The 133,785-nt window shown below is 43.6% G+C and overlaps 6 protein-coding genes and 1 non-coding gene across 10 annotated transcripts; all 7 read right to left on the reverse strand.

Moving 5' to 3' along the window:
- Nucleotides 1–321: 321 nt before the first annotated feature.
- trnai-aau (transfer RNA isoleucine (anticodon AAU)) lies at nt 322–395 on the reverse strand. The gene has a single exon. It is a non-coding gene; the product is annotated as a tRNA-Ile (tRNA).
- Nucleotides 396–2,312: 1,917 nt separating this feature from the next.
- Nucleotides 2,313–5,850, reverse strand: bcl2l10 (BCL2 like 10). The gene is made up of 3 exons (XM_030764722.1): nt 5,793–5,850; nt 4,479–4,889; nt 2,313–2,494 (listed from the first exon to the last, which is right to left on the reverse strand). The coding sequence occupies exons 2-3, from the start codon at nt 4,884–4,886 to the stop codon at nt 2,369–2,371; spliced, it is 534 nt and encodes a 177-aa protein (XP_030620582.1). The 5' UTR covers nt 4,887–4,889; nt 5,793–5,850; the 3' UTR covers nt 2,313–2,368.
- A 1,222-nt stretch (nt 5,851–7,072) lies between these two features.
- On the reverse strand, nt 7,073–15,613 carry gnb5b (guanine nucleotide binding protein (G protein), beta 5b). Its single transcript, XM_030765799.1, has 12 exons — nt 15,488–15,613; nt 14,621–14,732; nt 13,995–14,131; nt 13,757–13,798; nt 13,254–13,330; nt 12,779–12,911; nt 10,497–10,640; nt 10,081–10,172; nt 9,740–9,788; nt 9,252–9,348; nt 7,441–7,607; nt 7,073–7,134 (listed from the first exon to the last, which is right to left on the reverse strand). The coding sequence occupies exons 1-12, from the start codon at nt 15,611–15,613 to the stop codon at nt 7,123–7,125; spliced, it is 1,188 nt and encodes a 395-aa protein (XP_030621659.1). The 3' UTR covers nt 7,073–7,122.
- A 5,192-nt stretch (nt 15,614–20,805) lies between these two features.
- Nucleotides 20,806–68,786, reverse strand: myo5aa (myosin VAa). 2 transcript variants are annotated; one of them, XM_030764869.1, is made up of 41 exons: nt 68,760–68,786; nt 59,375–59,485; nt 58,451–58,622; nt 57,945–58,089; nt 57,105–57,261; nt 54,263–54,406; nt 51,917–51,998; nt 50,736–50,843; nt 50,308–50,414; nt 49,872–50,137; nt 49,515–49,596; nt 49,097–49,237; nt 48,849–48,974; nt 48,046–48,129; nt 44,392–44,544; nt 44,175–44,272; nt 43,719–43,805; nt 43,298–43,406; nt 42,710–42,921; nt 42,313–42,469; nt 38,797–39,036; nt 38,031–38,279; nt 37,238–37,331; nt 36,219–36,367; nt 35,974–36,093; nt 35,590–35,715; nt 34,002–34,058; nt 33,127–33,354; nt 32,521–32,529; nt 32,059–32,159; nt 29,643–29,723; nt 28,233–28,431; nt 26,546–26,639; nt 26,275–26,421; nt 25,869–26,023; nt 25,657–25,746; nt 24,988–25,138; nt 23,948–24,230; nt 22,223–22,397; nt 21,111–21,191; nt 20,806–20,958 (listed from the first exon to the last, which is right to left on the reverse strand). In XM_030764869.1, the coding sequence occupies exons 1-41, from the start codon at nt 68,784–68,786 to the stop codon at nt 20,806–20,808; spliced, it is 5,550 nt and encodes a 1,849-aa protein (XP_030620729.1). The 2 variants fall into 2 exon arrangements, with proteins under 2 accessions (XP_030620729.1, XP_030620730.1); XM_030764870.1 differs by lacking the exon at nt 29,643–29,723.
- A 2,632-nt stretch (nt 68,787–71,418) lies between these two features.
- On the reverse strand, nt 71,419–75,177 carry arpp19a (cAMP-regulated phosphoprotein 19a). Of its 2 annotated transcripts, none has more exons than XM_030764840.1 (3): nt 75,029–75,177; nt 74,200–74,313; nt 71,419–71,705 (listed from the first exon to the last, which is right to left on the reverse strand). In XM_030764840.1, exons 1-3 carry the CDS (start codon nt 75,083–75,085, stop codon nt 71,535–71,537), a joined length of 342 nt encoding a protein of 113 aa, XP_030620700.1. In that variant the 5' UTR covers nt 75,086–75,177; the 3' UTR covers nt 71,419–71,534. The 2 variants fall into 2 exon arrangements, with proteins under 2 accessions (XP_030620700.1, XP_030620699.1); XM_030764839.1 differs by having other exon boundaries at nt 74,200–74,322.
- A 3,020-nt stretch (nt 75,178–78,197) lies between these two features.
- On the reverse strand, nt 78,198–105,505 carry atosa (atos homolog A). 2 transcript variants are annotated; one of them, XM_030764994.1, is made up of 12 exons: nt 104,512–105,505; nt 87,331–87,515; nt 87,003–87,205; nt 85,702–85,827; nt 84,024–85,611; nt 83,717–83,815; nt 81,948–82,036; nt 81,145–81,244; nt 80,616–80,774; nt 80,440–80,508; nt 79,098–79,297; nt 78,198–78,415 (listed from the first exon to the last, which is right to left on the reverse strand). In XM_030764994.1, exons 1-12 carry the CDS (start codon nt 104,603–104,605, stop codon nt 78,262–78,264), a joined length of 3,066 nt encoding a protein of 1,021 aa, XP_030620854.1. In that variant the 5' UTR covers nt 104,606–105,505; the 3' UTR covers nt 78,198–78,261. The 2 variants fall into 2 exon arrangements, with proteins under 2 accessions (XP_030620854.1, XP_030620853.1); XM_030764993.1 differs by having other exon boundaries at nt 83,717–83,842; nt 84,000–85,611.
- Nucleotides 105,506–114,309: 8,804 nt separating this feature from the next.
- onecut1 (one cut homeobox 1) lies at nt 114,310–120,230 on the reverse strand. The gene is made up of 2 exons (XM_030766588.1): nt 119,147–120,230; nt 114,310–114,593 (listed from the first exon to the last, which is right to left on the reverse strand). The coding sequence occupies exons 1-2, from the start codon at nt 120,228–120,230 to the stop codon at nt 114,310–114,312; spliced, it is 1,368 nt and encodes a 455-aa protein (XP_030622448.1).
- Nucleotides 120,231–133,785: the final 13,555 nt, after the last annotated feature.

Consider the following 133,785-nt stretch of genomic DNA (forward strand, 5'->3'; position numbering starts at 1 on the left):
ACTTCTTATAGTTTTTATGTTAGGCACTGATGTTATATTTATTACTTCATTGTCTTCTGTTTATACGTTGTAATTTTTGAGCAACCTTTGGCACAAGCATTTTACCTCGGGATAAATAAAGTTCTGTCTTATCTTATCACATCTTTTCGTCGGGGTGTCGTGGAGCGTCCCAGACGTCACATCGCTGTTCTTAGATGATGTCACACTACAGGGCGTTTTCGTGCCCAATGCTGGAAGTTTGTCCGTGACGACAAAATCTTGTCAAAATCGGGCTGAATTCGTGTAGACTGCGCTGGCATAACGATATGAGAAGAAAACGTGTGGCCCGTACGGGGATCGAACCCGCGACCTTGGCGTTATTAGCACCACGCTCTAACCAACTGAGCTAACCGGCCTATACAATACATTATAATAGCTCTATTTTTGTCGTCATTGTAGTATACTCAGTTATCTTTGGTCTGAGAATTTGATTTGTAAAAAGTATAGGCTATGTTTCATAATGGCGATTTCAAAACCCCTTCGTCCTTGTAGAACCACCATATATGTGCTTACCTACATAGCTTCCAAATATAGTAGGCATTTTTGAAATGATTATCACTCTGAATATCACAACTATCTTTTGTTACAACAGCGCAGCATAGGTGGTTGACTGTAGATCGACACTACACAGTCGTTGGTACATTTTGGGTAGTTTTTGAAAACAAATAAAATTGGGGATTTTGGTAAATTTATACTTTATAGTCATTCTGAGATGTTAAGTGTGACTTGACCATCTTCCTTATGCAACTCTTCTGCAGACAAATTAATTTCTCAGTCACAAGTTACATTTTCTATGTAATGAACATTTCATCTGCCTTCATAATCAAAGTACATACTAAAACAAAACTTAAATTATACATCAGTTAAACATAATATACCGTTTCAGTCAGCAGTTAATGATCTCATCGTTAACTTTCAATATCATTTCATCATAATCGCATTCGGAGAAACTGCTGTCCGAAAATCAGGGTGGTTTGGCAGCCTTCCTGATCGACTCCAGTGGATCGACGCTTTCACGGTTTGAAAATAATTTCTGTAAAGAACCGCGTACTTTCCAAATTCAAACATACAGGCTTACCGAAATGTTTTGAGAGATAGCGAGGGAGAGAGAGAGTGAATACAAGAGACCAGAAAATGACGTTGGAAAGAAGTGTAAGACTAATGGAAGAGTAACAGAGGACTACAGAAGGGGACAGTTATATGGGAGCCAACACAGCTAAGCTAAAAGTTCCAAAAAGCAACCATGATCCCCTAGATGCAATTTTGCAGACAAGAAAGAGAGAGCAAACGGTATTCAGAATAGCATTTTTATTTTATTAAGAAAGTGTTAAATAAATTAAATGATGTAAAAATATAATGTTTTGTCAAATGGGAAATTGTCTAAAGGTAACAATTTGTTCTTAAATGGTAAATAAATAATTTTATAAACTAAATTGGTCACTTGTGTCAATGAAACAAAGAAATGCTTGATATTTTACAAGCCAGCACCTTGAAAACTCCTTAAGGTTATGTATAAAATATATTACGTAAACAAATGTTTTTTGTTTTTGTTTTTTTTTAAACCAGCTGTCATGAGAAAAATGATATGAAATGAAAGTGGCTGTGGTTTACACACTCATATAAATATATTAATTTAGCATGTTTCTATGCTTCAGAATGGTTTTCTACACATCAAAACAACAGTGGTCAACAAAATGTAGTAGCTTTCAGAAACATGAAACCAAACTGACTGACAGGAAGAAAGAACAGAAAAGAAGAACTAAAACGGAGCCCTGGGGTCGCTTTTCCTTTTGGTTCCATTATTACTTAATGAGAACTGCTAGGGGCTATTACTGTGCAGGAATGGACACAGAAATTCGTAACCAAAGCATGTAAAATCCAAAACATTAAAAAAAAAAATTGTTGTATGATATGCAAACCATCGCCAATTACATTATATCAGAAGGCCATATTTAATTGTTGTCGTTTTTTTTTTACAGTCAGGATCTACATGTGATCGGTTTGTTGTAATTTATGGGGAGAGTGCAAAGAAAACATTCAAGTGAAACCATGTCTGTTTCCAAAAATCTTTTGACACACACAAACTTAAGTCAATAAAACCAGGACAAATAAAACGGTGAATGAGCCATGGATGAGAAAGAGCGAGAGAGAGAGAGAGAGCGGGCGGGAGGGAGAGAGAGAGAGAGAGAGAGAGAGAGAGAGAGAGAGAGAGAGAGAGAGAGAGAGAGAGAGAGAGAGAGAGAGAGAGAGAGAGAGAGGGAGTGAGAGAGACAGAGAGAGAGAGAGAGAGAGAGAGAGAGAGGACAAAACAGAGGATTTTTGAGCAGGTTCAGCGCACCAGGAGAAATGTGAGGCCGGCAATGCCAACCCCAGCGGCCGCAAAAAGAGCTGTCTTCACCGACGACTCCACCTGGTTCGCTTCTGATGCACTGCGGAAAAATTTACAGAAACCCTCCTGCAAAAAAAAAGAAAGAAAAAAAAAAAAGAAAACGTTTAAGCAAAAACACAAAGCAGGAAGTAAACACTGAAGTTCAGGGGGAAGTCCAGCCTTTTTGCTTAATGAGCCCATTTTAATAATTAACCAAACTTCTCATAATTAAACGGTGAACACAAGTTACCTAATAAGTTACTTCAGTTGCCTGATCCAGGTTCTTTTTTTTTGCTGGTGATTTACATTTTGACTTTTGAGAGTGAAAATAGCTTAAACATCCTGTTGAAGACCAGCTGAAAAAGAAGCTGCTTTGTCCCACCTACTGTAAGAACGAATGAAAACGGCAACCAACCAAATTACAGGGCAAGTGAGAGAGAGTGGTTTTTGACCATAACTCCTCAGTAAGTGTTAAAACAAGCACCTATGTCAAAAAGCAAGGGCCTCCTCCATAAGATATCAGACTTTTTCTAATATGCACTGATAACAGCCTATTTCAGTATGACATCAGACTGCACAGCCCTTGTCCCAGCATATCAATGCAATGGATTACTAAAACATTTTCCAACAACTGAAACAGTTGGAAATATTTCTATCTATGGACTTTGACCTCAGTGATTCGTAATTACATATAAATACTGATTATATGTTTAATTAGATATATATAGCTTGATGATGAAAATATTTTTTTATTGAAAAGAAAATCCTGGGTTTTGTGTCACATTTCATCTTTAGCCACTTTCTTTGTCAAATGACCCTCCCCCCCCCCCACACACACACAAATATATTTTTAACTCTCAAAACCCAAACAAAATGAAAAACAGCTCCAAGCAAGTTGCTTCGTTATGTGTTTGCAGAACAGCTGCATTCTAAAAAGCCACCTGCTGCCCTGGTCTAAAAGGGGCCAGGTGCTGAACATTTGTCAGTGCACTAAAACAAATTCGTCTGTGGCCGTTGTACAAGCAGCTTTCTGTTTGAAGCATGGAAATCACCAGTGTGCCTCAACACAAAAGAGTCCATGGCCAGCATCGACATGCAAGTCTGAAACACCTGATCTACTGCACTCCAGAACATTAGAAAAGGGAGAGTCTCTGCGTGTGTGTGTGTGTGTGTGTGTGTGTGTACTCACCTGGCTGAACCCACAATACTACTTTAAGAGGGCTGTGTCACAAGCATATGAGGTTAGGTTGCATTGGCTGTAATTATGGCTAAAAAAACAAAAAAAACAAAAACCTTTTCATTGAAGTACAGCACTCCCCTTTAATTTCATTCAGTGGCAATCTCTGACTTGGGATTTGGAGTTTATGCCTCTGTTTCAGCCAGGTCATGATAGACTTGGAGATGGTTTTTTTTTCCCTGCTTAGATTACTGTTACTTGGGTAGGACGTACATGTACAAAAATATATTTTATTTGTTAGAGCGGAGAGAATCTAACAAACACTCAAACACTTTAGCGAGTATTTCTGTTATTTTATCAAAGGTTTCTAAAGCAACAAACATTCCTAAAATTCTTTGGCCTGTATCACTCTCTAATCGTCCAGAGTGGAACCGCTGCATGACAAAAAAAGCTTTCTGAAAAAACCTTCCCTCAAATCCACACCAAACTTGTAATTTCTCAGGAACTGCAGGAATGCATTTTACACAAAGGACACATAAAATGTCCAAAAAAAAAAAGAGAGAAAAACCCCACACAAATAAATTCTTAGATTCAGCTCAAGCTGTGGTTAAAAAAAAGTCCCTGTGTCAGATAAAAGAGTATCATAGTCATTACACACAGACTCCCATCCCCTGTTGTTATGGCTGCAAGGATTTACGTGTGTGAGGATTTACTCCGCGCGACCGAATCGTTTGATCCTATCTCAGTCTGGTACAGGATCGTCCCTTGTCTTTTGTATGTAGTCTACTTGTGGCAGACTACAGAAAAAAAAAACCTGTCTACACAGAGTAAAGGAATGTTTAACACTTGAAACTTTACAAGGCATTGAAGAAGTTAAAGATTACTCATCCTTACCCAGCCCTCGTTTTCCACAAGCCAATCTCGTTTTTCCCTTCCTAAATAGTCGGCTATGGTTTCCGCCAACTTCCGACAGCACAATTTATCCTCTCCCCTGGAAAACAGTTCACTGGCCAGCACTCCCGTAAAAGTGAAGAGGGACACGACCCTCCCCCAGTTTAGCTTTCCATCCCCTACAAGTTCCACCATCACTCTCCTAAGACAGGCGCTTGGATCCGAGCCGCAGGTGTCCAGGAACGTTTGGGAGAGGGAGCGGAACTTGGACTGATGCTGCTGCTCCATCTCCTTGGCCAAGTGTCTCATGGCTTGAGCTGACTCGCTGGGAGGTGTCCGTTGGATTCCGTTGCAGAAGTCGATGTAGTCTTCTGCCAACACCAGAGTCTCATCCTTCAACCAACAGGACATATTCTGTGGAGAAAATTTTTGTTGTTGTTGTTAAAATATGTAAGCACAACAGAATGACCATATTCGGGGTTTTTTTCCCCGACTTAAAGCTGTAATTTTTGACGCCACTTATCTGAGGCTGCACTAGTTCTTTCACCAGCCTGCTCATCGTTATTCTACTTAAAGCAGGTAAAGGCAACGCGCTGCTGTGCACAAAATACTTGTATTTTAGCTAACTGTAACAAACAGGGCATTAACATATTATGAATAAATCATCGATCTCAGTATGTACGGCTTTAGAAACGTGACTAGCCTTAATCGCTAGCTAGGCTGGATAGCGTATGTGGCTTTTAAATGAATGCAAGATGCTATCGTTAAAGAGCTAGCGAGGTTTCCGACAGAATGCTACGTTACATTACGTTACATCACGTCACGTCTGTAAATAGCTAATAAACAGGTTGAGGTTGTTTTAAAAATATTTATCTATCTTCCACTATTATGAAACTACTATATATGTTATGCTACCTATGTGTGGGCTCCCGCTCATCCAACCTGGCTAGCTAGCTTGGTCAAATACAAATACCGGGGAATTCTTCGTTGAGAGTAAAGCCGCAATCGACCAGCCGTCTTTAAAAATATGCCTGCTAAAAGTGTTCCTGTTGTTGAGCAACACATAACACAAACGGCGGTTTATAAACATTACGTAAGTATAAGTCAGATGCATCAGTCAATGAATTAACGTTAGACACAAAGGACCTACTGACAAATAGGCGCAGATGTCATACAAGAACAACATTGGGGTTATTTCTGACGACTGGAATGCTCAGTGCATTTAAAAAATACGATTCGTTATTTAATTTCACGAAGACTGAAACCCACAAAAGGATATTGTGGTTGTTTTCTGATAAATAAGCAAGAAATGCTTACCCTCCCAGCGATGTCAAACTCCGCGACGCGTAAAGGCTGTCGAGAAGAGAGAAAACTATACCCGCAAACTACTTCCCGTTCTAGGCTTTTTTTGGTCTCTTTATTCATTCATGACTCCACCTCTGAAATACGTCATTGGTTCCCCTTGTCACAAATCACAGTGGCTTTTTAAATAGGCCTATACATATTTGAGTCGTGCGCAAAACATTTATTATACAAAAACAGTGCTTTTGTTATAAATTTCACAGACTTATTATAATTGAACTCATAATACGCATGACACGATGTCCACTGTCAATTTTCTTTAATATATATTTATCTTTGCTGTCAGATATATGCAGTTGTTATAATCATAAAGCAAAAATACTATTTCGTGTTCTTTTAGGTACAATTTCACATACTTAAATTACAACCTATGTCTGAACTCATTTGCAGTGAATTCATATGTAAATTAATCCTCAACGCATTCATACCATACTTACTTTTAATTTATTACTTTATAATGCAGATAAATGATCAAATTCAAATCAAAAAGTGCCTCTTTAACAATGTAAAATATTAAACAAGCAAAAGGATACAATGTGATGTTCTATTGCGCGCTATAAGGATTATGTCATGAGGTGCCATCCTGTTTTGTTTGTTGAGGGCATACACAGCCCTTTGAGACTTTAAATAGTGATACCGGGCTCTGAATAAATTTGAAACTTACTGAAAACCTGGCTATATTCATGTGTAGAGACAATGTATTTCACTTCTGAATTTGCAGGGGACAATGTGATTAAACAATCAAACATTCAAATGAATTTTAAAATAGTATTCTACAGCAAGCAAAAGTCAAAATGAAATGCCACTAAAGACTAAATTGAACTGCTCTATGTCTTATAGTAGAAGACAAATATACTTTTCCAGCAGAATCCGATACATACAGTTTATAAACATTCCAGCTGGGTTCCAATAGTCCATGGACAACAAAATGATTGAGAAATCACTTCCAGCTTCGAGACCCAGCTCATTACTACATACGGTGCACAGACAGATAAGTGAGTTCTCTAATCAAAACTCCTTATTTCAGTTTGTGATCAAAGTAATAACAACACAAACCTGATGACCTAGCTATGACTGCATGAATAATTGAGGTAGAGAGAGAAAAGATAGAGAGCGACAATACATCAATGTGAGTGCTTTTTAAAAGAAAAGAAAACAAACAAACAAACAAACAAGCAAAGCACCCAGTTCTACAAATAAAAATCCAGTGTTGGGTGTACTGGACAATGCCTATGAACATGAACAAGCTGTTAGCCTCTTTCTGAGGTGTCGAACTCCGTACATCTCAGGCCCAGATCTGAAAAATAAAGAGATCATGAGGTCATAAATGGACGCTATGCAAAATCTGTGGTGATAATGAAGACATCATTTACATAGAGAATTAAAACAGGAAGGAAGTCCTTATATGGTCATGATCTTCCAGTTCCCTTTTATTGGGAGTGCAGTTCACAAAGTTAAAGTGATTCTGACCCGGACTGGGGACTTTAAGTGGAAGTGAAACCTCACAAATAGTCCAGTAAGAATTTCAGTCAAATAACCTACAATATCACAAAGTGTGTGTGTGAGAAAAGCCGTGTTCTCTCTCTCTCTCTCTCTCTCTTACCCTGAGGGTGTTGTCCCAGGATCCAGAGCAGAAAGCCGTGCCGTCTGGAGAGACACGCACGGTACTGACCCGGTTCTCATGCCCAAACAGAATGGCCACTCTGGTGCCTTTCAGCACATCCCACACATTTATGGTGTAGTCGTTGTACCCAGCAAAGAGCAGCCGGCCTGGGAGAGAACCAGGATGGAACAGAGTTGTCTTACCAAGGGAGCACAAAGACAAAGTAGATCTAACTGAAACTCACTGTGTATTGGCTTGGTTTGTTCTGAAGCTTTTTTTTGTCCCCCTGGTTGTTTTGTTTGATTGGTTAACATAAAAAGTACTGGTATTTCCATGTGAAGGTGATTCCCCAGTCTGTCTTATTTTTAATTGAACAAAACACCCTAAAAGAATAATTCAAGATAATAATAGTGGCTTACTGATGTTTAATTTACATGATAGAATTCCACATCATACACAGTTATTGTCATTAATGCTCCGTATTCTACATCACATACAGTTATTGATTTAATCCTTAGTATACTCAGTGGACTTACTTTCACTTCATTTGGTTTTGGCTTTGTGCCTAAAATATCAGTCATTTTCCGCATTAACATTTTAGGCTAGGAAATCACCGAGATCTCATGATAGAGATAAAACAACCAGGGAATTTATGAGAAACTTTTTAAGAACACATACAGAAACAAACAAACAAACAAACAAACAGACAAACGAAAATCAGAACTCTCGGTGAGTATTGGTGAAATCTGCGTTGCTTGCACCAAAACATCGTTTCTTGTCTACACACTAGCCCTTTAAGAGAGGGGCTTTTTTTTTTTTTTTGGGGAGATGCTGAAAAACAGGATGAGTGAAGTGACGAGGCCTGGACTTTGACCTGAGACGCTTTGGGAGAGCTGAGCCCGTGGATTCCTTCTCTGCCCAAAAACAAGTCAGGGCCTGTTTGTGTGTTGTAACGTCTACTGAAGGTCACTCTCTAGAATCTGGGCCATTGTGTCGGCGGCTTTTCGGCAACTGACGGACTGAATGTTAACAGTCATTTAGCTGTTACTTCATCAATATGTGAGTTAGTGTCTGGACCATCCAAATCTTCTGATTCTCTCTGTGGTCTCACAAATACCGATAAGATCTTCACCCTGCACCTATGTGCCTTTGTGTCACACATATGTCCATTTCACTCATTTTAACATGAAATCAGTTGAAATCATTGCAATTGCAATTGATATAACCGCAGTTGTAATTTCCTTTTATTTAGCAGATGCTATAATCCAGGGCAACTTACAGGAAGTGCATTCCGGTTGAATAGAAGATCATTAATAACGTGTTCCCATTAAGTAAGGGACTTTCCAATGAGAAAATGCCAGCTACAGCCTGTTTTTTTTTATTTATTTTTTTTATTAAATATAAGTACTATAGTAACAGGTTTGATTAGTCCAAGCTCAGGAACACTCTGAAAAAGTTCATGTTAGTTTAAAGTCCATGCTGACAAGCAATATTTAGTCATCTGAAGAATTCAGCCTGTCTGAGACCTTTGTTTATCTCTTTTCACAGCCTGGGTTGGGATCCCATAGACTAGGCCCATACTATAACCTTAGGGGATTTTAGTTTTTTTTTTTTTATTATAAGCAAGTCCAGATAATACTGTTGCCATAGAGACGTCACCTGGTCTGGTCTGAATCAGTCATCCCACTGTGTGCTCTATAGACAGCCTTAATATGCAGTGATGTTGAATGCATGGCAAAGCAACAAGAACAGAGAACAGAAAAACAGTATCTGAATCTCTGCAAAAATGAAAGAAAAAAAAATCCGATTACCACTGAGGGAGAAGTCTACGCTGGAGGCTCCAAATATGATACTCTCTTTGGAATAGATAGCCACCTCGCGATCAGCCCGCAGATCAAAAAGACGACACTGAAACACAACATTCTCACTGTTTGTAAAGAGGTTTGACAGCGTTCAACTGACAAAAGGCAAAAATCAAGTTGTTCACAGTAACCTATTGTCATGAATGTAACTGAGGCTCATGAATTTGAATACAGCTCTCTATTTTAATCATTCGATATCACATGATTATATTTGGGACACACAAACGTGACCTTTGATCAGGAACATCAGTGTTGGATGAATGATTCACACATAATCAATCAAGCCGTCACTGGAGCATACCGCAGGGACTTAGACATACAAATCAACAGTTGCCACTCAATAGAAAAACACCAGTGTTTATCTCAGAGCATTGACAAATGCCAGGTACGCTCAGGGGATAGGGGTCATCCAAGTTCATTCACATGGCTTCACTCACCGTAGCGTCATCCGAACCTGACGCGAAAGCATCTCCGCTGGGATAGAATCTACACAGAAACAAGAAAAACACAAAGAGTAAAATAACTCTCCACACAACAGAGTTGCCAGCAGGGGCGTTTGCTCTTAAACAACGAGTTAGATTCAAAGATTACAAAACAGCTGACAAGGAGGGATGTTCACCCAAGTGGTCGACAGTTTAACACAATCTCAAAGAAGACTTCTACGCCGAGAGCGTCTCACCTGCCAGAACTTTGATCGGTGGATGTCAGTGTGGCACAAATTCAAACAGCGTTACAGGGTGGAAATGTGGTAATAATTCAGTCCTGTTAAAGCACTCACTTGACGGCGTTGATATCTGAATCATGGGTTTCAAAGGACTGAATGTTCTGGCCGGATCGCATGTCCCACACGTTGGCCTTCTTGTCACAGCCCTTAAAACACACACGCGCACGCGCGCACACACACACACACACACACACACACACACACACACACACACACACACACACACAGGAGCGCAAATTTACCACGGCCTTTCTCTGAATGACCTCAAACAAAGGTCGACAAAGTTCTCTTTTTCCTAATCATGTTTAAACACTCAAATGGAGAACAAAAGAAACAAACGGGATTTGCTGGGCTTTGTAATGAGTAGGTGCATAAGACTCTAGAACGTAGCGCTTTGTTTGAGATCTGCTCTCTGTAAAAGTCAGGTCGATAGACTGCCGCGGCCGCGGCGGGAAAGGACAAGCACGTACGCCCGAGATGAAGATGTTGCTCGTCTCAGAGGGACCCAGGTCGAGAGTGAGGACGTCGGCAGTGTGACCGTGGAAACTCTGAAGCAGCTGTCCGCTCTCCACGTCCCACAGAGCGCAGGTACCGTCCCCGCTGGACGTCAGAATCTGAGACAAACGGACACAAACGGACAGAACCACAGGACGCTAACTGTTAGAACAGAGACAGTGTGTGCTGACCTGGAGTTTTAGATGGAGTTTTAGTGCTGTTCACTGCCCCCATGTGCTGAGACTGTGTAATTACTGCAGAGAAGAGGGCTCCATTTGGAAGTAATGTTTAATGAAAGACATTCTCAGTTGGTAAACCACGCAATCTATAAAATGACCATAAACTACAAAATACACACACACACACACACACACGTATAAACTAAATAACTCCTGTGTCCAACAATAAGGTGCTCTCTTCTGTCTCGGTTGGGTTTGTACACCATTTTTTTTGTAAGTGCTCTATAGACCACATCAAAGACATTCATTCAACCATGAAGTGAGCTTCTTTTCTTTGGAATCACACAAACACACATGCGAACAGACAGAGAGTGGCCACTCAGTAACGCAGCGAAGCATTTGCGCGTTGTTCTAAAAATAAATAAATAAATAAATAAATAACTGAATAAGACAGACTGCTGCATTAAAAAACATGAACGCTGGCCTTTGGCATGGAGGCACCGACCCTTTAGTAAGGTAATGATCACACGACCTACATAAAAGCAGAACCGTGATCATAATGTCTTTAAGATGTCATGGTTACCACAACGCTCTGAGAGCCGTCTGAGGCTTTCATCAGCAAACTACACAGCAGAAAACAGAGATTCTGGAGCACGGCATCTGTGAGGGACGGTGCTTTACGGACGGTTGTGTCTTCTCTGGAAATATGAATTAAAAAATGCAATGTCATGTTCTGTCAGCAGGGCTGAGAGGAGAAAAACAAAGAGCACATTCAGTGAAATGCACATTCATTCCACTCAAGGTTTTTTCCCCTTTTTTGTTTTTTTTTGTGGCTTTCCTGAGTACAGGAAGCCTTTGATATCATGTCTTTGATCACAGAGTACAATGCTCTTTTGGTTTCACAGAAAAGTACTCACTCACTCACTTATTCACTCACTCACTTATTCATTCACTTACTCACTCACTCCCTCCCTCCTGCACTTCTTACTTGGCTGCTTTTCTGAGTAGAACATTTATTTAATAAGATCTGTCACTTTTCTTTTAATTTATGAGAAAGATGACAGGATCGTTCAGCTGGTGATTACAACGCTGTTTCATCTCATTCGTAACCATAATCATAATCTCTGAAAATCACCTAATGAAGACAGGATACGAAACTGAAGAGCTGTTTTTTTCTCGATGGTGAGACTGTGGTGAGACTTTATGCAGTAAATGATGAAAGATTCCAGTGACAACTGAATTAACATTGCCATCAGCAATAACAGTTTACCTACAACGTCATATCGGAATAATTAAAAACATACGTGTCTGTTCCTCCTACGGGATCCTTTGAATAGCTTGCAAATGATGTTACTGTCTACCAGTTCAAACTCATTACTGCTAATGTCAGGGAAAACACGTATGAATAAGCATATAAATGACTAAATGACCAAAGTGGCTTACTGAACAGAGATAATGATAAAACATGACGGTGGGCGGGTGTCGGAACAGAGACGCTGGGTTCAGGGGCTGTGCTTTACACAGCTCAGTGTCACCAGCTACTTTACCAGATAAAGGCTGCTTAGAGACTATGAATAGATACAGAGTGGCAGGCCATTACACACGACTCCACGGCAACCTAAAAAAAGGTTCCGCCGAAGAAGAGACTGTGGTGAATTATTAAAGCGAGGCTATCTCCTCCCTCGGACACATTAGAAATCAGTCCACGTTCTCTAATGGGTTTTTGCAGCGCTTCTTTTGACCAGTCCCTCAAAAATGATTTAGTGCAGTTAACAGGTGCCCACGGCTGACGCAACGCTTACATTGTAGTATGTAATAGCGTTTGGTTTTCTATGCCCAAACGCAGTGGAATCATAGTGAGGTGACACTGAGACCACTGTTAGTGGCTTCTGCTTTTATCATATCTTTGTATGAGTAAACGGAGAGACATGGTCAGTGCTTTAGTAGACATGAGGACATGTGGCCACTCGTTCAGCATTTCTGCTACTTCGTGGACAGGTACACACACACACACACACACACACACACACATTTGCTAAGACCTACACATGTACACGGATACACAGGCAGCCTCTAACCTGCATGTCAGAGTTGGTGAAACTGCAGGCCGACAGATAGTTTGTGTGCATGGCCACAGACTTCTTCTTGGCTGCCAGGTTCTCGTTCTTGTCCAGAGACAGAGGGTACACAGAACACTTGTTGTCCAGGCCCCTGGAAAAAAAAGAGAGATTTTTGAAGAGGACTTATCCTTCAAGGTCACTGGAGGAAACTGATGGGCCTTAAGAACAAGGTCTTGGTCCTAGTTAAGAGTCTGTCTCTATGCAGCAAGATCCCTGCAGTGTGACCAGACTGACTGACCTATTAAAAATGAAGCAGTCCACTACAGAGATGCCTCTAATGAGAAAAGCCACTCTAACAGGTCAGAATCCTGCAGAGAGGTGCCTTAGACTGTTAGCCATTAGCGACACTTCTTTAATCAGAGCTGTCGGATGGTATCTAAAAGAGTTCGCTACCTGATACTGATATGACTGAACGTCAATCGGTGAAACTTACCCACAAGCAATTGCGCAACCAGAGGGGGCATAGGCACAGGCCATCACCCAGGTACATGGCATGGTCACTGCGTGCTCCTGTACAACGCACACATCAAACACAGGCATATCGTTTTACAACACGAACAGACAAAATAACTAATACTCAGAGGTAGCACTCTATAAAGGCACTAGCCGTGTTTACATTATCCGACATGCAAAGCCGGTCCGGACAAAGACATACATCTAGGCGTATGTCCAGTAAAGGAGTTACACGGACTATTCGGTAAAGCACGATAATGTCTCACTAAAACGGGATTAGCGGAGCTTCCATTAGAGAGCGCTGATACAGAACAACAGGCAGATGGGAGGTGCTGGTTTATGAGATGCAGATGTTGGATTACAGCCTGCTCTGGTGAATCCCACTAAAACGACTCCGTATGATCCAGAAAGCTAATGAAATCACTTTCAGGCGTGCGCTGTTTTATTTTTCTTTTCTTTTATATTACTTTATTATCAACTTACCTTATTGGTTGTATAAGCATCCCAAACGATCACTTTTCCATCCTGGAATAAACATAGGAAAAGTTAATATTATTAAAAAAAACCTCTGATAAAGAGTTTCAGTATAAATCGTTTGACATTGTAGCAAGGGGTCAAAAGTCCACAACCATGCAGAACATCTAAATAAACTCAGTAAAAGTCCTTCATAGTCAGAACCATGGACAGAGACAGTTAGGACACAGCGTGGTGACTCTCTGACCTGCGAGGAGCTGACGATTCGTCTTTTGTCTCTGCACCAGTCCGTACAGAGCACCTTATTGCCGTGTCCCTTCAGCGTTCTCCGCGTCTTCATCACAAACTGCCCCAGTGCCTCCACCTTCTCCGCCACCTGATGCACTATATATATATATATATATATATATATATATATAAATAAATATTGTCTAATTTTACGACGTTACTATCGGCAAAACATTCGTTCTGTTGAAAAAAGGGAGCGAGTGCAGGGGTATCGGCTGAACAGTAATCGCATTGCCTATTGACAAATAGATGAATTATTTACAAGAGATCAATAATCTGATATTGGTCGTGCAGCGTAATAAGAAATCATAAGGTCCCACGCTTCCACGTGGATAAAAGTGTTCTTCTCCTGATCAAGAAAAGTTCTTTTTCATCAGTCACAATCTCAAGGATGTAAAATATCGAGATAGCATTTCTCGTTTATCCCGGAATAGTCTTCCGACATATTTGCATCGGCAAAAGAAAATTAGTGTTTATATATAAACAAATACAAAGAAAACAGGAAAAGGTTACTGTAAATGTTAGTATTTGCTGTTGCGTTATGTGTTATTATTGCGAGGCCCTTTCAGTGTCCAAATCACTCACGCTCAACATCGTGTAATTTGGCTCTCTCCTCCTCCAGCTTCACTTTCAGGTTCTCCGATTCAGTCTTCAGTGATGCCAACGTCTCGCCCGGGGCTAATCCCTGGCAAGCCATCTTTTAAAAGAGGTAAGAGAAAATAATTATATATAGGCAAAATATATAGATATATTTTTGCCTTTTTGCTCGGTTTTTGGAGAGGCTAGGCGCAGCGCGCACAACTGATGCTGAACCTGACGTCACTAAGAAGATACAGTCTTTCCATGTGAGAAGAGCGCTACAATAACACTCGCTGCTTTGTCGTCGCTGTGTAACTTCGCTCTTTAATATCTGTGATAAACCCCGCACTTTCTGAGCCCATATATACAATATAAAGCCGATCAAAACACAGTTGTGTACGGCATTATTTTACAACGTAGCCTAAGCATTATTTTACCATGTACGCATGATATAGCCTACCAATGTTGCTAATAAAAAAATGAGCGGTTTCATGTCGCCTGTTCTTATCTGTTGGCTAAGAGTCAACCCCCGGTCTCTCTATCTTAAAGGAGGAGTGTACTTTGCAAGTGCTGGCATTTGTTAGTTGTCATCTGAAGCACTCTTGTCAGCTTGTCAATGCTTAGTGCTGAAAGCCCACTCTCTTCGGCAGAAGGCGCTTCAACTATGCGAGATCATTTGTAATACTCAAGGTAGCAAAAGATTGTCGTAGAGCCTTGGATTTGAAATAACGTCAGAAAATGTTTTGGTCTGAATCTTTACCAGTTTACATATTGAATTTTGTGTTTCGCAACATCGCAATTAAACGAAGATTATACGACAGTGTTTTGAATGTGACCTGTGATGCAAAACAAGAACAAAATCAGAACTCCTACCAGCTCCACACATAGCGAGCAGTAATTGATGGGTTCATTCTTCAAGTAGATGTTCATCAAAGGTCTGTTCGCGCTACAGTTGTCGCAAGGGCCGAAAGTAGCGGCCAAGAATGTCTGGTCACACATTTTTCTGAGGAGCTGACGGGGATTCTAAGAGCACAGGAGAAAAGGTAGGTCACAAGAAAGCACCTTAACGGTTTAAACGTTCAATCTGTAAGGTGTCATCAAACATAGACAACATGTTGCAATATGCAGGGTTATGTAGGCTAGCACACTGAAGAATGACGTATAACATAAATGGGAATCTACTTCTTTCTTTATTTAGCATCAGAGATATTGTGCCTTGTCCCTCTCTGGCCTCCATCAGAGCCGGCTGTTCAGAGGTGTGTCTTAAAAGCCTCTGGCCAGGATAAGCAGTAATCTCTCTTCGCCTTATCCTCATCAAAGTCTCAGGACAGGACAGAACAGAACAGCACAGCACAGCGCTGCTACTGCTACAGTTTCACGAGACGTCGTTTTTTCTCTGGGGGCCAAGTTTACAGCTACAGCAGAATAATATTCATGTAGATGTTTTCCTTCACCGCTCACAAGAATCAACATTCCCTTTAACCAGATGAACTTTTGGAACCCCTTTGAGAACCCGTTAATTTACGCAATTTCATAAAATAGGCTCAAAGCTTAAAATTCCTAATGCCTGCAACAAAATAGATTCGCACTAAAACTGACACGTCTTCAAACTTCACTAATGTTAATAGTCATACTTCAGTAAAACTGTGAATAGTGTTGATCCTTTTGAAAACCTGGACTTAAACGAATATTTGAAACCATAAAGGTTCTACTGATACAATTCACTCGTGTAAATCTGATCCACAAAGGTAATACGCAAAGCAAAATTCACAGTCACCTTTGTAATATATAACAAAGGCAAATGCACATTTGCACCTCTAGTGAACTCTTGCCAGTCGACAATGAAACTAGATATATTTTAAGATATGTCTGTCTTTTTAGCATAACAACACTGATCAATTTTGTCCTTGTGAGCAAAAAAAAAAAAAGAAAAAGAAATCCATAAACACTAAACGAAAGCTTACCTGTGAGGGAAGTTTTCAGTGAGCGCACAGTCACAGCAGACAGCGTTGTGACTTAAGAGAAGGGGATTGGCCGCGAGGTACTGTGCTTTAATTTAAGCGCCTTAGAAAGGCATTAACGTTTTTACTCGGTGGAGGTAAATACCTGGAGGCCGCGGTGCCCAACTCTGAAATAGCAGGCAGTCAGATTTAGGAAGGACTAGCAAAGAAATCCTGAGCAGTCATGTTCATATTCACAGTCAAACCCTGAGCACACGCTGCAGTTGACCTACAACCTACAACCAAAACAACCTAGAATTACACATGGATTATGACGAGAGACTTAGTAAATTCTTACTGTGGACATTTACGGTGTAAATTACACATCTTAAATCTGTATTTTCCCTTATGTCACGTATTTCTCCCTACTATGCTTTTCCTTCAGCTAAGCAGAGAAAAAAACTTTGCAAACTTCTTTTCTTACTCTCTGAGACTGTATAAACCATATGTCTCCCAGATTTTTAGCAGAGCAGATTAAAAATATTACAGTTTTGAGGCCTTCTTAAAATAACATCGCTGACTGTTAACCACACGAGGGCGCTAGTGAGTGAACCGGTCTAAAAAAAAAAAAAAAACAGCATCTGTACCTCCGTTTAAGGTAACCAACGTGTCATAGCAACCATTTGGCAACCAAGTTACTCATGAATAATTTAGGTTCAGTAATAAGACCCCCCCCCCCCCCTTTGTTGTTAAGATTATTATTGGTTGCATTTTTATTTATTTTTCCATGTATGATATGTATTTCCATATTAAATGTTGTTCTTCGAGGTGATCCGTTGATGGAAGACATTGTCGTCGGTACACATACAAACATGAAAAACAAACCAAAGAGACAGTGCAGTATTCTTTTATTTGTCTTAAGAGAGGTTTGACATTTGCACTGTATTCCAGGAGATCTCAGTAATGAACACATCTAACTCTTACAGCTACAGGAACTACAAACAGTTCAGATCAGCTGACGTCTTCAAAAAGACTCACTGGTCCTTTTCAAAGAGACAATTTTCTTGCATGGACAATCATCAGGGAAATGACATCTGAATTTAACTGACATATCCAGTGAAGGTGGGTTTTTTTTTGTTGTTTATTTTTGTTTTGTTTGTTTTTTTCCTTTTTAGCATTGCATTAGAGATGATGGTTTGGAATGGTATGCCTTTTACAAGCTGTTTTGCTGCTCTGTACAAACGTGAGAGGGAAGTTTAAAGAATCATTCGTCACAGTTACAATATTGACCTGTTGCGACAAAGAAAACTGTAAGAAAATAAATACCTTAAAAAAAAATAATAATAAAAATAAAAAAGGACATCTAGTGTCATATTTTGTGTTGAAGTAGCCTAATAGTTAATCCACTGAATTGACAGGTTGGCTATTCGGAGATGACTCTAATCAGGCGAGGTCAACTAAGAGATCTGGTATTGGGAAAGTTGCCGAGGTTTTCCAACTTGGCCATACTGTCCGTTGATCTCCTCGTCCTTCTAAATGAGTACAGATCCACTGCTGTATCAGACAAAGGCCTTGAAAAACCAAAACGGAGGCACTCTACGCACCTCCGGGGGGCAACATAAATACATAAGTAATCAGCAATGGGTTTGATCAAATAAGACTGAAATTATCGAGCACTTCGCCGGCACGAGCCGCGGGAGAGCCGAAAGCATACGGATTGTAACGAGTAGATCGTATTTCATCTCTTTATTTACTTATTTATTTTTTCTCTTCAGCAATAATTAAAAGTGCATGTAGACATACTAAGCATTAACATTGCATCATAGTCTCTACATTAAGAGTGAATTTACTGAGAAAAAAACAAACAAACGAAAAACCCAAACAATGGAAATAAATAAAATACAGCGAGACCATTGATACACGAGTAACACTGATATAACTGTGTGCGATCGTCTGTTTCAGTATAAGTTTCCTTGGAAAAAAAAAAAAGCTGATAACCTGTTGTCTGTAAAATCATTACATACTAATGACACCTTCACAATCAATGGTTTGGAACGGAATAGTGACTCGTTTTCAAGTATTATCCAATTGTTTATCAAATAGCACAGTGCTAATTGATATAATGTTAATATTCAGAATATAATGTTAATCATTATTTTGAACTTGTATTCAACAGTTACTAACAGTTCTCCACGTAACAGAACAGAAACAAGGACACAAACAGAATCGTGGTCCCAAAAGATGCGGAAATAAACCCTGAATGGTTCGGTGACGCGACACAAATGAAAAACGTAAATATTTTCATTTTCCGTTCATGCGTACCAGTGATGGACGACAATGTCATCTGTCTATGTGTTAACCCTGCGGCGTGATAAACTCACCAACAAACAACAACAGAACTGAAATGTTAAAAACAGCGCGAGCGCGAGAGCGAGGGACGAAGTTCCGCAGAAGCATTCAGCATGATAATCAACACGATGTAGGCGTGTGTTTTGAGTAAGGCATTAAATAACGAGTATGTAGGATTCATATACACTCGGGGAATATTCGGTTTTGTAGAAGGTTCTGGAAGCGTGTGTTAATGGCTCGTGATGCAGCAAGCCACTCTCAGACGGAAAAACCTAAGCCCATGCAGGTCCAAAGGGGACAAAAAAAAGAGGAAATCATGCCACGACCTTGCCCCGCAGGTGGGAAAACGGAGGCAGAGATACAGCTGCGCTAATGAGGATAACGTGTATTGACTCGAGGCACCTACATAAAGTGTAAGCTAACCCTCAATGCGAATTGAGGCTATGAGAACGTGGGCGGCTAGGAACGGCAAGGGGTAGGAGAGTGGTCGCTGTTCAGCTATTATTTGACAAGAGCTGGAATAAAGCTAACAGTACTGAACTTTTTAGCTCGGTAGCACATTCAGAGGAGAACGGTTACGCCTACAAAATCCCATTCTGCCGTTAAGTGCTGATTGATAGATTTATCACATCATGTGGTTAAAGCAAACAGTTCTTCTTTTTTTGGGGTCCAAAAGTTGTAATACTTAAATAAATAACTGTACGGTAATGCGTATGCTCAGCAGTACACTGAGAATCAGTAGTTCGAGTGGTATGTGAAATATCCAGTGTGCTTTTGTGGATACAAGAATACATCACGAGAGAGGCTCCTCTACCAATCCATGCCTCGCAACGGACCACCAAAGGACGCTTTGAGTATCGTTTGGGAACGCCAACCACTTTCAGATGGAGACCAGCCATATGGCTTGTGCCGGCTATATCTGACTCAGCACTAAGACTTTGGATCCAAAACTCCAGTGCTGCAGACTCTCTCTCTCTCTCTGAATATTTGGGCCTCCAGCATTGCCCGGGCTTTGATTTCTCTTGTCGCTCTGAAGAGAAACGGCGTCGCCCGTAGCGAACACGTTTGTGTGAGATATGTAAACGACGATGATATCGAGGAGAAGCCGAAGGTTAGACCTCAGTAGCAGGGCTAGAGGACTTGGATATGTAAGTTACACAAGACACAACTATCTAAGTAAAATCGGCCATACACGTACTAACAAATAAACATCTACATTAAATAGTGGACTAAAGGAGCGTGTTTCTTTTAAACAATTTTACATAATTGCGTCATAAATGACATAAACAGAGGATTACTTCTGCTTCCTTACACCCAGTTGTTTTCCAGATTTTCCAGAGATATCTATATCCACATTGATGAGTGAGATATTCAGAATAAAAATAAGGTTTTAGAAGATTAAAAGCAATAAATCCTATCCTAGCAATGATATAATATATTTCTAGTTATTTATATATGTCTAAGATAAATGGTACAGACCTGGGCCACAGTACTAGGTTTTGAGTGTGTTGTCGATAAATGCATCGTAACGGAGTGAAGAGCAGACCGCTCCGGGAGCGAGTTCAGCTCGGATAACACCCGTCTCGCTGTACCGGTTACATTCCTGCCCGGGAGCAGCACAGCAAAAAGCGATTCATAATTCAAAATAATCCATCTCTCTAATAAAATAAAAACAGAAAACGATACGAGATATATTTGTTGACGTTGGGTGAGATGATAAGAGTCTGTACCATTGCATTCTCTTTGATTATGTTTGTGGATTTTTTTTTATAATTTTACTTTTTTTTTTTTTAATATTTTTTTTGCTCCTTGTACCTGATGTGTGTGTGAGTGTGTGTATTTGTGTGAGTGTGTGCGTGTGTGTGTGTGTTTGTGTGAATGACATGGCTGTGATTGACAGGTCTACACACGAGTGAGGAAGCCCAGGTTGAGACTGCCGGGAATCTGAATGGTCTCCAGGCCCAGGGAGGAGGGATTAAACGGGAATGTGACAGGATAAATGAGCTTGGTGTCCATAAGGAGCTGCGGGGACTCTATCCGGTCTCGTAAGCGGTTCTGTGGGATAAAGACACACACACACACACACACACACACACACACACACACACACACACACACACAGGCACAGATGGTCAGAGCGCAGGTTTGGGAAAACACCCCACAGGCTGGCAGGAGGAAAGGCGCCTGTGAATGTTTAAGCCACTCACCTGTATGGTTCGAATAAATGTTACCGACACCCTCTCCTCAAACTCGTTAACCGGTGTGTACAGGTTCAGCACCTTCACAATCTGGAGAGACAGAGAGAGAGACAGAGAGAGAAGACAGTATTGATCATTTTTGCACCGCAGTCCTGAGAAGTAAAGACAGAGCTTTTTTGGTGATTGTTACATTTATGTTCTGCGTGTTTATTTGCTAATGATGTTATTCAAATACTGACACCTGCTGGACGAACTGTGGAATAACAATCTGCTCTCACTGACGTTGATGCTACCCCTTACCTCCGGCAGGTCACGAAGTTTGACAACTTGGATATGATTGTGAAGAAATAAACACTTGCAAAGTTGTAAAATGCAGTGTATTGTGATGTATGTACATATTACAAAGTAACCCCATGGCATCCAGGTTTTGCAGGAGTCATTAATTAAATGACAAATAGACAACTAAATGTCTGTTTTATTTTGTCATTTATATTCTGGTGGTTTGTTTATACAAAGGGAAAGAAAGAACTGACTTCCTTCACTGGAGACCTGAGCAGATTGCAGTCGTACACACATCCAGGAAACGTTTCGTCATCTGTCTGTTCTGGTTATTCCACAGAATAAATCAAAACAGAAATCTAATGCTCTTGTCAGTGTGTCCTCCTTCATCTGACCACATGACCCCTGTTACATAGAGCTGAATGTGGTGCTTTACCTGTGCGTAGGTGAAGGCACCTGTGTAGAAGTGAATGCTGTGTTTGACCTGTCCCATGCTGTTTTACCTGTGCGTAGGTGAATGCACGTGTGTAGAAGCGAACGCTGTGTATGACCTGTGCCGTGCTGTTTGACCTGTGCCGTGCTGTTTGACCTGTGCCGTGCTGTTTGACCTGTGCGTAGGTGAATGCATCTGTGTAGAAGCGAACGCTGTGTATGACCTGTGCTGTGCTGTTTTCCCTGTGCGTAGGTGAATGCATGTGTGTAGAAGCGAACGCTGTGTATGACCTGTGCTGTGCTGTTTTACCTGTGCCGTGCTGTTTGACCTGTGCCGTGCTGTTTGACCTGTGCGTAGGTGAATGCATGTGTGTAGAAGCGAACGCTGTGTATGACCTGTGCTGTTTTACCTGTGCTGTGCTCAGAGCGTTGCACATGGAGCAGATAGCCTCAGCATCCTCGTCCGTTTTCTTTTTGACCTGCAGGAGCTGTGCCGCCTGGATCAGAGGCTCCAGCGTCTCTTTGGCCCCACAGTTCATCAGGTTCTTGTCTCTCAGCCACTCCTCCAGCTGACTCACGTTGTACCTGTGACAAACACCAGACCACACAGTTAATGCAGTGTATATGTAATGTAACTGACGCAGCGCCTAACAGGGTATATGTAGTGTAACTGACAATACCCGACAGTGTATGTGTTGTGTGTAACTGATGCAGTGCCTGACAGTGTATATGTAGTGAGTCTGACGCAGTGCCTGACAGTGCATGTGTAGTGAGTCTGACGCAGTGCCTGACAGTGTATATGTAGTGAGTCTGACGCAGTGCCTGACAGTGCATGTGTAGTGAGTCTGACGCAGTGCCTGACAGTGTATATGTAGTGTGTCTGACGCAGTGCCTGACAGTGTATATGTAGTGAGTCTGACGCAGTGCCTGACAGTGTATATGTAGTGAGTCTGACGCAGTGCCTGACAGTGTATATGTAGTGAGTCTGACGCAGTGCCTGACAGTGTATATGTAGTGAGTCTGACGCAGTGCCTGACAGTGTATATGTAGTGAGTCTGACGCAGTGCCTGACAGTGTATATGTAGTGAGTCTGACGCAGTGCCTGACAGTGTATATGTAGTGAGTCTGACGCAGTGCCTGACAGTGTATGTGCAGTGTGTCTGACGCAGCGCCTGACAGTGTATGTGCAGTGTGTCTGACGCAGCGCCTGACAGTGCATGTGTAGTGTGTCTGACGCAGTATCTGACAGTGTATGTGTTTATGTCTGATGCAGTATCTGACAGTGTATGTGTAGTGTGTAACTGATGCAGTACCTGACAGTGTATGTGTTTATGTCTGATGCAGTATCTGACAGTGTATGTGTAGTGTGTAACTGATGCAGTATCTGACAGTGTATATGTAGTGAGTCTGATGCAGTATCTGACAGTGTATATGTAGTGAGTCTGATGCAGTATCTGACAGTGCATGTGTAGTGTGTCTGATGCAGTATCTGACAGTGTATATGTAGTGTGTCTGATGCAGTATCTGACAGTGTATATGTAGTGTAACTGACGCAGTGCCTGACAGTGCATGTGTAGTGTGTAACTGATGCAGTATCTGACAGTGTATATGTAGTGTGTCTGATGCAGTATCTGACAGTGCATGTGTAGTGTGTCTGATGCAGTACCTGACAGTGTATATGTAGTGTGTCTGATGCAGTATCTGACAGTGCATGTGTAGTGTGTCTGATGCAGTACCTGATCTGCATGTGTAGTGTGTCTGATGCAGTGCCTGACAGTGTACGTGCAGTGTGTAACTGATGCAGTACCTGACAGTGTACGTGCAGTGTGTAACTGATGCAGTACCTGATCTGCATGTGTAGTGTGTAACTGATGCAGTGCCTGATCTGCATGTGTAGTGTGTAACGGATGCAGTGCCTGATCTGCATGTGTAGTGTGTAACTGATGCAGTGCCTGACAGTGTACGTGCAGTGTGTAACTGATGCAGTACCTGATCTGCATGTGTAGTGTGTAACGGATGCAGTGCCTGACAGTGTACGTGCAGTGTGTAACTGATGCAGTACCTGATCTGCATGTGTAGTGTGTAACGGATGCAGTGCCTGACAGTGTACGTGCAGTGTGTAACTGATGCAGTACCTGATCTGCATGCCTTTGCTCCAGGAGCACATGTCCTTGCGGAGCAGTAGGTTGTTGAGGGTGACAGCGCCGATGATGTAGAACTGCTGCTTGACGACCTGTTTGATGAGCTCAGGGTCGGTGCCGTGCTGACACATGATGGAGTGGAAGGAGTTGAGCTGACGCAGGATGGAGTCCAGCGTGTAGGTGCCTTCGTCCGCGATACTGGACGTCCTCTTCCTCAGGCCCGTGGGCTTCAGTCCAGACACACCCTGAATGGTCTCATGCTCCAGCATCCCCGAGACTGCACGACACACCAGTAAACACACACCAGTTACATCAGCATCAGACCATTACACACCAGTAAACACACACCAGTGACATCAGCATCAGACCATTACACACCAGTAAACACACACCAGTGACATCAGCATCAGACCATTACACACCAGTAAACACACACCAGTCACATCAGGATCAGACCATTACACACCAGTAAACACACACCAGTCACATCAGGATCAGACCATTACACACCAGTAAACACACACCAGTTACCTCAGGATCAGACCATTACACACCAGTAAACACACACCAGTTACATCTGATCAGACTTTTACAGTGTGTGTATGTTTATGTTTGTGTCTATACACACAAATCTCTCTCTCTCCCCCTCATTCTCTCTCTTTTACACACACACATACACTAACTACTTCTTTCTTTCACTGATTCTTTCTTTCTTAGAATAGATGGGTAGATAGACAGACAGACAGACAGACAGACAGAGATTGAAAGCAGGGAAGAGCAGGGAAAAAACCCCCCAAAAAACCCAGAGCAGTCTGCTGATGTGATCCCGTTACATAAACAAAGGAATTACATCTACAGACAGAGAGAGACATTCACTTTGACCAACAGGAGGGAGAGAAAGGCAGGCAGAGAGAGAGAGAGAGAGAGAGAGAGAGAGAGGCTGACAGAGAGAGAGGGTGAGAGAGAGAGAGAGAGAGAGAGAGGCTGACAGAGAGAGAGAGAGAGAGAGAGAGAGAGAGAGAGAGGCGTCTTACCGATCATGGGCTGTAGGATGTTCTCCATGCATTTAATGAGCTGCTGATAGATCTGAATGGCTAGATCACTGAGGACCTGCCTGTACTCGGCCAGGTCAAAGTTGGACAGGCAGTGCTCATTCTGCTTGGTCGAGTTGAACTTCATGAATTGCTAAGAAAAATCGCACACAAAACATAAACAGGGAAGAGATTTATTTATGTTCATGTGTGGCAGGCAATAAAAAAATAAAACCACACAAACACAACACAGGGCTGGTTTCACGCTGATATATGAAAGTGTGTGAGTCAGACGCTTCACTGTCCGTGTCAGGTGTACTTGTTATATCTAGTTAGTAATATGTAGTTTTGTTTTTTTTTTTAAATACTGTATGTTGTAGAAGTTTTACTCTTTACTCAGTACTTTCTGTTGTCATATTTATTACTCAATGCTTCTTTTTTTTTTTTTTTTTAGTTGTCCTCAGTATTTATTGTGCGTTATTTATTTCTTTTATGTAGTATTTATTTGTTATTTGTTTTTATGTGGCACTGTGGTCTTTGCGTAATGCAGTCTCGTTCCCCTGTATGTATGAGTCATGCATATGTGGAAATGACAATAAAAGCAGTCTAGGTCTAAGTTGGGCGTGGCCTGGTGGTGGGGAGCAGGAGAGATGGGCGTGGCTGACGTCTCACCTCATCTCCACTGTACTGCTTCAGACAGTGCAGAAAACGGCAAGTGTTTGAGAGCCAGAACGACACGGTCTCAAAGTCATCCCCTCTTTTCTGTCAAAACAAACAAACAAACGTTTTTGATTCGCTGCTGAGAACATGGCTAAAAGCATGTCTCCCGGTCACATGACGTGTGTAAAACACTGTGTTATCCACGCTGCGGGTGGTTTTCCTACCTTGAGGATCTTCTTGATGCTGTTGATGGTGGAGGTGAGCAGCGAACGCACTTTCTGATCGTCGTTGACGTAGTCGGCGTGACGCAGACACATGAAGAGGATGTAGGCAGGCAGACCAGGGATGAAGTTTACTGCAACACCTCTGGGCTTCAGCTCTGTGGCGTTACACACACACACACACATACACACACACAAAACAGAAAATGAGAAAAGAACAACCATTACATTTTTATGCACGGGTGAATACTTTACTTTGTCTTCCATCTTTACCATTTGACTCAATCTCATTCCTTTAAAAACCTGCCCCAAACAACAAAAACACCACACACACAGGTCTCAAACTCCCTTTATTGTTTTTACGTGGTAATGCTAAGCATGTCTGCCACCCAGGATCCCATGCTCTCACCCAGGATGAGGTTCTTGACCAGCTTCAGCTCGTCCTCCTTCTTGTACTCCAGCATTCCCTGGAAGTCTTTCTCCCGCCGTGGGATGTTCACCGGCCGTATGGACTCATCCACCATCTGACCCGGAGAGATGTTCTCCACCTGCCCTCCTGCACGGCACACAGGGACAAAGAGTTTCACCTGGCGTCCCCAAACAAACAAACAAACAAACAAACAGACGGCTGCAAAAGCAACGCCAGTCGACCACAGTCGGACGCCTTCACGTCCGTTTACCTTCCAGTTCGCCGATCTTCTTGGCAAAAACCTTGAGCTGTTTCTTGAGTTTGCGGACAGTTCGGTCCTGTTTCTCCAGCTGCTCCATGAGATCCTGCGGAGAGAGGTGGACCGAGATCGAGAATTAGACAAAGACCAGGGCGTAACATGAGCGTCTGAGACTCTGGGGGGGGGGGGTATCAGGGGCAGTGAACATGTTTTTAGTGCATCAGGATCTGTCATTGGCGTTGAAGCAGGTTAAAAAAAATCTTCTGATTGAGTCTAAGACAGGGGGAGCAAATTTAAGCTCTCTCTTAGCTGGGCGGATGGAAACAAAGCCTCTGGTCATCCAAGTTTTTCACCAAATCACAAACATAGGTTTTCCACATTATTCTATAGGGGCTGGGCGGGGGAGGGGGGGGGGGGCACCTTGATAGGTTTGATGAGATATTAAATTCTATAAGCTTCTATATTGTGTAGTATTCCATATTAAACAGTACTTGGAACAACGTCATATGAAATGACATGACATTGTTCCTTAACTTCCCAAGTCAGTTACTAGGCATGAGGTGTTTAAAGTGCCTTTGTTGAGAATGACAGAAACTGTTGTTTTGTGACAAAATACTTGTAGTCATTATTAGTTATAAGGCAGGGGCTCAGGATAAGGGTGAAAATGCACCCGTTCAAACTGTGCTTCCATCACCCAGTGTCAGTGATTAGAGAAAGAAAGAGTGCACAACAAATTTGGCCTCCGTGAGTTAGGACACACTGCGTACAGAGTTAGAGTCACAACTCGAAGAATCCTGCACAAGGCTGTGCCACACAGTTAGTGCTCACACACGTGCAAAACACACACACACACACACACACACACACACACACTCTCTCTCTCACGCACACACACACACACACACACACACACACACACTCTCTCACACACACACACTCTCTCTCTCACGCACACACTCTCTCACACACACACACTCTCTCTCTCACGCACACACTCTCTCTCTCACACACACACACACACACACACACACACACACACACACACACACACACACCACTACATACAATCATCCGCCGTAAAACGTTGAGTCGGCAGATTCGAAATTTCTTTGGGTCGTCAGTTTGAAGACTTTCCTGTGAGGTGAGAGCCAGAGAAATGAATACCTCTGAAAGAGGGAAGACCCTAACACACAGCTCTGACCCTGACACACAGCTCTGACCCTAACACACAGCTCTATGTCTCTAAGCTCTTCAGAACACACAAACACACAGATGCAGGTTCTTTCTGGTCACTGAGTGTGAGCATACATAAGCTGTCATAAAATTTGACTCAGTCTTTTAAGTTTGTTCCTAACTGTTGCCTTTTTGGCCGAAAAAGGACACTGTTCTACAGCATACACTCCCAGTATGATGGACATTCAATCCAAATCTTCACCTAGCCAACCAAGACACTGTTATTTCTAAAGCTTCCATGGAATGTTATTACAATGGTTTCAGCCCACGTCTATATAAACAGTGGGCTGCACAGAGCAGGAGGTTTGTGTAGAGTTTGATTGTGAGTGTGTGGGCGTGTGATGGTGTGTGTGAGAGAGAGAGTGTGTGTGTGTGTGTGTGTGCGTGCATGTATGCATATGTGTGTGTGTGTGTGTGTGTGTGTGTGTGTGTGTGTATGCGCGCATGTGGATGCATGGACACCCACCAGGTTCTCGTTGGTCAGGCGTGTGATCTCGTGCTGGAGGCTGGCTTCGATGCGCGCCTCCGGGGGCAGCTGGAGGTTCTGGGCCAGGAGCTGCTGCTGTCGGTTGTTCTCCTCCTTCATGCTCTGCAGCTCCCCACGCAGCACCTCCACCTCGTTGTCGTGACTCCGCTTCTGCGCCTGCAGCTGGGACTCCAACAGTCTGAAAAACGGAGAGCGAGCGAGAGAGAGAGAGTTAGGAAACGAAAGACCGGAAGAGAAGAGGGGAGACAGTCAGCGATTGGAGACTGAAGAGACCTGCAGTAAATGTCACATCAGCATGTCGTGTAGCTGCCAGAACTGAAGCATAGGCTGGGGAACATGCCTCACACCCCTTCAGCCTTAGCTCTGCTCCAATCAGCTTCTCCGTTGCCGCACAGCTCACACATGTCAGCGTGTCAGCCAGCCAATGGGCACAGAGCATGCAGCCGGACTTCAAATCAAACTAAAGAAATGCCAACGTGTTTGCTTTGCCTAAACGTTGCTGCTAGAGCGGTACTGACGGTGAAAGAGAAATAGTCCAAAACTCAATGACTGAGTCCATTACTCAGAAGTTCAGTACTGGAGGAAGTTTCTGCGCAGCACCTGATTGGCTGACTTGTTGTCAGTCAAGTTGGCGCTTGTTCATTTTAAGAGGGTGTTTATCATACCGCACTGTTAACAGAATGAGGAATGTCTTGAGTGCTGAAACTGTTTTTTCACCAAAATATAAGGACAAAAAAGGGGAAAAATATTGAATTTGAGTGACATCTAGGAGGCTATATTTTTGTGTAGACTATTTCTCTTTCTCGAATGTTTTGCTTTACTCGCTTCACGAAACGTCACGATTTACTTTTCAAATATCGTGTGGGTTTATCAGTCTGAGTCAATACACAGGCAGAGTGAGTCGTCTGCTACGTTCATTTAAAACACTTAAGTTTGTACATTCCGTGTGAAACCTTTATCTATCTACCTTTGGTAAGACAACGCAATTTACATACACCGCTACGACTAGCGATGAGCTAAAACCATTAACATGTGAATCAGCCTACCGGCAGGCGAGAGAGTGAGTACAGGTAGTACGTGAAAACATACGGGTTTATTAATTAGGCAGTAAAACACTGCAATTTGTTAATGTGCACACTTTAAATAATTAAAAAAAAAATCACCACTATCACTACACACGTCTCTGTAAAAATGAGTAACTGAGGTTAGTGAAAAGCATCTGAAAACTGAAAGTTGAAGTAGAGAGGTCAAAAGGAGGATGGATGGAGAGAGAGAGAAGAGGGTAGAACCCATACATTCTTTGTTTTTCATGTACACATGCACACACACACACACACACACACACACACACACACACACACACACACACTCCTCTGAAACACAGATAACCTGTTGGTCTCCTTTAAGCCCTCATACACCAGCCATAGTTCTCCATCCTCATTCAGTTTATGGAGGTCTGGGATGGGGGATCTGACAGGCAAAACAGAAAAACACAAAAAAGGGAGAAACAAAAAAAAGGCAACACAGAAGAGAGATGGGGGTGAGTGAGGGGGGAGGGGTGGGGTGTGGATGAAGGGGTGAGGTCAACAGACATATAAAAGACATGTGAAGAAGTTCTGAGTGGCTTGAAAGACTAAAACAAAGTCTGCTCGCTTTGAGAGGACAAGGATCAATAACAGTCTGGAAACAAAGAGATAAATCTAACTGATTTATGATAAACATGGACAGAGCTGAATAAAGAGACTGGGGAGGAGGGGGGGGGGTGTTCCAGAAGGCAGGTTTAGTGATAAATTCTGAGTTAACTCAGAGGAAGTAATAAACCTCCTAACAGAAGAGCCCTACGGCTTCGTTTTGCTATGAAAATGAAGCCAAGCCGTAGTGCTCATCTGTTACGAGGTTTATTACTTCCTCTGAGTTAAATGAGTTTTTACGAAACTCGCTTTCTAGAATACCCCCCAGATAAAAAAACAACAACAACAAAAAAAAACACAGTGTATCTGTAAAGAAAACAATAACAGCACGAGCAACAAAGTCATCAAAATGACCTAACGAAGGGCCGAGACATCCCGAAAGCCGTCGTTAGCGGGCTCTCGCGTGGGCCGTCTCTGAAGCGCATGTTTGTTTGTTTGTTTGTTTGTTTTGCAGAGAGCTTGTATCGCATGCCGTCATGCTGGTTAGAAGCTTCTGCAGCAGATCTTTTCCCTTCCTGCTGATTGGACCACATTCCCCAAACTTCCCCTAACTGCAGTCCTGCTACTTCACAGCACACAGCAAAGAGACTAACCGGTCACTACACATGGTTTAACAAAGGGTCAGGAACCTATGCAGACAATCCACAAACCTCCAAACCAGCTCCCTTACCATCACAACACCAACCTCTACTCCACGAAAACTCCTCTAAAACATGCATGTTATTAGTAATACTTATACATTACAAAGTCATCCTCTGTTCTGTTATTTTTTTTCTCTCTCTCCAACAACAGAGAGAGCTCTGTAAAACAAGATTAATTATAATCACGATCAGTGTTATCTAACCTCGAATGATACTGTCTGAAGGTTAGTCTGAACTGAAGGAGAGAAGCCATTCTTTGGTTGCCAGAGCTGTTGTTTCAAATGGAACATTCTCCATGCTTGTTAGTGGGCGTTTCTCTCAGCGAGAGCTCTAGGCTGGCTATGGACTCCTGGGTTAGGCCTATCAGTGCAGGACAGAAACACTGTTGGTTCACTGCCGTGCAAAAAAAAAACAAAACAAAACAAAAAAAAAGGAACTGTGCAGTCATGCACTCCGCCCCCTCAGACGACGCCTGGCCAATCAGAAGTTACCTCAGTCTATTCACCAGCTCGTTCACTTCGAGCGGCCTGCGTAAAAACCTGGGCGATCTGGGCGGGGCAGAGAAAGGCGTTCAGTTTCACGCTGAACCTCCACTAGGAGATTTCAGTTCTTCTCCAAAGCGATCAGAAAATTGTGCGATTTGACACATAAAACAGTAATGTAGTGGAGCTGTTGGCAGAACATGACTATGTGCTGTGATTTATGGGAAGTGAGACACACAGGTTGAATGAGCTAGATCAAAGACTTCAACACGACAGATGTTTCTGAGTCCGACTATGTCAGAACAGAACAGAACAGAAAAGCTGCAGCACACTTGACATCTCCTACAGTGTGTGTGTGTTGAGTGTGTGTGTGTGCCCATGGATGTGTATGAGGGTGTATGAGTGTGTATGTGTGTGTGACCATGGGTGTGTATGAGTGTGAGTGTGTGTGTGTCTGCTGCTAGAACATCCTGCAGCTTTCTGCTTGATTCTTTTACTCTGTCAGTACCTCCAGTTTGGACTCACTCACTCACTGACTGCCTTCTCATAATGACAAGCTCTCTCAGGCCTAGCTAACGACACAGCTATGAGAAAACATCTGCTTCACATTCACTCAGTACGAGAAAATTTTGGAGTAAAAACAGTTAACATAATCAAACTGAGAGTTCTGCACGTCTGATTCTGTAAACAGGCGTGCATTTCCTGTCCGACTGAAGATCAGCTTGTTCAGTCAAGGCCTGATTGAGTGAGTGTGCGAGTGAGCGACTGAGTGAGGGAGTTAGAACGAGATAGAGAGAGAGAGAGATATAGACAGAGAGAGAGAGAGAGAGAGAGAGAGAGAGAGAGAGAGAGAGAGAGAGAGATGCCCACTGCTGGAGGTACCTGTTGGCATCTTTGAGGCCCATGTAAGCCTGGAGAGAGATAGACAGAGTGTGAAAGAGAGAGATATAGACAGAGAGAGAGAGAGAGAGATGCCCACTGCTGGAGGTACCTGTTGGTGTCTTTGAGGCCCATGTAAGCCTGGGTAATCTCCCCAGCATCCTTCATCTTCTGAACATCCTCCACATAGTGCATTGGCTCGGTCATGGTCTCCTGCTCAGAGACACAGAGATAGAGAGAAAGAGAGAGAGACCGCGATCAGCGCGGTCAATTCAACCAGGCTCCATGTGAAAACCATCATGATTCGTGACCTTTAAAACACTGCCCTGGCAGCAGGCAGCAAATGATGCATCTGTCTGTTTACTCTGAGTGCTTCTTTGTGATAATGGAGGAGCTAATCTAAGCACTTCACTCTAATTCCCTCATGGACATACATGTTTATCACATACACAAACACACGGCAGACGTGAGTGTCGCGATAAAAACAGAGGAGCATGTGGCCGTGGTTACAGTCCAGAGCAGGCAGTGTGGGGGGTGGGGGGGTGGGGTGGAGGGTTGAGAAAACAGGCTGTACCTTTTCATCCTTCACGTGAAGGCATTGTGAAAAAGGAAAGAAGGGGACAGAGACAAGTTTAAAAAAAAAGACATTAGTGAGAGACATGGGACAATGACCATTACAGAACAATCTTTTTGTTACTCCATGCATATGTATGTTTGGGTAAGTTATCCAGTCAGCTGACAAAGACAAATGAAAGTCAAGACACTCCAATAGCAGTGATCCTAATCCATTTTCCCACTGAACAACTTCTGCTTGAAATCCTGCTTTATGAAATACTTTACCCTGCAGTAAATATTCATTATATACGACCCTGCGGAAGAGTTCATCTGACCTATAACGAAAAACACTCTTAAGAGAGTTAAATTAAGACTGGTAAAGTTCTAGATCTAGACCTGTAAGATGGTGTTTCACCAGAGGAATCGAATCGCAAATCCACGGAGTGAGAAGTGCACAGAGCTGATCAGAATGCAGGAGAGAGAGTTTGTGCTGTGTTTTGTGACTCGGGCTTTTGTGATGTCACGAGGAGGTGGGTGGGGCTTAAGGACAGTCGGTCTGAAGGGGTCAGTCACATGACAGCGCGGTGCTGAGTGATGGCGCGTCTGACGGAGCCCGTCCTCTTACCTTGTGTTGCATGGCCTCCTTCTGGCTAACCAGCTGGGAGCGCAGGATCAGCACCTCCTCCTTGCGGACTTCCAGCTCCTCGTTGGAGGAGTTGAGCTGGTCCAGGAGCACCTTGTAAGACGGAGAGCCCGGGGCGGCCGAGCCGGCACCGGCATTCCCGCTCAGGGACTGCCGGATCTCGTTCAGATTGTGTTTCAGCTTCTTGTTCTCCGACTCCAGCTCCTGGCGCTACAAACGACAAAGCACAGTAGAAAGTGAGAGAGAGAGAGAGAGAGAGAGAGGGGATGAGAGAGAGGGAGGGAGGGAGAGAGAGAGAGAGAGAGAGATAGAGGGAGGGGTGAGAGAGAGACAGAGAGAGAGAGAGAGAGAGAGAGAGTGAGAGAGAGTGAGAGTGAGAGAGAGAGAGAGAGAGAGAGAGAGAGAGAGAGAGAGAGAGAGAGAGGGAGAGAGAGGGAGAGGGGGAGAAAGAGAAGGAGAGAGAGAGAGAGAGAAGGAGAGAGAGAGAGAGAGAGAGAGAGAGAGAGAGAGAGAGAGAGAGAGAGAGATGGCCAGTGGAGTAAGATGGAAAGTCTGTCTGAAAACCTGATCGTTAAAAGAAAGCTCTCTCTTTATGAATGAGTGCCTGCAGCCTTTGAAAAGCTTTTCCTGTACGTGAGATGCGGGCGCGCACCCAGGCCTCAGTGAAACAGAAGAACGGTGGATATTGTGGTGAAAAACCACTTCAGAGCCCACAGGGAAACAGTCTCAAGTCCTTCGGTTACACTGAGACAGTCTGAGGTGGGGATGTGGAACAAGAGCAGACTGACTGGCGTGGGAGAAATGCCAGGGGGTTAATGAGGGACCAGTCTGTGGGCAGACAGCCCAGACCTTCGTACCTTAAGAGACTCGTACTCCAGCTCTGCACTGCGTGCCTTCTTATGCTCCTCATCGTCCTTACGACCAGAGGAAACGGAAACACAAAACACAGGTTTGAGATTAAGACGGAACAGGAATTGTTTTCAGAAGAAAAAGATGACAAGCACATACTATTTATAATTACACAACTGAAGGCACTGTTATTCTCTCTGTGACTCTGAGAAGTTTATCCTTGATATAAAATAAATAAACTGGTACTTAGGAGGAAAAGAATAGTATTTTACATCCCGGATTAGCTTTGGTGAGGGTTTAGTCATAAAGGACAGGTCAGTCTGTACTGTACCCTGGATTAGCTTTGGTGAGGGTTTAGTCATAAAGGACGGGTCAGTCTGTACTGTACCCTGGATTAGCTGTGGTGAGGGTTTAGTCATAGAGGACGGGTCAGTCTATACTGTACCCTGGATTAGCTGTGGTGTGGGTTTAGTCACAGAAGACAAGTCAGTCTGTACTGTACCCTGGATTAGCTGTGGTGTGGGTTTAGTCATAAAGGACAGGTCAGTCTGTACTGTACCCTGGATTAGCTGTGGTGTGGGTTTAGTCACAGAAGACAAGTCAGTCTGTACTGTACCCTGGATTAGCTCTGGTGAGGGTTTAGTCATAGAGGACAGGTCAGTCTGTACTGTACCCTGGCTCTAGCTGTGGTGTGGGTTTAGTCATGGGGGACAGGTCAGTCTATACTGTACCCTGGATTAGCTGTGGTGTGGGTTTAGTCATAAAGGACAGGTCAGTCTGTACTGTACCCTGGCTCTAGCTGTGGTGTGGGTTTAGTCATAAAGGACAGGTCAGTCTATACTGTACCCTGGCTCTAGCTGTGGTGTGGGTTTAGTCATAGGGGACAGGTCAGTCTATACTGTACCCTGGATTAGCTGTGGTGTGGGTTTAGTCATAAAGGACAGGTCAGTCTATACTGTACCCTGGCTCTAGCTGTGGTGTGGGTTTAGTCATAAAGGACAGGTCAGTCTATACTGTACCCTGGCTCTAGCTGTGGTGTGGGTTTAGTCATAAAGGACAGGTCAGTCTATACTGTACCCTGGCTCTAGCTGTGGTGTGGGTTTAGTCATAAAGGACAGGTCAGTCTATACTGTACCCTGGCTCTAGCTGTGGTGTGGGTTTAGTCATAGGGGACAGGTCAGTCTATACTGTACCCTGGATTAGCTGTGGTGTGGGTTTAGTCATAAAGGACAGGTCAGTCTATACTGTACCCTGGCTCTAGCTGTGGTGTGGGTTTAGTCATAAAGGACAGGTCAGTCTGTACTGTACCCTGGCTCTAGCTGTGGTGTGGGTTTAGTCATAAAGGACAGGTCAGTCTATACTGTACCCTGGCTCTAGCTGTGGTGTGGGTTTAGTCATGGGGGACAGGTCAGTCTATACTGTACCCTGGCTCTAGCTGTGGTGTGGGTTTAGTCATAAAGGACAGGTCAGTCTGTACTGTACCCTGGATTAGCTGTGGTGTGGGCTTAGTCATAAAGGACAGGTCAGTCTGTACTGTACCCTGGATTAGCTGTGGTGTGGGTTTAGTCATAAAGGACAGGTCAGTCTGTACTGTACCCTGGCTCTAGCCCGCTGAAACTGCTCCTCTCTTTTGTCCAACTCGTTCTGCAGCGACTGTTTTTCTTGTTCCAGTTCCATCACTCTCTTCTGTAGCTTCAGGAACAGAGACATGTCCAGAGCAGCCTGGGAGGGACAGAGGAGGAAAAAAAAAACAAAACAAAAGAATGACATCACAACACAACAACATCAGTTTGCAAATGATCTCATAAATCATTATACACTATTTCTGTACTCGCCCGACGCTCATAAAACATACTCCAAGTGGTGAAGTACGTTTTAAAAAAAAAAAAGAAAAAAAAAAAAAAAGCTCTCCGTCTTGGTTCTACCATAGACCGTGCCGTGCTCGGAGGACAAGACATCGTCATAATTCTCTCTCTGTACTCTCACCTCCCCTCCTCGGGAGCTTTCTTCGGACTCCACCAACTCGGAGGTGTAGGTGCTTTCCGATTCGTTGCTGCTGTGGGTGGAGTCTGTGCGCCTGTGGCCTGGCTTGGGAATGTTCTGTGGAGCAGAGATCACACTTTAGTTCCAGAACTCTGAGAGGAACTATCCCCGAGGGGAGATGGTGTAGTATGTAGCGTGAATGTGAAGCTCGCTCTCTCGCTCTCTCTCTCTCTCTCTCTCACCACATTGAGGGTCATCTCCTCTTTGAGGTCGTCGTAGCGTTCCTCCAGGCGAAGGTGCTCTGTCAGGAGGTTCTGGTAGCGAGATCTCTCCTCGTTCAGCTCGTTCTCCAGCTGCTGTGTTTCTTGCTGCAGAGCCTTGGCCATTTTCTCTGTCACAGAGACACACACAGTGTTAAACCGCGCTCTCGCAGAGTTAAACCGCGCTCACGCAGAGTTAAACCGCGCTCACGCGGCGCTAAACCGCGCTCACGCAATGTCAAACCGCGCTCACGCGGCGCTAAACCGCGCTCACGCAGAGTTAAACCGCGCTCACGCGGCGCTAAACCGCACCTCGCATAGTGTTAAGCCGTGCTAGCGCAGAGTTGAGCCGCGCTAACACAGAGTTAAACCGCGCTCACACGGAGTTAAACCGCGCTCACGCAATGTCAAACTGCGCTCACAGTAAAGATCTGAGATCAGTGGCTAAGGCAATTTACAGACAGTTCTCTAGAAACAGCCAATGCATTTTTAATAACGACAAACTGAAACTGGAATTTTTCACAGGGAATACATTATGCGACTCTAAATGCAATATTTAAATCCTCTAACCAGCATCTCTGTGCTTATTACACGGAAAAGACGTGGTCATTCGCTGTAAAAGTCAGATTTTTTCTCCCATTTTACACATCAATTTGTAAGAGAAGCTAAATGTTTACTAGGAGCTGCATAATCATACTATAACAGTAAACACCACACATGCATAGTTTGGTGTGTACAAACACACACAAATGTGAAAATGACCTCACAAGCTGTGTGTCATTTGTCATTTAACACACTGTATTAACATTTTCCTGCCTTAAAACACTGTGGGTTTAAATGTGTACCACACAGTTTGATATAAATGGATGTGCTGTTAGACCCCTGAGTGAGGTGTTAGCATATGAGGATGAGGAGTAGTGACAGAGGTTGGGGGGGGGGGCAGTTTTGGGAGGATTGGGCCTGTGTGTGAGTGTGTGTGGGTGGGTGCGGGGGGACGACACCTGTCATCTGCTGGCTCTGCTCCTGAATCAGCCGATTCAGATCCTCCTTCTCGCTCTTCAGCAGACCATTCTGCTCCTTCAGCTCCGACACCATCTGTCAGTCACACACACACACACACACACACACACACACACACAGCCAGCACACGCACGCACACACACGCGCGCACGCACACACACACACACACAAATGAGCAGTCAAGTTTGCTGAGTTGACGAATCCATGAAAAGGGCTTCAGAGAGCAGCGGACAGTTTGTCTGTAATGTCTCTGTTCTACTGTAAGCCTACTACTCACACATCTACTCTGGCTCTTCTCACCTGCCGCAGTGTAACAGCCCCTGTGACCTCCAAACATCAACACTCCACTGCTCCACCTTGGGCCCTGAATTGTGACATAGAATGTCTGGTATAGCTGGACCTTCTTATTATGATTTAAGAAATCAGGTTTAGGGTCTGGGAGGCTGAGAGAGGGGACTAACTAATCGTGGGCTTCTGACGCTAATGTCTGCCAGGAACAGGAGCTGAGGCTACAGGATCTCTGCATATTCAGGTTATGAACATATGAACACAACACAGAGACATGCAGACATACATCAGACACGTACATACACCCACACGCACACACACACACACACACACACACGTGCACGCACACACACACACACTTAAACGCACTTGCGCACATACATACAAACATGTGAGTACACACAGACAAGTGGCATACACACACGCACCTGCTCGCACAAGGGTGTGCACGCAGACAGACAGACAGACAGACACACACACATCCACCTGTTCCATCTCATCGCGGTAGGTCTCAGCCCAGTCTTCGATGGCTTTCTTTTCGTTCCGTGTGGTCTGCAGCTCCGTGCGCAGACGGGCCAGCTCCTCCTGAAGAGAGGTGATGCGGTTGGCGTTGTTTCTGGCCTCCTCCTCTGTTCCACGCAGACGCGACACTTCGCTGCGCAGACGCTCGCTCTCCACGGTGTACGTGCTCTCCAGCCCGCTCAGTTTCTCGCTCAGCACCCGGTTCTCCTTGTTCTGCAGAAGAACAGAGAACACACGGAACACAGAACGTCAGGTCAGCACCCTCAGGACACGTGCTTAACGTCCACAGCCCTCATGAGGCGTACGGCAGAGCCTTTGTTTTCTCACACACACACACACACCCACACACACACACACACACCCACGCCCACACACAGACAGTAACACAGAGCCTTCCACTGCAGCAGCGAAGGGAGACTGAGTCTTGTTTGCTGAGGTAATTTACTGCCCTCGTGCTGACGGGCACTGATAATTTGGGGGGTGGGGGCCACTGGATGCACCAGGTTTATGGTTATAGCTCCTGGTTGAAGGTCGCGGAGCGGAGCAACGTTCAGAAACACTGACGTCACTCTCTGCATGAGAAGATCACCATCACTTCCAGAGGGGATTTCTCTCCCTCACAATCACATTGTAACCACTTTTTGCACACTACATACAAGCCTTCATAACGAACACATGACCCTTGATCAGTTACGTGGTTGGTTAACTAAAGAGGCCAGGAGAGCTCTACCTGTTCGTCGATCCTTCTCTGCAGCTGCATGATCTTGTTCTCCATGCCGATGTTGAGTTTTTTGAAGTGCTCCACCGAGCGCGCCTCTATCTTCAGCTTCTTCAGCTCGCGCTTGGCGCGCATGCGCCTCACGCAGCACTGCAGGTACACGATGGCGGCCAGGGAGCGTTTGTACCACTGCCGCGCCAACCAGCCGCGCACCATCTTCTGAATGATGATCGCCTTGTGCTCGCGCAGAAGCTACGGAAACACAGGCACAGAGACGAAGGGTTAGAAGCACACAGGCACAGAGACAAAGGGTTAGAAGCACACAGGCACAGAGACAAAGGGTTAGAAACACACAGGCACAGAGACAAAGGGTTAGAAACACACAGGCACAGAGACAAAGGGTTAGAAACACACAGACACAGAGACAAAGGGTTAGAAACACAGACACAGAGACAAAGGGTTAGAAACACACAGGCACAGAGACAAAGGGTTAGAAACACAGACACAGAGACAAAGGGTTAGAAACACACAGACACAGAGACAAAGGGTTAGAAACACACAGACACAGAGAGGAAGGGTTAGAAACACAGGCACAGAGACAAAGGGTTAGAAACACACAGACACAGAGAGGAAGGGTTAGAAACACAGACACAGAGACAAAGGGTTAGAAACACACAGACACAGAGACAAAGGGTTAAAACACACAGACACAGAGACAAAGGGTTAGAAACAGACAGGCACAGAGAGGAAGGGTTAGAAACACACAGACACAGAGACAAAGGGTTAGAAACACACAGACACAGAGACAAAGGGTTAGAAACACACAGGCACAGAGACAAAGGGTTAGAAACACACAGACACAGAGACAAAGGGTTAGAAACACACAGGCACAGAGACAAAGGGTTAGAAACACACAGGCACAGAGACAAAGGGTTAGAAACACACAGACACAGAGACAAAGGGTTAGAAACACAGACACAGAGACAAAGGGTTAGAAACACACAGGCACAGAGACAAAGGGTTAGAAACACAGACACAGAGACAAAGGGTTAAAACACACAGACACAGAGACAAAGGGTTAAAACACACAGACACAGAGACAAAGGGTTAGAAACACAGGCACAGAGACAAAGGGTTAGAAACACACAGACACAGAGAGGAAGGGTTAGAAACACAAAGGGTTAGAAACACACAGACACAGAGACAAAGGGTTAGAAACACACAGACACAGAGACAAAGGGTTAGAAACACACAGGCACAGAGAGGAAGGGTTAGAAACACACAGACACAGAGACAAAGGGTTAGAAACACACAGGCACAGAGACAAAGGGTTAGAAACACAGACACAGAGACAAAGGGTTAGAAACACACAGGCACAGAGACAAAGGGTTAAAACACACAGACACAGAGACAAAGGGTTAGAAACACAGGCACAGAGACAAAGGGTTAGAAACACACAGACACAGAGAGGAAGGGTTAGAAACACAAAGGGTTAGAAACACACAGACACAGAGACAAAGGGTTAGAAACACACAGGCACAGAGACAAAGGGTTAGAAACACACAGACACAGAGACAAAGGGTTAGAAACACACAGGCACAGAGACAAAGGGTTAGAAACACACAGGCACAGAGACAAAGGGTTAGAAACACACAGGCACAGAGACAAAGGGTTAGAAACACAGACACAGAGACAAAGGGTTAGAAACACAGACACAGAGACAAAGGGTTAGAAACACACAGACACAGAGAGGAAGGGTTAGAAACACACAGACACAGAGACAAAGGGTTAGAAACAGACAGACACAGAGACAAAGGGTTAGAAACACACAGGCAAAGAGACAAAGGGTTAGAAACACACAGACACAGAGAGGAAGGGTTAGAAACACACAGACACAGAGACAAAGGGTTAGAAACAGACAGACACAGAGACAAAGGGTTAGAAACACACAGGCAAAGAGACAAAGGGTTAGAAACACACAGGCACAGAGAGGAAGGGTTAGAAACAGACACAGGAGAAGCAAGTAGAGGCAGAGGATGGAGTGTAAGGTGAGTCCGTTACAGGTTTTAAAAAAAGAGAGAGAGAGAGAATGTGTGGAGAGGTCCATGCAGACCTTTCTTCTCTGTGTCATTCTCATTCATTTCCCTTTCCCCTAATGACAGGATCAAAACTAACCAGTCACTCACAACTGAATGAGGGACGGAAAGGGCAAGAGAGAGAGAGAGGGAGAGAGAGAGGGAGAGAGAGAGAGAGAGAGAGAGAGAGAGAGAGAGAGAGAGAGAGAGAGAGAGAGAGAGAGAGAGAGAGAGAGGGGGGGGGGGGGGGGGGGGAGATTCAATGGAAACAGACCAGGGGAAATTCACAGTGAGAGAGAGAGACAGACAGAAAGACAGAGAGAGAGAGAAAAAAAGAGAGAAAGAGAGAGAGAAAGAAAAAGGGAGAGGGAGAGATTCAATGGAAACAGACCAAGGGAAATTCACAGCTGTCTCTGTCTGTCTGTGGGACAGTCCCTAAGTCAGGAGGAGCTGTGTGGTCACATGACCTCTTTCACTGCGTAAAGCCACAAACATGTTTCTACCACCATCCTCAAAGACCAGTCTCTCTCCCTCTCTTTGTCTCTCTCTTTCATAATGGACGCTGCTTCGCTTTTCTTGTTCTCTGGAACTAAACTCAGGCATGAGGATTCATCTGAGGTCTCAATGGTTCTGAAATTTATGAAGTATCTAAAATTAACTGCTCCAATAAGATCCTCACTATACGCATCTCTCCATTATAATACTTACAATGTCCATCACCACATAAACAGATATTTTTTTTCTCCTCATAAACAACACACGAGACAGAGTGAGAAAATACAGTCCCATGAACAGACACGTTTCTGTCACTTAGTATTTGCCAAATGGTATGGGTGGGTGTCTAGTTTCTACAAACCTGACTGCGGCTTGTGTTTCTTAGGGTGCATTGACAAGTGTGTGTGTGTGTGTGTATTTAAGTGTGTTTATGTGTGTGTATGTGTGTGTGTGTGTGTGTGTGTGTGTATGTGTGTGTGTGTGTGTGTGTGTGTGTGTTTATGTGTGTGTGTGTGTGTGTGTTTATGTGTGTGTGTGTGTGTGTGTGTGTGTGTTTATGTGTGTGTGTGTGTGTTTATGTGTGTGTGTGTGTGTGTGTTTATGTGTGTGTGTGTGTGTTTATGTGTGTGTGTGTGTGTGTGTTTATGTGTGTGTGTGTGTGTTTATGTGTGTGTGTGTGTGTGTGTGTGTGTGTTTATGTGTGTGTGTGTGTGTTTATGTGTGTTTGTGTGTGTGTGCGCGCGCGCGTGTGTGTGTGTGTTTATGTGTGTGTGTTTATGTGTGTGTGTTTATGTGTATGTGTGTGTGTTTATGTGTGTGTGTGTGCGCGTGTGTGTTTATGTGTGTGTGTGTGCGCGTGTGTGTTTATGTGTGTGTGTGTGCGCGTGTGTGTTTATGTGTGTGTGTGTGTGTGTGTGTGTGTGTGTGCGCGTGTGCGTGCTGTCTTTCGTATCCTTACTGCTTTGTAGTGCTGTCTGGCCATGTATGCCCGCAGGATGCACTGCATGGCCAGGGCAGCGGCCTGCATGCGCCTGTAACGCGTTCTCTGCACGTACATGCGCTGGTATTTCTGAATGATGATCGCCGCCCGGGTCCGGCGCAGGAACTTAGCCAGGCTGGAGACAGGAAACGGGAATGATTTAATCACTGGTCCGAGTCAGCTTCCGTTCATCATAGCGAATCATGATCTACAACAATGTTCCATTTATACCAAACCTACGAGCGGAGGCCCACCGCTAATGGATGATCAGCAGAGAATTTTCAGAGACGCGTTGTCTGTTGTCATGTCTCCGTACTCTGTTTTTGTTTGTTTGTTTTGTTTGATTATGTCAGACCTGGTATGTCAAAGGCCTTACCAGCGGGCCTGGTAACCGCGGACGTGTCTCTGGATGGTGATGGCGGCGTTCTTCATGCGCAGGTACTTCTTGCGGGCCAGCCAGCAGCGGATCGTCTTCTGGATGCGGATGCAGGCGGCACGCAGCTTGTCGGCTCGCAGTTTCTCCAGGTAGGCCACCTGGCCGGCTCTGAAGAAGATCTTGGTTTTGCCAAACTGGTACTTGTCTGGGTCCTGGGGAGATTCAAAAGTGGAAAAATTTCACAGGGGGGGGGGGGGGGGGGGGGGGGGAGTGTCTGAATGCATCTGAGTCCTTAAGTCACACATCTGTCTCTGCAGTATCAGACTCTTCTAGATCCTTCTAGAGCTTCACAGGTTACATAGCTTTAGACTTTACCATCTGAACTAAGGGAAGAAACAGTGCTAGTGAGGCTGAGTTCAAGATCTTACAAGACATTTTCCAGGAGTCGTGAATAAACCATAAAAGAAAATCAGTGGGATTCCTCAGTTTGATCTTCAGCCAATTAGATCTGTCCTGGTTTTCTCTTGCAGTTATCAGTACAAACCATCACACACAGCGACACTAAAACCACGACGTTTTTGTGCCTACCTGCACCAGTTTCTCCAGAACGTTCTTGCACGTGAGTTTCTTGTCCGTCAGGACGTCCTTCTGCTTCATGAGCACCCGATAACGACTGAAAAACTCCTGATAGGTCCACCTGACACAAACGCAGCACTGACTTCAGATCAGCGTGTCTCGCGTTCTCCCGGTCTCATTTAACAACAGTCACTCTGAGCAGCACAACTGAGTCAGAACGTTTGTGGCTAATGTCTGTATGTCTGTCTGTCAAAGGCATCGGATGAGCCAATTGCTGTGAGGCTGCGTAGCTAGTCTGTGTACTGAATGATGTAAACATATGCCTGATGTGTGGGTTAGGACTGACGGTGACCGGACGGAAGTGTAGAGTGTTTTGTAAATACACAGGTGAACAGTGCAGTAACGGCTGTGTGTTAAACTGCGTGCGCTGTACCTGGACGGGAAGCCCGCGGCCGAGATGCGGATCGTTTCCAGGACCCCGCAGGCCCTGAGCTGCTGGACTGCCCTCTTTGGGTCAAATCTGGAGAAGATAAAAAAAAAAAAAAAAAAAAAAAAAAAAAAAAAAAAAAACCCAAACCAAAACACAAGAGTATAATTCCATCTCAGAACACTTGATTCGTGAACAGAAAAACATGTCTGCGTGTTTATTCAATTCCTGTTTGACCTCGTATGATTTAAACGGAAATCAATTCTGGCTTGGAATAAATAACACAATCATTTTGGAAAATCGAGTATAGTTTCAAATCCGTCCTGACGGGACAAAGAGAGACTTGACCTTTAACCCCTGCCTCTCGAGAAGCTGAAAAATAAATCACTTAATCTGAGAGCCGAAGGCCGCAGCACGGGAGGGGGGGGGGTGGGGGGTGGGGGGGGGGGGTCGTCCGCTTACGTGAAGGGGTATTTGAAGTCGTTGGGTTTAATGCAGCGAACATAGTGAGGAGTAGTTGCATTCAGCGTCTCCATAAGAAGCTGGAGGGAGTTCCGGAACTGGGGGGCAGAAGGAGACAGACCAGAGGAACGTTTCAGCGCAAGCCGGCTTTTTTTTTTTTTTTTTCGCACATTTAACAACTTAGCCCGCGTCGAGAGCCAAACCCGTCCCTGCTCACCTGCAGGCCGACGGTTTTCTTGTGCTCCTTGCTGGTCTGGTTGGGTCGGCTCTTGTCCGGTTTGACGCTGAGGCGCGTGCGCCCCCCCGTGGGGGCTCCGGTCGGACTGGTGGCTTTCTCCTCATCTTGGAACAGCTCCACCAGCAGGTCAAACTGCACAGCCAGCGAAGAACAGTCACACACTAAATAAAACAGCACACAGGTCTCTGCGCTTTCCACCGCTCTGCCAGCGTGACCGACAGTAGAGTGAGCACAGATGGACTGTCACGGTTACCGAAATGATTTCAGTCAAGGAGAACAAGCCGTTATGGATCGTCTTGACTGATGTGTGACCGAGTAACTGGATAAAATTCCGTTAGTATAAGGATTTACTGATATTTTCAGTTCCAAATCAAACTCTCAATCGGGAAGGCATGCGGTTCAAGGTACTTCTAATAAAAGTAAACAGCGGTGTCTGTTGAGAGAAACCTGAAGGCCAAACATGTGCCCCTCAGGTCATCTTTGTCGTCATGGTTACGCGTTAGAGCCCTGGAGGAAGCTAATGCTAATTAACATGCAATGGGGAAGAGTTTGGTAAGAGGGCTCTTCAGGGACTCATTAAAACTCAGACCAGTTAAGCAGTTGTCTTTGCTAAACGCCAAATGATTGGATCAGCAGAACATTTTTTTCCTTTTTTTTTTTCTTCTAAAGCAGAAAGCAGCAGCAGCAGCAGCAACTACATGCTGAGGGAGCAAATGCTGAACCACACACTCACACACATACACAAACCTATTAGCATCTCTCTCTCTCACACACATACACAAACCTATTAGCATCTCTCTCTCTCTCTCTCTCTCTCTCTCACACACGCTCATGCGCGTGCGCGCACGCACACACACACACACACACACACATACACACACACACTCTCTCTCTCTCTCTCTCACATGCGGGCAGATACATGCACTCTCTTCAACACAGCCACTCTCTCTCTCTCTCACACACACACTTCTTCTTGAACACACACACACTCTCCCTCCCCCACACACACACACCCTCTCACGTGCGTGCACACACACAAACACTCTCTCTCTCACATATACACGCTTATGCATACACTCGCTCTCTCTCTCACACACACACACACCCCCCCCCCCGTTCCCCTCATCCACCATGCACCTGTTTTCTCCAGCCAGGGGTGAGACCGTGATGATGCAGAGGAACAGGATGGTGTGGGTTAGAGGGAACACACAGGAGGAGGGATGGAAAGGGTGATAAAGAGAGAGGAGAAAACAAGGAGGGCGGCATTACAGGAGAATGCACAGTTTTACCTTCTGCAGGGGTACAGGTTGTCATGAAGGGACACAACACACACACACAGACAACACAAATGATGAGAAAAGAAACAAAAACATTAAGAAAACAGAAAACCAGAACATACTCACTCATACATTATATACATCTGAAATGAATGTATATAATGCCAAAACTACACATGATGCATAACTAAATACCCCCACCCCCCCCACCCCAACTTGAGTGCGACCAGCTAAAAGCAACCAGGCTACGCTACGATCCGTAAAGCTGCAAGATAAATGTGAATTGCACAGGGTGCCGTCCTCCACCACTAAGACACAGACCTGTTCTCACTAAACAAAGATAACCCAGGAGCCTGTAGATTACGGTGTGTAAACAGACAGATGTTGGGGAAATGAAGCTCAGGTGAACCTCAGGGACAAATGGAAAGAGGTAAAAAAACAAAACAAAACAAAAAAAAACAGTGCGCTGAATGGTTACATGTCTCATGGCTGGCAGTGTTTCTATTCCCATTTCAATGTGTGTCACAGCAAAACAACAACATACAAATAAAAGGTCAAGCTCAAACATTTACAAATTTACAGTTAATAAAGAGAATCTGACACTGCAGGCTTCCTTTGGCCTCTGTGAGCCTTTATGTGCTGATTACTGCAACTTTACGTTACAGATCTGGGATCAGTTCTACAAAGACTCTTATGATGGTGAGGACAAGTGTTAGGCTCCAGGAAAGCTGTTCCTAGATAAGAAGCCAGGGACTAAGACGATCTTTTTGCCTACATTACCATCCCAAGATTATTATAAAAGCGTTAATTGCCTTGTAAAAATGTTGATAAAGCCAAGCTACTGCTGACAACGAGAGAGAGAGAGAATTTCTGCATTATTAATAGTAAGGGTTGTTATGGGTTAGCGTAGAGTTGTTTTCGCCCTTACCCAAAGATAGTTATTTCCATCCTCTATGATTTAAAAAAAAACAAAAAAAAAAACACACACAGAAACGAGAGAGGATCACCAGAACAGAGTCAGAAGACCTTTCATTTTCAAACCAGGTTTGTTTTTTCTTTCTTTTCAAAGAGATACGTTTTTTCCCCCCCTCACACACACAGACACTCACACGTTCTCTCCATTTAAAGTATTTCATTCATCCATAAACATTTAAGCACGTGCTTTATGACAGGGCTTAAAGAGAGCTGGTGGATTATTTTTTTTCTATACCTAAATAGATCCAAAAGATCAACATTAACAGCCATTCACAAACAAGGGGAGGACAGATACACAAAAGAAAGTAAATGAATAGTGTTTGATGGCTGAGTGGTACTATATGCGATGGGACATGACTCACTCGCTGAAGTCACTGTAAAAAAAACAAAAAACAGGAGTTTAAATAGGGTTTGTCCGCGTATCGCTAACACGGGGCCTAACATACAACCAGTGTCGTTTGCCAGTCGCGAGTGAGGGGGCAGTTCTTAGCCAGTTGTGTGTAAAAGTTTAAGCCTTGTCTCTGTGTCTTTAACTTATATACTAATGGTGGTAGCAACGTTAAGTTCCACACCCAAAGGAATGACAGATTTCGTCCTGCATCTTGCCAGAACACAGCTGCGACTGGAGCTACGTACCCTGAGAATGTGAAAAAAAAAAAAAAAACTGCAGCTCTTCCCCTCCAAGGCAAATCTGTGCAACGGGCGAAAACAGCAGGGCTCTGTCTGGGCTGGTTTGTAACTCTAAAGATTATTACACCACTCTCTGAATACCATTACATCTGCTACGGGGGGGGGGGGGGGAACTTTTGCTTTCGCTGTCTTAAAATATTAATTTCAGCAACTAATTCTGATTCTCGAAGGGATGGCGGCTCAGCTCTGTGCACGAGGTTGTGGCCGGTGAAGAGCAGAGAGGAACCGTACCATCCCAGGCTGCAGGGGCAGTAATGCTGACATGGGCTTATGTCCTGCTGTCTGCAGGGCCCAGCTGCTGGGAATGAGCCTGACGCAGAGACATGAATCAACCAGCAGATGGCGCTACTCTCTTTGACCTCACCCACATTTCCCTTCTCCTGCTTCTATTTTTTTAAGGTCATATCTTAAAAAAAAAAAAAAAAAAAAATCCTCTTAGACCATTCCATAAAATGCTTTCATGGCCTCTCCAAGGGACGGTTGTTATAACCCCCCCCCCCCCCCCCCAACTCTGGAATAACGCAATATCTAATATTCTCCACAAGACACAGGCATTTACCCTCCTCAGTGTCTCCTGTCTCTCTCTTCACTGCAAGTCTAAACGGAAACGTGCGTTACAGACGTGGCGGGGACTGGGCGTGGCACTATGGGTGTGGAGGGGACTGGGCGTGGCACTATGGGTGTGACCCACCTTGCTGGCCTTCAGTACGTTTATCTGCTCCTCGTTCACCGTGTCTTTGTTTTTCTCCAGGAATCCTTCGCACTGGTACTCCACCTAGACAGAGACGGCACACGGTCATGCAGAGGGCAGTAACACACTCTGACTCACGGGTCATGAACGCTGGACGGAGAGCCGGTCGACCTTCAGTGTTCACTCTGAGGTCCAGCTAAGGTCTTTCTGTTTGCCTGTCAGAGCGTCTGAAACCCTGGAACTCAAGGCATTTGGAATATAGGAAAATACGCCTGGAAAAACCGACGTGCTTAACACAAGCAACTGCAGTCAGAGCACACACACAAGTGTTACTGCTTCTACAGAGAGAGACGCTTTTTTTGTTGTTTGTTTGTATAAGGGTTAGACATGTGTGTGCTCTTGTGCCACACTCTTACTCTCTCCCACCCTCTCTGTCCCCCCCCCAGGGGGAAACCTGACACTGGGGCTAAAACTGGACAACGTAAAATGGGATCAGCTTAAATTGTATCTCAATAAGTCATAGGTGTGATTTACTCAAAATCAGACAAACAGACAGCAGAGCCAACCAGAGCTCACACCTGCAGGCTCACTGCTGACCCTCATCAAACACACAGTGTCTGAGTATAAGGATAACTGGGTTTCTTTCCTTTTTTTTCCTTTTCTTTTTTTTTACAGCACACAAGCATACTCTTTTATATATGTAACTTGCCTTTTCAGAGAAGATAAACTATGTAAAAAAAAAAAAAAAAAAAAAAGGGTGTGTGTCTAAGAGCAGAGAGTATGAAGGAGGGGACAGTAGGTACCTTATCAGCAAAGTGCTGAATGATGAATGCTTTGTTGGACATGCGCGGTTTTTCAAACAGAGCACACGTCTTCAGATGGGTGTTATACAACTTCTGGGCCCAGGAGTCGTCTGAGCCCTTGGGCATCTGGATGGAAGAAAGGGTAAAATCAAGTCAAATCAAGGTCAATGTGGAGAGAAGCAGATATACAGATGGACAGACAGGCAGACAGACAGCAGGTCTGATGTAAGTGGAGACAGGGAACATACCCTGCACTCCTCATCCAGGAGGTCCAAGATTCCCATTTTGGCTTCAATCAGGTTTATACAGGGCTGATTGTCATAGAAGTCAATGAGGGTCCAGGGAATCTGCTCCTTCATGTATTCCTCCTGTTCCAGTTTGAAAACATGCTAGAAAGAGAAAGGAGAGAGAGAGAGAGAGAGAGAGAGAGAGAGAGAGCAAGAGAGAGAGAGAGAGAGAGAGAGAGAGAGATCTGCACCCAACATTCCAGTCTGCCTGAGAGAGAGACAGCTCTTGTGTAGTTCTCTCTTATCAATACACAAGGCATGAACCGAGTGAGTGAGGCGTGATTAATGGCAATAAAATCTCGATGGCTATTGTTCTGCCCATACCGCTGGCACATGTACAAACACACACTGACTGTAAGAGGAGCAAAAGTGCACTCACCATGTTAAACTGCTGCTGGAGTTTCTCATTGGCATAATTAATACAAAACTGCTCAAAGCTGTTTATCTCAAACGTTTCAAACCTGGTAAATAAAGACACACACACACACACAGACACACCACGTAAAAAAAACCCCCAAAAAACAACTTAACCCAATGTAAGCTTCAGAGAAAATGATTCATCACTACCCAAGGTAGTCTATCAAAATTCTTTTGTTGTGTTTTTCTAGGAGAAAATTGACTAATTTTGTGATCGTTACTACGATAAAAAAACAAATCTGGAAACACACAGAGGACACATATTAAGCAGGGCTAAACGAGGGGCCCCTGCCCAGCGGGATTATGGGACGACACGCACCCGTAAATGTCCAGAACGCCGATGAAAGAGTGCTGTTTGACGGCGGAGTGCAGGGCTTTGTTGACGTGGTCGACGATCCAGTTGAAGAGCTTGGCGTAGATGTGTTTGGAGAGGGCGTCTCTGGCGTTGATGGCCTGCAGTTTGGGGATGGTCTTGATGTACGTCTCCGTGGCCGTCTTCAGCTTCTTATGACACAGCCAGTGAGACATGTCCTGGTACGTCACACCCATCAGCTCGCAGAACACCGTCAGGTGGCTGTTGTTGGGCTGGACCAGGAAAAACGAGACTGTAAAACAACCGGCGAACCTCCAGCATCTCACGGTCACGTCACCCAATGTGTTACCAGATGGATCAGAGGGGTTAGAGCCAGTCTCCACGTTCACGTTCACGACGTCAAAAGAGTCGTGTGATCTGCAGAGGTAACGGCAAAACTCACCGGAATGACGCTGCTGTCGGAATCTCTGTCTTTAATTTCCACGTTGCCGAGATGAAGGATAGCAGCCAGAACTTGGAAGAGTCCCATTTGATACGATTCATTGATTCCTTAGGAAGAAAACGAGGAAAGTCATAAAATGCACAGCAAGCAACGGTTTCGCTGCCGCGGAGAAAATTCACGAGAGGGCATATCAGCTCTGAGCTAAAAGCCTTCACAAAGAACAAAGAGGCTGGAATCGAGACATGTTTTACAGCACAGGTAAACACGACCACACGAGTTAACACAGACATGTCTCCACGACACAAATATAAGTCAAGCCATCTTAAAGAAAACTGCAGGGCATGGACTTAACAAACAAGCTCGAACACACACGCCAGTGGAACATCCAAATACACAGCCCGGCCCGGCCCGAGTCTGGGGTGCCTTACCCAGCAGTGTGAATGCATTTCTGGTCGTAGACATTTCCTTGGCATCATCCACACCGTCGATGACGGGGTTTCGTCCCTGCTTGGTGTAATGGAAGTCATCTGCACTGCCTGTGAGAGAAAGAAATAAACCCCAACAGCACACAATATGCATATGAACTTTTGTATATGAATTCAGATATCAAAGATGCAGACCATAATACCATAATATAACTATAATTATAACACACTGTAATGGTAGATTCTCTGTGTATATCCGTAAAATTTTGAGACCAGTAGTGTGACAGTTGGTCTGCTCATTAGAGATGGTGTGAGATTCATCCAAGCTCATTCTTTCATTCTCCTAATGGGAATTCAGATGTGAAGCTAGAGCTAATTAAATTGAAACGGTTTGATTCAAGAGTCAGTGTCTGTTTAAACGATTCAGGACCTCAAAAAAAAAAAAAAGGAAAGAAAGAAATACAAGCTTTCTTCTGATATTTAAGGAAACATGCCCAGTTGCTTGGCAACAGAGACCTGATTGTGTGGCAATAACCTCCAACACCCCCACCATGCACACACACGCGCACACACACCCCCCCACCCTCAACACACATGCACATGCACATACACACTACCACCATTAATAGGGCGCCAGTTGGGCAGGAAGTCAGCTGAGTAGGCAGACAGTGAGAGGGGACACAGTGCCAACAGTGTTTGGTGTGTGTGAGTGTGTGTAGGAGAGAGGGGGAGAGGGAAAGAGAAAGAGAAAGAGAGAGAGAGAGAGAGAGAGAGAGAGAGAGAGAGAGAGAGAGAGAGAGAGAGAGAGAGAGAGAGAGAGAGAGAGACACCTGCACAGCCTGACACTCAGTGGGACTGCTCTGATACCCAGTGGCCATGCTGGGCCAACATGAACACACTCGCTAATCAAACACTAGGGCAAGACAGACATTTAACTACACACACACGCTTGTTTTGCTTGTCAACATTAAGGTCAAAATGAATTCATATTAATTCTACCGCAAATTACGGCAGCGGGCTCCTTTAATTCCCTGGTTAACACAAATAACAAAGAAATGACTCAATTCATTTGAGTCCTGAAAGGTAAATACCAGAGAGAAGATAATAGTTATATAAGAATTTCTCAGCACGATGGTTTGTGAGGTGCTGGTGTTTTTCCTTCATGTGTTTGACTGAAGTTGTACCTAGCTTCAGAGCTTTAAACTCGGGTAAATGGGAGGAGGCACACAGCTGGTAGAAGACATGGTAGTTCCTCTCCTCATCCGCCTGGAAAGAGAGAGAGAAGACCGCATTTCACACCATCCATTTACATTTACAGCCGTTTGAGAAAGGTTAAGAAAGGTTAATCAAATTGTGCTACAGGGGTTAAAAAAAAACAAAAAACCCAAAGCATTCAGCAGACATTTAGAATGTATTACAGTTCCGTAAGGCATTGATAAAATGTTACGTCCAACTGCCTATGGGTATAATGTTACAGGATGGGAGTGGCCATAAAGTCTTCAATACAACCAAGTATATATGCTTCAGAAAGCCCTGAGTCTTGCTGTCTGAAGCGTTTGTCTTTTCTGGTCTAGGAATACGTCTGACACAGGGTGCAGCACACCCGGGCCATGTGCCGAGGCGATAACGCAATACGGGAGCTCACCCTGTTTATAGAACAAATCCTCCAGTAATAAATTAACTCTGAGAGGGTTAAATAATCTCACTCACTCTCAGAGAGTTTATCTCCTACATGGGATAACATACAGTAAAGACTCTCAGAGGCAACCTGACGTGCTGGGTAAGTTTACGATACAGTGCCCTTGGTCAAGGAAGCACATGTAAGTAACTCATTTTCTTTTTCACTTGAAAGACAGGACCCATCTATCTACTTTGCATCTACTTTCAACGCGAGAGTGAATTCCATAGAAGAAAAAACAAAAAACCCAACACATTTTAAGGACACAGCCTGAAATACCTGCTGTTGTAAGTAACACATTCTTCCAGGTTCCATACCAGACCCTTGACCTCAGCACCTTGCCTCGCAAGTTTAAACCAATGCAAAGGCAAGTGTCCCCAAACTGAGCCCTAATGGCCGCCGCTAGCAGAGCCATCATGGTCCATCTGTACGTAAAGAGTTCTGGACCTGCGGTCAACAGCCAGCCAGCCAGCCAGCCAGCCAGCCAGCCACCCCTATACACACTGGATTTTAGCAACTCTTCAGTATGTGAGGAATTTGTTTCAGACAATAGCAGACAGATAGAACAGCTGCTTCTCTGATGCTTACGTAACTCTGGTTGGACATGTTTGACTCCAGTATCCTCGTTCTTTATCTGATTTTACCCGATCAGGCTTCCACGCTCACGCTGTGCAGACAGGCACGGGGAGGCGACGAGGAAATAAAAAAAAAAAATCACTTAACAGCCGTGAAAAAAACCCATTTCAGACACGCTAATGGAACGAATATGACAGGGGAGGAGACTTCCAGTGAGCTGAGAAGGCGTGAGATCTGGCGGGCAGGAAGATAAGGGCTCTATTGGAAACTGAAGGTATGCGTGTGAGGTATGCATTGTGTTCTTCCTCCTAACAATCCCACACGCGGGTGGACAGGACATGTCTTTTTTTTTTTTTTTTTTGCGTATTTAACCCTCCTGTGTCAACGCTCTTCTTGCGTTTACCGAGCAAACCTTCTGAAAGGCAGAGGGACACGAGCCTCGAGCGAAAGGTCGACTTTCGTTAAATCCAGCTACGTGCACGGGCCCTTCAGTTCAGACGGCGATGTTAGATCAAACCGAGCCAGGCTGTCTTACATGGTGATGGGCAGGCAAGAGCTGAAAGTTTACACAAATCATACATGCATTATGGGACTGGACAGGCGCACGTTTATTAAGCATCACGCTTGTGCCACATGCTGATTCACTGTCCGTCTGCAGCTCTGAGAAGCTTTGGTAACGCTTTGAATCGACTTTCAAAGCATTAAGAAGCACTCGATAGCCAATGAAGGCAGGTATGAGCCTAAAGGCATTTACTCAGTCACTCAGGAAAGACTGGGGAAAACAAGGGTGCGAGGAGAGAAGAAAATCATTCTTTTTCGGCTGACCTAAATACATATCCCTACTCGATAACAAATAAATCTACACATCCCTCTACTCAGACAACCTGCGTTTTGATCGCATCACCCACTGCAGTGCCAAAGTGTGATTTAATTCATCGTGATGTGAATCTTTCTGCAGAAGTCGATCGTGAAGGTTGGCTTTTCTACGGCTCCACTCTGCTCAGCTGCACGAAGCAGAGAGAGCGCGCGCACGCACGTACGCACGCATGTATGTACGCACGCACGGCCCGTTCAGCCAGAGAAGGTCAACATCTGATCCAAAAGCTCCATCTGAGCATGTGCAGACCGGGCCCTCAGAGACAAGAAGGAGAGCCGTCAGGACGAACGGTAGGGTTCTCAGCTCCATCTTTCCACCTGAGGAAGAGAAAAAAAACAAAACAAAAAAAAACAACGTCCTCCAGAACGAGAGAGTCATCTCCCCGTGTTCAGCACTCACCTGAAACACAACTCGGGATTTTTCCAGAAGGTAAGTCCTCATGTTGGCTCCGATGATCCTGTACCGGTTGTCGAATCCGATCTCGATGTACTTTCCGAAGCGACTGCTGTTGTCATTCCTGGTGGTCTTGGCATTTCCTATGGCCTAAAACCCAACAAAATATCACACACACACACGCACAAATTTATGTAAGCAGAACAGCTCTGAGAAAGTAACAAATACACACTCTGATCCATTATTTGTCTGAATGTAGAAAGAGGAAAATTGTATCACGGTCAGGGCTTTAAACCACCTCTGCATAGGGTGGGAAAACACCTTCAATGGAAAAAATTCTAGGCCCAGCGTTTGGTTGTTTACGATGGTTTGGAGACCGGGCTGAATAAACAGTGCCCTTTGTGATCTTAGTCATCTGGACCGGGTCACCTACCGCGTTTCCATGGTAACGCGCACTGCCACGGAGGCACGCTTTAAGGCAGCGGGGGCAGACGAGGGGAACGCGACACAAGCAGAAGCTGACAAGACAAATCTGTTCCTCTGGAGGATGAGGACAAAAACCTCAAACAGTTTTTTTCTGTTTGTTTGTTTGTTTTTTTTACCATTATCGATATGTTCACAGATGCGTCACTATAGAACCACATCACTCACTTAACCACATCATTATAAGACAAAATATAACTGTGCTGAATTTGCACTGAAGTGTTTGGAGGGCTCAGGAGAGGGTGCTTTTGAGCAGACTGGATCAGGGAGAGATGGCCCAAGCCCGAGGCCCGCAGAGAAGCACGCTGCAGAGTTTATGCCCACGTAGCAGCGCAAGAGAGCGCGGAGGTCTGACTTTACAGCGCTGCTAAGCATCATGGGAGCATGAGGCAATGCTGGCCAGGGGACAAATCGAGTTGGCACAGTGCGCAGTCTGGGGAGATCAGCTATGGCATTGGTCTTTCAGGACGAAGATGAGAGCAAATAAAAAGTGTGAAACGACTTCCCGTATCCTCGTGTTCGGGGACTACAGGGAAACAATGCTCTCAAGAGAGTCAGCATGTCACACCGCAGTCAGTGCCGTGGAGCTGTGACAAACGGAATTACTTGCCACTGATCCAGGGTAACAGCATGGACACACACACACACACACACACACACACAGGGGCACGCCCTAAACAAACAAAAACCCAAAACGACCAAAACCTAATTCGCACCATTTCTCTCATCTACATACAACTTTTTGTGTTTTGTCCCATTACGAATGGAAAAATATATTGATCACATCTCTGATCACCGTTTAGTATATTTTTTTAAATCCTAGCATTCTCAGGGTGGAAATGTCAAGGCAAAAGGTCATAGGAGCAATAAGTAGGCCAACTCTGTATCGATTGCTGTGCCTGGAATGTTCCTGAAAGCGTCACACGTGGAACATCCAAAGAGGAAAAAAAACAAACAAACAAACACACACACACACACATCTTATATTAGCAACCTCAAAATCTCTTCCTTGGCCTGTGACCAGATCATTCTTTGAAGAAGAGCTTGTGTCTGAGCTGGGAGAAGAGTAATGCTATTCATTTCCTGAATCACGGTGTCAGTGGGAATGGACAGGGCCGTCACGGAATGTTCTACTGCGGCTGATGACAGCAGTGCAGGGTGTCAGATACAGCCCTATGTGTGCACTATAGGGTTTACTCTCAATCACGTGTGTACACACACAAACCCTCATGCATACACACTCTCACACACACACACACACACACACTCAGGGTCAGGTTCTTGCTGTAAGTACAGAGGGGGAAGCCCAGGGCAGAGGCAGGTCTGAATGCATACTGCTTTTAACTGCTTTGTCCTCATTTCCAAGACAGCCCTCAGCTCTCTCCATTCATTCTGCTCATCTCTTACTCTGCCACCCCAACACGCGCACACACGCACACGTACACAAACACACACACACACACATACACAGTCAGTCAGTCAGTCAGTCAGAGTCCAGCCTCCTCAAAACACAAACTCAATAACGCATGTGTGAAGTGGTAGGGACAGTTAAACACATTTGGTTATAACCCGGACATGAAAGAACATGATTGTATTCACCGCTTCTGAGAAAACGCTTCTGAGAAATCTTCACCAGGGTTCGTTTAAGTCTAGACCAATGTTTTTTTTCTAAAAGGGTCTAGTTCACAAACTCTTCTGAATGCCTCTTTAAGAACCTGTGGGGAAGCTGGTTAAGACACTCCCTGCCTGGGAAAAGGGGGATTCTACCTTAGAGACACACGCAATGTTCTCCACTGTACCACACTCATAGACATGGTTGACTGTGTTACCCTGGGCAGGGTCTGGACATGAATCTAGTCTCATTCCACACCAGAGACACATGGCCCTTCATGCTGCCAAGTAACAGTCACTCTCTGGACTTTACTGTCTTTGGACTGAGGTCAGCAGCGTTCTCATTCAGGTACAACATGTCACTTTATCATACAAAGTAATATGCAGTGTGTGTGTGTGTGTGTGTGTGTGGGGAGGGGAATGAGGTGACATTGTGCGTTAGCACTTGCCCAGTCAGTCACCTCCACTCAAGTGTCTGATGTGTGAAACATCACACAAGATCCGAGGTGACTGCACATTTCAAATTTGGTAGAAATAAAAATGGAGAAATCTTTAAAAATCCAGTGGTTATTAAGTCCATGACAAGAAGACTCAATGCAAAAAAAAAAAGGAAACGTTAACAAACCAATTACCTGGTGTCCGGTCGCTGATGTTTGGATACTCGCATCAGTATAACATCAATAAAGCTGTAATTAACTGAGAAAGACATTAGGAGTTAAATTTAAAAAAAAGGGAGACCCTGTTTTTAGCTCACCTCCATGATGGGGTTCGAGGCCAGAACTTTCTCCTCCACGTTGGCCTCGCTGGCGGAGCCGCTGACCGTGGCGAAGTAACGCATGGCGTATTTGGCCGAGACCGTCTTCCCAGCGCCTGACTCCCCGCTCACGATGATCGACTGATTCCTCTCATCTCTAAATAACAGAGGGAAAGAGAGACAAACACTTTATAAACCTGCCTCTAGACAGGAACTGACACACACAATTAGCCACACGAGCAACAGATAAAGAATTTCTCTAATTCATAAAAAAAACGACAACAACAACAAAATGCGTTTGTGTGTGTGTGTGTGTGTTAGGTTGGGGGGGGGGGGGGGGGGCTTTGCATTTACACACAATAAATCACATGTCTTTGACTCAAGCAGCAATAACCACGGGGAGGGGGGGGGAGTGAGAGAGAGAGAGAGAGAGAGAGAGAGAGAGAGAGAGAAAGGGAGAGGGAGAGGGAGCGAGAGAGAGAGAGAGAGAGAGAGAGAGAGAGAGAGAGAGAGAGAGAGGGAGCGAGAGAGAGAGAGAGAGAGAGGGCGAAGAGAGAGAGGGCGAGAAAGAAAGCGGGAGAGAGAGAGAGAGAGAGAGAGAGAGTGAGAGAGCTATTTCAGGAACAGCTGCAGTAAAGTGAGCAGTGTAAATGACCTACAAACTCTACCTTGAGATAGGTTGGTGGAGTAAACTCTACCTTGAGATAGGTTGGTGGAATAAACTCTACCTTGAGATAGACTGGTGGTGTAAACTCTACCTTGAGATAGATTGCTGGTGTGAGTAGTGCTCAGGTTAAGGACCAGGGGAGAGGACAAGGAGACAGTTTTACACTCACTAACCTGGCCATCTGCTTGTAAGCCTCCTCAGCCACCGCAAAAATGTGGGGATCCATGTCCCCCATGTTCTGTCCACTGTAGGCATTGATGATGTCCGTTCCATAAATAGGCAAATTCTCATAGGGATTTATGGCTACCAAAACAATACCTGAACAGTTTAAAAAAAAAAAAAAAAAAAGAAAAGAAAAAAAAGAAAAAGAAAGGCAGAAAGAAAAGAAACACACATTATAGAAAAAAATGCCTCCGCAGTGCTGTCTAAATGAATAAATGAAATATAAGCTAAATGAATATATGTAAAGTGTATAGTAAATGCGTTAATAACTTAATAACTAACATTTTCTGACCAACTTGTCCATCACTAAAAAGAGAGCCCATGTTGTACACAACAGACTGTGTGTGTCTCCGATACCCCTTTGTTAACACACTGATTTATCGATACGATCTTTGATGAAGAGGGAATGGAAACTGAGAATGCGCGTGAGGAGGTGCGTGTCAGGTGGCCTGTTTACCGCAGTAGGTGTAGATGAGTTTGGAGTCGATGAAGCGCACTTTGAGGTTGTGGAGAACGGCCGGTTCGTGCAGGTAACTGAGGGCCGTCAGGTCGTTCTCCCCCACCAAGATGTCGGGGTTTCGCAAGTGGGGCAAATTCTTTGTCTTCGGATCCAACTTGTGTTCCAGTTCCTGGAAATGGTCGGATTTTTAAACCAGAACTCTAATTAACACCAAGCCCAACAATCAAGCCTCTTTGATCTGATCCCTTTTCTCCCCTCAAGGTTAACCTGACGGAGCGACTGAAAAATGAATTGGAAAGGCGACAAAACCCACAATGCTCTTCACACAAGGCCTCAGAGTTGGACTGATGCACTTAAACATAAGGTATTTACACAATTAGACCACAGCCAAAAAGACAGTTCATCAGTTCTCATCACCTAACAGCACAACAATAGAGGATGCAATGTGACTGAACCCTGTCCCTCATATTCTGTGGTTACAGAGGATGCAATGTGTATGTAATGTATATGCCATGTGTATGCCTGCATTACAGCAACAGTAACTAATTATTGGCTTTCCACTAAGCAGCAGAGGCTGGGGGAAATCACAGTGTGCTGCAGAATTAATGGATGAGCTGAGCACCGGAAATGTCTTCACTGCTTCAATGGAGTGAACAGCATTCACTGGCAAGTTAATTACGGGGAGTGCTAATATATATTATATGTGCACGTGTGTGTGTGTGTGTGTGTCAGAGACAGAGGGAGTAAGAACAAAAGGAACCAAGAGAGATTGGAGAGGCAAGAGTGAAGAGAAAGTTTCGTAAGTCCATTAGGCCCAGTTAGATCTTTAACAAGATAACGCTGAAGAAACATATGTCGACGCTAAACACCCGTGACCCGGTGACCTTTCGCCTCCCGTACTCTCTTTCGCCCTGTACTCACCGAGCCATCCTCCAGCTGGAGGTGCAGGATGTTGTCACCCTGCTTGTAGTCCCTGATGAGTTCGGCTGACTTCCACACCTCCTCCGCATCTGGGATCCACACCCGGGCATACTGTGGAACACACACACAGCGAGTCAGCGTCACAGTTTTCCAATATGTTACGTCCACACAACTGTGGTGCTGAGAGAGTAATTATGCTAAAAATGACATACTGTGACTTCATGAGTTAACTTATCTGCTTCTAAAAATCAAAGGAGTAAACCGATGAGTGATTCACAACCTACCGTCTGTGCCAAATACAACAATCAACGGACAAACGCGTTGCCATGGTACCGTTACCCAAAACCACAGAAGCATAGCAACAGACTGAAAGGTACGCAGGCCCGAGGCTGACCAAACTACTTGGTCAGGAATACTTTAAGACTGAATTACAACTTGAATCCACAAAAAGGCATAGCAAGATCATTCCTTTAAATTCACAACCAAGCAAAGAGAAATTCTTTGTCGCTGTACTAGCCGTGATCGCAGGTGAATATGCTCCTACCCACTCTAAAGATGTTTCTAAACCCATGATCATCTTTTGTCCCTTTTAATCATCCTTAGGAAGGGGGGTGGGAGTAAGCGGGATTACCCATATATCAGTGATGTTACGGAGCTGTTCTCAGTCATATTAAAACCTGCAGCCAACTGCTGCTGTGAGAATACAGGAGTTCTGTGTCACTAAGTTGGTATTCTTCTCACAGACAGACAGAGAATCAGCTGACACGGAAACATGTGGAAAAACTCCCAAGTTCAGGTCACATGGCTAAAGAATAAAAAAAAAAAAAAAAAAAGCAAGCAAGCTGCACCAAAAGACAAGAGACCATGGCTCGTCAGCAGTTCGACTGGTACTGTTCACCGTAACGGTCCTTTCAGTCTATCGCCAAATTACGCTGCTCCCTAGCTCGACAAGCACGTTAGCTCGGCTTTGTCACAGCTCCACTGAGCCAAAAGGTCATATAAGCAGTAAACAGTAAGAACGGCATTATAGAGCGCCCGTTCCGTATGTTGACGGGGGCAATGGGCGAGCTCATTATACAGCGTGTGAAGAAGCGGCCATATTATTTCTGTTTATTTAGAAGTAACGTTTATTATGATACGGAATAAAAAGAGGGAGCGATGCACCTCTGGCCCGGGGCATAATAGACTGTGACAAGTCAATTGTGTGCGGCACAGTAAAAATAATAATAACAACAGCTGCCTCTCAGGATTGAATGGACTTAAATAAATCTAGCTACACAGCGTTGAATCTGAGCAGGCATCCGCTTATGTAGCTCTTAGCCATACTGTTCGTATTGCCCTATAGATTCTGGAAACAAAACAATGCTTTTTGGCATTCCTAAATGTTCCAGAACCCTCGTCTGCAACAGCACAGACTTCTGAATGAACAGAGGTAACTGAGAGCAGAACTTCGGTCAAAGAAACTGAGCCGCATTTGACGGCGTGTAATAAGAAGGGGGCTACTGTAAATGAAGACTTGGGATCTAGCTGACGTTCACCGGAACTAGCTAAACACGAGCAAAAAAGGTAAACTGAGCTCTGTTTACACTCCTCCCGTCAAGGTTTGCCATGAAAACTAAGACAAAAAACCTCAGTCTCTCTAGATATGGCTTCTTTAAAGCCTCTACTAATTTGGATTACAAGCAACAGTCAGTGAGAGTGACAGCCGGATCAGTCTTAACGTTTGTAAAACCGTTACTGGTCAGCTGTTGAAAAAGGATATAAAGCAGCTGATAGGCTGTAGCTTAGGGAAAGAGGTCACGCTCTTAGTTCTGTGGCTGGCCTCTCACTGAGAAGTCTTAATACTGCTGTCACAGCATGACGAAGTGCAATAAGATCGTCTCTGTAAAAGATATGCGAGTGTGAGGGCCACAAATAACTGAAGGAGTTAAGGTCTGAAAATGATTACTCTCAGAGAATCAAGTTGAGTGTTTCAGTGGGTACAAATAACTACGCAACGGAAAAAAATATTTTCCGATTACTCTAGGTGGCAAAGTTGTTCATGTGCTTTCTTCAGCCTTTTCAGAATTCTTCGGACCCTATTACGTCATGGTAGCTTTGAGCGGTTATGTGGTAATTCGGCATTGGGAGGAAGCCCAGTTTTCCCCCCCGTTGTAGTCATCCTGATGTGACTCACAGGGTAGCCTGACACACAAACCGAAGGCTGTGCTACACTGAGCTCTTGTGGAAAACTGTTCCTTGGAGATATACCAGTTTTGTACAACTTCACTTTGATGTTTTTTTTTTTTTAAATCTGTTTAGAAAAATCAGTTAGTGATAAGACACTGTTTTATGCAAATGGTAATAACATGAAAATGAGCTCTAACCCAAGGTTAAGTTAATGCATAAAAAGCAGGGCAAACCACTTATGTTTCAATAACTGGAAAAAAAAACGCTGGAGACAGTCTAACCTTCAGAAAAGACCCACACTAGTTTTCAAAACAGTGCCATTAACCATGGCAACCGTAACCACTCTGCAGATCTGCCAATGACAGGTGACCATGAGGAGTTGGGGGTGGGGATGGGCCAGAAGAAGGGGCTTTATAAATCCATCAAAACCTGAACAAACTGTGATGACAGCTCTTTGGCTAATGCTCACAAACAGTTCTGCTCTGAATTTGAATTGCAGACTGGCCTTTATCATCCTCCACTTAGCATCCATCTGCTTAATGTTCTGATACTGCTATTTTGACGCGCGTTATTGAATTACCATTGGCCTAAGGCAAAACACAACACAACACAAAGGATCGGTTTTGTGAACCCGAGTTGGGACGCCATGTCAGAAGTTAAAAAAAAAAAAGAAAAAAAAAGAATTAAGTTAGGACAAATGCAATAAACTGTTTCTATGGTAACATGGCCACCATGGAGACTGATCCCATTGGCACAGTTGTCCACCATTTCTAACAGGCAGAGAAGCAGCGTCCCGTGAAGAAACACTGTTCCTACAACTGGTGATGAAACCGGAAAGGTTTTCATTCATTGATTACGCCAAAAAAAATTAAAAACATCTTTAGCCAACATTCTGGTTTCTCTATACCTTTAACATCTAATTCCCCGCCTTCTCAACTACGACCTGTCCAGAACAGTCTATAAACCAGAGGCCATTAGAACAAGACTGTTTGTGTGTTGAGCCTGCACATCCCTGGAAGAGGACCTGTCCCAGAACCCAGGCTCCTAGCAACAGAGAGGCAGGAGAGAGCAGACTGCCGATAAAAATAACTACTCAACATGATCAGCATCACACCCACAGAGACGCTACCCCTCACTGCTGGGAACACTTCCTCATCCTCTCTCTCTCTCTCTCTCTCTCTCTCTCTCTCTCTCTCTCTCTCTCTTTACATTCACACACACACACACACACACAGATTCTGAGACGGCACATTCGGCGAAAATCTAAAAACATGTCTAAAACTACTGACGATTTTCAACGTGTTCCCGCATGTGAAGGAGCAGGATGGCAAGAGGACGTGAGGAACACAGACTTCCAACATACGTCATTTTGAAAGGGAATCAGAAAGACAGAAAAATTCTCATCATCTTTCTCTCTAGCGGTTGGTTCGGGCGCTCTCTCTCTCTCTCTCACACACAAAAAAAGGACAGTTTCTGATGCATTGTGAGATCGATCAGAAAAACAAGACAGACTAAATTAAAAAAAAAAAAAACCCACAAAGGATTTGTTTTATTTATACCAGTAAACAAATTCCTGTAAAGGAGCAGAGCCAATGAGTGTTGTGGATGCAGAGACAGAAGAGAGAGAGTCAGAAGGCTGGGTGGGCGGAGCCTGAACACACTGTATGGACTGAGAGAGAGGGAAAGAGAGGGGGAGAGAGAGAGAGAGAGAGGGAGAGATGGGAGAGAAGGGGAGTAACTGTACTGAGAGAGAAAACAGGAGATAATCCCCTTGTGACACAGAGCCTCATGATTCAGGGGCCAAAGTCAGAAGTTTTCAGTCCAGACACACACACACACACACACACACACACACACACACAAACACACAAACACGGCCCATAAGAGCTGAGAGTACATCCATGACGTGACCCGTGGCTGGCATTTCAGTCAGGTGTCTGAATGTTAGACATTTGGTTACAATAGTCTGACAGAACACTTGCAGTCAAATTACACAGCTATTTACTCTCTGCAGATCTAGAACAGTAGTGTTGAAGACTTTCGCACCATGAGACAAAACGTACCGTTTTTCCTCGAAGGGTATGATACACCTTAAACACCCTGAACAGGATCATTCAAGAGATAATAAATCATTAAAATGCTAATGCGCAGATAATGTGGTTTTTCATCTGAACATATCCTTTTGAGTGATTATAAAACATCTTTAAATTGTGTCAATTTTATGCTAAAATACCTTCATCGGGGACGGGGGAGGTTCTCTGGAAGATGACTAAGCAGTCTGCTTGGAGGCCATAACAGAGAACCTCTGAACTGTTCTATAGGACACGTGTCTTTTAACATGTCATGTATAGCACTCACCTTTTGCCATGTTGCTCTATAGCCTGGATCTTCATGACAAACTAATGGATACATACTTTACACAGAAGAAAGGGGCAGATGTCTCTCCTTCCTCAAAAACCAAGAGGAAATGACAATGTGAAGGGCAGCTTCTTGAACACAGTCAGTAAAGCTATCCAGGGATGACCTCTTAAAGTAAGCATCACGGCTGAGAATCAGAGCGGGATTAGGGAAAGCTAATCCTAGTCCCTGTGAACCACACCTCTTCTCTGCAGACTAATATACTCCTGCGCCCCAAACACTTCTCAACCAGCCTAATCAGGTCTTACCCTTGTGTAGCAGCCATTGAGATCTGTAAGCTTCATTCAAGTGTTTTTCTGTAAGATGATTACAGATCTTTGCTTGTACCTTGAAAATAACCAGGCAAGGACACGCCCCCAAACCTAAACATGGATTCCTGCAAACAGACTGCAACTGTTTTGGGTCTGCAACATGTTATTTCCACAGACATGCATGCAGGCACGCGCGTATGCATCGGCTGCAGCACTTGCCTCAAAGAGCAAGTTTTTGGAAAACCGTGGAGAACGAGGAGTGTTTTGAATGAGATGGTGTTTGTGAGGAACGTATGGCTGGGGAAGGGAAGGCTTCTGCAGTGTAAATCTGTTCACAGCCAAGAGGAGATTATCGAATTAACCCCGTAAGTCACTCGTCTTTCCCTTCAGAAGTCAGTGCTTTCGTTTACATACACAGCCTTTACGTTTTCTGAGACGTTTCGTCCTTGTTGGCGGTTGATTATAGCTTCTTTGTTTTTGGACTCATTGCACAGGATACGCCAACACATTGTCATTTATGGATATCAACCAAACAAAACAAAACAAAGCAAAAAAAAAAAACAAACCCTTCCAACCAATTGACAGCCTGGTTGGGGACTTTGCCCGTGCTTACAGGGTGGTTTCATAAAGGGAACTTTGCAATACCCTGAAAAAGTTCAAGCAGCATTAATACACCGCCAGTTCAAAAATGTACGGTCAGCATCAAACACAATTGGCCATATGTGCCCTTCTCTCTATTTGATGTCGATCAAGCATGCTGGTAATGTGAATGGGTCTCCATACTCTCTGCACACAGGAGGCTGGAGCCCTCGTGTTAAAGAGATGGCTGTCTGAGGGAACAGGGCTAACCTAACAGCCAGCCCAAACAGCACATCACATGATGGAGACTCACATGAGAATCTGCTGCTCCTCCTGCTCTCCACCCCTCTGTCCGTGCTTACACATCTTTGCAATCTCCAGACTCCCGTTCCTTGTTCAGGCTGTTGTGGACGAGCGTTTGCGCGACCGGAAAGCCCCCCCGACTACCTTGCTAAAATAAGATTCTGGAGAATTGCATTCTTGTGCCCTGGGAATGACAGACCTTCTCAGACTCTCTTCCAAATGCAATGACTCTAAAACTGGGCTTAATCTAATTAGACACTGACTAATTGGTGGAGGGGAGGAATCATCTCTCAGTCACATCAAAGCTGTTCTACAACAAAACTGCTCAGCCTCTGCCAGGTTAGAGTAACTATTACATACATCAGCATACAAAGAACTGCGTCCAGCAGTGTTCCAACACATCTCCAATTAACAACCGAAACCAGGCCGTGTAACAGGACCGTGTAACCTGGACCTACGTCCCTTCCCAGAGCCATGAACGCAAAACGACAACGACAACAACGACGACAGTCGCAACCTCTTCCCCAAAATCCAACGTGGAACCGAAAATACAGCTCTAAATCCATTTTACCAGGGAATCAAAACACATTGTGCCCCATAGAACTGAAAAAAACAACGCACTGCTACCAGGCTAACTTGGCAAAGATCTTACATCAGTCAGTGGAAAAAAAACAAAAAACAGAAACAGAAACAGTGTGGACAAACAGAACATCTCAATGTTACATATAGCAGGATGTTTAACGAAAAACTGTCGAACTTACTTTCACGAACATAAAATCCAACTCCTGATTCATCTTTCCACAGTGCTCATGCTCTATTTCATGTTGAAGGATTGAAGACCTCTGGGTGTCCCAGTTCTTCTGCAAAATGAATTGTGCCACCGGAGACTATTCAATGTGTCTGATTGGACAGCTGGTCCCAGAGGGACAGCATACTGCACTACCGCGACTGAGGAAAGCTCCAAGAATGGTCTCCGTCTCACGACTTGTCTTGAGAACTCCTTCCACTGAGAACTCTTGTCTGCTCAACAATAGCCACTATTCTCTGTCAAACAGACTTTTTACCCTTCGCCCGACTGGGATGAGCGCTCCAAGAATCACATGAGAATTACATCAAATAACTGAGATGCTACAAAACGTATCCAAAAGAGAATGGAGAAGTTCTCAGCTGGAAGACACAGGGATTAAGACGCAACTCTCCGTCTGCAGGAAAAAAACGAAATGGCTGACGGTCCTTTCTATTTGGACCAAAAACGTTTATATAAAGTTTGACTGAACAATCCTGAAAAAAAAAAAAACCCCAAAAAACAAAATGCTTTGTATCTAGGCCATACTTGGCTCAACTGAGGACGCCACACTAGTAACTGTGTCGTACTGACTGATTCAAGGGCTTGTAGCGGGTAGTGATTTCACTCAGGGTAATCTGCTGCACATGTAATCAATTTGTGATGATAAAAAAAAATCCAATGAATTGCTTAACTTTCACAACTTTTTAATGGTTCTCTGGAACACACACACAAAAAACCCCCCACACTCAATCAGATGGTCATCTACATACTAGAGGAAGTCATACCAAGCCATTTAAATCCTACTTCATTTTATGATAATGAGTGTAGCCAAAGCGTAATTCAATGAATGTTGTTATATATTATGGGTTAAATCTGGTTCTCCTAATTCAATTGGCTAACCACACAGTGATATAATGCAGAATCTATAAAAAAAATGTAAAAATCCTAACTGATGACTACATTCTAAAAGTGATTTGTCAGGCACTATCATCGAGGACCTATTTCAAAATGCGCTGCAGATTCGATAAAGCTGTTAAAATTCACGTGAGCTCCGGACGTCTCCGAGATGCAGCGCCAGCGACGGCTCTCGCAGTCAGAGGACACGCTCCCACGGCTGGGCCAGACAGGAACAACCCAGGGGTAGAGGCACAAGTCCATGATGTTAGATAAGTAACAGGCCCTGCACCCAGTCAATGCTGTTGTTATTTTGCTTGGACGGAGACACAAAGACCGGAGTGTTCTCTGGAATTGTACGTGCGATGACAGAAATGGTGAATACTACTCTTAGTGTTGTGAGCTGTGAGGGGCCATCTGACCTTGTCAGTGAGCTTCTGGGAAGAGCAAAATGCTTAACAGTGAAAAAAACCAAACAAGTAGGTCTAAGTGGTGTTACCTCTGTACCTCAAAGAGACTCAAAATGCTTCAAACACAGCTCTTTTAAAATTCAGCCATTGCAGATCACTCTGTACCACTGAACCTCTTATGAAGTACTGTGCGCTTAGCCTATAGGCCTACATGACAAAAATATCCAATGTCTAAGTGTTACCTAAAGCCTGGCCTAAAAACTAAAGCATTACATGAGCTGACAATTCAAACACCACAATCATTTTGAGATAAATATTTAATTTAATGGTTAAAACTGCGTAACAGCAGCCATAAGTGTGGGTATATTACATGTACTGCCATTCAAAACACTCCAGTGATGTACACTATATGCCTCGGTGTCAATGCAGCACTGATTATCAGTACATGGTAACATAACATAATGGTTCCCAATAACGGCTACCAAGCGAAATTTAACCATGGTTTTGCGAATAATCCACAAAAGCCAGTTGACAATACGAGCTTGGGACGGAGAGGTGGAGGCGGTTCTCCCCCCCCCCCAACCTCACACACACTATATGACAACTGAAAAATGTCATATCAACACACGTCGTCATTATCACCACCATCATCATCATCATCATCATCATCATCACAAGCTGTAAGAAATTTATGATGATTTTTTTTTTGTGTGAGTCTCAGACACGCCTTAGTTCTGGGGAGTCGACAGAGTGGTCCCAAGGCCTAGCTATAATTTGAAAACAACCACAAGTGTCGTCATATTCCCAGTGATGTCAAAGATGGTCGCAGCATCATAGCTGTACCAGACTCTTTCCCCTGCAGTCCAATATCAACGTAAACGAGAACCCGACAGATGACATGGTCCTAAATAAAAAGACTATTTAACGTGCACTTGGCTGTAACACTACCATCATGACAAATCCAAGGCAAAAACATTACATTCATATTTCTTTGTTGTTTTGTTTTGCTTTTTCTTTGTTTGCCTAAGAACCTCAGTGCATTGCTTGGGCTAGCTCGCTACATCTCCGCTTGCATCATCCGCAATACACAGACAACACAGAAAGGACTTTCAAAAAACGGACCCATTCGTGTAATTTAACCTAAATACTATGCGAACACCAAGCCCAGAACTGATCAAGATCTTAAAAATACGTTTATTATACATGTTTTCATTTTCGCCCAGGATGAAGGGCAAACTGCTTGAAATTTTGTCCAAAACGATTAAACCAAAAGCTAACAGTTCAGCGCTGAACACTACGATTACTTAACTAACGATTTCTAACTAACTATCCTTCAAATACAGGCAAGGATTTGTTATATTTAAGGTTAGATGGGCACAGCTAACATTACACACACACATCATGACAATACGTTCATTCATTCAGAATATGTCAACCATTAAAAGCGAGCACCGACTTGGCACTTCTCTCGATACAATATTTAACACTGCAGTCATTTGTCAGGCATTTCTCTCAGTTAGAGTACATATCTAGGTATGATGAATTTGACATAATCTAAATATATCGAACATTACCTTTGTATACAGCTCCGACGCAGCCATGATGGTCGCGCTCGCCTTCTCCAATCTCAGTTAACTAAGCATTAATGACGTTTTACTTGCCGTAAGAAATAAGTGCCAACACTTCCATTTAATTGGAATCGTCCCAAAGAGTGAATAAAACACGTTTCCAAAACATGTACGTTTGTTTTTGGACGTTAATCTCGCTATTTTGGTGTCCCTCCGTGCATTCTGGATATGATGGATAAAATGATTCAGTGAAACGTTGTTGCCATGCCAGACGGGTCCAAAAACGAATAGAGCCTGCCGCCGTGTGGCTTTCTGCAAAAAGTACCAGTTCAGTGATTCGCAACCCTGCTCCATTTTAGATGTCATTGTTCGAACCACACCTGATTCAGCTCATCATCCAATCGGCAAACCCGTGATTAGCTGAAGCAGGTGTGGAAGATAAGGGAGAGAAAGTTGTAAACAGCCCCCCGCCCCCAAAACAGCCGAAGCTGCGATACCTTGAGAAGAAACCATGGTCGGGGCACTGTTATTAACAGAAAAACCAAGAAGATCCTCAAAGGTTTTAAGTCAAAACTGGCCAATACAAAGACATGATTTATTTATAACAGAATAAATAATTAATGTAAGGAGGGGCAAATAGAAAGAAAGAACGTAAACCTCGCCAAACGATATATGACTAACTTACCCTCACTGCTAAAGTAAAATCTGACGGACTAAATCTTGCGACCCTAAATTCAAAGATGTAGTAATGCTACCCTGTCAACTCACTTAACAAAGCAGTCACACGTAGAGAGAGAGAGAGCCGGGAAATCACACAGAAATTAGAGATGCTTTCTTTATAGCGTCTAATGTTGGGAAAACCAGGTGCTTCATATCAGCGGTGGCGGCCGTGAAACAATGGTTGCTGGCTCTTAAAGAATGTTTGTATTATTGGTATATCAAACGTCAGAGGTGTATGCTGGTACTTAAACGTTTCCACACTCATGTGGCACCATTATCTTTCGCTTTGAAATATCCTTAACATCCAAGCGCACCCTATACACCTCATACTTGCGCGTATGGTGAACCATTAGTAGATCTGCTGCCCCCTTCTGGTAATTGTTTGTAATTGACTGACTTGTTCTTGCATCTTGCATGTTCATTAAACACAAGGATACGATCTTAAAATTCTCGAAACAACACGCTGACATCATTTCAGTGTGACTCCATCCCTTCACAGCTTTCTGTCGGGCCCAGAATACCTGTAAATGAACAACGCTGCAAAGGCCAGACACTTTTCGATTATTATATGAAAATCAACACCCATGTACTATTTGTTACATTATTATTGCAGAATGAGAAGGAAGTGTAATAAGCATAAAAAAGCATTGTGTGCATTTGTGTAATAAACAATAGTAGGAACACTTAGATTAATTTAGATTAAAAATTAGATTAAAATGCATTGTGACGGCGTGGGATTACGTTTCTCAGTAATCACGAGGTGTCTCAGCAACTTCTCATCGATGCTTATCAATGTCCTTACAACAGCTTAACAGCTTCCACACATGTTAACGAGACCCTTCGTTCACAGAGACCACCACTGATACATCCAAGACGAGGGAGGTTTGTAAAACTATTTTATTTACAAATCAGATGGCACAACTTTGATTTCAGTCAATGCACATGCACGTTCCACACATTTTAAGGTAGTGTTTTAATCGAACGTTTGTTTGTTTGTTTAATATTGGTCCTGGGGACCGACTGGTAGCCTCACTTCGCAATCACATGCCTGGCTGATCTAAGGAGAAGCTTACTGATTACTGGACACACTGCACCAGCTGTATTAGTGTTTGGTTTGAACTGTAATGTGCTGTGATGCGGTTCCTGAGAACTAGAGGAAGGTCTGCTTTCACCTAACAATAAGGCTTTATTCAGAGCAGAGAGAAACTCTTTTTAATTTGTTTTTTTTTGTTGTTTTTGTTTTGTTTTTGTTGTTTTTTTTTTGTCTCAACACGTATTGCAGAGTCCCAGAAATCTCTACGAATTTCAAGAAGAGCAGACAGAAAGCTGTCTGTAAGCTGCATCCAACAAGGCTCAAAAAAAGCTATATACACGTTTAAGGCCTTTTTAAGAGTGATGAGAAAGACGCAAGCAAACTCCAGCCTTTCACCGTGCCGTGCTTTCAGACTCTAACAATAGCAGTGTGGTCCTTTGAAATATTAACACCCCCCCTCCCCCCAACTCCCGCCGCCCCAAGCATGCTCATAACATGGAAAGGAAGATCATTATCAAAGGTTAGATTATAATCATTCAAGCACGTTATTCCGACAATTTTAATTTCTGAGCGTGAAGAATGGGACAACTAAAACGTAAAACTGTCTTTAAAAATCCCTCCCAACCCTCAGTACTTGAGAACGCATACGTTTCCTTCTGCTGCTTACCTGCATTTACTTTCCGTATGTCTGTAAATACCTGTAAGGAGCACATACATCTTCACAGAACCTGTCGTGTTTTTTTTTCTTTTTCTCTGACCCAGTCACTGACTGCAGCAGCTTCCATAATTAAACAATACAAATTCAGCATAACGGTAATTACTGGTAAATGCAGACTCCTGAAAAGATACCATGTTCAGTACATTTAGTACATGGAGGTACATGAACGCTGAGAAAGTCAACAGCACAAAAAAAAAAAAAAAAAAAAAAAAAAAAGAGGACAAAAGAGGAAGAGCGATGGGACAGTAGCAGTAATAGTAAGCATACAGGACGAGAAGCGGTTATACAGCGGTTTAGGCAGCCGGAAGCATCACCCAGCCAGTTTGCTGGTGACCAAAGACGGTTTCCTCTGAGGTAAGTCCTGGGGTGTGGGGATGTGGTCTCCGGTCACTTCAGTCTTCTCCGCGGCGGCCGTGGGGAGCTGTTTGTTCTTTATCTTGGCCTTGGCCATGTTGTAATCGCCGGAGTCAAAGTATTTTGGCTGCGGAGGAGAAACAGTCACAAGATGGCAATGGAAAAAAAAAAGAAAAAGAAAAAGAATTCAGATCAGACTCATGATTACAAATATGAAGATAATCTTCCATGAGAGAAAACATCTATTTGGGGGGGGGGGGGGGGGGGGGGGCGACGACAACAATCCAGAGACTGTACTCTTTGGGGATTTTAGTATCCTGTCAATAAAATAAACTCCATAAGAAACGCCTCATTAAATCAAATGGGAGTTCATAGCTAGAGGCCTTAGATTCATTACACAAACGTATTCCAAAAACTAGCTTAAAAGAAAAGGGGAAAGAATTTGTGTATTATCTGTCGTCCTTTCCCAAACCTTGCGCCAGATTTTTTCATGGGCCTATGTGATGTTATTCATCAGGCTGATTGTTTGTTTGTGCTGAGCATTTTTGGTTCTAATAACAACTGTCATTTCTGTATGCTGCGCTTTTCTCCAAATTCACACAGGATGTTTGACCAAATTCACATGTTTGACCGTGCTGCGAAGCGGTCATGGAGAGGTACAAGTTTCTGCCCAGTCTGGTCGTATTCCCACACGGCAGGGCAGCCCTGCAGTGACAGACCATGTGCAATGAAACAAAATAATCAAAATACAGACACATTCTTTTCCACCCTCCAACTGATTACAGATGTTGTATCGAAATAACATTTGACTGAAAAAGACTTTATCTCAGCGCTGTCCATTTAAACATAACACCGTTACGCTAAGACTGAAACACTGAATGTGTGTTAGTACTCCGTGCCAGACAGTGCTACCTTTAGCAGATTAAAGCCCTTTACTGCCTGTTGCTCTTGTTAAGCCTATAGCCCCACAATACCACTAATGACACACCAGTAAGTTGTGAAGAGAAAGTTAATCCTTCTTCACCTTACAAACTCTCACCTCCTTCCAACAGAAATGAGCAAAGACTTTTTTTTTTTTTTTGGGGTTGTGTCATTTCAGCAAGTCCATATACTGTATGTAGCTGCTCACATTTCTAAATCCACTGTGTTGTGTAACAGTGCGCCAGCTGACAAAAAAAAAAAACAACAGTTCTACATCCTGTCTGAACATCACAGTGAATGTTGTGGTCAGTCCGTGTAGATTTCAATGCGTTTCAGAAACACACAGACTTCTCACAGTGCTCCTTAAATGTCTGTGTAAGCAAAATAATTTGTTAAAAAAAAAGGAAGTCCAAACATGCTTAAAACATGTCGAAACCTTTCCCTTTTTATAGGTGCAAAGTACAGACATCCTTCAGGAGTCTGACGATCAGTGAACACACACAGCTCATTTTCTGAGTAACATTAAACGCTTCTGGCAAAGAAAAAAACAAAACAAAACCTTTGACACTGTCAGATGCATAAATTCTTACAATTCAGTTAAACAAAACGTGGTAACAAACCAATACACAGGCACTTCAGCTTTATTTTGCTGACAGATCTGACAGTCCTTGATTTGACTCCTCGATCACACACCGCTTTTAAGCGATTTTAAAAACACCACGACGGATCAATAGTCTGGATGAGACACGCCGTCTTCTAACCCCCCAACCTTTCACAATCTGTTTGGATCCACTGTAAATTTAACGATGAGATATGAACCGGTCCTCTACGCACTAAAGCTCTTCCTCTCCTCTGAGGGCGTTTTGGACTAAATGCGGCCTTGGATAGGTAAGAGGGAAAAATAACGACTGCACACACCCTTGTGTCTTTCAGTGGAATCAGTGTGAAAAGGAAAAAGGAGGTGAAGAGTGGAGAGGAAGGAACTTTACTGAACTGGAATCAGGCCACTGACGCTAAGCTTCTGCTGATTTCCCCCCTTTCTCTTTCTTTCTCTCTTTGTGACAGAGACAAAACGTTCCACACTGCAGAGCGCCCACACGCTAAAAACCTACAAACTAATTTCCAAAGTAAACACGTATGCAGTAATAATAATAATCTATCCTTATGTGGGTGTGTGTCTGGGTGTGTGTGTTTGTGGGGTTGCAACAGGGATCCATCTATCGAAGTGGCATGTCTTTCCTTGCGTCCATCAAATGATTACATCTTAAATGTACATTACTGTGTATAGCAACGGTAGCTGATCAGTGACATTACAGCATTAAATCAAGCTAATGCTGATCAATGACAATACAACTGAAAGTGAGCTCCAGACAAAGAGACCTACCACTCCTAAATGTCTAATTGTAAAACAAACATGGAGACGCACGAATCACAGAATCGGTGAGCTAGGGCATCCTGTGTTATTACAGTAATAAAACGCTTAACATCATCATAAAACATAAGCTCATTAGATTAATCAGTGAGTGTTCAGATTGGGTATGGGCTGTGTTGTGATGGCAGACAAAGTATTCTGAATGTAACATGACACAGATATTTATAAGCTTGGCTTAGCCCGAGCACTAAGGTTGGAGGTCATGTTTGAATTGTACATGGCTTAATGGTGTTTATGCTTGAACAAAACAAAACAAAAAAAACCTTACCCCTTTTTGAAGCCTTTTCCTAAGGATATCAGAACCCATCGGTTTGTTGCCAAGATGAGGATATCTAGCCTTGAGTTTGGCTTCCTCAACCTTCTCCGGACAGATCACTTTAGTCTCTGTCTCCTGAGGAGAGACGGAGAATAATACAGTTGTATCGTGGTGTAGCTCCAATTCATTTCTTAGAAACTACAGCAAGCCATTGGACCGATTCAGTTCCTTACGTAAGCAGATCAATGAGGAAAAATCCTAAATCGAGTACAAACTGTTCTGAGAAACTGAGAAAGCAGGTCTGTCTAAGAAACGCGTGTTTCAGACACTAACATAGGATCATACTCGCTTGTCATTGCCGATGAACAGATATTTTCATCTCCTTGATGGTGCCCGTTATTTAACTTTTCGTGTAAAATAAAGCCAAATGTTCAGTGTAGCTAAATCGATGTTGAGGTAGACGACATATTGACAGAAATGTTAATCTTAACCCTACACAGCACAGACGCTACTGAGTTTCACACATTACCAGATATCCTTGATTCACGTCAGAGAAGCACAAGCTAACTAGTGGTACACACACCGTTGACATGTTGCGATCTACGTATTTTGCCAAGAAACTGTTGCCAATATTCATACCTCAATCAGCAATAAAATTAAGGCTGACAATTACACCATCAGAGATTATCGTGTGTCAAATTATTTGTCGTTCCTAAATAGACAATTGTCTACAAAAGGAAATGGTATCATGAAAGAGAAACTGGAAAGTGACATAACTAGCTAGCACAGTAAAAGTTAGCGTGTATAGCCAGCTAGCCTGCAAAATAAAAGTGATACTGACGTTTTGCTCCTCCGCCGAAGTCTCTACAGTCTTTGTTTCTTCGATTTCTTCAGACATATTTGAAAATCTTAATCAAATAGCTTTCAAAAAAAGAAAAAAATCAACAGACGAACCACGACAATCCTCAGTGTCAGTGCTTGACAGGCGGGTTACCCATAACAATCGTTCTACACCCTCTGAAAAAAATGGCTACCATAAAATTTAAAACGTCACTCGGGACTTTCGGCCAATGAACCAAATGTTGACGATGACGACACAAATGACGCGAATAAATAAATAAATAAATAAATAAACAAATAAATAAATACATAAATAAATAAGAAACGCGAACTCTTTTGTGGGATGTCCAAACAACATAAACTGTCCAAAGAATTGAACTCAGCAAACAATCAGTTTGAGAGTTACGGATATTTTTAAATACAGTATTCCTTTTATTTAATTTCGCCACCTAGGGACAGAGATCTGTCAAATTTTGCATACTGCTTTGCATGCACATGTTTTATAATTTGCTGACAGTCATTGGTGCGCAGATGCCGTGATTAAGAGGTCATATCTAGACCATTTGTTTGGCCGGTTCCAGTGAAACAGTTTGAAAAGGTCATCATCTTTACAGTAATCATTGACTGTAGGACTCCATAGGCTCTTTTCAGTTTGATTCGTTGACAATCGGGCAAACAGCCTAACACTAGATCTAAAAAAGCCAACCACCCAGACAAAACAAACAAACAAAACAAAACAAAACAAAACAGGAAATGCAAAATGGTGGCTGGTATGACTTCTTCAAGGCAAAAAACTTGTGAACAAAAAAAAACCCTAGAGTCAATGGCACATAAGCAACAAACATGTGAATTTATTGCCACTGTTAGGCTGACTCGTAGTTGCTGGGGGTGTAGGATGATACCTGCCAAGCTTCATATCTCTTCAAATGACAGTCTTTGTTGCCCATTCTGTTTAAACTGTGACAAAGAAGAAGAGTGGAGTGGAGCAACATGGCTCCTGTGGCTTTTCTGCTTTGTCACCTTAATGTGTTCTTCTTTAAAACACCTCTGTTACTTGAGGTGAATGACTCTGTTATATCGTTATGGTTATCATTTTTTTTCCCTATCATGAAATAACTGACTTATTATACAGTAATATGGTTAGTTTATGGTGAAGTTATTCTTATATTGTTATAGTTTGCTTGTGCCTAGCTAACAACACCTGCATATCAGTAGTTGGACTTAACCAGACTGGAAGCTGTCGAGCGTGACCCGTTGTGGTTATTTTTGTCTGCTTGTTTACATAGTACCCTGGGAGCACACTGTGCCTAACCACCTGGCCTAACCAGTCCCCCAGAGCCTAAACTCAAACTGCTCAGGATTTAAATGGACTGACTGGTTTGCCACAGTAATTTGAAAAGACAAAAAACAAAACCACAAATTTTAGAAGATGAATGATAAAACTTTTTTTCAGAGTCACTATTATGTATGCTGTTAAAAAGTGCCATTTAATTTCACTGGATTGCAGGAGTGATCAAACATGCATTTTTTTTCTTCCCCAGCCTGAAAAACATGTTGCCATTCTGTTGTGGGCTGAACTCATTTAAAGGCTTTATGAAGCTCAGATGTTGGAATTCTCTGGTACACGACTCGTACAGACTGGAATCGGTTGCAAAGCCTTTTTTGAGGCTCTGGGATTCTATTACACCACCGACAGACACAAACTGTTCAAACTGAGGAGCTTCTGGATAGTGGGGAATCTTCCCAAGAGTGAGCGACATGTCAAAAATCACTCGAGAAAAACCATCCAAGGAAAAATCTTTAACAACAGTAAAGGATCTGTAGGCTTCTCTTGCCTTGACTCAGTTCAGTGCTCAGGAGTCATAATGAGAGACTAATAACTATAGTAACTACAGGAACTGTTTGGTTGCAGTCAAATCTACTAAAGGTGCTGTGACCTCCTACTGAACCTGTGTGGGTGATTTCTTTTTTTGGTCTTGGGTATTAGGTGTTGCATCAGTTTAATAAATGATAAAATACATTTGAAAAATTTGTGTTCTGTGTTCGTTCAGATTTATGCTTATTTAACTTCAGGTTTTGATTGAGGGTTTTGATCTGATTCTATTCAGACTAAAATAAAATATCGCAAAATGCAAAAAAATCTAGTAAGCATTTTTCATTGTTTTGTGCTTGTAATTTCTCCTGTCAGTTGCTTGGACTTCAGATTGCTTTTTACACAGTCAGCTTGTCTGTAGTATCTCCAGGGCAGGACATTGTGCAAAGCATCATCATTTTCACTTCTGGGCTGATAAAAATAGTTTCTTTAGGATTCAAGCCCACTACAGGCTCAAAAAAACCCCAACTCACATTCACCCACACCGTGTTTGATTCTGCATCTACATTATTAACATCTATCGATTCAACACCGTCAAATGTTCCATGTAAATTGCACGAGGCAATGGTGTCGCAATAAACTTTAATGACAAATGCACAACAACAAAAAAAAAGACAAACAGGGTGATTAAAGATTGCTTTGTATATATATATATTTATATACATACATAAATACTTCAATATATGTATGTATATAATGTTTTATTTCAGATCTGAATATTAAAGTCAAAAATACATAGTATGATTGAAACATATTTTCGCACTACATCATAATGTTTAGCATAACAGGCATCAAATGTGCAGTAAATGAAATATCAATTTAAATATTAAATAACTGACAAAGTAAATATGTAAACACTATGCTAGTAAGATATTTTTTTTTTCTATTGCAACACTTCCGAATAAAGAGGTTTTGTAACAGTACAAAAAAAAAAAGTAATAGAATATTACTATTTTCCATTCCAGTTCTGCTGGAAATACACAGTGCTCTTTCAAAGACATCTATTACTTTCTCCTCTGGCTTGATCGATTATTTTCGTTTCTTTTCGAGAAAAAAAAAAAAAGAAAAAAAAAAAAAAAAGGAAAATGGTCCATGGTCTTATACTTCTGGATCACTGTTGTACAAACATCATCAAAGACTTGAAAGGGACATGGATTGAAACTAAATCAAAACTCTTGGCTTGGTTCAAAACGAGGGGGATTGAAGCACTGCACGTGGGTTCGTGAATTTGCGTTCCGGGACAATCGAGATTCCGACCGTGAGCTTTCCTTTGCTTTAACCGCCCCCTCGTCCCCCCCCCAACTCCAAACAGACGAGAAGTTTTGATTTAGGGAAGGCCTCTTCCGCTGGATCCCACAAGACTAGCATCTGGGAGAGAAGGGAGGGTCTGCAGGCGACTCTGTGAAGGATTTGAGCTCGTAGGCAGCACCACTATCCACTTCCATGGATTTGCGAGAAAACAGGAGCCGGATGTCTCGGTGGAGGTAGATTTTTCCAGATTTGGAGCTCTGGAACCTACACGAATGAGAGCAGGGGCAGTACATGAGCAACCTAGTCATTACGCATGTATAAAAAACGACACACAAGAGAAGGGCCCTAGATCACAAATTTGATTATTTCACTGAGGGAGAGAGAGAGAGGGGGGGTGGGGGCTGACATATCCTGGACAGATGTGGACATTGTAATAGAAATAACTAATAGCCAATAACTCCATTTTAGGACTGAGAGGTAGTCTGCTATAATAGTTTGACTGATCTTAAAATTTCAAGTCTCGCAGGGAGAGAGAGAGTGAGAGAGAGAGAGAGAGAGGAATAGGAGCTGACAGCTAAGCAAGATGGGCATTGTTTTGGCTGTAAGTTAAAACCTTTCATGTAATAAAATACCTGTTACTTAATTACCTTGGCATGATTTGCAATCACTACATCCAAATCTTAAAAAGCGTCTGTACACACAATAAGTAAATTCTTTCTGCTCTCTATGCATTGTCTGCACATTGTTACAATGTAATCAAATGTAAAAACCTATATCTTAAAAAAACAAACAAACAAACAAACAATCTTGCTGCTTTGGCCTGGACACCCTTGTCAAAGAAGTCCGTAAATTTCACTTGGACTTGCTGTCTGTCTTGCTGAGGGTAAAATAAAACGATAATAAAATAGGGTCAGATGCGTAGGCACAGGCACGTGGTGATTCTGACCTCAGATGAACGAGGTAGCGAAGGGTCCGTCCCTGTCCCAGGGGAGGGGACTTCTTATTGACATGGCCGTTGGACTCCCGCTTCACTGGGACAGAGAAGGTCCTCTGGCGGAGGAATGTCTGGTGGTTGGCTGGCATCTCTCTCAGGTCGTACATCACCACAAACATCTTCACCACAGTCTTGTTAGGGTTGAATAAGGTCTGATGGGGATGGAAAGAAAGGGGGGGGGGGGTTAACCCAACCACCAGCATATCCCACACACACACACACATACACACGCACATACACACACACAGAACACACACACAGAGAACACATTCCCACTGGGTAAGTTCAATTCAAACTTCTACTGAAAGTTCAGTACCCCCAGAGAGAACTGGACAGTGATGTATTACACATTTGTCTGCATTGTTAATTAGATCGAGGGTGTAAATTAGGAGCCCGGTGATATAGATTACTCTGTCCGTTGATAAATATATAAATCATATTTTCTGGGCTGGCAAGAGCATTCTGTATTCACAGATTAGAACCCATTTGCATGTCTATGATGCGTTTCATTAATTTCACATTCGTATTCACCGGGAGCTTAGTGCCAGAGGACTTCTGTAGGTCGGCTTGTCTTTTGAAAATCAAAACGGCCAGTTTTTCATGTCTATTTTCATTTTACATACGAGCGATAACTGGTTAAAATAACAAAATGGCAACAAATGCAGCTACACGTGACGTGAAAAAGTATTTCTCAGACAAAAACCGATAGATTTCACTGCTCTTTTCCCCTGGTGGTTTCAGCCTTTTTTTCCCTTTACTGTCTGAGAGGGAACGCTCTCTAATAGCCAGCTGGCAGCACCCGCTTACTGGTAAAGGTGTACAATAACCGTCACTCAATATGTACCTTTTTTATACTGCTGTGTTAAACGTCTTTCTCTCCCAACAAACTCGATGAGGTCTGAGTTGTTTTGTGTTTCTCCTTTAATTACACAATTACTGCCTTGTTACTTTAATGCACGTATTTGTCAAAATTAAAACCAGGATCTGTTCTGTAATTCAACCGTTTCTCCACTAGGGGGCGGTTGTCATGTCTTCAGAGGGTCGGAGGGCCTGTGGGGAAGCCACCACAGTGCTTTGTTCTCTTTGTTTTCATGCTCGTGTGAATAATTATTATGTAATAACAAGAGGACTTTGTTCAGCTGTTGTAAAGGCCGGGTACCACGAACCCATGTTCATCCATAGCCCTACACTATTATATTACACACACACACACACACACACGTACAGTTACACATCACATACACATGCACAGTATCTTTACATAAAATGTTCATTACATCATCAATTCACTCACCACTTGAATGGTTCCAGATGGAGGTACTCGATATCCCCTTTTACCAAGAGATTCCAAGTTTATAACCCCCTAACAAAACATGGAAAGTCAGCCATTTGTCAAAAAATCTCCTCTTTTTTTTACTTTAAAGAAACACTTATTTACAAAAAAAAAGGGGAAAAAAATGGACATCATACCATATAAGGAGAAGGTGCATTATCATCTGAGACACTGTAGAAGGACACGTCCACTGGCAAGGTCATGTGACTGGGGCAGAATGTTCCACTGGCACCCACCTCTGCAGTAAAGCCCTCCACGTTCCCCAGTGGCTCCAAGCGATAGTTCAACACGCATTCCTTTGCATGAGAAAATAAATAAATGAAATTAATTAAATAAACACAATTAGCATTGGCGCTCACTGAAACGTAAGCGCCGTGTACTTCTGAATTCTTTCTGAAATGTTATATTCTCCACAGAGATAAACATGTGATGATGTGACCATGTAAGTCTCCGTGCTGTGTTTGTACTCATTTCAGATTAAGGGCAGATTCCCAGTTTCCTCAAATGGAAGTGGGGAAATAGCAGCACTTCATATGCAAAACATTCTTTTCGACAAAGCAAAGGGTTTAGTTAAAGGTGTCAGGTGTAAACAGGACATGAGGTGTGGGCTGTGTGTGCGAGTGTGTGAATTCTGCGTTCGTTTGTGTGAGGTTTTTCCCAGCGTACCTCAAAGTTTCCTAAGAGGCTGAGGCTGGCGGGAGGAGCACTGGCACTCAGCAGCTGCTGCTGGGGTTCATCCCTGTCAGCCTCTCTCTTCAAGCAGACCCTGAATAAAGACAATACAACACACACACACACACACACACACACAGACAGACACACACACACAAACACACACAGACACAGACACACACATATATACACACACACACACACACACACGCACACACACACATATATACACGCACACACATACACACACACGCACACACGCACACACGCACACACACACACACACACACACACAGACAGACACAGACACACACACAGACACACACACAGACACACACACGTATATACACGCACACACATACACACACACACACACACACACATAGACACACACACAGACACACACACAGACACACACACAGACACACAGAGTAAGTCAGTCTCAAGTGAGTTTCCCACAGGTTTTTACTATTTGATCTTTTCTCCGCCCTCACACCCCATGACCCCGGTTGTTATGGTAACAAACAGGTACAGGTTCAAAACGACGGATATGAACTTTTGGACGGTAAAGCGGAATTTAAATCTGGCCCGAGCGGCGTAGCCGACCGCTGATTCCAACTGAAAGTCCAAACAAAAAGAGCCAAGTCAGCCATTTTGAGAGCTCAGTTAGGACGGATCGTTCGGATACATCCGCACATACAGCAGATGGCAGTGTGCAGAGGACAACTCGGAACGAACGGAAAAGCGCCTGGCAGAGTGATGACACCAGACACAATACGGATTACTCTTCCTCTTACCTTTTACTGGACGCCCAGGGGAGGCCTTTGCAACCAATCAGAGAGGCGTCTAAATCAAAATAACCCGTCTGGCTTTTCCTTTGAGGAACCTGCGGACAGGAGGCGATAAAACGTTATTGAGCAGTTTGGTGCAAAACATTTTGTCTGGTCAACAACATCAAATATTTATGGAATATTTTACAGACAACATAACCACCCCGAGCTGAAACCATGAACTGAAATGAAGATGTCAGCAATTAAAGACCTCCCAAGAATAACTGACCTCATTCGTTAAAATGTCGGCTTAGACCAGCGTTTGTCCAGCTGGAAAAGACATACTTCTACTCATTTAACTATTTCAGGCCACGCTGACTGGCAGACGGGACGCGTCAGGTGCGTCAGGGACAAATCAGGACACAGAATTCCCGTCCGGCTGATCCCCAGGTAGGATATTCCATATTGTAAAGACTTCTCAGGTCGCTAGGACACTGAGGTCAAAGGTAACAAAAACCGTCCAATAGGATTGCTTTTTTTAGCCGCTCTCCCATTGGACGGTTCAGACTTTTGGTGTGTGGGTTTTCCGGCTGTGGAGTACGCCTTGGGGTAGGATTTGTAAAAACACCGGTGTCCCGTGTCAGTGAGGCAGAGACTGCGACGCCTCGTTAGAACGTTTCAAAAGCGGTTTTAATGACTCGATGATTAGACGAAATCAGCTGTGTATGTGCCCAACAAACGAGGCCACGATTAGTAAAACCAGGAGTGAGAATGAATGCTTCCCCCTTTTGGGCAATTCCAGTGGTTGTTAACTGTCTTTGTCGGCCAAATTATAGCAATATTTGTATATCACATCCCTTTAACCCCATATATTAATTCATAAGGACATGTATGTAGGTTATGTGACACTGTAAGGAAGAAACAGGGGAGGTGTAGGAAAACCAGCGAAGCGTTAACCAGGCAGAGAACGATCCCTTTCAATATGAAGTTAGGAAGGAAAACAGTCACATGGTAATGATTAAAAATCGATCTGCTATCTGAGAAACGCGGCCCGAAAGCCGAGACGAGAGTCTTTTAAAACGCAAGCTTGGGTTGAGGACGTATAAGAAGAGCTAACTGTAGCTCGCAGGCACTGAACTGCAATCCAAAACATCCATCAGCGTGTTCGTGTGCCAACACAGATCCTGTGGCTCCAGCCCACAACAAAAGGCAGGAAATTGAACTTTTCAGGGCCCCTCCCATTGAAACCCCTCGTCCTTGGATGTGACCAGACTCAGAGAGGAAGTTAGTCAGGGCCTTGGCACCGATGAGTCACATGTCTGACTCCAGCAATAACATATAAACCCGACACATCACATTCCCCTTCTGATTAAGACTGACATCAACAAACCGTTACAGGAGAACACCACAAAAACTCCGGAGAGAGAGAGAGAGAGAGAGAGAGAGAGAGAGAGAGAAAGAGAGAGAGAGAGAGAGAGAACTGAAAAGCTACAGTGGACCAAACCATACAGAAGACAACCAACAGACACCCACAACAGGTGATGACGTCATTCTGATGACACAGTAAGAGAAATATGGCATCATGTGTAATTACTCATTTTCACCAGTTTTACAGCTTTGGGCATGTGTATATAAGGAAAGAGAGAGAGAGAGAGAGAGAGAGAGAGAGAGAGAGAGAGAGAGAGAGAGAGAGAGAGAGATGATCTTGTATGTTCTATAGTAGAGTTTCCCTCTGAACAGTTAAGGAAACATACAGGGGAACCATGTCCAGGAAAGGGGCAAATCTTTACGCTCACCGGGCTGGAGAGCAGAGGCAGGCCGGTGCAAGGGTGGAAGGCTTTCGTCGCTGTACCGTCAATGGAGTGGCGATTCTGCTTTTTCCAGTTATTGCATGGCTTCAGAGGAGAGGGAGGACTGGTTCTCTGCACAGAGAAGGAAAAGAAATGGCTTTACTACACACACACACACACACACACACACACACAGGAGTGACGTATAAATGACGTATACATTTGACGGACAGAATACGCCTGCCACTGGTTCATGTTTTCTCCACAGAAGACTCAGAGAGACACTCACCAGGACACTGTGGCCGTTGAACGCGGTCTCAGGCCTGGGACTGGACTCGGGGCTCGGGGGTGAGTGGGTAAGGCTGGTGGTTGGAGCTGAGGGGTCTCGGTTCTCGTCTCGTTTGGGGCCGGACTGGACTGTCGTCGCCTGCTCAAAGCCTCTGGCCCGCACGGCCTCGCCGGCGGGGAGGCGTTCTCTCCTCGACGGGCCGTTCTCTCTGGGAGAGTTTTCGGGGCTCCTGCCGCTCTCTTTGTTTTTCACGACGGAGTTCCAGGAGGAGTCGTTTTTGGCATTCTGTAAACGTTCTGTAAAAGTTTTTAACTCGGGCTTGACCCTTGCGTCTTCAAGTTTTAAACAGGCCACATTCTGGGGTCTGTGGGAACAGTCTTGCTGGATACTGTTGGCGTCTTTGAGTCTGGTACCACTCAGGTCTGTGCAAATGTGAGGCTTGGCGATATTGCCGATATTGGGGGAGTCGGCGGAGGTACGATGGCTTGGGGGGCGGCTGTCGCACTGGTTTCCCTGGCTACAGTCCGGTCTGTCGGGGGGAGGCTTGAGCAGCGAGCCTTCCTTGCAGAGCTTGTACGTGCAGTTCAGGAGGCTCTGCGAGTTCTGGAGTCTGTCCTGGATGAGACGCGAGATGTCTTGCATCGCCTCCGATATGAGCGAGTTCTCGGTCGAGTCGCCCAACAGCAGCTTCCTGCAGATGGCTGGTCTGGGCGAGAGCCGAGGCTCGTTGTCCAGTCTAGCTTTGCTCTGAGCGCTGAGGGGCGTGTCGAAGAGAGAGGGCCGGCTCCTTTCGGGGCCGGCCCTCTCCGGAAAGCCTCTGTCGTGCGCAAAGGCAGGCGGGGTGGGGAAACTGGGCTCTTTGGTTTTCTTGAACGGGCCCTCATCCTGATGAGAGCCCCACAGGGTCTTGGGGGCCTGGGTCTCCCCTGTCCCCCTGGGACTGGGGAACAGGGCGTCGGGGATGTGGGGGGCGGTGGGGTCGCAGAAATTGAGACGTTGGGCGATGCGGGCGATGACTTCTTGTCTCTCCTGGAGCAGCGAACCGATCAGGGGATTCGTTTCGCCAGAGAGGGGCCGGGGACTCGGGCTAGGCGTCGCTGGGGGGTCAGTCAGGGACAGGGACTTGAATATGTGGATGGGCGACTCCGTACCCGGGGCCTTCAAGCTTTCCGCGCCGTTAGCGTACGATCCTCGGACTTCCGCGGGCGGGATGTCGGGACCGCTGTTCAACTTGGAGTAGAACCACTTGGCGGCTTTGCCGGGGGGCAAGGCCTCGGGGGGCTGGTATTTGCGTGCGTTGAGGGGGCTTTGGGGGAGAGGGGAACGCAGGGGACGGGAGAGGAGCGGCGAGCCTTGCAGGCGGAAGCCACCGTGACTCTCGCCCAGTTCGCCCGCACGCAACGGACCCTCTCCCGGCTCCAGGCTCCTCTTGCCCAGAAAAGAGAGGCCAGAGTGGATGCTGCATTTGAGGACAGGGTAGTTGGGCTGGCGTGGCAGCGACTGGACGCTCACCTTGAGGGCGACGCTGTGCGACACGTTGGGAACGGGGAAAGCGTGTTCCGACGGAGTCTGCGAGAAGTTCCACACGAGCTCCTCGTCGGCGGCGCTTATCCTGCGGGACGAAACGTCGGACCGACCGGGTTACTTTTCCTGACACACACAGACACACACACACACACACACAGATAGAAGTGCTCCTCACCTGTAGAGGATGTTTCTGGGGACGATTCCGTGGGAAGCACTGAGCCAAGCGCTGAGCTGGGAGAAGAAGACATAGGAGCGCACAGCCAACAGCAGAGTCTTCTCCTCGATGAAACGGTCTCCGCTCCTGCGTGACAACACGTCCAAACACACTGTCACACATCTCCAAAGAACACGACCACGCGACTGGACCACAACACGTCCAAACACACTGTCACACATCTCCAAAGAACACGACCACGCGACTGGACCACAACACGTCCAAACACACTGTCACACATCTCCAAAGAACACGACCACGCGACTGGACCACAACACGTCCAAACACACTGTCACACATCTCCAAAGAACACGACCACGCGACTGGACCACAACACGTCCAAACACACTGTCACACATCTCCAAAGAACACGACCATGCGACTGGACCCCACATTCCACTGATCAACACAGAAGAAGAAGGGATGAACGCCTATCGTCTGTCTAAAAGATACATTTGGGGAATGAGTCAGAGAGAGTTAGAGATGGTTATAAAACACGCTGCTACCGTCCTGAAATCTGATTGGCTGAAACACCTTCATGGTCTTTCTCTATTCCCAAATGTATTCACAACTATAATGTAGTCTAGCTATCTGCAGTCACTGATTCCAAAGTTAGCAAAACTACTGTGATGTAAAGGGTTGACAGTTAGACTTTCTGTAGCCAAGCAACAGTGTTGTGTGTACTGTTTGTTTTTTTTGTTTTTTGTATGACTTAAAAATAATTCAATCAGTAATCACTTTTAATGTACATTTGCTGTTCCTACCATCTAAAATATGTTGTAGCGTTTTATAAAAACCAGTAAAGCTCTAAACGTCTATACTGAGAATTTAAAAAAAGAAAAAATAATTATATACATGATTAAACACTAACTATGCTTTTACACTGACACTATGTGCACCCTCAAGTAAAACATCTACTGAAATTTATTGCATTGTTATTGAAATTGACTTGTTATGAGTTCTCTCTTTGCCCTGCGCAGTGGGAATGTAGTGAGAGTTCGGAATGTGTTGGTGTTCTATAATAGAATTTTCCTGCTTCTAGAGAAGTTCCACTCCTGGAGGTCAACAGCCCCTGCCTGTCTAATTGTCTTCCTGCTTCTTCTGACATGCCTGGTTCAACACATCAGGCTGTGATCAAACACATCAGGCTCTTGATTGGTCAAATCAGGTGTGTTAGAATCAGGGAGGGACCCAAAAAAAAAAAACATACGTTGACCTCACAGGGCCTCCAGGAGCAAGACATCATTCCATGGGATACTCACTGTCTGGGAACTTGCTGCAGGGTCCACCTCTCCAGAAGCAGTGCATCCTGCTTGATGGCAGGGTCGTTGATGTCTGTGCCATCTGTCGTCAGGCCCTCGTCGCTATAGCAGCAGTCGGGGAGCAGCATGACCTCAATCATAATAGGGATGTTGTTCCTCCACAACAACATGACCTCTGACCTTGTCCTCCTCGCTTGACGGCACTGTTCGAGAAGATCAGAACAGGGGGTTGTGTCACGTCACATCACAGAACCAAAGAGCCCAAAGGACCGGTTAAAAGAGTTGGAGAGTAAGGTGTCCGGTCCGCTCCGACCCGATCCACACTCACCTGTGGCAGTTTGTCACTACACTCGTGTTTTGTCAGGACGGGCATTGCTGACTGCGCAGGGGGACAGTGGAGCCCCTCCGTGCGACCCTTCACGGAACATTCCGGAGTACGCCCCTCTGTGATGAGTAGGGTCAGGAAAATCAGGAACTCTTCGGCGTCATACTCGAAGAACTCCTCGGCAGTGTCTGTCGAACCCAAAAATGCACATGAAAAACTGATTTCAGCTCATACAGAAAACCACACACCCACGTGTCGGGGCCTGAAGTTAGCTGAAAACCGTGTGACCTTTGAATGGTTGGGGGGGGGGGGGGGGAGAGAAAAGAAAAGAAAAGAGAACCCTGTGTCCTACACATTCCAGTTGAGATCCTCACACTGTTAAGGCTGAATTATTGCAGTGTGCAATACCGCGGATGACCCTTCACAAACACAATCAAATCGACCTGAAGCAAGATCTCGTCAAGCAAACATGGTACCAATCAGGTTGTCTGAATTGGTTGCCAGTGGAAGACAAAGGTTTGCCGTGTGGCACACACCACAACCTTAAAGACTCTGTCGACGGTCCTTGTTAGAGTCCTAATTCTGTAAGGCTAATTACGGAATGTGTTGGTATTCTATAATAGAATGTTCCTGCTTCTAGAGTAGCTCCACTCCTATAGGTCAACAGCCCCTGCCTGTTTAGGTGTCTTCCTGCCTTCCTGTGATCAAAGCTCTTGATTGGTCAAATCAGGCATGTTAGAATAAAAAAAAACCCCATACATTGGTCTATCTTCCCTGGTAGTTAGGGCAGTCTTGTGGTGTTTTAAAAGCCTGGCTACGGCTTCATTGTTTTCATAACACCAACAAAACAGAACACCGTTCTGTCTGGCAGCCAGCTTCTTGGCTCTAGTGCCAGGGAAGAGATGTGAGCAAGAAACAGAAAAAGAAAAAAAAAAAACCCAAACAAACAAAAAAAGTAACTATTTCAGGCCATTTTACTATACTCAGATTACTCAGACAAAACAAACACTCACTCATATGTGAGTGGACACGGATAGCTGATACACAGGTGTAGAATTGTAATGAATTCATTTACGCTGCTGAGGTCATGGAAAGCCTGCGACACCTGAAACATCAAGGCAGTCTCATTTCTTCTCGTCAGGACGGTTAGAAAATCCCCAAACACTGGGGGGGGGGGGGGGTTACGTCATGCCATACGATAGGAGGATAACGTCGAGGACGCCAACGTAACAGAGCCAGTCATGAGGTGGTACAGCCTCACAGCAGATCCTTTGTCTGGATCACAATTCAAGGTTCGCTCAAAGCCCTCAAAAGAACTGAAATTCAGCAGAGCTTAGTGAATCTAGCTACAGCTGTGTGTGTGTGTGTGTGTGTTAAACAAAAGACTTCAACTGCACCGCGCCCAGAAACTAGCAATGTTCTCATTGTTCAGGTGGATTCACTGTCTGATACAACAGGATCTGAATGCCATGACATCAAGGATACTGCTGCACACTCATCGACACTTAAAAGACAAACATCTACTGACAAAGCCACAAAAAAAACATTCTCCTTATAATGTGAGCCAACAGGTTATTAACCCTCCTGTAGAGGGCTGAAGAGGCTGCCTACACACTCACAGCTGATAGTATGACAGACAGCTCCAGACTACACTTTTTTTTTTTTTTTTTTATAGAATGTACGTTGCTTTTCTGACTAAACATGACTCAGTGGCTGGGAGTTTTTCACTCATTCAGTCAAGTGGCGACGCTCTTCCTCTTCAATCACACAGTCACCATAACCTGGTCTTAATTCAAATGCGAAAATGAATCATCAAGGTCCTGTTTTTTCAGATTGAGGATCCAACATGAAATGAAACAGAGACATACTGACCACTTTCCTGATCTGTTCAGGATCTATGGGAATATCAAGTAAACATTTCACTGTGCTTACATTAGAGACACGACACACGCCAGTTAAGAATATTTTTAGAAAAATTGCTATTATCATTATTATTATTATTATTTTAAAAAAAAAACTTCACTCATTACACGGCAAGAAGAACAGAGTAAAAATCAGTTTACAATGCTCTCATTCTGTGGCAGGACAAAACGCGTGAATGACTCCACTTTTCCAGTTCAATCTTTCTGGTGATAATTTTAGCCCTTCCACGTCAGCCAGGGTTAAGCTTCGTCTGATTGGTCGACTGCACGCTATGCCGAACTGAAACAACAGGCTGGCTCTATACTATACCAGCTCCAATGGGAAGTGACTTTGGGTGGAGACAAATAACACCCCCCCCCCTCCCAGTGGGCTCAGTGTGTTACTGAAACTGTAATAAAAACAAGAGATGAGCAATCCAGGACTTCAGGTTGATGAGTCAGATGTTTGGAAGACAAAAAGGCATGATGAAGTTTGTGAGGAGAACACATGGCTTTGATACTCTGCTCTCCCACTATAAACAAACTCAGCAAAGCCGCACTGGTTTGAACAAGTGGTCGAAAGTAGCATCCAACCGAGCACATCTAACGATAACTAAGAATAGAGAAACTGTCCTCTTTTCTAAGCTCCCAAAGAGATCAGAGCCAGGATCTCGTGGGTAACGTTTCAGAATGTTCCTTGATAAGGAACGTTCCTTTTGAAGAGGGAAGCGTTTAGAAAGAGGCAGAGTGTGTCATTCTAACGGGACTATTGAGTGTACAATCTGTTTAAAGTGTGGGTAATGTGGTCCGCAGCAGTTTCTGCTCTGACTCAAAGCAGATCTTTACGGGTCTTTTTTTTTTTTTTTTTTTCTGTGAAAGAGCGAGCCCAGCGGAGGCCTGGGGGGAGCGCGGCCTGTCGGTCCGCTGACAGGGAGAGTCACAAGGCTCCAGTTGCCACTGGTTTCTGGGTGTGAACAGTGGGGGATTTGTTTTCCAGGCACAGGGGGAGTGTTCTCTGCCAGACAGACAGACTGACAGACAGACAGACGGAGAGACAAAGCGCACACCTGGTGGTTTCCATCTCTACTGTGATGCTGCAAATGGCAGGGTGACTCTCGACCGCTGCCGATCTTTTCTCTCGGGGCCGAGCTGTGAGGTCAGCGTGACACCGCAGGGTCGAAACCAACTTAGGACTTAGCCAAGACCTCCTAAAAAAAGCTGCCCACGGCCTGGTCAGAAGAGGAGAGAGTGTTAAGCACTGGCCAGCTAAGCATGGGTCACGCCTCACTGTCCACTGACAGACCAGCACAAGGCTACCCTCAATCCTATGACCCCCAGGCCACGATTCAGCCAGGCTGCAGACCCAAGTCCAGAGCGTCTTTCATGGACTGGTCAGTGGGTGAATAATCTACACTGAAATCTGCTTGACAGAGAGTTAACTCTGCGTGTACAGGGTCCAGGCTCTGACCAGGCACTGCGTGCAGGGTCCAGGCGTAAACCAGGCACTACGTGCAGAAGAAGCAGATAACAGGACTCTAGTCTTAGTTTTTTTTTTTTTTTTTCTTCCTGCTCTCTCAAACCGTCTTGTGTCTCATATCAGCAAGTATCATAAAACCTCCAGCTGCAAGCACTTAAGGCAGCAACACTGGCTCTTTGGGTCTTCTTATGAAGAGGATGAGAGGGAAGAGGCTGCAGAGAGAGACAGAGAGAGAGAGAGACAGAGAGAGAGAGAGAGACAGAGGGAGAGAGAGACAGAGAGAGAGAGAGACAGAGAGAGAGAGAGACAGAGGGAGACAGAGAGAGAGAGAGAGAGACAGAGGGAGAGAGAGACAGAGAGAGAGAGAGACAGAGGGAGAGAGAGACAGAGGGAGAGAGAGACAGAGGGAGAGAGTGTATATTTTTAGCTGAGCATCTTGAAAAGACTGTCTGTGAGCAGTCTTCCAAAGCTCCTCCCAGCTGAAGCCCAGTAAATCTTGCTATGGAGTCCGCTGATGCAAAGCCATATAAGCAGAGGGCTCCAGCTGACACAGCCTTGGGCTGCTGTCCCCTCCCAACCCCCACTCCCCCCCCTCCCTCGCTCCCTCCCTCCCTCCTTCCCTATATGTGTTTTGGAGGGTGTTTGGTCCGTATGTATGAGAGTCATTGTGTATGTCGGGGAGGGCGCTCTGTCCTTCTCCTCCCCTCACGCACTCATGCATGCTCTTCCTGGGTACTCCTCCCACGTGCTCCGTGCACGTGGAGTCACAGGAGTCAACAGAGAAAGAGAACACTGAGGGGCGGGGGTGGGGTGGGGGGTGGGGGGGGGGGGAGGTGGCAGCCAGCTGTAATCAGGGGGAGGGGCATGTAAGGGAATGAGAGGGGAGAAAGGAAGGGAAAAAAAAAAAAAAAAACAGAGAAAGCACACAGAGCTTCAACAGCAGGCTCACGCAATACTCCTCCAATCCAGATCTGAGCTGGTTGTGACCGTGTACTTTCAGTGAAGTAGGCTAAAGGTAAAGCTTTATAAGGAGGAGAAAAGAAAACTAGAGGTGGGAGAGGGAGAGGAGGAGTGAGGGGGTGAGGGGGGGGGGGTGAGTGAGTGAGTGAAGCTTGCAGGGGGGGGGCGAAGTTATGGCACAAAGGGTAAGTCTATCTGGACGGACTCAAAAGCAGAAGCAGCTCCCTGAATGGGACAGGAAGAAGACAGTGTCTGTGCCATAGCAACATACAGCGAACACACGCACCAACACAGAGACAGGACAAGGGCGAGACACAAACTGTATGAAAGACACAGATCTACAGCTTGTGTACATAAATTCAACCTAAAGCTCTCTCTCTCTCTCTCTGTCTCCCTCTCTTACTCACTGTCCTTCTCTCTGAGTAACGGAAAAGAATATGCCAGTAAAGCCTCCGTTGATGCCTCCTTCCTGGGCTGCTGTTGAAACATAAAACACTTGAAAGGCAAGCCCCCCCCCCCCCTACCCAACCTCTTCCCACATGTGTTTTGACACATCATCAGCACACCCCCCCCCCCCCAACCCCCTTTAAACTGAGTCACATGAAACACCTAAGGAAGGTGTGTAAACACACACTATGTGACATGGCTCTGTACTGCTTTGACAAGCAGGACAAACAGGTCAGGTACTCTTAGGAATCTGAACTGGGGGGGCTTGTTCTGACCCCTCCCCCAATGCAAATCTTATGTAAGCCAAGTCTATTTTGAGGAGCACAGCAACGCAATTATTATTATTAGTCCTTTCCCCAGCGAGACGCTGGATCGGAGCCGGGAGATCAGCTGGTTGGCCTACATGAGCCCGGTATGTCCGTCTGGCCACCGGAACAGAGGAAACAGACACACGGAGAGACAGACACACAAACACACACACACACACACACACACACACACACACACACACACACACAGAAAACGGGACTGTTAAACGTTACAGTTTAATGCTCCTTTAACTGTACGGAAGCCACACACATACACGGTATGTGTGCATCTGTGCTGTGGAGATCTTAGAGAGAGAGAGAGAGAGAGGGTGACTGTGATGGAAGCGGTGGTGAGCCTAGCTGATCATCTTTCATGGTTAATCCACGGAGATGTCGGCCCTGACTCATTTGCATTGGGTAAGCATACACCCCCCCCCCCCCCCCCCAACACAGTGGCAGTCAAACTCAACCATTATACACTGTACGGCTTACACAATACGCCCTCACTCCGCACAGCTGGCTAGTCCCACCGTCCAATGCTGTCATATGTGCTCAGAAAACAGGCCTGCCCCGCCTGTTCCCCCTCTCTTTCTCTCTCTCTCTCTCTTTCTCTCTTGTTTAGGTACAGTAGAAAGAAAAGATAAAACTGGCCATGTTCAGGGGGGAAACAGGGTCCATAAAATAATCTCACTGAGCAATCTGTCCGTGCCGTCGACACAATCAAACCCTATTACGGAGTTTCTTTCAACACTAAATCCATAGATTTTTGCATAGAAATCCATGGAGAAGAGATCTAAGCTTAGCTTATGTAACAGACGCCTCCGGAGGGAGGAAGACTGTGCAGCTTTTCATTCAAGTCAACTTTGGTAGACGCAGTGTCGCAAAGCGGAGACTTGTGAATTATCTTCGATTATTAATATACCACAACTTTGGCTAATATGTACTGACACAAATTAACTGAGGAAAAGCAAAGAGGGGCCAATGTCTGTTAATGCAGGGTTTTAGTCCCCCCCCCCCCCATCAAATGCACGGAAGAGACCATTATTATTATTATTATTATTACTGCCTTATTACATTCCTCCTCTTTATGTAGGACGAGCTCAGCTTTCAATCAGGGAAATAGAAATGTCACTAGAGTCAAAAAACATCCTGCACACACACGTCAGCAAAGGACCTGCTTCAGTTCTCTCTCCCAATTCGGTTAGTTGGGATCATCTATTGTCTCTGCAAAAAACAAAAAAAAAACAAAAAACAAAGCCAGCTGTCGTCAAGGAAACAACCTTTACCCCCTTCTTCTGTGCTACCCAGGGGACAGGCAGACCAAGAACTTTATTCACGGTCTCCAAGACAAACAAACGCCGATCTAACTCACAGTCGCGGGGTAAACACTGCCGTCCCTTCGTGTGCCTGCGTTCAGAGGACATCGAGGGGGAGAGAAACGCTCGTGCCTCCGACGTCGCGAGGGCGAAACCCGATCGGCCGGATTACATAACGGCGTGAGACCCCTGAAATACAGAATCTGGCTGCTCCCCGATTGAATTACAGGAAAATTCCTGGTGCGGGGCTACCCCTGTTTGGGCCAATCACGTTCCAAAGGCCGTCCGGGTCACATTTTACATACTGAGGTCCTGAGTATTTATTGGCTGGGCTGAGGTGGAACAAAAACAACAGGGACTGCGTGTACCGCGTTGCTTCCCTTTCATGATGTTCATATAAGACACACACGCTCATTTGAAGGAGATTACAGGCAACTCCTACACGGCAAAGCTGCTTACTGCAGGCACTTGAGAGATAAATTTAAACACAAGTATATCAACTCCCCTCAACACACCAGATGCATGGGCATGTGCACACGCACACACACACACACACACACACACACACACTCACACACATAAACACACACCCACCATAAAGCTTATGATACGAGGGTATATGAGATATGGAAACAGCACGTGTAGGGTCTGATTGGGTCCACTTGTGATAAAAAGGTTAACAACTTCACCTGAAGTGCTCAGAGCTGTAAACTGAGGTAACATGTGATTGTTTTTTAAATGCCAAGTTTGAAAAAAACCCAACAAAAAACATAAAACCCACAAAAAAAAAAAAAAAAAAAAAAGGGATAAAGATGATTCCGTAGGCTCCGAGTTTCTACCTCACACAGTCCTGCGTTCCTGTCCTACTGACCTAAAAGCACAGCTCACGTTGCCTTGTTGATATAATTGTCCTTTTATCGGTGTTATCTGTTGTAGATCAAAACCTCAACACTACCTCCCTCCAGGGCTATATCCCTGCCCATAACCGTTCCACTTAGAGCTCCTACAAACCATACTGAATAAAACGAACAAGATTAAAAATGCTCGGGAGAAAAAGAACCAACTGTTAATTAGAGCTAAGACTTCCCCGTGACGATTCAGACTCGGTCGATAAACCCCCAAAACACCGAGCAAACACAGAGAAAGGATAAAGGCTTTAATCTAGCTATTGCCTAACTCATATGACAAACAGCGGTATGAGTTGAGTGTACAGACTGTTTAAGGACACTTGCCAATGCTCTCGGTGAAAGAAAGTAGGTCATTCTAAAAGTAGAGAATCATTCTCATCGCTACTTCTCGTCCAAGACCCAGTGCGCTGGGCCAAGACCTTTGACCAACCCTCTTCTTGGATGGAAAAACATGAGGCCATGTGATTAGTGGGCAAACATATCTGCCCAGGTCGTGGGAGGACAGAATTGGTCTTGGCTAGCGGGGGGGGGGGGGGGGGGGTGGAGCCGGTGACCCAGTCTTAATTTTAACCTGTCTGGAGGAATAGACTCACCTCGCAGCTTTGTGGTAAATATACATTGTGCTTTCAACAAGGGCCTCATAACATGAAAGAGCGCCAGCTCTGCCAAGCTCCGTGACTACAACAACAACAACAACTCTGCTCTATTCCAAAACGGCCTGCTGGGAAAGGAGGGAGGGGAGACGAGGGGAGAGAGAGGAGGAGGAGGCAAAAGAGAAGGAGCATTCAGGAGGTCTTTCCTGCAGCCGACGGGGGCCTTTACTTATTCAGAGCGGGGAGAAACACCTTTAAAAAAGGAGCGGGGAGCCAGGCCCGTGAATGGAGCCCATTGAGGAAGCAGTGCACAGCTATTCCTGGGTCCGCCATAAACCTCCCCTCAATTCATCTTCCTGCTCTTCACCACATTAGCATCAGTCACCAGGCTCTACCCATTTCCCCTGAAACAGCCAGAGTACAGCAAGACTGAGAGACAGATAAAGCACACGAGGAAGAGAGAAGGGGTGAGAGAGAGAGAGAGAGAGAGAGAGAGAGAGGAAGAAATTTAACCCAGCTTGGTAAAAGGAGCCGCTCTGGTGTTACTTAACCCATCCTTTTTAGCTGATCGCTAATGAGCACTGACTGACACATCCTTGTTCGAAACGATGAGCTGTCTGCTTCATAGCCCAAAAACTAAATAATGTCTCCAATTGTTGACATTAGTCCTGCTGTGAAACAAGCAAGAAGAAAAAGTTTCAATAGATTAATATGCAGGGAACTTTTTGAAGCTCTCTGTTACCGACTTCAGACTACAAATGAAAGAGGACTTTGGCCATTACGGATAATATTGTTGGCTGGAAGGCAGAGGATTAATCGTGTCTTCGCTGGCAGACAGAAAGAGAGAGAGAGAGAGAGAGAGAAAGAAAGAAAGAGAGAGAAAGAGAGAGAGAGAGAGGAAGAGAGGAAGAGAGAGAGCGAGAAAGAGAGAGAGAGGGAGAGAGAGAGAGGGCGAGCGGTAAAATGTTTGATGTGACGTGTGATGTAAGCGCTGTCTGAGAGAGAGAGAGAGAGAGAGAGAGAGAGGCAGCCGTGCTCTAGGCTGGAGCAGAGGCAGGCAGGGCTGGTTCTGTTTGGATGCTGCCTGGGCACTGAGGGAGTTTTCTGTCCTCAAATGCAAACCCCCCCCCCCCCCTCCCCCCACCCTCTGTAATAAGGCAATGGGATTACAGTGTACTGCTCTGGCTTGTGGCTCGCCTTTCCTCTGGGCAAACGGGCAACTGCGACCTAGTTAACCTCCAGCGTGACACAAAAGGTCGCGGGCAATCTGTTCGGAAGCGCTTCGCGGCTCTTTTTAACGGACAGAGGGCCGTTACGGCCTCGCCGGACCGAGGTGCCGCCCGGCGCGGATTCCGCTACGCTGCGTATTACTGGGCCCAGTTTCACCATGCACCTCACGCCTCAGCATGCCAGCGAGGACAAAGAGGTGCTGTAACGGCTCGCTCGCTGTCTCTCTCCCTCCCTCCCTCCCTCCCTCTCCCCCCTCCCTCCGTTGTTCTCCCCTGAGTCCCTGTCTCCATCAGAGCCACAAAGCAGACGAGCCCTGTACTAACAGAGGGAGGAGACGAGTCAAAATTGCTCCACTTGAGAGGGAAACACAAATTAACATCCACAAGACAACAGAAGAGCACAAACGCACAACCATAACACACCACTGAAACGTCCCTCTTGCTTTTTTTTTTTTTTATTATTATTATCTCTGAACAACGAAGAGCGTTTTGGGCATCGACTCTTTAGGCCGCTTCATTCTCATACTACAGTGAAAGATGGGCTGACTTCACCGGGTGACCTAAATGCACACCTATAATTAACTTCTCAAAAACAGGCTGTGGACAGAAGCCCGATAAACCACTCAGCAGATCTGCCTCTCTGGAAGGACAAAAGACTTCCTTGGTAGCGTGCAGATAAATGTATACGAGTCTGTTTGTGCGTGCGTGTGCGTGTTTATGACAAACCCTGTGGTGTGGTGGCACTGCCTCTTCCTGCATGAGTTCAGATAAGCAATTTCCTTGTTTGGTTGGAGGGTGTTATTACCCATGTCATTGGCTTCTTGTGCCAGAAACATCCAGAACAGGGACACAGTGAATCTATTAACGACAAAAAAAAAGGCCTGTCTATTCATCACAAATATCCTAATAATAAATAAATAAATGAATGAATAAGTGGTATGACTCATGGACGACAGGGGAGCCCGCGTCTTTCACCGTTCAAGAAAACAGCTGTTTTGAGTAAACTCCCCCAAACTATGTTTTTTGTCAAGAGTTCGGAGCGGAGCGAGAGTTTTGGAGCAGAGACTGAGGTCTGTGCTCCGTGTGTTTGCTTGCACCAGCAGAAACTCAAGTTACCCTAAACTCCGGCTCCTGCACTGTTCTGATATAACTTCCCCCACCCTATACAAAAGAGGCAGACTCAGAACTCACATAGCAACAGGGCCTGCATTCTGATTGGTCAGAGGGCTCTTGGCAAGTCCTGAGTACAGTTTCCTGTCTGTGGGCCAGCACAGGCAATATAATTCCTCCTTCTGCTCTTATGAACTCAATAGCTCTGTACCTCCATTGTGTAGATTAAAAGCTTAATGGTTGTCCAGTGTACTTTAAAAAAAAAAGAAAAAAGAAAAAAAAAGACTTATTAAACAATTGGGACAAAGGAAAAACGGGAGTGTTCTTAAAATAAAAAAACAACCAAAAACATAGTAAAACCAAACAGAATGTAAAAACAAAAACAAACATATGAAATGAATTCATTAATAAGCACAGACAGGAGGCTTAAAATGATCTCCCACACTGTTGAAGTAGCTCAGCTCTGGACTTCTAATCAACCTCAGGAACGCTCATTAAAAGATTTCTTATGTAAGCCTGCTGAACGTTTTTGGGGCCTTCCAAAAACAAGAGGAAAATGTTAAATTTACATAATTTAAACACTGATGTTGATTGTTGAAGTGCTCTTCACAAGAGCCTATTGAGAGTCCAGAAACACCAACGCCGCCGCGCTAAGAGAAAGGAACGAGAGATCAAATGAATCAACGCGCGCAAGCGATCCCCCACACGGAGTCTCCAGTCAGGAGCGATTGGCATTTAAAGAGCGGAGAGGACCCTCTTACATATGACGGGCTCTCTTTAAGGTTAATCGACGATCAGATGTCAGGGGGCTCAAAAGAAAAGAGGAGACTCAAGAGAGGAGGAGGAGGAGGAGAGGTTTCATCTCGGTTTGGGTTTGCGTCAGCGGGTGCAGCGTCGTTTCACGGCGTGGCATTTTGCCATAACAGGATAAGGAGGACGAGGGCCCGACAAAAGAGACGACCCCAAACAAAAGCTCGATTTCAAGCGTGGCTCAAACGCTGCGGTCCCGTCTGTGGGAACGTCGGAGCAGGGGCCAAACTTTGGGGGCCGGGCTTGTCGTGTTCTGTCCGATTTGCCCCCCCCCCCCCCTCAAAGGACTATCCCAAGACTCATCCAAACCTCTCGTGTCACCCTGCCTACACATTCACTTGATCGTCGTACCGGAGAGCATGTGCGTTCTGGTTAAACATTACCCAAGGTCCACTGAATGTTTGATAAACACTAGTGAGATATCCGAACATATGGACATGTCATTTAGGAGTCCTCAGATTATACAGTCCTTACCCATTTATAAAATCGCTCAAGGTCTGAGGAGTAGATTCCACCTCAAGGTGACCTCGTACTCCCGCTCACAAACTCAGTCTCCCATTCTGAAATCCATAAGGAGTGTCATCTGGACGACCCTCTCCCGTATCCTAAAGCTAAAACCTCTCTCTCTCAACACAACTCACCATGTACTGCTCACTCAACCACAGCAGGACTGGGGCAGAGGGCAGAGGAAAGACACCACAGAGTTCATTTACGTTTGCGTTTCAGACTGACCAAACAGGTAAACACTGGTTTGTATTTTCCCTTTAACCCTAAAGATTGGGGTGGGGGGTGGGGATGTGTGTGTAGGGGGGGTGTGTGTTGATAAACCACCTGTTCAAATGTTGCACACTCAGCAGTTTGAACAGCTGGGTTAGACTGGTCTCCGCTGCACCATACAAGCTTCTGCCAAAACTCACGGTGATTCATGAGTTCCCCTCATGACCAGTGTCTTTTTTTAGTACAAAAGGAAATTCAATTTTTTTTTCTCTCCCCCATGCCAAAGCTCACAGGAGCATGTCATATGTCCACAGTGTGCCATAATCTCAAGGTACAAGACCTGCTTACCTTAAACAACAAAACAACTTCATACGAAAAGCACAACCAGCTGATAACCATTTTTTTTTTAAATCACACAACGCTTCTATCACCACTGGTGAAATAGTTAGGGTATATTTCAGCATCACTTCCTTGTCTGACTTCCTCTTCCTGAAAACTAAAGGACCAACAGACAACACCATATCTGTCACACCAGCTGAAAGGTCAGCTGTTACTTAGTCTAAAGGCATGTCAGACCAGGGTCAACTGAAGGTCGTCCGTGTCCTTTGCTCCTTGCCGTGTTCAAGACCATAAGCGTCAAACACAGTTTGCTCATCAGAGTGTGACAAACCTATCTGACACATCTCGAACTTCGATCAGGCTTGCTCTCACCTTTTTCAACCCTTCGTCATCATCATCATCATCATCTGATTAGGGTTAGAATAAGCCATTAATACAGAGCAGGGGGCTAAGGTCACTCACTCTAAGTGATCCTTGTTGACAGCCAAAACAGAAGTCGCCCAGACAATGACCTTTCACACAAGCTCCTGCAAACGGCCTAAAAATAAAGCGTGGAGTGATTTTAATTGGCTGCGCTTAGCTCCTCTGGTGACTCTGGTGTTAGAAGACACGAGCAGCGGAATCGGAGACGTTATAAGGTGTGTTCGGGGGTTCGGGCGTCGGACTGGCGTGACACAACCAATAAGGAAAATATCAGGTGACCAGTAACTGAGACGCTTTTTTTTTTTTTTTCACGTCACCACGGATAACCTTACTCTTATATACTTCTAATTCATCCAAACAGAACAGACCAGTTTGGAATCGATCAACCATTTTCGGATCAGGCCAGGGAACATAAACGACAAAAGGTCGTTGAGACTTCACGAAACAAAGCGTTCACAAACAGGGTGACTTACTCGGCCAAGTCGTACGGGCTAGTGCGAGCAGGTGGATCGTAACTAGCTCTTCCCAAGTGGCTTTGATTGTAACAGCTTGGGACACTGTACCGAGAGGCCTCGCGAGGCACAGCCGACAGAAGTTGGCCTAAGCAGACTTTATTAGTATGCCCGAAGAGTCCCAGCTTCCAGTCCTTCTCATTCATCAACAGGAGTCAGTGTGTCTTAACTGTAATGTCTGTGAAGCCAAGTCCTCCACAAAGAGAAGCAGGCCTTATCTCAAATCAGAGGGGACATAGCATCAGTGTCTGGGGAAGAAGGGGGGGGGGGGGGGGGGGGAGTCCATAATACTTACACCAAAATCAGCACTGAACCTGAGAGAGTCACATGACTCATTTCTCATCGCTTTCAAATAAGACTTCAAGATATTACTTTTTTTTTTTTTGTCTTTTTCCTTTCTTGCCGTCAGGCCTACAAAACAAAAAATGTCTTATATAAAAGTATTTACATAAAGCACTGGCAGATGTAGAGCACTCATTGTGGTTGGCCTAAAGAAAAAGAAAAAGAAAAAGAAAGAAAGAAAAAAAGGGCGAATGGGTGGGAATGTAGAACTGATCTCACATCAAGTCGTTAAATGAAAACAGTCACGCAGGGGCAACCACGAGGGAGAAAAACAAAAACAAAAGCAAAAAAAAAAAAAAAAAAGCCCAGCCCAACATTATTTCCATCTTTAAGCTCTTTGGCTAGAGCCGCTTCCATAAGAGGGTGTGGAACAGTTGGGACTGAGCTCAGTAGTGCCAGAGAGAGAGAGAGAGAAAGAGAGAGAGAGAGAGAGAGAGAGAGGGGCACTACCGGTGCTTCATGTCCGGCAGAAACAGAACCAACAGGTCCAGATGGTTCCTGTTCTCCCTGCAGTGCTGCCTTCACGCTCAGTCACAGGGCCACTGGTCCAGACCACAGGGGCTTTCACTGATAACCACGGTCACAAAGGTAATGATGTCATCGCTCTGTCCCCACAGGCAGATGACGCATCACATGCTGCTGCTACTGCTGCTAACAGCTGAGCTGTGCTGAGCTGTGCTGTGCTGTGCTGTGCTAGTCCAGCATATCTCCAAACGGCGCTGCCACGAGCTTGAAGAGAGGCCCCACTTTATTACGTAACAGAATTACTCTGTGCAGGGGGAGTTAATCTCTGAATGTTTCCTAGGACATCTTGACTGGAGAGAAACGGCGTGTGTCAGAAAGTCACAACCTTGATGTTTAACCACCTTTATAGCTCACTATTTACGGCGTTGGAGACTAGTAAATTTGAAGAGGACAACAGATGTGTGTGTGTGTGTGTTTTCTTAGCGACTTAATACACATTATATAACTTCATGTTAATAACCGACAGCAGTTGAACAGCTGAGGGTAAAAAAAAAGGTGGGGGGGGGGTACTGTTTTGGTTGTCACATGTCTAATCATTCTCTGAACATGAAAATACCCGTTTTCTGGACAGAGATTAACTCCAGGCCCGGGACTAAAGAAGGATTTTCAACAGAGAAAACCCATTACGAGTTAAATGTAGATCCCTTTATCTGTGTCTGAAAAACCCGCCTAGAAGAAAAAAAAAAAAAAAACGTTTCTATCATCTCTTGTATAATCTCTGTCCTCCAGAAAAATGGCTTTTAAATGAAATCTCTGGGCACGTACAGTTGTTGCTGCTGTTTCACTCACAGGAAAAAAAAAAATGACAGGGGTTTTAAACAGTCAGTCGGTGACGGAAAATTTTGAAGGTGACTCTAACATTATCCTTGCTCACAGGTTGAAGTCTCTGAAGGCCACAGAAATCTCAAAGTGGTGCTACTTGCAGGCGGGTAACAAGCTGAGCACTAATCTTCCACAGCAGGGGGGGGGGGGGGGGGGGGTGGTTCCCTCCAGTCACAGGAAATCATCTTAAGGCAAACACCTTTAACAAACCCAGAGGTGACACCTTATTTTGAATCTCACAGCTGACTGCTACTACACGGGCTTCAGTTTCTCTCAGTCTGCCGAGCTCTGACTAAGGATTGCATCATCGCTTTTGAAGGATGGGCTACCTCCTTGCTGTACTTTTCTGTAAACATGTTTCCACATGGTCTGCACAGCTCAGCCCAGATCTTGGCAAAGTGCACTGTTTTTTGCTTAAAAAGAATCATGCATCGAAACTCCTGAGACTGAATGAAATATGGCATTTGTTGACTTTTTATTTTTTTTGCTGTCACTGATCTCAGAAGAGGCCATAGATTACAGCATTTGTTTTTCTGAGATAAAAACTAATCTGGGCAAAATAGAAGCTAGACATTTGACTTCAGTTCTTCATAAGACAGGCTGTTAAATCTTTGATTTCAGGGTAATGAAAAAAAAAACAAAAACAAAAAACCCAAATAAACAAGCGACAAAAAATGGAAAGGAATGTGACTATTGCTAGATAAAACAACACTGATAAAGACACTGTTTACTTTTTCCAAAAGATAGTTGTTGGATACTTTGGACATTTACGGTGCTTATTTGTGTGTGAAAGTTTGCTGAATCGATCGATGAGTCCTGAAACAGATTCCAGAAAAGCCACATGACACTGTTACATGTCATAGTTTGTTGTCAGAACTTTCACAGGTGCCACTGGTAACAGGGTATAAGCCTTGCTGTTCAAACAGGGTAGCAGTCACATGATCAATGGAACTCTCTCTCAGACAGAAACACACTTAAATGGTGTGGAAAGACTTGTTGTGTGGTTATTTTTTTCTGCTCTCTAAGCAGCTAAAACTTCAACAGCTACTATAATTATATGAACTCAGGGAGAAAGAGCTACAGAGAAGCAAAGCCTGGTGCAGCTAAAACAGCCAGCTATTTCCATCAATGGAACAGTATGTTCCAAATAACAATAGCGCGAAGACGCAAGACATATGGGAGCTGCTCCAGAGCAGTTTTCACTGCAATAAGGGCTTATTATTAGAACCATGAAATAGAACCAACTGGATCTAGTTTGATGTGGCAGTGGCAGGGGTATGACTTCGTTTGGCGATAGCCCGAAAGACTCAGAAGCTCACTAGTTAGAGATGGTCGTTTTCTTTCGTTTGCTTTGGACACAGACATCGTTGTTTATGACACTGACGTTTAATTGAGGGACGAATTAACAAAAACAAGAAAACAGTTACACACAGTTTTTATTTTCTGCCATTTATGTGCAAATGCTGAGATAAACAGTTTTAGCGTATAATAACATTGGTGTGTTTTATTTATCCATAAAACACTTAAAAGCATGTGTGACATTTCACACCGAATTTGATGTGCGCCCTAAAAATGTATCCGCATTCTCGCAGATCCCCAGTGTTTTTATGCAAGTGTATACGTCATAGCAAAGTTGACCCTGTTCACACATGCACTCTATCACCTCAATCGTGCAAACAAACAGCAGTCGTTTGTGTTTTCCACTGCACCATTCCAAAACCTGTAACTACGACCTAACATGGGGATTTCATTTCATTGTCTAATTCAAGTGCAAGACCTTTGAAATGTACAACCTACCAAGAACATGACACGAATTTAGCATGTCGCTGTAATAATCGCTTAAATGTGGGTGAATATATGGTACAGACTGCCTTTTGTACCCCGTCAGTTAGACATTTTGTATAGCCGACCTACTTCATCGCATTGCATTACTGAATTTAGCATTTTAAGACAATGAGAGAAGCAGTCTTTGCAAAGTACAGCTGGGAAGCTACACGACACAGAACGCTCTGCATAGGTAATATTGCTCAAGCAAACAAACACTGTTCAGTTGCTCGATGGGGTCGCTGTGTGACAAAAGGAACATCATACAGGACGCTTTGTTCCCATAAACTCGTTTTTTTTACTGAACAAAGATGTATGAAAGCCTATTATGCAATGGACAAAGCAAGACTGTTGAAGTCGTTTCAGCTTTTATTCGCTCATATCAATGGCCCTGTTTCGACAGATCGGACCTCACATAAAAAGAAAATACAGTGAACCCCGTGTTACATCATTTCTCTTCAGGACTGATGGCATTCCGCTAGAGAAACGGTGGTCACAAAGGCACGAATCAACAACAGTAAACAGACTACAACACATGTGATTCTTTGCAACATTTGATGTGATCAATGAGATTAGATTGTTAAGGACTGTTGATAACCTGCAGTAAATTAAATGAATTACCTCGGTCTGGTTTCATGTTTCCCTCTGCCACCTTGATGCCTTCCAGGGTTTTTTCTTTCCGTCTTCCCTCCTCTGATTTTTGTTTAGACTTCATAAATCTTCTCCTACGCTTAGGCTAGCTACCCAAATGGCACATGGCAAAACGAATATGCTGTCCGACTTATTTTGATCCAATCAATCCTGAAAGAACGTCAGTTATTGCCCTTACGGACAGACTACTGTAACGTTATCGCCAACTGCTGCTGACCAACAAACAATTAGTCAAGCGACATGTGTGATTGTTAGACTAATCCATCGGTCTAAGCGAGACCAATTAGCTGGTGAGCTCTCTATCAACACGACAAACACTTGTAGAAATAACAAGTGAGAGACCGCTAGCCAACTAGCATTACTGAATCAAATACCACCTGGACCAAAGCAGCAGTTGTCTCCAGTGCCAGCCGTTTCATTCCGATATCAAACCTACTCAACACACGAAGCAAAATCTTAACTTGGCAAGAGCTTTTGCTGGTGAACAACCTAACTAACTGGCCAAATTACTAGCCAGACACCTGAAAACAACCTCATCAACCATCCCAACCCCCACGTTCAGGTAGAACAAGCAAGCGCCTCTGCTGTTCTGTCTGTCTGTCTCTCTCTCTCTTCAGCTTAAGTCTTCCTCAAGGGCTCATCCTGCCTAAATGAAGAAATGCTATGTGGTTATGGTAAGGCTGATTCCTATTTTGTCGTTTAAAAGAAGCATAGCTGTTAGTCACTCGTTCCTATTCCTTTGTTATACTCTAACTTTGATCGAACTTAGTCTTACTTCCTAACTTCTTATGCATTAACTAACATTAGTAAATGATAGCGGCGTTAGCTAGCTGTGTTGCCTGAGAACAATCAACGAATTCTAGCTGCTAGTCGCCCAGACGTCCTTAATATTTAAAGCTTGACTTGATCTTCCGCGATAACAACTGTTCTCCCTGTGCGTTATGTTCTGGTGAACAACATCACTCTTCAAATACACTCTCCGTCTTCTGCTCGCCTGTTTGTCAAAACATATCAGGACAGCCTCTTGGTCACGTGTCTCAACAACAGCTTGCCTCCATTCGTCACTTCCCTGGTTAAGCCCTCGGGTGAACCTATTACCATGGCAACGGCTAAAGTAAAAGTTTTCATATAGCCTCAACCTCAACATGCTATCAGAATGTACAATTTGTTTTGCAATTCTACAAACAGTAGCTTTTTGAGTAAAACATATTTTTTTGAAAGAGTTTGTCTTGAAATGGAGACGTTGTTTCCTTCAGTGTCCGTATTATTCAGCGAGCGATTTCAACTTTCTCCAAAAATGTCTTACTGCATATACCTAGAACCTGTTCCCGATTGCTTTTATTCGACATAATGTAGGCATAGTATAGGTCACAAAAAGGTTTTCTCTTTATGCATACAGCAATTTCAGCAATTTTCATACAAGTTGTCGTTAGTTATTATCAGTGTGTCAGCAGGGATATGCCAACTACATTTAAACAAGTCTAAAGAAAGATGCTCCCGTGTGCTAAAACTTTGTGCTTCATCTGATGAATATCTTATGTGACAGAAGAATTTACAGGCCATTTAACGGTGTAATTCAGACTAGTATTTAGATGGAGCCTATCATAACTTCCCACAAACCAAGAATATCAAGAGGTAGGCTAGGCTATGTGTCATAAGAGGGATATAATTCCACATACAAATGCACTTCATTTCATTTCATTTATTTATTTATTTATTTTATTGTAGAGTCTTGCATGAGATGAATGAACAAACAAACACCCCCGCCCCGATAAAATTCTTAAAGTTTGGGGTCACTGCCAAGATGGCATTTAAGATAAGTTTCAGAACGGGACCTTCATCTGCGTAAATTCGTTAGAAGTGAGAACAAAGTCATTATGGTCATCATTAGGAAAACTGGTCTGTACAGTGTCTCAAAATCCTGAAAAATCTCATTCATTAGAGGTGAGATGACAATGATTCAAGAACAAAACCGGAAAAGGTAGCCATACCTGATACACCTGTTGATGGTGGTGGTAAATTTGGAATCAAGAGCCTCACGCAAAGGTATGCAAGACTTTTAAATGTTCTTGTATGTAAAACGCTTTCCCCCACTGTATTGCACATATAATGATATTGCAATAGCGCTCCTCCTTCAGACTGGACTGACTTCCAACGGTATTCCAGTAGGCTTTGTCCACGTCTAGTTAGGTTGATATATGCTGCCATCTGGCGGTGTACATTAGAACGGACTAAACTGCTGAAATTGCGGCCCATGTCATTACTGTTGTGACGTTACAAACTGACATAATTGCACTACAGATTACTTCGTAAATCCTTCTAGACATACTAAGAGTCTACATGCACTCCAGTGATATCGCTATTCTTCTTCCTGCTAACAGACGTATACTGAGTTCCTGTTTCAAAAAGTGTCTCACGACAGAATTAAAACAAATAGCCTACTTTTCCTAATCTCGCATATACTATGCTCTGGCTAACTACTATCAGGCTTTTTTTCAGTCCTGTGTACTTGTATACCGTTCTGAAAACTTTCCTGCTTTGTCTCTTTGTTTTGGCTAACCAGGCTCGTGCCTCACTGAACATCCTGTTTAAACCTTCTTAATTGTCCCCGATGGAAAAAAAAAAAAAAAAAAATCTCAAACCTTTGGTGACTCTCCCAGTTGAGCATGGATTCTTCGCAGATGCAAATCACCTCCTTGAAATAACCCACCAAGCTTCTTAGGCCCGCCATCCTGTAAAATCGCTTTGTGATTATGTCTGTTGTGAATACTATAATACTTTTTTTTGTTTAGAAACAAGTATGTACGACTCCTACTGTTAATTACTGCAGTAAATCTGCCTTCACTTTTTTAACTAGATGTTGACAGATAATAAAAGCACCACGAAGATGAACAACTTAGCTGTTTTTTTTTTCTAAATCGCAATAGTATTCCCTTTTATTTGTGTTGTTTGATGCAATCTGCATGGGATTTCATTAGTAATAATGCTTAGCAATAAGATTTCACCCAGAATAAGCTACAGCAAACTTTACTTCACTGTTTCCTAAAACTCTCCTCAACTCCCCCGCTATTTGCGATGTTTGTCATTTTTCAAATTTTAGCGTTTAGCTCCTGCTAATAAGGAGCTTGATGATAAAACAATAACATCAATCAAGTATATCATAGATCATTAGAGAGCTTTGTGAAGGTTTTTTATAAGTATATCTTTTTGTAGACTATCTGAGGTATGGATTGGGATGCGCTGGAGAAAGCAGCTGCTCAGAGAGTAAAGGTAGAATTAACGCCCTCAAGTGGCCAATAGAAAGAATTACTTAAGTATGAATTGCTTTTCCGTTTTGCTGAATGAGTATACCATTGAAACAATTCCAAATTGATTCATATGCGTGTGTGTTTGTGTGAGTGTGTGTGTGTTTGTGTATGCCAAAATTTGAATTTTAACAACCATTGATGGACAAGAAAGCAGGCAAAAAGAAAATAATTTATTACTATTACCATGTAATTACAACTACTGACTCCAGTCCCACTATTAATTTCCAAAAGTAACCCTTGGGCTTCACACTTTGAGTGTAAGTGTAGGCTAAACTGAAGTGACATAATCATCTATATTATCATCAAAAGCATTGAAATGATATGAAATGCTGCCAATGCTGAACAGAAAAATACAGGGATTATACAAACCACAGAAGAACAGTCTTGTTTTTTGAGGTGCTGGAAAAACCAACATTTTTTTTTATTTTCTACATTTTTGTGACTACAGAAATGCTGAAACATATTAACACTGAAAAAGCATGATGGCGTATCAGTTGTTTCTATTTTTTGGCTCCCCCCCCCCGTTTTTCTCTTTCCCCCTGTTTTTCCTCTTTTTTCTTCCTTTTTTAATTTTTTTTTTTTTTTTTTTTTTTTTGCTCATCAAAACACAGCAGATGATATTGCACGGTATAGAGAGAACAGTAGCAGAGCTTAAGGAGAAAAAGAAACATCTTTTTTTTTTTTTTGGTGAATAAGAGATACAAATAAAACCATGAAGCGTTACAGAAAATACATCCTGAGAGTAACCTCTACTGTATTACTCTATTTCACCAGACACAAGGAGCATGAGAGGCAATTGAGATAAATCGAGACAGATCCATAGAAGAAGGAGGGAGAAGAAGAAAAAGAAGAAGAAGAAGAAGAAGAAGAAGAAGAAGAAGAAGAAGAAGAAGAAGAAAGAAAGAAACTTGACAGAGGAATTGCGATGAAACATTATTAACTGCTTCGTACAAGAAGCACTCATAATACAAATGCTGAAAAAACAACAAAAAAAAAAAAACGTTGTAAAAAAAAAAAAGAAGTAAGCAAGTTTCATTTCTGTTATCAAAACCATACACCTTAATCTGTACTAATCTTCGGTGGGAGAAGTCCCCCTTAGACAACAATCTATATCAACCAACTATATCATTTTTGTTTTCTAGATGATTGTCAAAGGCGCTCTCAGTATTGTTATGGTACTTGTAGCCAAGCTATCTATTAAATGGGAACTCCTTTTTTTTTTTTTTCTGATGACAACCGACTGGGAAAGGTAAAAATGATTAGAACAATCCCACCATTCACATAGATAAGACTTATCGAGACAATATATTACATTCTGCCAGAGGGGTTGTGTTTACAAAAAAAAAATAAAATTAAATAAATAAAATCAAGAGCAAATCAATCAATGAGCAAATGTTCCATTGTGTCTATCAGAATGGCTAGTTGGCCTCGCTGAAAAATGTGAGCTAGAAAAGAAAACAAGATAAACAAACAAGATAAACAAACAAACAAAAAAACCCTTCAGATTGTGTGTCTCCCATGTAGTTTGAGTTACTTTCGCTGAACTCTGTGACCTTTGTTCTGAGGTCACGTTTGAGCCCCTTTGGATGGCAAGGGCTCTTAACGCATACACTCTTTCCTCTGATCAAGTCAGTGCTGTTTTAGTGTATTTTCAAGCGTGACTGGATGTTTTTTCACACCCAGCCCCTTCAGAGACTGTCAGTAGGGTCCACCTATAGGTTTATTCAACTCATAAATGAACCACACAGTAGACCTGCCCTGCACCGGACCACGTGGACTCATACCAAATAAAAAGACTGATTGTACAGCACAGTGAAGGACTAAATATGTTAAAATATAAAGGGATCCTTTGACAAGTTTTTTTTTTCTTTCAGTCTCGCTCATATGGGTACAACGGAAATATTACATCATTGGAAAAAATTGATTTGCTATGGTTCCAGTCGATTGCGCAAGAATCATAGCAAAACTTCCTTGGGAAAAAAAAAAGTAAGAGAAAAAAAAAAAACAGCCCTGCTGCATCCGGATATGCGGGCAGAGGCTTCAAAAACAAGCAAGCAAACAAACAAACAAAATTCTGCAAACTGAATTAAAACAAAACAAAACACAAAAGCTGTGTACACTCACGGATCTCATACACACTCACACACTGATTCCTTCTGTAAGTTTTTTTTTTTTCTTTGCAGATTTATTAGACTTTGCTCATTGTCATTACACGAGTTCGCACCCAAAACAACAGATGCTAGATGGAACTAGACAGCGGTACCACACGAATTAAAAAAATGTACCCAGTGATGTGGCCCAGCTCCCGGCAGACCTGCTGCCCAGCCTAGACTCCACCCCACTCCGTGTAGGAGACAGCAAAGTGAACAGGACTTGAAGCCCTCTGTTTTTTTTTCTTTTTTAAAAAAGCGTCAGATTGTACAAATAACGTGAGACCTCCCAGATGGTTGACACGAGTAAGCTTGTCTACGCGGTTCTCCGGCCCTCGGACTTCTTCTACACCCGTGAATGCGAATGGTGAAAATGTGGAAACACAACTCAAGTCTACCTCACAGATCCCAGTGCTTTTCAGTATTGTATGCAATTTTTTTTTGTCTTTTTATCCTTTTTGGTTTGTTTTATAAATCTTTGGATGTGCAGTAGTACCCATAAAACAACCATTTAAAAAAGTCAAAGCAATAATAATAATAATAATAATAATAATAATAATAATAATAATAATAATAATAATAATAATAATGACATACACTGCTTTTTGTCAGTTAAGTAACAAAGTAAAACCTTCATAAATATGTCTTTTGTCGGGCAGATCAAATGTTTGGGTCCTAGGCAGTGATTTTAACACAAACTGAAGTGCCAGCAAGAACAGAAATGAAGCAAAACCCAAAATCTCAACTCCTTCAACATTTCTAAACATGACAAAGAAAAGGCTGTAACATAAAACTGAGAGTATGTTTCTGCTTTTCCAAAAACCTACTATATACAAATCTATATTTTCTACAAACGCATAAATTAAAACAGTGTTTAAGCAATACAAAAAAAAAAAAAACGCAATTAAATTAAGTCAAATCACCATACAGAAGAAGAAGGGAAAAGGGAAAAATATAAACACATCATCACAGCAATTGGTTTTACCCTGTAAAAAAGAATAGTCTACCATAGTCATAATATTGAAATAACACAATGTCTTAATAAAAAATAAGTATCTCTTTCCATCCGACAAGTCCCATAACACAATCCTTGAAACTTGCCCCCAGTGACCAAAAACAAAGCACTTTTAGCCAATCCTTTAAAATAAATAATCATAAAGCTTTTTTTTTTTTTTTTTTTTTTTTTTTTTTGAAGTAACATCAACAATTACCAAACTAGTTCTGCCTTCATCACATAGACTCTCTATACAACAGACCTCTAAGAGTTCATTACTATGAGGTATTCAGAGACATTGGTAAAAGACATGCACGGCCAAGACGGTGGACATTACCTACAGGTGATGCGGACAGAGGGAGTGGAGTGACTAGGGGGCTAGGAAGGATGAGAAGAAGAAGAAGAAGAAGAAGAGGAGGAAGAAGAAGAAGAAAAAGAAGAAGGAAAAGAAGAAGGAGAAGAAGGAGAAGGAGAGCTTTGGTTTGTCTGCAGAGAGGTGGAAAGAAAAAAAAAAATTCCTTTGGTATGTTTTCATTGCATGGTTGCACTGGCAAAAGCACCACGGTGATAAGAGAATTTACTCCTTTTTCTTCAGTAGTGGCCCTTCTGAAAGGCTGAGGTATTCAGAGATTAAAAGATGTGACTACAGAGGTCAACGGCGGTTTAACACTTTGGTTCAAGCAAGGCACTCGTCCTGTGAGTTTTAACAAAGTTTTACAACATGTCTGCCCGGAGCTGTATGTTTTTTTTTTTTTGGTATGCACACTGACGAAGAGACCACGCAGAGCAAGAGGGGAGGGGGGGAGGGGTGAAGGGGGGGGGGTGCAGAGCATGGTTGAGGAAGGAGAGGATGGGGGAGAAATGGGGGAGAGCACTCACCAACGATCCACCATATTGTACATGTAGGCCGTGCAAAAGAGAAAAATCTTTGGTAATCTTTGGTATCATTAACGTGATAGAAATCACAAATGGAAAATTGAGTGAGGTAGCATCTTTGGTTCACACTACAAACATCAGTAGGTCTTGACATTTTTTTTTTTTTTTGGTCTTTTTTTTTCTTTTTCTTTTTTTTTTGTCTTTTCTACATGAGGAAGCAGCTCTTTCTCTTGTCTTCGCTTCATTTTTGTAATACTTGTAAATAGTCACCAAATATGTTTTGAAAAGCTAGCCACACCACAAGAGACAACAAGGCCAGGAATCTTGTGACATTTGGAGGGTCACACAATAGAATGGAACCTCCAAGGATGAATGTTCTGCATCCCTTTTTGTACAGCCTGTTATAGTGCTTTCTTCCTATTTGTGAAATGCATAGAACTCATCTATACCTAGTGGCATACGTTAAGGAAGGACAGTCAAGTTAAAATGGGAGGCAGCTCTTTTCACTTCTGTTAAGCGGACTTGCTACTTTGCTTTGGTAGGCGGAGTTTGAGAGGTACGCCAGAACTATAGAGCATTGTGTCAGTAATCGTGTATTGAAGTGCTATTTTTGGTGAGGTGGAGGATACAACAACCTCAGTGTGTGTAATTCAGATGCCATGGTTTGGAACTACCTAAAATGTTACATCTGGATTTGTTGGTTAACGTCTTGTTCAGTGCGGAATGTAGAGAAACTACGGTAGTCTCAGTGCAGGTTGACAGAATGAGTTGGCTTACTGCTATCACGAATACATCTAGAAATCGAGCATTGCCCGCTAAGAGTTTGCGATCTGCAAATACACGCTTAAACTTTGTTTGAATATGTTTGCAACATCTAAATAGACCCTGTTGAAATGTTTAGAAATATTCAGGTGGTTCTGTAGTGAAAATGATAAAGCTTTCACTGAGGTATAACACTGGGTCCGCTATTCTAATGACATTTTACAGCTTCCTCCAGCTTCCTACATTTAGGCAAACCGTCTGTTTCAACTGGTAAAATTGTTCCTGATGAATTTGGCATATTTCACAGCACTGCTTGTATGCAAGAAAATGTTATTAATCAGCAAGTTTGTGCACTGCTGAATGAAGAATCCAATTCTCGAGGAACTGCCCGAGAACATCAGTAACGAGGGACAATGGCTAACATTGGTCAACAGTATTAAATCTTTGGTTGTTAGCTGGCATTTTAAGCATATGATACATACCACAAAACTTTATAGTCAGCAGACGTCTCTCTGAACTAATCACAAATCAAAGAACGACGAAACATGTCCGAGAGGAGTCAATAATTCTTCCGTTCCCCAGGAGACAGAAGTCAGTCATCAGGAGTGTTAAAACGAAATAAAGCTATCTGTTTTCTATTTTGTTTTTCAGCATGTGCATTGTTGTACTGTCGTTGGCAGTCCCTGGCACACTGAAACTGATATATTGATATTCACTGACGATTTTGATTATGGCTCCTTAGAGAAGGAAAGTGTCAGTTCTTTTTGCTTTGGTAATTCTCTGAGAGTACGCTCCTGCATTAGGCCTCGTGCTACGTTTATAAATTGTTATTGAACAGTCAGTGGATTTGAAATATGGTAATGTTTGCACTTAAGAGGGAATTTTGTAAAAAATATACTTTGAAATATCCATTAAAAATACATCATATATTTTTTTTCTTCTTCTTCTTTGGTTAATACCATCTCACACGATGTTGTAAGATGTTCTAATGACAAATGCATACAGGTCTTTTTGGTTCCTATCTCACTTCGCCCGAAACAATTAGGAAGAAAGCACTATCAGAGGGCTGCCATTCTCAAAGTAACCTCAGACCGGATCATACCCGTCCTGTCAGTCTGTGAACCTCAAGATAGATTCGGGCTTCTTGACACCCAGGAATTCAAAGCACACACAGATGACGTCATGACAGTTAGTCGCGCCTCTGCAGAATACTGCAGGCCAGACCTACAGAATCTCTGCCCACGGGCTCCGTCACAGTGTTGTTTTTCCTCTCCTCCCTGTGACGCCATACACCTCACCACTAATCACAGAGCAAAATAAAAACAATTACTCCGAGGCTGAGATAATGTCCAAACAGTGACAAGATAATACCTATTAAACTAACCAATCACATCAAACAAGCATGACTGAGAGACACAGGATAGAGGTGTCGGCTGAAAATTTGTACGACTAGTGATTTAAGAGTAATTCTTCTTATTTTTTTGCAGTAAGTCTGAAATGTGTTACAGAACGAAGTCTTTAATGCGGGTCAAAGACGTCTTTGGTTTCCTTTGGATATTATAAATATCAGTATAGTACAAGTTTTAAGGGCAAAACGCTGTCTCGTAATTTTTTCTTTGATTAAAGCTTTTCCACCGAAGTTTTTCAGTCTGTAGCCAGTACTCCTTCACGCTTTGGTTCAAGTGCTGGATGAGGAAGTGGAGTTGGCCGAGCTGGAGCTCCCATCGTCTTGCCACTTGTCGAGGCTGCGCCTGCGCGCGTTCATGAAAAAGTTGCTGACGGTTGCGAGCTCCAGGCCCAGCTGCTGAGAGATGGTTATTTGTAATTCTTTGGACGGACGCTTGTTTTCTTTAAATATTGCGTGTAAAGTCCGACGCTGAACATCGGTGAAAACCAGTCGAGGCTTCTTGGAGACGCTTCCCCGATCACCTTTCCCGTGCTCTTGCTCTTTCCTCTTGCATGCTGAAAGAAGCCAGAGATGGAGACAAGGAATGTCAGGCATCGAATAGATCGAATGACAATGCACTCTACTCTACTGAAAACAAACGAATCTTTTAATAACCTTATGAATGTGATTGTCCTGTCGACTACATATTACTATGTATAACTATACACGAGCATGCATTTGCATTTTGTTCCAGAACCAACAAGTGACCATAAACATTAAAATAAAAACACCTAAAATAGGGCAGCAAGATCTGAAACGATGACAGTGACCAATTCCAACTTGCTTAAACAATTGCCAAGAGAAATGTGCAGGCGTAGCGGAAGCTGATGAGTTCGTTACCTCACTTACAAACACGCACATGTGACATAGACAGGGGTTAAAAGAGATTATTATATTTCCCATAGCAATACAAATCACTCTCTGTAACTCGGCTGCAAAATGGCACATATGTGTAGGCAATGTGTCATTTCCAACGCAGTTTACGTGGGGCTGTCCATGGTGCTGAAATCCATAGGTACCTTCGGATCTTAGCATCGCCTTTTATGCATATGTGCAACAAAAGAGTGGTATTTTATAAGTGTATTTGGACCATTTTCCCGATACTTTTCAGAGAGATGGAAAAAATGTATACGTATTTTGGGTGATGCGAAATGATTCAACCACTCGTTTTAAACGGCCGACTGTGTTAATGTTGGACTCAACCACTAGGGGGCAATCGTGGACTAAATAAGGGTAAGGTATAGTCTAAGGATTCGGGTGGGCTACTCTTCGCTTCCCTCTAAAATGAAGCGGAGGAAAATGACTCCCTGAAGCAACACTAAACAACACTCTGGCCTACCTTTCTAGTCCTTGTCTATTTAAATATCTCCATGTAAATTAAATAGCCATCAGGCTTTTTTGTTTTGATTTTTACAACATTCAATTTTTCATGAGGCGTTATGTCAGTCAGTGTGACATTTTAAAACTGAAACGTTACACGAGACAATACACTTTGGTTCGAGTGGAGAAAGAGAGCTTGCATGACTGGATGTTTTAAAGATAAAATGAAGCAGAATTTATCGCCTACCCTAATTTGGAAGATTTTCGCCAATCGAGCATTCGATATTACTTTGATTTTAAATATAGAGCTGCAATACACTGAACTCTAATTTTTAATGTTCTAATTTTTATTATCCATAGGAGGAAAAAAAAATAATATTGAAATTGCCCCGACGTTATTGAGAACGAAAGTATGCAGAGGCAGTTTGAATCCACCAAGTACAAATGACTCCACTTGAGGTAAATATTAACAAACGCAAATGAGGTTTCGTATCAGGAGTTATAAATCAAAAGGCTTACAAGGACACATTGACAACAGGCGCTTCAGGAACCTAAGAGGTAGTGTGTTTTCCCATAGATCCAGTGAAATGTCTGCAGACTTCTTTATCGTTCAACACAATTGATCACGGTTACTGTTTGCCTGCAAATCATTATACAGACAGATGATAACAAGAACATTGGAGGGTCAGGCCTAAAAATACGAAGAGGGTGCGCCCATGGCCATCCGACTTGCACAATTTCGGCTGCAGAAAAGCACAGTATTACATTGTGTTATCAGGCGGCGCGCGCGCGCACGCGCGCCTGTGTGCAAGCGAGAGCAAAGTGATCTTTGGACGTACATTTTTCCCCCTCCCAATGTACTGCAACTACTTTCCTTTCTAAATGTAAGCGACAAGGTTGAAGATGTGATATGCAAAGTTAGGTTTATATTTATGTGAGTAACATAAAGAGTGTCTTTCTAATTTATGAGTGGGCTAAATGTTTCAGATGTAGCAGTAAAATGTATTCTAAAACGGTGAATGATTTTCATCTTTAGTCTTCCTTTTGTAATTTACAGAAATTAACCATACAAGGCCTTTTTCGATACACGGAAATATTACTACTCAAATTACGTAACTTCATGTACTTAACTGCGCCTGGCTAAATTAAATATTTGACTCTGTTATCACATTGTTGCAGTTATAATCTAAATTGAGAGACGATCACTCATCAAATAATGTTCACAACCGTTCTGAAGATACATATATTTCTTTTTGATTTCCGTTAAATATTTTCCGAATTTCCGAGTATCTGCTCTGAATTCCTATAGTAACGTGCACTGACTGGTAAATAATTCATTTGGAGTCCTGATGCATGGCCTATTTAATACATTCTACGCTTTACTTAAATTGTTAATGGTATTAATTCGTGAATTGCAAGTGTTTAAATAATATCCATATATTTTTAACAGTTACTACTGAGGCAACGGATTTTGCTTCAGTATTGCTTTGAACTACAACTTGACCCAAAAGTTATTTTGTCCGGTCAGAATTTGTTACTGTTTTCAAGCGCAGGCCGTTTCCTATCACTGAAACACCTTACGATCTTTTCTGCAGCAGAATTAAATTTAAAAAAGATTTCTTTTTTTTTAAAAATACGACACAAACTAAGAAAATAGACTTAAATAGCTGGGCCTTTTAAGAGCGCTAGTAGCGGCCGTGCAGGAACCGACAATTTGAATAATCAATATCAATTCTGTATTTACTCCTTAGTAGGCCGATCACATAGTCCCTTAACCAATCAATAACAGGCCTCACAAATATCTAGCTTTTACAGTAATACAAGAACTAATTTACAGTTAAAAAATAATCATACATTTTAAAACCACAGATCATTCAACGATATTGAAAGACAAATAAGGTATTTACAGAAATAATGTATGGTTTATTGTTATTACACAAAGTCAACATAATACAAAAAAACCCCAACCAAACAAACAAATGAAAAAAAAAAAACAGAACACAAATGCCCTCTGTTTACAACTCTATAGCTCTGAAGAGAACAGTTCTTTCACTGTACACATAAAACATACAATCAGTCGTAAAACGGATGGATTTCAACAAAACTGACATTAATCTCAGTGTTTAAGATGAACGCGTGAGGTGTCCAAACACCTTACACCACTCTGCAGCCGATACAAATATTTTTTGAAGTCCGTATCTTTTTCTACATTAACGTGTTCACGCGCGCATGGACTGAAAATAAGCGACGTTAATACTGAGCAAATAAATGCAAAATTTCATCCAAATTAATCCAAACATTCCCAAGACCGACCATGCAGACAGGTCACCATTAAAGCTCCAGTTTGTCGTTCCAGGTTCCTAATCATGACAAAACGACGACGACAGTGTAAAAAAGAAAACGAGCACACTTGGCATAAAGTATATAGGCTAGCGCGCGCACACATACACACACACACACACACACACACACACATCAACCCCAAACAGGCAATGGACAGATGGGATGATGTGGACCTAAACACCTTCAGCTAATCAGGCTGGATTATTCACTATAGAAAGCGTGTGCTGCAGGTGCAGGTTTGAAAATAGGCATTTCTAATAACCACACAATATCATAAACATTTATTTAACCGCGCTTTTGGTGAAAAGATAAAAAGATTGCATAAAATGTTGAATAAATGGGGCAGGATGTTCTCTCTGTCACTCTTCACCATTGGAACTGATCTATGCTCCAGAGCCGAGACCGGATTGACTCTAATTCTCACGAGACATGCTAATTGAGCGCCATGAGTTAATTACAAAACCCTCATTGAAGGCCCCGTCACGGCAACCCAAACATGTTTAAAACACCCAAGTAAAACAAAAGTAATTAAGAGCATATCAGCATAACTCAGTATTCGGCCTAAGATTCTTTAAGGGGCTTCTCCCCCCATACACTGCGCTGTATGTTCACTGGACTTGCCGCAGCCCAGCGCCCGTGCATACAATGGCAGTCACTTAGCCTATATCAGAATCAAACAACAAATAAGCGTCCAGTGATATTCTGCAACGGTATTACGGATGAACTTGACTCGACTGTAGTTGAATATCGCGAAAAAAAAAAAAGACAGTAAAAGGACTGGCGATCGGCAATGTGATGGCTGGGCAGATGTCCCCTGTCCAGGCGACCAGTATCTGCACATGGAGACAATAGAACTGTTGCTGTCTGTGGCTGCATACAACCGCTCTCGGCGTCAAAACACGCGCTTTCCTAATCCCTGAGTTAATTTCAATCAACCAAGCAAACGATCTACGCAGTCCACTGTTTACAAATGTTCCGAACAAGCCAATATGCTTATCAAACGCACCCGAGCCAAGCAGTTCGGCAAAAATAAACCCATAATTAACGATTTATAACCACAGGATCGTTTTACAGAGGACCAAACGGTCGATATTCCATGTACAAAACAGCGTGTTGAGTTTTCCGTACACCAACGGAAACAATAAAGCACATACAAAACAAACAACAACAAGAAGAACAGTCTACAGCAGACGGAATTCAAAACATGCCCTTAAAAAGTGAAATCGATAGTTTGTATGAGGGAAATTTGGAGAGGGGAAAGCCAGCGACGTCCTAGCACCGCGGGATATGTTTGTATTTTATGCTTTATTATGAAACATGCAGGTTACAGAGATGATCAATAAAATGCGAGTAGTAAGAGAAAAAAACGAGTAAAAAAAAAGAGTATTACCTATTGTTCGCTCACCTGCGAGCCTGAGCGCGGACATTCTTTGGAACTCAGGCTCCTGCAGCCATTTCCACATTCTCCGAAAAGTCTCGCGACCGGATTTCAGCTTGCTCCAGGGTTTGGGGTTCCGAAGAAGGTCAGAGAGGGTCCCCTGCGATCGGCAAAGCACCCGCTGGGCGAAGATGGCCTGAGGGATGCTGTATCGTTTAAGTTCCGTGGTGATCCTCTGGGCTACTTCTTTGGTATTAACTTCTTCCATTTGCCCTGAATTGCTCCCATTGTTGACCTGCGATCCAGGCACAGAGGAATGATTTTGCTCCCGGGTAGAGCCCAGCACTTGCCCGTGGCCCTGGGTGTTTAGATGAGAATGAGGGTGATGATGGATCCCGTTGATTTGTACCATTCCCGCCGAGGAAGCGCTCATATGCTGGTCTCCGTGTCTGGCCAACATCGCGGGGTGATGCGCCTCAAATCCGTTGGGCGTTAGCATCTTCTCCGTGGGCATGGTGGCACCTGGGTGTGCGTAAGGCGGCAGTCCCTGTTGGGAATTGTGTATGCCACCAAGTCCGGACCCTGACAAGGGGGACAAACTCTGTCCCATGCTGGCAACATCCTTGTGGTATGGAGTGTAGAGGTTGTTCATAGAGGCCAGACCCCTATCGTCTCTCATCAAGGTGAAACTACCGCTTACATTTCCCGGGATCCGCTGGTGGGGATGATGGTGATGATGGTGATGGTGATGGTGGTGATGGGGAAACTTGTCTGAGACGGTCGAGATGGGAGGTAGTGGCTGCAGGGGTGTGAGCGTGGTGTATGTACTGCTCATGCTCATGCCGGGGGGAGCCTCGCAAGCCATGGTCATAGCCGGGTGCAAGTGACTGGCGAGCCCGTGGTCCGGGGGCCGATGGTGATGATAGTCGCCGCTGTCCAAGATTGATGTCATGCCCATTGAGCGTGCGTGGGCTGACAGGTTGCTTCGATGGGTCACGGTGCTCCTGTGATGAGGACTGTCGCTGCTCATCAGGTCCGCTGTGCTGGGTACCGGTTCATGGCTCACTCCGTGCAGGTCGCCAATATTCTCCATCGACAGCTGGGCATTCATTATACGTGAAACCTTGTGGACAAATCATCTATGTGATCTAGCGGAGCAGTGTCCAAAGCAGTCCACAGATTAGCAAAGTTCTGCTTTTGTTTCCCCTTAGTTTTTTTTTTCTTTTTTTGGTTAGCCTACTGTATATTTTGGTTTGCTTTTTAAAGTGGTCTATTTTGTTCTCACGATCATTCAGTCAGTTCTTCTTCCCCCCCCTTTGAATATATATATTTTTTGTCAATTTTTATGAATTTTTTCAATCGCTTTGATTGTAAATATTAAGGCCCCCGTTCCTCTACTAGCGCATCATCGGCTGTGGTCGCAGTCTGGTCATATCCCTCGCCATCTCTAGCCATGTCTGGTGTTGTTTCGATTTCGTCAGACCACTGCTCTGCCGCTGCAGCTGCTACTAAAGACTCATGCGCACTCGCCACCCGCGTCCCCTCCCTCCTCATACACAAGCAGCAGACACATGCCGCTCCTTGGCTCTGACGTCACCTATTAAGGAAGTTGCAGCCAAGGTATTAAATACGATTCCCTGTCAATTTCATGTTAACAATCTTCTTCCCTCTGTATTTGCGTTTTGCGTCCTTTATACAAGTGTTATAAAAAATAAAATTAATCTCCATTAAGTCACACGAGATTATTTTAGAACCGATGGCTCTGAAGACGTGACAGTAGATTTGGAAGAGACCAGCCAATTTTTACATCTTCAATGCAAATCGCTAACTGCGTGTGGGCTTCCTTAAAGTATATGCAACATCTTCACTTCCGGGTTCACGCGTCGGGGCCACTTAAACAGTTGAGTGAGGAGGAATTCTTTCCCAGTCTTGGCAAACTTAGAATTGATTTTAATACCGGTAAGCATCCGTTCATTTGACCAGAACACAACTGGAAATTTCCTAATTGTATCTTTTTCTTTCTTTCTTTCTTTCTTTCTTTCTTTCTTTCTTTCTTTCTTTCTTTCTTTCTTTCTTTTTCTTTTCTTTTCTTTTTCATCAGAAGTAATCCTTATACTCAAACCAAAATCATAAATGAACAATAGAACACTTAAAAGATTAATCTTTGAAACGTATGAGTATTTTGTGTTTTGCGAAATATACAGTGATCAACATATAATACACAGGGGTACACAACCTGCAGTATCCCCGAAGCCAAAAATGTTGTGACAGAAGATGCGGTACAGCCACAGACGGCTTCCGCGCACGGATAATAAGCAAAGAAAAGATAAACAGATGTGTCTATTGTTAGTCCATTAGGAGTAACGAATCAAACCAACAGAAGTGTGCCTCCGCGACTCCCCGGGTCTGCAGGCTGTATAGTATAATGACACAGCACATTACACTCCGTGAGTGAACTTTATTCAACGTTTCAGTTAAGACTAACCAGAGATAAAACACTGATGTGAGCAAAAAGCAGTATTTCAGTATTACATCAATGATGTTTTTCCCTTTCTTTTATCCCCTCCCGCTTCAAATCAATCACAATTGAACAATTACACAAACACGGGCTACATTTATATGGACATAATAACAATTGCTGTATGAGAAATTAAAACGACTGGAAGTGTGGTAAACAATTGCATTATTTTGAGTTTAGAATTAAACCTGCTACACACACACGCACACACGCACGCACGCACGCACACATACACATACGCACACACACACACACACACACACACACACACACAAGCACACACACTAAACTGGTAATTTGAAAATTTCGACTGACTCCAACAAATCCGTTTTATCTTCAGTGAAGCGAACAAGCTGGGTAAGTTCATATGACATCCTTGGGACAGTTACGAACCCGGTGAAAGCGTCCAAACCCTGCATCGGTGACAGCTTGCAGTGGTCAGTATCGGGGCCCCCGCCCTTTGCATTGGGGACATGTCAAAGGTGACGCTTCAAGACTCTTAAAGCTAACAGCTGCGGGGGAGGGGGGGCAGATTAACTTTTCGAGACTTTTCCTTGTTTCTTCGGGACATGACGAAATACACATACATCTGTCAGGGTCAAGAACAATACAAATCGGTTGAACGTGTTAAATAAAGGGGAAAACCGAAAAGTTAAATTGTCACTAACTGGTAATTAGAAGTCAACGCTGCTGTTTACAAAACAATTTTAGTTTGGTTCAAAGCCAAGCGAGTGCGCGAGAAAGGATTAGCTCCTGCCTAGCGAACAGACAAATTAAAAACTAAATACAAAATATGAACGGAAAATCAGCATTAAATATGTTTTGAGAAATAGATTGTTACGACGCAAATACGACGTTCTCAGGCCTTTGTGATCTTGTAGTCTTCACATTTTTCATGACATGAAATAAAACAGGCAAATATTTTCAAACCAGCTACATCCTAGCATATTTAGACGACATAATCATTGATATATTTTAAATCAAATACAAAACAAAAAACAGCACACACGAATATTCGTCCCATTATAAGCGAGCAGGCTACCATTAGTTTTATGGAGCCGATAGCACTAAGCAATAATTCAGCAGCAAGCCGCATCTGTTCGCATTCTCATAGTGGTCGATATTTTCATTCGCACTCGTGTCTCCATGACGTGACCAGGGCGGGGGTGTCTTTTTGTTGAGGCCTGTTCAGGCGTCCCTGATTTGAACTAAAACTGGAGTTTCTGTTGGGGTTTTTTGAACCTTGGACAACGAGTTAGTTGCCAATTAAACGTGAAACGCAGCCCATCCAAAATAATTCAGGGGAACACTCGAAAGCGTTGCATAATTTCCGAATAATAATAATAAAGAAAAATTAGCACAGAAATCTCACACATAACACCGATCACTAAAAGCAAATATAGTTCCGTAGCCAGTTGTAATCCAGTTGTAATGACAATTTGATTGCTCTAAACTGGCAACGACAATATCTAGAAAAAAGATCTAGGGAGAAGATATACCGAATATATGTTAAGCATGATATGAGCCTAGACTACGCATACGTTAGATAGTGAAAAACATAAAACCTGTCCGCTGGCGAGGCGTGAAAGCGTTACTCACCATTCTGTGTTTAATATATATTTTTTAAAGCATTGAACATACAAAGATATTATTACTTATTTAAAAACTGTTGCCCGTGGATTTTTTCAAAAGATGTTATTAGTGTGGCGCCCCTGGTCTTCTTTGGAGATTTGAACTGAGTCTCACCTTTTAAATATGAATCAAAAGAAAATCCGCCGCCGTAATGCCCAAATTATTCCAAGCCCTGCACAGCTGAGACAAATAGCGCTGCGGATCAATACAATGGTCTCAGTAGAAAACGGCCAATAGTAACAAGATAGGAGCTGTTGAATTAGCCAATGAAAAATGAATATCGTAGCCTACTGGCTGATTTAGGTAATTTACTCAATAATCAATAGATATCAACATTTGAATATGTATCATCCGACGCATTAACCGGTCTAAATATCAGCGCAGATTTCAAGAGGCCGAGTCATTAAGCTGGCTAAAAATCTAAGAATGTGATTCATAATTCGCGACCCCCCCCACCCCGCCCCCAAAAGTAGCCTAATCGAATTAACTGAGACACCCTTTTAGAGCGTCACAATTATTACTAAAAATGTACCTCCAACTGTATACGGAAAACAAAGGTCATGTGGAGAAATACCAAAATTGTTTTATTCATATTATTCATATACGAATTTTAGCTACAGGTTAAACGAGAAAAAAAATAGTTGTAGTAAAATGTTGACAGAGTCGGCTAAAACTTCTGCAGCTCCAAAATATACGGATGGGTACTTTCGGGACGCCAATTATACAAAGACATTTTCCGTCTTTTCTCAGTGGGACAGGAATTTTTAAAAGATATTTTATCCTGATGAAATATTAGGCGTCGTTCCATGACGACCAACCATGACGTTCTGATGATTTTCTGTTTGTTTTAACTCTGCTGTGAAAAATAAACCTTAATTCCATTTTTTCCTCCGATGAAATTCTCCTACATTAGTTAATCTGAATCGGAATAATTTTGCCAGTTTGCCTTTGCAATGAACAGAGGAAATTGTCAGACCTTTCAGTGCTGATGCTCCAGAAACAAGAAACAGTTAAGAGTAACTGAGGAATTGACGAACAGATTAAAAAGAAAAAATGAACTTGGACTTGATGTTCTAGTTTATGTTTCTACATATCTGCATATATAAATCCCTGACGAACCATAAATATTCGATTCCAAGTTATAGTAACAGGAATATTTTAGAATAAATATTAGTTATTAACAATGTGATAAGACAGATTGTTTATCAATACGTTTTTAACAGGGAATGAGTGAGAGTTAATAACGGGAAATTTTGTTTTCTTGAAGAACGTTGCAAAAACCCGATACTCTTTACTTTCATCTCAAAAAAAAAAAAAAAAAAGAAAAAAAAAAAAAGAAAAAATTAAAAAAATGTCGTTAAAGAGCTCCATGGCCCTTGGTATGTTTTAAAATGCGTGGATACATTTTGACAAAATGGAATAAAACAATTAATTGCGTAGCGTTAATCTGATACAATGTATCTCTCAGTTGTTTACCTCTCAAACAGGTGGTTGTTCTAACACAGAGGGTCTGAGGGGTAGGCCTACAAATTAATGGGTCAAGTCATCCTCAGGCATTAACCACAAACAAATAACATCGACCAACTGACGCAACCTTGTTTTAATTTAACAGTCCACAGTCCAAAAGTAAGGAAATCCAAAACGATTATAAAAGTACCTGCAGTGACGCATTTCCTTAGCCTAAATAGTCTGCAAATTGAAATGATGTTTTCTTCTAACTCCGGTCGACGGTTCGAGCTTTTCAAGACACTTTGCCTCGAATCCAGGACAAAGTACATACTATTAGTCCTGTATTAGCCTTGCAGCATTCGGAACAGAAAATAACAGTGATGTTGTGAATCGAGCCCTATTTAATAAGCTAATTTCGAAATTCAGTGGTTGCATATGAGACAATCGTAACAGACAGTAATGGCAACAATCGCACTACAAAAGTTGGGCTGCTCTTCATAGCAATGACTAAGGACTAAAGCAACAGGTAGAGTCGGTATTTTATAAAGCCTGTCCGCTCATTCTTATTCGTGACCGCGCGAGTAATTACAGCAAGCGCAACATCTGACCTATTCGGTCGTGTTTCAAACTCTGTACAAAACTTTCATGAAAGTCATCTTCGAAAACAAACGTCATTTGGGTTGTCATTAAGTTGGCAAAAGCAGGAAAAAAAAGCCGACGGACAACTGGCTCTGTGATAATGTTTCAACAAAAGGTACAATTGGCTCTATGGTAAGGTTTCGATGTGGATGAGCACAGTGATAAATACACTGACGACTCATCATTTGCTCGACGTTGCCAGGTTTTTTTTTTATTAAGCTGTGTTGGTCTGTGCTACCACTGTTCGTCTTCATTCTCTGCAGTTAATGGGAGCCCTAAGTGGTTCATGCTACTGGTAGGTCGAACTTCATAATTGCATAATGAGATGAACTCTGTGTTTAAAGTTCTCACATTAACAAAAGCTCCATTTTGGGGCCGTGTAACTATTCATCTGAAAATCATGATTAGAAAAATAACGTGGTCGTTGTTATTAACCAACTTCTCTGCTCATTTAGGAGGAATGACAGATCAGTTACTGAACCGCACTTGACCATGCACGATATACTGCAGGGATCGCGCAGACATAGATTTCACATAAGCAAATGTAAACAACTCCCTCACAAATCAGCTCCATCAGTTTACATAACTGAGTAAAATGGATAGACCACGCACAAACACCCAAGCCTTCGGAAATGTCATCGTAAATTTTACATTTAAATTACATATCGGTCACCAGGTAGCGTGCGCGCATGTATTCAGTTTACTCTGAAATTATGAAAATACGCTCTTTCATCTCTTTTCTTCCGGGCAGTGGTGGATGGCATTGGATTTACAGCAGTGGAGCAATTCTACAGTGCGTGTGAGAGAGCTTATGACGCTGTTGCTGACCTCTGCAGCGATTTAAAACCTGTCTTCAAGTCCACTAAACTCTGCAGGATGCCAAATGTCACTGCATCCACACCGAACAACACATCTCATCAACAGACGCTTTTGCTCTTTTCCACACTTCAAGCCTCATCGTCACCTTCTTTTTTTATGCTTACCCCCCTAGGATCCGGCGCTTTTAAGACGATTTCATTCACCTTTTAGGCTACTCTCCGAACGCAACTCATTCTCTCATTAACAAACACACGTACAAAACGTATCGGTGAAATGAACGTTTGTAACGAAGGCACCACGTTCCAAAGCTTGTCCCTGAGAATTTGCTCTTTCAAAGTAATAACATTAACGTGTAAGGCACGGGTTCATTGCGAAACCGTCCTCTGTGCATCCCAGCGCGAGCTCCGTAAACCGCTCCCAGCATCGATGTTCTTGTCCGGGGTAAAACACTGTCGCGTTCCACCATTTCCAAAATCAAATTGCCTGCATCCAGAAGAAAAACTCCGTTTCGGTCGGTCCTGTTTGCTTGTGCCAGCTCTCTTTGGTCTGTCTATCCGAGCATTTAGAGATGCTGCGTGCATTTGAATAGCTGCCCGAGTTGTTATGGATCTGCGGAGCCCTGAAAGGGAATCAGTATGCAAATTGTTTCTGTTACAATCGAAAGGTTCGATCTGTGATAGCTGTCTTACGGAAGTTGATGTCAGCGCTCTTTTCAGTCGCCCCTCTTACACAAGCCTCTGTAGGAGACGCTTTTTAAAAAAAGAAATATGTATTCCTAAAAATCTATGTTTTTATCAGTTAGTGCAATTTGATCGTCATTCAGCAGCCTATTAAGTTTTGATAAATTTAATGACTCAGCTGGATCCGAGAGGCTATTATTTGAATTTTAGAGTGTAAAGCTTAAAACAGTACATTTAAATAAAATACCAATGAGGTGAGCAGCTAGACTTCTGACATTTAGAGACGTAAAACTACTCCAGTTCTCTCCAGCAGGATGCAAATAGGATGAATGATGCGAGGTCAAGTGATGAAGGTGCAGTCACGTGCATTAAATATTCAAGTGTTTAGACACGTACACACAATTTTACACAGGCAATGCTCCAGTTGTGAGAAAATATGTATTCAGTTTCTCCTGGATCAACCAAGGTAATAGTAATTCATCATCTATACATACTTATTATTGCTTTTTTATGGGGTATTATTCTTCTACTCTTTTAAACTGAATGATCATTAACAGATAGGCCTATCAGTGTTAAAACACTGACACGCTTTGAATCTTTAACCTTCAAATGATTTTGTGGTACAGGTAATACCTATGCGATATTAGGCCGAACATAAACGCTTTGATACATAAGAGCAGTAAAAAGGGTCAACTGACACAGCTACGTGATCCATACATGGCCAAACGACTACGTCATCAATAATGTCATTTCCATGCCCAAAGGAGCCATTTTTGTGCATTTAAGGCAGAACTGCGTGCACAGCGCTGCTGCTGTTTTGAGTTCATGTGTAAACACGTGTTTTTTTTCCGAAAATGTACACAGAAACACGTGGTGTCTAATTGACATTTGAAAATAATTATTCAATAATTATTTATATCTTTAGGGCAGATGAGAAAATCCTCTAAGCCAATTATACACCATTTGAAGTTCTGAATAACCAACTACACAGTATTACCATCCTTTGCGTTGATTTTTTCCCCCTCAGAATTTTGTAGTTTGTTTGCGCTCGTCGATATTATATATGACCGCGATGAGAATGCAGTTTTGTCCGGTTTATCAATCAGAAATGCTGACGCTTGACTTGTCCAGCAGCCTATCAATGTATAACGAACCAAGAGTATGACCCATAGGAAGGCGAGCTGTATTGTAGCGGCTCCGTGTTGCAGGGCTTCTTCGCGCTTGCAGGCCATCTGTCATTCAAAGGTTTTATATGTAGCTGATGTCACATGCAGAGGTCGATGACCCTCAGACAATGCACAGGAAAGAGAAGTTCAAATGGTAAATGCTGAGATCCAAAGGGGTCTTTACCGGTATTTTGAATAGTCCTGGAAATCACATTGGAAGGCTACGTAATGGATTGGTCTAGTTCCTGATTAATTATTCAAACGCATCGGGTTTTTAGTTAGAGATATGCTATGCTCGTCTTGATTCAGAAATCCACTCATATGTATAAAAATACACAAACCAATGTTCTTATGCTGACAAGCGTCTTATAGTTATGCTATTTGCAAGTTACAGCGCGTATTCGGCTTTTGTATGGACAGATAGACCCGCAGGACAAGGTGTAATGACGCTGAAATCTAAATGACTTTAAAAAGGTTTCAGTAAACCCCAAGATGGTGCTTTCACCGTGAACAACACTGCGGTTTTCCTTACAGGCTAGAGCTTGTTGATAAATAGAGATTTTACCATGCTAATCTTTCATTATAAATATTTAATTAACTCGAGACAGCTCGGTGTCTCTGTGGCTCAGTGCGCGGCTGTACCTTAATTTAGCAAGGACTGAATGTTCAGAGGGTACACGACACCGCTAAATCAGTGTACTTCTTCTAACTGTTCAAGCTCGCTCATTGCCTACTCGCCACGAAGAGACATCTTCAACCAAATGATTTAACGTCAAAAATTTTAAAGCTCTTGTTAGCAAACTGTCCGTTATCTCCAACAGTATTTTTCATTCGTAAATCACATAATATCAAAATAACATATAATAATACAGAGGGCACTGCTGTAGGTAAGCTCGGGTAGACTTAGCTTTCTCATGGTGGCATTTTTGTGAGTGTCAGCCTCTGGAGTAAGCGGTTATTGTGAAAGAGCTCAGACTGAGGTAAGACAGAGCACTCATGGCATAGGTTAAATGAGATTACACAAATTTAAGTGTCAACTGTACTTCATTTATAGGATTATTCACACTTGCAAAGTATGGACATCCGATTACCACTCATAGGACATAACCTTCGTTACGTATGCTGTGTGTCACTGGTGTCACTCAGATACTAAAACAAACAAACAGACACACACACACACACACACACACACACACGCGCAAGCACACACACACACACACACACACACACACACACACACACACACACACACACACACACACACACACACACACACACAGACAAACTTGACATCCTGCAATATCTCCCCGACACAAGGATTATGAACTGAATAACTAAAAAACTGGTATATGCCTCGCCCCACTTTAAATGTCTGGATGCAGACTGCGTCAGCATGCTTTCAGATGACTTTAACTCTGCTTGTGATGGGCAAAATGAGACTTAAATGAAAAAAAAAAAAAAATCAGGTGAAGCATGAGAGAATGTTGCTGGGATGATCGTGCGCTCTGAGAAAAAGAGAGAGAGAGAAAGACGAGATTGACAGCTTTCCCCCGTGACAAGCCTGATAACTCGGCCCCCGGCCTGCAGCCCTGTTTACCGAGCACAGAACTCTCTGGCAAAAACGCCCCCCCACCCCCGCTCCCCCCCCCCCCCCCCCCCCCCCCCCCCGACCGCCCCCCCCAGCACCCCCACCCCACCCGCTCAACAATTAACCGAGAAACCCTAGCGATAAATTATCTCCTGGTGTGCGCTTGTGTGCATAAAGTTTATTGCTCTGAAAACGAGAATGTAATGGATTAGTTTTCTTGGGCACGCATCTCTTAATTTATGTGTGAGCTTGCACTACTCACAGGTGGCGCAGAGTAAATAAAACCAGGGCCTACTATCAGGGGCTTCATTGTATTCCATTGTGTAACTAATCTGAGCTGGTTAAAGCATTACTAAAACATTGGCTCCAAGTGTCAGGTAAACACTACTGATGAATTCTCTGAGAAAATGAAGAAAAGAAAAAAAAAAAAAAAAAAGGTTCCCAAATCCGGTGACATGATGTTGGGTGGTGTTGTATATTAGCAAAGCCAGATCGCTGTGGGTTTAAAGATTAAAGTTTAAGGATTAAAATGAACACTGAACATGAGAAGTATCCTCTGAGTATCCTTTGACTGTGTATTCAGAATAAACGTTGAAACAAATTAACAGATAGAAATATATATATATGTATGTATGTATGTGGACTCCAAAATGAGAAAATCGTGTTCTACAATTCTAGAAACTAAATCTGGAGCCGAATTTAGATTTCATATAATTAGATTTTATTTACGTTTTTTTTAAACGGGAAGAAGCATAGCGTAGCGTTGCGCGTCTGTGTACGATGGTTAACATTCTGCTGAAGCAGGTGCAGAAGAGATGTACAGTGCCTCTGTGTCTTTTTTGCCTTTGTGCTGAGAAACAGAAAGAAGGCAGCATTTTACTCAGCAGGAATCATAAGGATAATCAATAACACAGTGCTTGAGGAATGCTGAAGACTCGAGCTGCTTTCCGGGAGACTGCGGTCCTGTCAGAAATCACTGCATTATCTAGGTGGAGCCATGGTGTCAGGCTCTGGGCAAACGTGTGGTGTAAACCCCCCCCCCCCCCCCCCCCCCCCCCCCCTCCCCGCCTCACCCCCCAATCCTAACACACACACACACAGACACAAACACACACACACACACAGAAAGAGAAAAAAGGCAGGCCAGGGTTCCACTTCACATGTAGACACACACTCAACTCTTTAACTGAAGAAATGCAAAACGCGCCTCTCATAAAATATAGATGCTGATTCAATTTGTGCCAACAGCGTCTTCATCAGCATTTATCATTGTATCATTTATCAGCTGTAAGTCTGAATGGTAAATGAAAAAAAAAGAAAAGAATACAGAATACAGATTAAACACGTTTCTTTTAAATCTAGATACGTTTTTCCGTTAAGCCTTTAGTCTGACATGACCTCCTTGGCATTAAGGTCTTTATGGTAGAGCATACGACATGTCACGGGGTTGCTGTTTCAGCAGAGAGAAAGTTCTGGAAAGTAACTTCACTTTATGATTTGAATGCATTCGTTATTCAGAGGAACGCTGTGTTCCTTACGTGTTTATGTCATATTAATAGCATTGACCACATATTCAAACTTCATCAATGGGGCCTATTCTTTTAGTCACTTCTGATGCATGATCAATCGAGTGTCATTATGACATCACCTCAGGGCTGTGAGTGCCTGTGTTTGACAGTGTTTTTCTGAACCAGTCCAGAGGACCCACAGCACATCAAATCACCAGTGGAGCCCCATGCTAAAGTACCTTACTCATCACTAAATAAGAGAATTCAGTTGCTTCACAAAAACAGTGTCAGCTGTGCGTCAAAGTCAAGAATTTTCGTCCAGTGGGTCACCGGGCCCGAACAGGAAATACGCCGATCAAAAATTGTGTAGGAAAAAAAAAAAAAACCCTTCATACGAAAGACATTTTGATGCAGCATTCCATGTTCTGCGAGAACAGAGACAGAAGCAGACAAAGAGACAGAGAAATAAAGAGAGAGATAGAGAGAGAGAGAGACAGAGAGAGAGAAAGAGAGAGAGAGAGAGAGAGAGAGAGAGAGTGTAAAAGAAAGAGAGCATTTTGAAGCAGTGCCTCTCTGGACTAGCAGCAGCGGCAGTTCTGTGCCATATTTTTGTCGGCAGGATTTCAATCACTTTCAAGATAGCCGGGAAAATCTAATTTCAGTGAAATGTGCAACAATTTTCCTCATGGCTGTATTTAAAGGCAGATGGGCAGGAAAAGATCTGCTAGCCACTTAGTATTGGTTTGTATGAGTGATTGGGCCAGCCTTGATGAGATTATAAAGTGAGGCTTTGGCAAAGTGGATAAGTGTTTGTTTCTCAGAGAGAAAACAGTGGCCCCGGTTCCCAGTCGATGTTACTGGTTCATCTCTCTTGGTCACGGACATGGTTCAGATGCTTCATAGAGACTCCGCACTGTGTCTTTACCTAAAGGTCTTAAAACGTTTTAGTAGTTTTCACAAAGAAAAATGTTAAGTATTTAAAAAAAACAAAACAAAAAACCCCAACTCTCCTAAAACAGGCGAATAACAATGGAGCTCCCTTTTATCCATAAAGGATTCACCCATCTGTGGCTCACTTTAAGATTTTTTTCATTTGTTTATGTGGCTCAGATTCACTGATTACACTCATATGAATCTCTGGCTAAAAGTAACGATTATTTATCACAATGCAGCCAATAGGCCCCCCCCCCCCCCCCCGCAAAAAACCCCAAAAAACCCCAAATGGCACTGAAGCAGCTGGTCCAAAACAGGCCCATTTATTTCAGGCCCAGACAGGACTCCCTCAGGTGCTCCGTCTTACTGGCACAAGGGCCGTAGGATAAAAACGTTCCACTAATAGTACGAGCGGAGAAAATAAATAGGCCAATCAGAGCGCTGCTCTTTCAGTGATGCTGAAACCATCACCGTACGCTCAAAGAGCCTTAGGAACCCCTGCTGGGCTGCAGTGTGGTTATGTTCTATGAGGAGGCGAAAGCTTAAGAGTGGAAAGGATGGCCAGTCTTCCAGTGACAGGCTGGTGTCGCAGCCGTGAGAGCGTTAGAGTCCGGGTCGTGACCTCACGACACAGACACAGCAGGTAAACCCGACAGCCTTCTGGCTTCTACCTGATTTCTCCATTTCGGCGACTGGGATCGCCCAAAGATTAGCCGCCGACAGCAGGTAGGAGGTTATGTGAGTATACTGGTGGCGCTGCCTCACTGGGCCGTGGTGTTTCATATACCTGTCAAATGCGTTTCAGGTTTTTTGGACGTTCAGAATCAACAACTGAAAACGTCGGATCCTGATGGATGCTGCGCTGCCCACAAATCTTTTGGACTGGTACTTGGAGATAGAGTGACGTCCGAAGCGTTGCTCATTCATCAAACCAAACCCCCACCCCCCCCACCCCCCCCCCCACTACCCACCCACCCACCCCTGCCCATGCACGCAGCAGTAAAAAAACAAACATGATCAAATCTACCTGAGAAAGGACAATGAGAGACTAAGCGAGCAAGTGAGAGAGCGAGAAAGAGAGAGAGGGAGAGAGAGAGAGAGAGAGAGAGAGAGAAGTCCAAACCAAAATAAACGGCACTGGCAGGCTGGGCAGCTGGGAGCAGAATTAAATCATATCTGGGTCTTATGGTGCAGCAGCCAAACAAGGGCAGGCGTACAGTAATCTGAAGTATTTATAGTGGCTGAGGACTGCCATTGGAGATGCGATAAGAAATAATTTGCAATAAGAGAGCTACCTTTTCCAATTGTCTGGTGGCAAAGAGGAGAGTCCTTGTGGTGATTTATCGATGCTCGGGCCGCCTGCTGATAGCTAAACACCAAATGGCTCCTCATTACTCTAGAACATCTCACATAGGCACACACCCATGTCTTTTTCCATTAGCCCTCTAGTCCTTCACTATGAAATGAATTGGTGGACTCTTCTTCTTTTTTTTTGGCTTGGGCGAGCCCGTGAACTTATTGTTGTCCTTAAAAAAAAGAGAGGAGAGAGAAAGAGAGAGAGAGAATCATGTAAAAACACACACACACACACACACACACACAATCTGTTTGGATAGAGTCTTAAGTTCAACTGCCTTTTAGCCTTTCGATAGCATCTTTGAAATGGTAATGTCCAGCTGGTCATCCTTCTGTTGACTGACCCCCTCAGCACAATGTCAATGGTCAGGGCCTCTG

The sequence above is a fragment of the Chanos chanos genome, chromosome 2 (assembly GCF_902362185.1).
Source record: "Chanos chanos chromosome 2, fChaCha1.1, whole genome shotgun sequence".
NCBI lineage: Eukaryota > Metazoa > Chordata > Actinopteri > Gonorynchiformes > Chanidae > Chanos > Chanos chanos.

What these genes read in the sequence shown, in the direction of transcription:
- gnb5b (XM_030765799.1), bottom strand. Translation starts at nt 15,613, where the DNA reads ATGTGTGACCAGACATTCTTGGCCGCTACTTTCGGCCCTTGCGACAAC. An exon ending in GAATCGTCAGCTCCTCGCAG is followed by an intron (nt 13,799 to 13,994) that starts GTCAGAGAGTCA and finishes TGTTTATTCCAG; the next exon opens with GATGGAAAAGTGATCGTTTG. An exon ending in CGTAGACTTCTCCCTCAGTG is followed by an intron (nt 7,608 to 9,251) that starts GTAATCGGATTT and finishes GTTCTCTCCCAG; the next exon opens with GCCGGCTGCTCTTTGCTGGG.
- atosa (XM_030764993.1), bottom strand. Translation starts at nt 104,605, where the DNA reads ATGAAGTCTAAACAAAAATCAGAGGAGGGAAGACGGAAAGAAAAAACC. An exon ending in TCAACGGCCACAGTGTCCTG is followed by an intron (nt 83,843 to 83,999) that starts GTGAGTGTCTCT and finishes TTCTCTGTGCAG; the next exon opens with AGAACCAGTCCTCCCTCTCC. An exon ending in CGCTACCTCGTTCATCTGAG is followed by an intron (nt 78,416 to 79,097) that starts GTCAGAATCACC and finishes TCATTCGTGTAG; the next exon opens with GTTCCAGAGCTCCAAATCTG.
- onecut1 (XM_030766588.1), bottom strand. Translation starts at nt 120,230, where the DNA reads ATGAATGCCCAGCTGTCGATGGAGAATATTGGCGACCTGCACGGAGTG. An exon ending in GTCCGCGCTCAGGCTCGCAG is followed by an intron (nt 114,594 to 119,146) that starts GTGAGCGAACAA and finishes GGCTTCTTTCAG; the next exon opens with CATGCAAGAGGAAAGAGCAA.
- bcl2l10 (XM_030764722.1), bottom strand. Translation starts at nt 4,886, where the DNA reads ATGTCCTGTTGGTTGAAGGATGAGACTCTGGTGTTGGCAGAAGACTAC. An exon ending in TTGTGGAAAACGAGGGCTGG is followed by an intron (nt 2,495 to 4,478) that starts GTAAGGATGAGT and finishes TTTTTTTTGCAG; the next exon opens with GAGGGTTTCTGTAAATTTTT.
- myo5aa (XM_030764869.1), bottom strand. Translation starts at nt 68,786, where the DNA reads ATGGCTGCGTCGGAGCTGTATACAAAG. An exon ending in AATCCCGAGTTGTGTTTCAG is followed by an intron (nt 51,999 to 54,262) that starts GTGAGTGCTGAA and finishes CTCTCTTTCCAG; the next exon opens with GCGGATGAGGAGAGGAACTA. An exon ending in AGAAAACCGTCGGCCTGCAG is followed by an intron (nt 44,273 to 44,391) that starts GTGAGCAGGGAC and finishes TCTGCCCCCCAG; the next exon opens with TTCCGGAACTCCCTCCAGCT.
- arpp19a (XM_030764839.1), bottom strand. Translation starts at nt 75,085, where the DNA reads ATGTCTGAAGAAATCGAAGAAACAAAGACTGTAGAGACTTCGGCGGAG. An exon ending in CTTCGGCGGAGGAGCAAAAC is followed by an intron (nt 74,323 to 75,028) that starts GTCAGTATCACT and finishes GTCTCTCCTCAG; the next exon opens with GAGACAGAGACTAAAGTGAT. An exon ending in GGAAAAGGCTTCAAAAAGGG is followed by an intron (nt 71,706 to 74,199) that starts GTAAGGTTTTTT and finishes TCTCCTCCGCAG; the next exon opens with CCAAAATACTTTGACTCCGG.